Source organism: Zootoca vivipara, chromosome 9 (assembly GCF_963506605.1).
Source record: "Zootoca vivipara chromosome 9, rZooViv1.1, whole genome shotgun sequence".
NCBI lineage: Eukaryota > Metazoa > Chordata > Lepidosauria > Squamata > Lacertidae > Zootoca > Zootoca vivipara.
In genome coordinates, this window is record NC_083284.1 from 77,771,524 (window position 1) to 77,915,702 (window position 144,179).

At 47.5% G+C, this 144,179-nt stretch overlaps 1 protein-coding gene across 1 annotated transcript; it reads left to right on the plus strand.

Moving 5' to 3' along the window:
• The first annotated feature begins 11,549 nt into the window (after positions 1 to 11,549).
• On the plus strand, positions 11,550 to 86,726 carry LINGO1 (leucine rich repeat and Ig domain containing 1). Its single transcript, XM_035112587.2, has 2 exons — positions 11,550 to 11,961; positions 84,164 to 86,726. The coding sequence occupies exons 1-2, from the start codon at positions 11,956 to 11,958 to the stop codon at positions 86,018 to 86,020; spliced, it is 1,863 nt and encodes a 620-aa protein (XP_034968478.1). The 5' UTR covers positions 11,550 to 11,955; the 3' UTR covers positions 86,021 to 86,726.
• Positions 86,727 to 144,179: the final 57,453 nt, after the last annotated feature.

A 144,179-nucleotide genomic window follows, 5' to 3' on the forward strand; every position in this document is an offset into this window, starting at 1 on the left:
CCATGTCCCCCTCCCCATCTGCAACACTTCCCTGCCCACCTCATTTCCCTGGCCCCCTTCACGCAAGCCCCTTTTCTCCCTCCCACTCTCTCCAATATGTTTCCAAATGACAAATACACACAGATGCTTTGGCATCTTGCTGTCCTTTCCCCCCTCTCCCCCCCCCGCAAAACGCCCACTTCCCTTCATTATACTTACCGAGACACCGTCACCTCCCCCCCCCCCGCCTCCTCTGAAGTGTTGCTGTTACTATTAATGATTTTAAAGTGCCAAGGATATGTCTGGAGAAACAGCGAGAGAACATGGATGGTGGCCTGGCCCACTGAGGAGCTGAGGACACCAGAGGCCCAGGAAGCAGAGCTTCCTGCTTCCGGTAAGTGAGCTGCTGAGCCGAGCTCCATTGCATTTCATGGGCAGAAGCAAGCAATGACTTGAGGGTTTTTAAAAAGCAACAACCAAAAATGGTATAAATACCCCACAAGCAAATAATTGCTGTTCTCAGGTTGCCTAAGGTCATAGAGCGGGTTACGACATTAAAATACAACATTAAAACACAATATCAAAAACAGTTGAAAACAACTTTCAGTTACGGAAGTAAGGTGCATCTTAAAAATACACATTTCAAGTGTCAAATGGGTTTATTTATTAAAATATTGAGATGCTGCCTGTTCTGTAAGCATCTCAAAACAATGCACTTTAAATATCAGGCCCTAAAGCACTCCTGCATGGGCAAAGGGTGCATTTGCATGCATGGGGGGGTTTCTCCCCCCAACAACACCCCAAACAGGAGAGGAGTGGGGGGAGGGCAAGCCCACTAAGCTCTTATTGCTTTGCTTTTCCTATCTGCAAAAGGCGCCCTGGAGCGGCTGGAGGATCAGACTAGGGCTTGTGAGATCTGGGTTCTAATCCCTCCTCAGCTATAAAGCCTCTTAGGAACCAGAGCCCTATTGGGGTTTCACCGTCATGAATGGTAAATGCGAGTCCAAAGGGGGTGCAGAGAAGGAGCAGCTGGGGCAGAAGACAGCGAGGGAGGGCCACCCATCTCATTCTCACCTCCTCTTCCTTCCTGCTGAATTGTACAACGTTGGTTTTAATGAATGTATGAGGCAGTCTTGGTGGTTCCCCCACCACCACCACATTTTTTTTTGTAAAGTCTCTTTGAGTTCCCTGCAGCAAAATAGTGTCTAATAAATTTAACAAATAATAATGGTAGAATTGTACAGTTGGAAGGGAACCCAAGGGTCATTTGGTCCAACCCCTTGCAATGCACAAATTTCAGCTAGATTCATGATACGCGGCAATCAAACCTCTGCTTAAAAATCTCCAGTGAATGAGAAAATGCCATCTTCCAAGGGAGTCCATTGTACTGTCAAACAGCTCTTTCCATCAGAAAGTTATTCCTGATGTTGAGTCGGAATCTCCTTTCTTGTAACTTGAAGCCATGGGTTCGAGTCCTGCCCTCCAGTGTAGGAGAAAACAAGCTTGTTCCCTCTACCATGTGACATCCCTTGAGATATTTGAAGATGGCTCTCATATCTCCTCCCAGTCTTCTGTTACAGGCTAGACATACCCATCTTCTTCAACCGTTCCTCACAAGACTCAGTTTCCTTGGTCACCTTCCTCTGCATGCCTTCCAACTTGTCCATATCCTTCTTAAACTGTGGTGCCTATATAAATAAAATATTGGGGGAGGGCCCAGGTAAGTCCTGCCCTGCATAATAGATCACATGATATGGCATGTACACCATTTGAATGGCAATGTCCATCAACTTGGGGGGGGTCCAGCCCCCTCAAATATTTTATTGGTAGGGTCGAAGGGACTTCAGCCCCTAGGAGTTGGCTCCTGTGTCCCTAACCATTGGTCATCCTGGGTGGGCCTGATGGTAGTTAAGAGTCCAGGAGGAGGAGGAGGAAGACGACAGACCCTGCCCCCGACTGCCCTGTAAGCTGCCAAACACGTATTTGGAATCATGAAGGTTAGATACTTGATCTTTGAGAGATCAATAAATAAATGGAAAACCACTTCATAGATTGCATTGCGAAAAGCAAGACAAAAGACTGGGAGTGCATGAGCGCCGGCTGTGTGTTCGTAAACAGGGTTCACAGAGAGACTAGCAGGGAAATCAGTGAGTCTGCAGCTCTCAAGGTAGGTGCCACTGGCTCAGCTATGGAAATGGGGATGTGTCCCCTCCCAATTTAAGGAGTCCCATGGAGATGTTGTTTAGAGGAGGTAGTCCAATGGGAGGAGAAAGGGGAGCTGGGTGGGTGACCTCTTTGTAACTGCAGTGCTACATTGGGACACTGAAGCAATTTCATTAGTAAGGCTTTTGAAACTTCAGAGTCCGAGAAGGAGTGCTAGGGCACCCACTGAGATTAAGGCAAACTGCAGAGGAGTTAGAAAAGAAGGCAAACTGGTTAGGAGAATGGATCTGTGCAAAGTTATTATTAATGATACAGCTATATGGAACCTCCAGATTTAGAGGCAGTCTGCTTCTGAACTAAAATAAAAAAAATTCCTTCAGTAGCACCTTAAAGACCAACTAAGTTTTTATTTTGGTATAAGCTTATTTTGGTATAAGCTTATTTTGGTATAAGTGTGCAGGCACACGAAAGCTTATACCAAAATAAAAACTTAGTTGGTCTTTAAGGTGCTACTGAAGGAATTTTTTTATTTTACTTCGACCCAGACCAACACGGCTACCTACCTGTAACCTGCTTCTGAACTGTAGCTGCTGGGAGCCAACAAGAGGGGGGGCTGGTGCAATCATGTCCTGGTTGTGGTCTTCCTGGAAGTGTCCAGTTGGCCACTGTGAGGAACAGGACAGACTCTTGGCGGGATCCAGCAGCATGCTTCTTATGTGCTGGGCCTGATATGAGAGATGGATCTCCAAAATCTGGTTCGTGTTTATGTGTGTGATTTTACTGCTGTACCAAAAATGCCCAGAAGGCTCTACACACAGGACAAGAAAAAGGTGAGGCGGAGACTTTGCCATGGGCACCCATTTCAATCTCTCCTGTCCATTGAGCAACAGCCACGCGCCCCTTGCCTTCCACTTTTCTCAGGCACATCTACCCAACATAGCTGTTTCTGCAAGGTGCTGCCAATGCTCTTCTCCTCCAACCTGTCCTCAGGACGGGACAGGTGGGCATGCAGCTCCAAGGTGAAACAATGCTATTGGGAGTCTTCAAGGAAGGCCCATTCCTGCTTTCTCATCCCTGGATGATTCTCCTGTGATGTCAGCCCAGACATCAAGGGCTCTGATGCATGGGAAGCTGGAAGCCGGATGTCAACCATGTGCATGGAGAAGGAGGAGCTGAAATTCCCTGCTTCCCCTTCACAACATGCCCGCGCGCACACGGATAAATTCGTGCCTAAATGAAGTGCCTGGAAGGCACTTCAGCATTCTGGTTCCCCGCCCCCAAGGCCCTGGGATAGTTTTCCCTTGTCTCTCCATCGGGTACGCAGGCTGAGAACCTACCTGTCTACAGACTGTCTCACCAGAGTGGTATATGCTCTGGTTATCTCCCGCTTGGACTACTGCCATGCGTTCTACGTAGGGCTACCTTTGAAGGTGACATGGAAACTACAACTAATTCAGAATGCAGCAACTAGACTGGTGGCTGGGTGTCAGGAATGTGGCCCCCCAGGGAGCAGCAAAAGGGTCAGCCTCGGACATTGAGCAAGGAGCTGACTCTTCAGCTAAGAGCTGTCTGTCTGAGTTTAGACAGCTGTCTGTCCCTCCTTCCCAAGCAAGACACTGTTAGCTTTCAGGGAGAAGGAGAGTTGGAAGGCAGCCACAGTGAAGCCGGCCTGCCAGCAGATAAGCGAGAGACAGGGACAGTGTCCACTGAGAGGGGGAAGGCCCGCTTTTCAGTCCCCGTACCAGGAGATTGGAGAGGCTCAGAGAATTGCAGAAGGGGAGGAGGAGAAAGGCACAGTTCTGGTGTCCTTCCTGTTGGGGGAGGGATTCTGAGTCAGACTGAGCAACTCCTTTGCCAAGAGAGGGTGGGAAGTTTTGCTGTGGATGTTTCTTTGTTAATAAACATACGTGAAGCTGACGGAGACTCATTACTGCTTATCGGACTGGAAACCCAGCTAGATGGGCAGGGTAAAAAGGTAAAGGACCCCTGACCGTTAGGTCCAGTCGTGACCGACTCTGAGGTTGTGGCGCTCATCTCGCATTATTGGCTGAGGGAGCTGGCGTACAGCTTCTGGGTCATGTGGCCAGCATGACAAAGCTGCTTCTGGCGAACCAGAGCAGCGCACAGAAACGCTGTTTACCTTCCCACCGGAGCAGTACCTATTTATCTACTTGCACTTTAAAATAAAAAAATTCCTTCAGTAGCACCTTAAAGACCAACTAAGTTTTTATTTTGGTATGAGCTTTCGTGTCCATGCACACTTCTTCAGATACAGTGAAGTTGGTCTTTAAGGTGCTACTGAAGGAATTTTTTTATTTTACTTCGATCCAGACCAACACGGCTACCTACCTGTAACCAGTACTTGCACTTTGACGTGCTTTCAAACTGCTAGGTTGGCAGGAGAGATGGGCAGGGTATAAATAAAATTGTTATTGTTATTGTTATTGTTATTATAACACGGGTCACTACAATTTATGTTTATAAGTCACTTTTGTGAGTAAAGCAACAGAATTGATGGTGATGATGCTAAATAAGCCTGGTGCTGTCCAGATGAAGTAGGTCTCCCCCAGCCAGCAGGGGCAGCAGTCAGGGATGATGCAGGTTGTGACCCTACATCACCTGAAGGTGCCATGCTGACTTTCCTCCCACTATGGGATCCAGGAACAAGAACTAGAAAGAAGACTCTCTGAACTCGGCTTTTGAGCCTATTTCAGTGTATCTGACGAAGTGTGCATGCACACGAAAGCTCATACCAAAATAAAAACTTAGTTGGTCTTTAAGGTGCTACTGAAGGAATTTTTTCATTTTACTTCGGCTTTTGAGCAGGGATGGAAGCTTTGTTCCATTTACTCAGACCATGGGTCAGGTAAAGGAGGGCAGGGGGATTTGTGATCCTCCAGATCTGTCATCCTCCTGCTGGCTGGAATGGAGTGGCACTGGTGTCTAAGAACACCTGGAGGACCACAATTTCCTCACCCCTGAACTAAAACTTCAGGTTGTAGAGGAGGATTTGTAGAGGTATTGTAGTATATTAAGATTCAGATATATGGGTAAAATAAGAATTGAATGTTGTTATAAAATTAAATAAAATAAGAATTGAATGTTGTTATAGGGACCCAGGTGGCGCTGTGGTTAAACCACTGAGCCTAGGGCTTGCTGATCAGAAGGTCGGCGGTTCGAATCCCTGTGACGGGGTGAGCTCCTGTTGCTCGGTCCCAGCTCCTGCCAACCTAGCAGTTCGAAAGCATGTCAAAATGCAAGTAGATAAATAGGAACCGCTATAGCGGGAAGGTAAACGGCGTTTCCGTGTGCTGCTCTGGTTTGCCAGAAGCGGCTTAGTCATGCTGGCCCCATGACCCGGAAGCTATACGCTGGCTCCCTCGGCCAATAATGCGAGATGAGCGCGCAACCCCAGAGTCGGTCACGACTGGACCTAATGGTCAGGGGTCCCCTTTACCCTTTACCTTTTTATAGAATTAATATGAGGTGAATTTTTGTTAGGGTAAAAACAAGATGATTGAAATATGATATAGGAATTGTTTAGTTAAGGTAATAATAAGATGATTGAAGTATGATATAGAAATTACTAAGGATGATTTACAATTAAAAGCAGAAAGGAGGGACTCGAGGAAGTCAACAATGTTAGGATACATGAGTGATAAATATGGTAAAACACATAAATACAAAATACAAAAAGAAATAATAACAATTATTTCTTTTTGTATTTTGTATTTATGTGGTTTATGTGGTTTTTCTTGTATTTTTGTATTTCTGTGTTTTCTATGTTTTTTCTCAGTTTTATGAAATCAATAAATATATTTGGGGGGGAAATAAAAATAAATAAAACTTCAAGGGCCAGTCCTAATCAAGGAGAGCAAAAATGAAGTAATAGGACAGCAATTTGAGGACCTGTCTATCCTCAAAATCATTTTGGTTTCAGTACTTTAATATCAGTGGAACCACCTCCTCCATCGGGGCCCAGCAGAGGCCACGTGATATCCTGCAATCTGTTACCTCCGAGGATGGGGACAGGCTGCTTGGACGAGTGAAACCAACCACCTGTCTCCTTGATCCTTGCCCATCCTGGCTCATAAAAGCTAGCCAGGAAGGGCTGGGCGATGGGCTCTGCGGGGTGGTAAATGCTTCTCTCTGTGAGGGAGCCTTCCCACACCAGCTGAAAGAGGAGGTTATTAAACCGCTTCTTTAAAAAACCATCTTTAGATGCGGCCAATATGGCAAACAATCGCCCAGTCTCAAATCTTCCATTCTTGGGCAACATGATTGAGCGAGTGGTTGCTGAACAACTCCAAGTACGCCTGGAAGAAGCGGAACATTTGGATCCCTTCCAGTTGGGATTCAGGCCTCATCGTGGGACTGAAACTGCCTTGGTCACACTGGTCAATGATCTTCGGTGGGCTAGGGACAAGGGTGAGAGCTGTTTCCTAGTTCTGCTGGATCTCTCAGCAGCTTTTGACACCATCGACCATAACATCCTTCTGGACTGTCTAGAGGGGTTGGGAGCTGGGGGCACTGTTATACAGTGGTTCCACTCCTTCCTCTTGGGTCATGTTCAGAAAGTGGTGGGGGAGATGAGTGCTCAGACCCCTGGGCTCTCACTTGTGGGGTGCCTCGGGGTTCTGTCATGTCCCCCATGCTTCTTAACATCTATATGCAGCCGCTGGGAGAGATCATCAGGGGTTTGGGCCGGGTGTTCATCAGTATGCGGATGATACCCAGCTCTACCTCTCTTTCAAATCAGAACCAGTGAAAGCGGTGAAGGTCCTGTGTGAGTGCCTGGAGGCGGTTGGAGGTTGGATGGCGGCTAACAGATTGAGGTTGAATCCTGACAAGACAGAAGTACTGTTCTTGGGGGACAGGAGGCGGGCAGGTGTGTGGGACTCCCTGGTCCTGAATGGGGTAACTGTGCCCCTGAAGGACCAGGTGTGCAGCCTGGGAGTCATTTTGGACTCACAACTGTCCATGGAGGCGCAGGTCAATTCTGTATCCAGGGCAGCTGTCTTATCAGCTCCATCTGGTACGCAGGCTGAGACCCTACCTGCCTGCGGACTGTCACGCCAGAGTGGTGCATGCTCTGGTTATCTCCCGCTTGGATTACTGCAATGCGCTCTATGTGGGCTACCTTTGAAGGTGACCCGGAAACTACAACTAATCCAGAATGCGGCAGCTAGAGTGGTGACTGGGAGCGGACACCGAGACCATACAACACCAGTCTTGAAAGACCTATATTGGCTCCCAGTACATTTCCGAGCACAATTCAAAGTGTTGGTGCTGACCTTTAAAGCTCTAAACAGCCTCAGTCCAGTATACCTGAAGGAGCATCTCCACACCCATCGTTCTGCCCGGACACTGAGGTCCAGTGCCGAGGGTCTTCTGGCAGTTCCCTCATTGCGAGAAGCCAAGTTACAGGGAACCAGACAGAGGGCCTTCTCGGTAGTGGCATCCGCCCGTCAGATGTCAAAGAGAAAAACAACTCCCAGACTTTTAGAGGACATCTGAAGGCAGCCCTGTTTAGGGAAGCTTTTAATGTTTAATAGGTTATTGGATTTTAATATTCTGTTGGAAGCCGCCCAGGGTGGCTGGGGAAACCCAGCCAGATGGGCGGGGTATAAATATTATTATTATTATTATTATTATTATTATTATTATTATTATTATTATCATCATCATCATTATCATCATCATCACAGAATGAAAAGAAAGCACATTCCTTCTGAACAATTAGTCCATGTTCTTTCTTGAACTGTTAGAGAGCTTTCATTTGGCAAATCACTTCTGTTGAATGAAATAATCAGTTAAGATAAAGTAGGGACAACTAAGGGAGAGTTTCATTAGTCAACAGCCTTCTTTTTCAGTTGGGCCGCCTTCAGAGAGGAAAAGACCCAGCACTGCATGCAACAAAGAGAGAGGTCAACGCATTTGCTCTACCTCTGAGTTCTGTGGCACATCCCAATGGCAGGGACCATGTTTTGTCTACAGAGAGCCCCGAGTTCAATATGTTCCCAAACAGCAGGTCTAATGGAGGTCCTGGGGAGCTGCTGCCAGTCAAGCCAGGCACATGGGGTCTGACTCTGGGCAAAATGAGGCAGAATATTTTTTGCATCATTATCCCTTGCAGAATGAGACCCTAAGCAGAGTTCTGATGGATGGGGAACACCCAGCACTATGACTCCAGCATCCTGTTCTCATAGTGCTGGGTGTTCTCATAGTGGCCAACCTGTAGGAAGCCTGAGAGCAAGACCTGAGCAATATATACAGTGGAACCTCGGTTTACGAACACCTCGGTTTACAAATTTTCGGTTTACGAATGCCGCGGACCCATCTGGAATGGATTAATTCACTTTCCATTACTTTCAATGGGAAAGTTCGCTTCAGTTTATGAACAGACTTCCAGAACCAATTGTGTTCATAAACCGAGGTACCACTGTATTTCCAATAGCAGGCCCTGGGGGATGTCTGAGCCAAATTGGGACTGCAGGAGGGGCAAATGGTTGCAGAGGATTCATAAGAAAAGTCTGCTGGATCAGCAGTGGTCCACCCCATTCAGCATCCTGTTCTCCCACTGGCCAACCATTTGCCAATGGGAAACCCTCAAGCACAAGAGCCCCCTCCCCTCCTGTGGTTTTCCAGCAGCTGGTCTTCAGAAGCATCGCTGCCTCTGACCAAGGAGGCAGAGCAGAGCAGAGCCATCCCAGCTCGTGGCCAGAGATTCCAGTCTTGACTGAGTCTATCCCCATCTAGCCAACCCACATCCCAAGCTTGCTATTGATTTAAACACACACACACACACACACACACACACATCAACATCAACATCAACATCAACATCAACATCAACATCCCTCCACCAGTTTGGTCCTCGGGGTAAGGCAGCTTCATCTCTTAAGATGAACCCCACACCGGCTGCAGATCCAGACTGCATGGAGAGAGCTTCATTTGTCTAGAGCCACCTGCTCTGCAGACAACCGGGGGGGGCGGGGGGGGTTGTTGGCTGTGGCAGAGTGAAATGCATGGCAAGCAGACAAGGAGCCCACAGCCCTGCCTTGTATTCTAAGCATTCAGCACATGGCCATAAAATGGTGCAGAAAATGTCATGTTCCTTTTTTCAATGAATGCAGAGTAAAACGCTTCTTGTCCCCTCGTCCCAACCATACGGGATTAACATGAGAGAGAGAAAGAGGGGGTGGTGGGGAGACACTTTGCAGAACACCCCAGGGGTAACCCTTGGCATTTCCAGTTAAACTGGTCAGGCGATGGGAAGGACTTGCCTGTCAGAGACTGAAGAGCTGCTGCCAGTCAGAGCAGATGATCCTGGGCTGGGTGAACAGGCAGCTTAAAGGAAGGGCCATAGCTGAGTGGTAGTGCAGCTGCTTGGCATGCAGAAGGTCCCAGGTTCAATCCCTGCCATTTCTATTTAGGCTTAGGTAGACAGGGGTCAGCAAATGTTTTCAGCAGGGGGACGGTCCACTGTCCCTCAGACCTTGTGGGGGGCCGGGCTATTTTTTGGGGGGGGGGGGAAATATGAATGAATTCCTATGCCCCACAAATAACCCAGAGATGCATTTTAAATAAAAGCATACATTCTACTCATGTAAAAACATGCTGATTCCCAGACCATCTGTGGGCCGGATTTAGAAGGTGATTGGGCCGCATCCGGCCCCTGGGCCTTAGTTTGGGGACCCTGAAGTAGCAGGTGATGAAAAATGCATTCTCTGCAGGAGACCCCAGAGAAAGTAGTCAAAGTCGACATCTCTAGGTGGACAAATAGCTTAAGGTGATTGTAGGCAGCTCCCTATGTTCCTATTTTTTGCTTCCACCTGCATGACAGCCTTCCCCAACCTGGTGCCCTCCAGCTGTTTTTGGACTACAATTCCTTTCAACCCCAGGCAGCACATTTACACAACATGGAGCGTGATGGGAGTTGTAGTCAAAAGCATCTGGAGAGTTCCAGATTGGGATGGCTGTTGTCAAAATTAGGCATTTCCCATGTCTCTGCTGATAATAGCTCATCCAGGCACTTCCATTGGACCAGGGGATCAGCTGCAGTTCTCGTAACAAACGTTGAACTCCATGTGCCCCTTCCAAGAATTTCACCTTATCCCATTTACAAAGCAAATATTTAGTTTGGATTTCTTATTAGGTGGATGGAAAACACTGGCCATGTAGTTAGAACTTGATTCCCGCCCCCATTTCCCAATTATCCCAATTGCTGTTTCTCATAACTGAGCAATTGCACCCAAATCACCTTTGATCATTAAGCACCACTTTGCAGGAGACACCGAGGCCCCTTCAATCCCAGTAGAATCTCCAACATTTGTCTAGCTGATTTCAGTTCCCCACTGCCCAGTCAGGGCTGTGTTCTTAATGCCCTGCAAACTGTGTTGTTTTGTGCGTGCACACGCATGTAACTTTGTAACTTGGGGAGTTGCAAAGAGCTGCTGCAGGGGAAGATCTAGAATTTCAGGGGTATCAAAACTCTGAATAAGGTTGCGCACACCTTTTTGTGGGAGACAACCCAACATGAGGGTCTTGGACCCCTCCAACATCGCTGAAGAACATGGGTGTGCAGCCAGACTGGGTGCTTCTGTGACTCTCCCTCCTTCTCACAACAGAGAAGACCTGATGACTGTTTAGAGAATTAACACAGCACACGGTTAAACTATGGAGGCAGTGATGGCCACCAACCTGGATGGCTTTCACAGAGGACTGGACTAATTCATGGAGAAGAAGGATTTCCGTGGCTACCAACCACAATGGCTCTGCTCTGCCTCCCTGGTCAGAGAAAGCAACGCTTCTGAGGGCCAGTTGCTGGAAACTTCAGGAGGGGAGAGGGCGCTTGTGCTCAGGTCCTGCTTGTGGGTTTCCACGGGGGCATCTGATTGGCTACTGTGAGAGCAGGATGCTGGCCTGATCCAGCAGGCTCGTCTTCGCTCCCATCTCTCTTCACCGTTTCCTTAGGCAGATCTCTGCCAAGAAGACCTCCCTCTCTTTCTAAGATCCCCACACCCAGAATCAACCTGCCCCTCCCGCCGCTCTCTTGGCTTTCTTCCTTCCGCCTCGCTTGCTCCGGGCTTAGTAGAGGGCAGGGAGGGCGGCGGAAAAAGAGGGCGAGCGAGCGAGCGGAGAATGGATCCCGCGCTTGGCTCCCTCCTGCCTTGCCTTTGAGGTCCCCCCTCCATCGCATCCAGGGACCCCCCTCCCCTTCCGCGCGCACCTGGATTGTTCCGGCGGCGATTAGCAGAACTCGCCCCCTCCCTGCAGCCAGGAAGGAGGCGGCCCCATTGATCGGTGGCTCCCCTCCCTCCCTCCCCTCCCCGCGCGTCCCTCCCTCCCGTTTCCAAGCGGCGACGGTCCCAGCGCAGCGCGCCGCCCGCCCGCTTGCGCGTCGACGGGGCGACGCGCGCCGCTTCCCGTCGGCTGCCTGCTGCTCGGCGCCCGCGCCCCGTGTACAGCCGCTCTTGCCGGGCCGCGCGCCGTCGCACCTGCCCTTCGCCAGGCGCCCTCAGGAGCCGCCGTTGCTGTTGCAGTGCCGCCGCCGCCGCCCAGGCAGGAGCGCCGCGCGCGCCCGGGAATTGCCAGTAGCGCCTCCAGACCGACGAGAGACGAGCGAGCCCCGCCGCTGGCCTGCGGGAGGGGCCGGGCGGTGGCCCCGTCGTGCCGGAAAGAGGGCGAGGCGCCGCGGAGTCCCGAGTGGAGCCGGGCGCGGAGGAGCTAGGACGGCCGGGGAGCCAGCGCTGCTGGGCGAAGCGGGCGGTGCCATTTCTGGGCGAGGGAGACGGGCGGCCAGCATGAAAGATGCAGGTGAGGGGCGACCGGGGGGGGGTGAAACGGGAGGTGGGGTCCGGGCGGGGTTGGGGCGAAGGTGAGGGATGAGTTGGTCCGGATTTTGATCCTGGGGGGGGGGGTGTCAAGGCATAATTCGCGGCTCGGGGGATTGTGCTGCTCCGCTGTAATAGGTGGTGGGGCGGGCGGGGGTCGCCTGGTTTGGTGCCGGAGATACCCGAGCCAGGCTTAATAGGAGGGAGGGGTTTGGGGTGGGGTGGGGGTTCAGTTTGCTGCCTTTTTCCACAGTGCTCCAGATTCGATGCTGTGGCGATGGAGAGCTTGCTAGAGGTGCGGGGGTGGGGGGCGGAGAGCTCCTCCTTTCCCGCTCGAGATGTGTGTGTATTTATCCTTTTCAGAATTAGGGCGGGGGGCTGTGGAGGTTTCGGGTTCCTGGCTCTTTTGAGATGCTCGGGGTAATGGTTGCCTGCCTTTCCCGTGATTTAGGGTTTTGTTTTGTCCCCCCCCCCAGATTGATTGAACCGGATGGGCTGCTCCTGCCTCGATTGGGAAGGGGGTGCACCGGATTGTGAGGGGTTTGGGGTTCGGCTGTGAGCTGGAGGGGGTCTGCTCTGGGAGCTGGTGTTGGAGGGCCAGTCTGCACCAGCCCGTCCACAGCCTGCCTTCTAGCATGCAGTCTCGGTACTCCTAGCTGTTAAAAAGGCAGTAATAGCCTACTATCACCCCCCCTTTCCCTGAGTCTTCGGGGTTTACCCTATGGAGCCTGCTGGCTTTGGGTGAATTTGCTCTGAGGTTAGTAAGCATTGGCTGATTTTATATATGCACCAGGAGAATAGTTGGGTTTTTTTGGGGGGGGGTACATACGGGATAAGCTGCGTTCTTTGGGAGTGACATCTGGGTGTGTTTATTGTCTAGCGATGCCTTTCCCCCCCTTTACCTTTGCCAGGTGTGTGTTCGTGTTAACAGATGTGGGGCTGTGTATGTGTTGCTTGAATTGATGTTTGGGTGTACAATGGTCCTATGTGGCATTATTTTTGGACTAAGGAAGGAGGAGGGTTTTAAATGGTAAAAAATGAGAGATCTCTCTGGGTGGATCCTGCAATGGACGGGGTGGGGGTCGAGGTGTTGCCTTTCCCTTCTGCATCATCTCTGGGTCTTTTGTCCCAGGTGAGCGTTTCTGGGTCGCCTTTTCTCATGCAATGCATGTCCCTTTCTCTTTTGTCCCGATCTTCTATGGTTGTGCGTGTGACTGCCTTGTAGAAAGGGATAGGGACTGGGTGCTTCGGGGCAGATCTGTTAGCAGAGGAGACCTGTCCGTTCTCTTTCTGTCTTTCTAGATGTGTTTGCGCACCAGGCAGGGGGTCTAGAAGAAAAGGGTGTCGTTGGGGGTCAGTCCTTTTCGAGTGCAGGAATGTGTTGCGTTGGATGAGTCGAGAAAGCCTCCCCACCCCCCAGCAGCCAAGGCACAATGTTTTCTTGAATGATGATGCCTCAGAGCTGGAGGCTTTTGGGTGTGTGGTTTTTTTTAACAATGTCTCCCTCCCTCCCTTCCTTCTGTTCTTTCTCTCCACCCCTCCACAAAATCACCCACTGGCTTTCCCTGTGGCCCAGGCTTAGGTCTCCGTGTGAGGAGAGCTGCATCTCTTGCACAGCCATTGGCCCCACATCTTTAGCCATAACCCCCTGAACCCCCTTATCGCCTTTGGGAGGAAGTGTGTGAAGCAGGGGGAGGGGGAGGTACTTAGATGGGGTTGAGAAACAGGCTGCACAGGGTCCCCCTGGCATCAGGGTGAATGGCTGGGCCTCTTCAGGTTTGCCCTGATGGGCCCCTTGGCCCCCTGGGCTGAGAGCTGGGAACTGAACATTGGTCACCTTCTGCTGGATGTAACTGGGAGGGTCGGCGGAAGCAAAGTTCCCCTGGGTGTCCAGGCCAGCACCCAGCTGGGTTTAAGGTTATTGTTTACCTGGGTGTCTTAAGCTATAAGGAGGCAGTTAAAGGCCATGTTGCTATCAAAGCAGGTCCCTAGTCCCCCCTCCCCTTTCCTTCTTATTGATTTAGTTAAGTACAAATATAACAAACATGGTAGAAACCAAAGAATAAAAATGTAAACCATAACAGTTGCAGCCTGGGAGAGCAAGAGCACAGTGCAGTGCAGAGATTTTAAGCTGCATTGGAATCACATTTAGGAAGCTGCCATATGGCAGATTAGACTGTTCACCCACCTAGCCCAGTGCTATGGGCTCTGATTGGCTGGGGTCTCCAGAATCTCAGACTTAAGAAATCTTTCATCACTTGGTCCCCTGGACTATAGATGTTGAGGGATCGAACCTGGGACCTTCTAGGAGCAGAGAAGGTGTTGTGCCCCTTGGCTATCTGACCCCAACACTCTGTTGTCTGTGGGCTGGTTGCAGGGGTTTGGGACTTTGCACATGCCCAGTGGCACTACCTTGATTGTATTTCTGGCATTCCAGGCCATGTCCTGGTACTAAGAATGGGGCACCTAGAAACAGAAGATGCCCACCAGGACATGAGCCTTAAAAGCTGACGAGTTCGCTCATGGTACATCATTGTGCATTGTTGGCTGTTTGGACTGGCAGTGGCTTCTGGAGGCTTCAACCGAGGCCCTTCTCAGCCTGGGGACCTGAGATCCTTTTCTGAATCTGGGACTTTTTCTGCTTGCAAAGTTTGTGCTCTGCCTCTGAGCTTCCAAGTAATAATTTTAATCATAATTTTGTTATTTATATGGCGCCCATCTGACTGGGTTGCTACAGCCACTCTGGATCTACATACATCAGAAATTTAAAGCAGGCAATGGTTTGTATATAGAGCCCCCTTCCAGAGAAGAAGGGCTCTGTGTGTTTTGAAAGCTTGCCAACTCCCCATCACCAGAGTATTCATCTGTTTGAGATTGCTTGTCCTCTGGACAAAGAAACTGACAGACAAATGAAAATGTAGCACATTGACACACAAGGTGTGTGTGTGTGTGTGTGTGTGTGTGTGTGTGTGTGTATACATCAGCAACTGGTGCACATCTGTGCAAAAGACTCAGGCAAGTCCTCATATGAGTGGGCCAGTTTGGCACGTTGGCCTGAGGATAAGAGGTTTCTCTGGGAGTGAAAAAGCTCAAACTTTTTTTAAGAGGTCAACCTCACCCAGTTGGGGAAGACTGGATTAGGACATGCAGGAGAGTAACCCGGAGACTCCAGGACATGAAGAAGTGGTGAAAACAGCTGGAAATGCACAGAAATTGCTATTGCTATGATGCCTACACCAACCTAGGATCATAGCTGCCAAGTTATCCCTTTTTTAAAGGGATTTTCCCTTATGCTGAATAGGCTTCCTCGCGAGAAAAGGGAAAACTTGGCAGCTATGCCTAGGATGCAATCCAGCAACTACCAAATGGTGAATTAAATGGGCGAGAGAGCATGTATTTAAATTGAAATAAATAACATTTAAAAGTGCTTAACCGTTGTTAGCTCAGTGCCCATGTTTATTATATATTACTTTTTAGTGTCCAGAGCACTTCACCTACAACAGTTGTATAAGGCAGGAGGTATTATTGTTCCCATACTGCAGATGGGGCGACTGAGGCAAAGAGAAAGTGGATTGCCTAGGGCCACCTACTGAGTATTTTGAGCTTATGAAAGAGGCAGAATATGAACCAAGGACCTCTTGGTAGAGCAAAAATGAATACCCACCTTTCCCCCCAGAACTCACCAGGCTCCTTTTGAAAGAAAAATGCTGAAGGCGCCCTTGAATTTGCGCTTTGAATGTGAAACCTTGAAACTTGGGGCACTATTTAGACTTTTGATTTTGGCAGGCTTCAAATATGACAACTCATAAGCAGTTGCCTGTCAAAAATACTAGCTGTTATTGCAGGTTATGCTGTATTCTGAATGGCATTGCATTATGTGGCCACAATATAACACTGCATTTCAGCAATTTAAATTCTACTACATGGCATACCAGGGCTTTTCAGACTGCCTTTGGGATAGCCTCCCACAACTTGGTGCTTTCCAGATTTTTTTTTGCCTACAGCTTCCACCATCCCTAACCAGGGGTGACAACTTGAATAAAATATGGGGGGGGGGAGCTCTGCCCCACGTAATCGATCCCATGATGCAGTGCATGCACACCATTTGAATGGCAATGTCCATCAACTTTTGGGGGGGCGTCAAATATTTTGAGGTGAAGACCCCCTCGGCTCCTAGCAGTTTCCTCTTATGTCCCTATTGGCCATGCGAGCCAGAGCTGATAGGGGTTATAGTGCACAGCATCTGGAGGGCACCAGGTTGGGGAAAGGCTGCTCTGGGGAATCCTGCAGTGATGTTTGGATGCTTAGCAAGGGTTGCTCAATTAGAAGGATGAGAGACAGACACAATGCCTGCTATTGCTGATCTTGGGCTGAAGGAAGAGCAAGATCTACTGGCAGATTCTTGGATAATTTGCAAATAGTTGGTGAGGACTTCTGACTCCCAACAGCAGAACCAGAGTAACCATGAAAAGTGAAGCTTGGAGTAGTAGACATACACAGCTAGCGTTAGGAATGATATTTCATACTTAGGTTGCACTTCTGTGCCTGCTTTATGAGCCTCAATGTTTCCCATCTGAAAAATGGGACTTTAGGCTTCATTGTGCTGCTGCCAATTACTGTTCCATAAGAATACAGTAAATCAGGGGTCAGCAAACTTTTTTTAGCAGGGGGCCGGTCCACTGTCCCTCAGACCTTGTGGGGGGCTGGACTATATTTTGGAAAGAAAAAATAATGAACAAAATCCTATGCCCCACAAATAACCCAGAGATGCATTTTAAATAAAAGGACACATTTTACTCAAGTAAAAACATGCTGATTCCCAGACCATCCGCGGGCCGGATTTAGAAGGCAATTGGGCCGCATCCGGTCCCCGGGCCTTAGTTTGGGGATCCCTGCAGTAAATGATTCTAATAGTTCTCAGCCGTGGTTGGCCTAAAGCTAATTGATTCAGCATCAACAGATGTATTACTTGGCTTTCTTTGGCTTGGTACAGTTCAGCAGTTATTGCTGGCTGTGATGGCTGCATGCTACCCCCATGAACTGAATAGCAGTTGCTGGAGAGCACAGGGTGGAAGAGGGCTATTGCACTCCTGCGCTACCTGTGGACTTCCCATAGGTGCATATCTGGTGGGCCATTGTAGGAACAGAATGCTGGGCATGCGAGGCTGTCAGGGTGCCTGGAGAAGGCTACTTCAGAGTAACGACTCTACACAGCTCTGCATTTTATGGTTTTATTGGTGCTGAGTATTTACAGTGCTAATGGCAGTGCTATTTACAAAGACCCATCTGTTTAGCTTGAATCAGAACCTCCCAGTGGCTTTTGGCGCGTTTTGCGCCAGCATAATAACCTGGGGAGACCCATCCTCTTCCCCCGACGCCTTTTGCGAAGTTCCGGAGTTGGGGGGACTGGCCTGCCCCCCTTCCTTCCCCCTTCCTGTCCCACCTGGGACGATGGCTCTCTTTCCCTGCCAGAGCCTTGGATCCCACTTCCTGTTTCCCCGCTTGAGCTGGAGCTTTCCCTCTTTTCAGCCTCGCTCGGGGCTGGGCTGGAACTCAGGAGGGGAGGGGCTTCGCGATCTCCCTTGCCCCTCACAGAGGCCTTTGGTCTGATCCAGCCAGGCTCTTCTTAGGTTTTCCTGCATCTGGTTGACCAGATGCAGAATGGCAGAGCCAGCTGCCTCTTGCAGCCCACAAGGCAGGCACTGGAACAATCTGCATATGTAAGTCAGGGCTGGCTCTGCTCTGAGGCAGGGTGAGATCAGCATCCCAGGCATCACGTTCTGAAGAAAGTGAAGGCAGCCCCCTGGCTGTGCCTCCTAAGCCCTCTGGCTCCATCCTTCTCCCTAGAGGACCAAGCAGGGAGATTCATGTCCTGTCTCTCGATCCAATAGCTGCCCACAGGAGCGATGGAGGTCTTTGAAGGTTTCAGTCCCGTTACCAATATTAAAATGAGATTCACTTGCCAGTCAGTCAGTTTCTAGATGTGGGAAGGTCATGGTGCCACCTTGCACTTCTTCTCAGGCAGCAAAACATCTTGGGCAGCCCTAACCCAAGCAAAAATCTGCTTTTGAGTTTCTCTCAGAGCTCCAGGGCTGCTTCTCAGTCAGTTCAGGTTGTATGTGGCAGGAATTTGCTGTGTGCCATGTTTTTAGGGAAGTGCCCAGTGCTGATCAGGCATCCCACCTGCTATCCAAATCTTGCTGAAATCTACCCAATCTACCCAATTAAAGAAAACATGGGGGGGGCATTTTGATGCAAATGTTTTTCCATGGAGCAAAACTCCATCTATATATATATATTTATAAATGTAAAAGGTCCCCATTCGTACACATCCAGCTCCCTCTGAAACTGCTTGACCGATTGCGTTGAAATTTTCACACAATGTTCCACTCCACTACGTAGATGTTTGTATAAACTTAGATTGGACAGATGTCATACCTGTGAGAAGTTAGAACTTGTTTTCTAGAAAACCATGTCAAAGCAGCACAACTGAGGATGTCACTACCTGTGACACCACAGTAGCATGGCATTGCCCAGCATAGCACAGCCAGGGGAGCAGGCCAGGCCTAAGATGCACATGGGGTGTGCGGGTGGAAGAGAGAGAGGGGTCGGGTTGACGGGTGCCATCACACGGGTGGAAGATGACCAGAGATGAGCAGAGAGAGCTGGAGGGAAGATGACCAGAGACGTCCAAAGAGATGGGAGGGATCACAGAGAAAGAGGTGTCATGACATCTGGGTTGTGGTACAGGGCTGGGGTGAGGAACAGGGGTGCTGAGTGGAGTTGGGCCATGCCTTTGGGGAGGAGGAATGTGGCAGGGTGCCCTCACATGGAAGGAAGATGACATCATGCGGCTGGAGGACCAGAGACAGGGGTGTGCGGCTGGGGTGGGGAACGGGGATGCTGAGTGGAGGAGGCCCATGCCTTACGGGAGGATAAATGGGTGGGGACGGGGTGGGGGGATTTGCCAGAGAGAGCGCTCGGGGTGCCGTCTGCTGTCACACAGGAGGAAGATGATGTTACACGGCGGGGGGACCAGAGACAGGGATGTCTCGACATCATGTGGCTAGGGTGGGGACGCTGAGTGGAGGGGGCCCATGACTGAGCCACAGCAATGTGTGGCCAGGTACAGCTAGTAATCAATAAATGTAGATCCTACCACTTTCCTGATCAGAAGGTCGATGGTTTGAATCCCTGCGACAGGGTGAGCTCCCGTTGGTCGGTCCCAGCTCCTGCCAACCTAGCAGTTCAAAAGCACCTCAAAGTGCAAGTAGATAGATAGGAACCGCTACAGCGGGAAGGTAAACGGTGTTTCCGTATGCTGCTCTGGTTCACCAGAAGCGGCTTTGTCATGCTGGCCACATGACCTGGAAGCTGTATGCTGGCTCCCTCGGCCAATAACGCAAGATGAGCAGGCAACCCCAGAGTCGGTCACGACTGAACCTAATAGTCAGGGGTCCCTTTACCTTTACCACTTTCCCTACACACAGTCCATCACTTGGATGCTTTTAGCACAGCCAGGGAGAACCTCCTGTCTGAAGGCCCTTCCCAGCTCAGCCTGCCAAAAGTGTGCCATCAAACTGTGGTCCTTCCTCTTCCTTCCCTAGATGGAGGGTGGAAAACGAATATACAATCCATTAGATTACTGTATAGAGCATCACACACACACACTCACTCACACCCACACCCACACCCATGCAAGCTAATACAGCTGCTTCCGAGACCTCTCCTGTGATGCCTTTTTGGAAGTAGTCTTGAAGTGGTTTGGAAGTGGTAGCCCTGATCCCAGATAACAACCCGCTCTTCTTTCTCTAAGCAGTTGTGGGTTTTATTACCAGAAGGAGCAATTCTGCCTCTAGCCCTGGGCTTTAAAATAGCAAACAGAAGGAGGAGGAGGAGGAGGAGGAGGAGGAGGAGGAGGAGGAGGAGGAGGAGGAGGAGGAGGAGCCAGAGCAGATGTTTCCATTCTCTTTTCGTCTTCTGTTGCTCTGGGCTTTGCGTGCAGAAGGATCCAAGTTCAGTCTTGGGCATTTTCAGTTACTAGGCTTTCAGCTAGCCTGGAGAGTCGTGATTTTGGGGCTTTGGTGGACTGCTCTTGGCCTACTCTGGTGTCAAAGTAGTTCAAGAATGGTGGGGGGACCTTTTCAGGCTAAAGGCTCCCAATCCTTGTGGGGAACTTTCCAGGGGCTGCATGCCAGCAGTGGGTGGGGCCAAGGTAAAAGGGGGAGGAGCAACACATGTAAAAATTGCCTCCACATGAGTTCCTACACATTGTCTCACACCCTCTCTTTCCTCTGTCTGGGTGAGCCAAAAGAATTCCCAGAGCTGAAATACATATTCCAGCCAGCAAAACGGAGGTGGCCATTGGCATGGCCAGGGCAAGAGTCCCCAAAGCAAGATGGAGAGGATTTCATAGAATCATTGGATGTTGGAGTTGGAAGGGACCAGGAGGGCCACCTAGTCCTGCTTCCTGCAATGCTGGAATCTTTTGTCCAATGTGGGAATCGAACCCACGCCCCCAAGATTGAGTCTGCCGTCTGAGCGCTCTATTGAGTGGGGGCTGCATTGGGCGGATGGGCCTGAGGTCCCCCCCCAAAGCATATAGTCCTGTATCCTTCTTCAGTCCAGTGCCCTCAAGGTGTCTTGGGCTATATCACCCATGCCCCTGGGCTGCACTTACTGGAGCTGATGGGAAATTGTGCTCCAAAACATTTTGAGGGCATTTTAGGGAAACATGCAGAGCTGTGTAGGATCCTGGTGTTAAACAGATTTAGGCCACATTCCCTTCAGTGAAGGCGCAGTCTTGCTTTCCTTCAGATCACGCCCCGGGGGCAAAATGGTGAGGGTCAAAAGCCTCTTCTCAATCCAATTTGTCACCTCCAACCCACATTTATAAAACCTTTGAGAAGGAGTAAGAATTTTATGAACACACGCTTTGGGAAGATAGGAATTTTGTCGTGAATGTCATGTAGGAAGAAGGAGTTTTGGCTCATGACAGCTTTTGCCACCCCAGCACTGTGGGGGGGATGAGATATCCCAGCCAAAATTCTCCCTCCTGCACAACTGTTCTAGGCTCAGGAACCCTGTGTGCCTTTTCACTCTGAACCACTCTGGTGTCACTGAAATGCCTTGTAGTAATAATAAAAGATCATCTAATTGACTGTATAATCCCAAAACACAGCATACAGAATGCATCAATTACAAATCCTTTTCCCAAGTTGGGAGAGGGGCAAAAAATGGAGCAGACAAGGTTTGCAGCTTCAGGACAATCCTGGGTTTAGATCAGTGGTTCCTACAGGCTGTGTAATTACTTAGGGCTAAGAGGCAAGGGGGCAGCAGGGGGGGCACTGGCAGTGTAAATGGCTATCTGACTTTGAAAAGCTGGTATCCCTGGATCAAGCTCATCAGTTTAGTTTAACAAATTAAACTAGTTTCAGCTAGATAAATGTGCAATTAATTGTTTGTGTTTTGAATTTCACTGTGCTGTTTTCTTCCTTTGTAGATTGTGCAAACTTCTATTCTCAATAGTGCTTTTTGTAGAGTAGGGCAGGGGGCTCTGGGGATGAGTTTATGGAACCAAGGGATGGTGGCCCCAAATGATTTGGGACCATTGTCTCAGATAGTAACGATGGTGGTAGGAAGCATTTCTTTTTCTCCCAGAAATCTTGGGGTGTATATCCTGCCCCCCCCACTCTCCACCTCCACTTCTTCTGTACAGCCAAACATCTCCACATGCCAATTTCCAGTTGGGAGTATGGCCATCAGCTCCACAGAAACAGCCTATAAATGGGGAAATAACTCAGGAATAGTTTGCAGAGAGAGAACGAGAGATGAGACCTCTCATCGCTACAGAGTGGGGCTAGGATAGCTTAGGCCCTCCTGTTTTGCAACTTCCAAAGAAATAATTTTTTATTTTATTCTTTAGCTTCCCTTTCCTTCTTCTCCAGAATGTTCAGGGACCCACATGTGAAATCCCAGAGACTCGAGGATCGGCAGAACATCACCCAAGCCACTGGGTAATGCAGCTGCCTTGGAGGTGGCCCTGCCCTAATAGTCAGGGTCACGATGGACTGGATCTACTATTCTGACCCTATGAAAAAGAGTGTGGCTTGTATGTGAAGGGCTGGCTATTTCCTGGCTAAGGTTGCCAACTATTTTCCTGGCCCTTGCTCCCATGCCTTTAACAGCATTTGATCATCAGTTGTTCTTTTATCCAGTCTTTTGCCCTTTCCAGGGTTCAGCCCTCTTTACATACAGCAGATCTCACATCAGAAATGTCCAAGGCTTCTTGTAATGTTGGAATAGAAGTATGCCAGCTTTGGAATCATACATAAAATTCCATCAGGAAAAAAGAGTATTGAGCAGCTCAAAATAGCCCACATATTCTGCAGTATATATATTTTTTTAAAAAAAAAAACTGGCTAGAGAAGAGGGTGTCTTGCTTTCGAAATCGCTCTTTATCTTGGTGGGAAGTGCCAAAGCAGTTAGCTCCAGAGAAAGGCTTACAGATCTGATGGTCCACAAGTCACCCCTTTTTGGCCTTTGTGCACAAGCCCACACCCTGGACTGCCTCCTTTCCGGAATAAGTGATGCCAGCAGATTCACTCCATCTTTATGTAACAGTGAGGAATGAATCTGACTTGGACGTCTTTCTGCTTCATCCTTCCCTGACCTGTCTTTGCAGAGGATGCAAAGCACAGCCACCTGCTAGTCTCTTCTCCCTTGGGCATCACTAGGTATGGCACAGATTTGCATGCTATTTGCATATGCTAATCAATACTGATTGCTGTAGGGCTGTAGCTCAGAGGTAGAGCACCTGCGTAGCATCCAGAATAGTTCCAGGTTCCCTTCCCAGGGGCATCTCCAGGTAGGGCTAGGGAAGAACCTTGCCTCGAACCCTGGAGGGCGACTTTCAGGCTGTGCAGGCAATATGGAGTTAGATGCACCAAAGGCCTGACTCGGTATAAGACAGCCAGGGCTGGCTCTAGGTAGACTCCCAGGGGTGCGGTGCGCCAAGGCGCCGAGCCGGTAGGCAGGACGCTGCGCAGCAAAGCCGCACGGAAACCATGCTGCGCCCTGTGAGGGCGGGGGCGCTGGAGCGATTTCCGCCCCTCAGCACCAGGGCACCCGACCTGCTTGAGACTGCCCTGAAGACAGCTTCCCAGGTTCCTATAGCCTCACTTTGGGGGGGGCAGAAACATTTGTGGGGAGGGGGCTTACTCTGAGTTTCTGGGAAGAGTATAGCACACTATGTCAGGGCTGGTGAGCCTGATGCCTGAGGATCAAATGTGACACACACACCCCAATCTTTCTATTTGGCCTTTGAAACTCCTCCTAGGCCACATCCGCCCCCCTCCCCATCCCAGCCAAGCACCTCACCAGCACACACCTTTACCTGGCATTTTTTATTAGTCAAGACATCCAAACCAGACCAGGGTGTAAAAAAAAAGTGTTTGTGTCATAAGGACGTTCTTTCTTACTTCATCCCTCCCCCCATTTCTATCCTGCTTTATCTCCGAGGAGCTCAAACCTTTCCCTGTTTGATGCTCTCAACAACCCTGTGAGGTAGGTCAGGCTGAGCGGCTGTCATTGGCCCATGTTCACCCCAGGGAGCTTCATGGCCAAGTAGGGATTTGAACCCAGGTCTCCCAGGTCGTAGTCCAACACTCTAACCACTACGCCACACTGGTTTTCACCCACCCGGATGCCCATGGGAAGCCCCACAGTGGTGCTCTCCCCACTTATTGAGTCCCAGCACCTGGTCTTCAGGGGCCTGAATGCCTGACAGTGAAGGGGGAGCAGAGCCAGCCTGGCTGGGAGCCATTGAGTGTCCTAATTCAGTTTGTATCCCTTTCTTCCCTGCAAGAGAATTTGCACCCAAGGCAGCTTCAGAATAGTACAGTAACTAGGTAATAAGCAGTAACACATAGCAAAAGAAATATCACTGGCATATCAAACAACCCATTTCAATAACTCTTTCAAGAATATTCCATTCAGTAACAGGTTAAACATGAAACAATAAACTAAACACTGTAAAGATCCGCAGAAAAAGTGCAGAGGTTTAACAAAGTAAATTAAAATCATACGAGCCTCTAAAAAATGGCAGCAGTGATGTCAAATCTGCAGCTATGACAATGCTGGTATGCATAAATACAACTCCATTAACCTCAAGCAACAAGAAAGCCGTATAAGTTGTCCTCACATCTTCTCAGATGTCCTGGCCATTGATGAGAACATCTGTATCTATAATGTAATTTATTTGGTGGCACTTCCAGTTACTACTGCATGACATGATCTGCAAGGTCAATGGTATACACACTTCAGTTTTGACCATGTTAGTTCATGGCTTTGGGAAGTTTTATCCGCTATCCCCTGCATATTAACCTCAGAGCCGCACCTCTTTGCTTGTCGCCCTCATTCGACAACATGGAAATTGGTGTATCATTACGCTTTCATTTCATGTACTCCCACCTGACAGGGATTTGCTGCTGCTACTGCCAGGAGTCTGGAGAGCCAGCAAAGAGCGAGGTGGCACCTTAAAGATTTAGAAAACTATGTCAGCTTCATAAAACCGTAAGAGCCCAGGTGACTCGGGTCAAAGGCCCCTCTCTAGTCCTGCATCCTGATTTCAGAGTGGCCAGTCAGATGCCCATGATGGGAAGCCCACAGCCAGGTCCATGAGGCAATAATAATAATAATAATAATAATAATAATAATAATAATAATAATAATAATAAAAAATTTATTTTTATACCCTGCCGATCTGGCTGGGTTTCCCCAGCCACTCTGGGCGGCTTCAAACAGAATATTAAAATCCAATAACCTATTAAACATTAAAAGCTTCCCTAAACAGGGCTGCCTTCAGATGTCCTCTAAAAGTCTGGGAGTTGTTTTTCTCTTTGACATCTGGTGGGAGGGCGTTCCACAGGGCGGGTGCCACTACCGAGAAGGCCCTCTGCCTGGTTCCCTGTAACTTGGCTTCTCGCAACAAGGGAACCGCCAGAAGGCCCTCGGTGCTGGACCTCAGTGTCTGGGCAGAACGATGGAGGTGGAGATGCTCCTTTAGGTATACTGGACTGAGGCCGTTTAGGGCTTTAAAGGTCAGCACCAACACTTTGAATTGTGCTCGGAAACGTACTGGGAGCCAATGTAGGTTTTTCAAGACCAGTGTTGTGTGGTCTCGGCGGATGCTCCCAGTCACCACTCTAGCTGCCGCATTCTGGATTAGTTGTAGTTTCCGGGTCACCTTCAAAGGTAGCCCCACATAGAGCGCATTGCAGTAGTCCAAGCGAGAATTAACTAGAGCATGCACCACTCTGGCGTGACAGTCCGCGGGCAGGTAGGGTCTCAGCCTGCATACCAGATGGAGCTGATAAGACAGCTGTCCTGGATACAGAATTGACCTGCGCCTCCATGGACAGCTGAGTCAAAAATGACTCCCAGGCTGCGCACCTGGTCCTTCAGGGGCACAGTTACCCCATTCAGGACCAGTGAGTCCTCCACACCAGCCCGCCCCCTGTCCCCCAAGAACAGTAGTTCTGTCTTGTCAGGATTCAACCTCAATCTGTTAGTCGCTATCCATCCTCCAACCGCCTCCAGGCACTCACACAGGACCTTCACCACCTTCACTGGTTCTGATTTGAAAGAGAGGTAGAGCTGAGTATCATCCGCATACTGATGAACACCCAGCCCAAACCCCCTGATGATCTCTCCCAGCGGCTGCATGTAGATGTTAAAAAGCAAGGGGGCAGAGGACAGAACCCTGAGGCACCCCACAAGTGAGAGCCCAGGGGTCTGAACACTCATCCCCCACCACCACTTTCTGAACACGGCCCAGGAGGAAGGAGCGGAACCACTGTATGACAGTGCCCCCAGCTCCCAACCCCTCTAGACAGTCCAGAAGGATGTTATGGTCGATGGTGTCAAAAGCTGCTGAGAGATCCAGCAGAACTAGGAAACAGCTCTCACCCTTGTCCCTAGCCCACCGAAGATCATTGACCAGTGTGACCAAGGCAGTTTCAGTCCCACGATGAGGCCTGAATCCCGACTGGAAGGGATCCAAATGTTCTGCTTCTTCCAGGCGTACTTGGAGTTGTTCAGCAACCACTCGATCAATCATGTTGCCCAAGAATGGAAGATTTGAGACTGGGCAATAGTTGGCTATATTGGCCGCATCTAAAGATGGTTTTTTAAAGAAGCGGTTTAATAACCTTCTCTTTCAGCGGGTCTGGGAAGGCTCGCTCACAGAGAGAAGCATTCACCAACCTGTGAAACCCATTGCCCAGCCCTTCCCGGCTAGCTTTTTATAAGCCAGGATGGGCAAGGATCAAGGAGGCAGCTGCCTCTAGGGGTGCCCGGGGTGGATCTGGGTCAGCAGCAGCAATGGCAGCAAGACCTCCTCCTCCATGGGGCACTTTCTTCATTCTCACATCCCTTCATCCAGGCAAGCACTCCTCTCACACACCCCACCGACTGACCTCTCTCTCGCCTTTGCTCCATGGCTTACTGGCAAGGGACTGAAGCCGCTGTCCTGCCCAGCGGGGAGGGAGGGAGCCTGCCTGTCCGGAGGTGCCTGCACTTGCCGCCTGGCTCTTGCGTGGGGTGCCGTGGGTTAGTGATTTGATAGAGGAAGGGAAAGGAAGACACCGTGAAATGGAGATGAGAAATGTTGCGCTGAAGAAATGGAGAAAGAAAAGGGAGAGGGAAGGAGAGGGAAAGCGGAATGGAAAGAGGAGGCCTAAAATTGCAATGTGTAGGGGGGGGGGAATAGAAATAATGCAGGCATATGAACAAAAGCTAAATACCTTGGAGAAAGGGTCAGAGCAAGCCAGTGTGGATATCTGAATTGGTGCACCAGAGGTGGGTGGACCAATGACTGTGGAATACAAGAAGTGCGGTCTACTCTAGGATGTTGAAATGCCAAAATGAAGAGAGCTACAGTTGCTGCATCTTAAAATGTTAGGTCAGGGGTGCACTATCTCATTCATTGCCCACGCAGGTGCCTTTGCATACTGTCAAGCAGGGGTGGGGGAAATGTGCAGCCTGAGGGCCACACTCCCTTCTGGATAGGCTTCCAAGGACAACACGCCAGTGGTAGTGGAGGTAAAAGCAGGTGCCACAACAAATGTTAATTTATCATTGTAGACAAAAATACTTGGGGTGTGAAGCAAGACCAGCGAAGAATGTGACCTAGGGGGAGAGGATGTGTAGCCTGGGAAGAACCCTGAGGGTTAGAGAAGGGGGCCTGGAGGGCTGCCTTGGGCCCTGGGCCTGAGTTTCCTCACCACCAATGGTGCAGGATCCTGTGGCCACCAGTGCCAAGCCCGGGAGCAAGAGACCAAGAGCAAAGGGGCCCCATCCTATTTTGGCACACCCTGCAAAGGATGTCAATGCACCCCCTTGTCTTATGTTCCACTGCTTCAGCTGAAGACAAATGATCTTAAGTAAGACTGGAGGTCCTAGATGAAGCTCTCGGTGGTCTGGTAAAAAGTGATAGGATTTTAGAAGCTTTGTGCCACATTTGCAAGAAACATAGATTGTGGAAATCCATGTGGCATTGGAGATACAGCAACATGACATGATTCCACACACAAACCTCCTCCCCGCGCCTCGGATAGGAGATGCATTAGTATCTTTCCACAATAAGTCTGTGGTCTGTGACATCCCAAGGTCATGATTCCTTCCTGTCTGAAAGTCTGGATTGGCTTATAAGAACCAGGATGTTGTTCTTTTTCTTTTCTTTTCTTCATTGCTAAGTGTCACTTGGCTTTGCTGGAAGGCAGACCCAGAGAGAACTCTTCCTTTCCACCCGCTGCCTGGGAGATGCCTTTGGGAACAGATTGGCAAGTGCCGCTTAGGAGACGGCTCTGTGTGGGCAAGTGGTCTGGTTCCATGATAGCTAAGTGTTGACTCAGCCCATACCCTCCAAATGCCCCAATTTTCAAGAGACAGTCCCAAAATCACAAAAGCCACCCAGGCTTCCGATTTGATCCTGAAATGTCCCTCTTTCTGCCACCAGTGTCACTGCCAAACGTAGGGAGGAGGAAGAGCTGCCGCTTGTCCCAAATGGTGGTAGTAGCAGCAGCTGTGAGGGAGCTCCCCTTGCCTCTCCATGGCCACTGCTGCTTCCGCTGGCCTCCTCCCTTGGGCAGCTGCTGGGGAGCAGGCAAGGAAGCCGTAGCCCAGCCCCACACGACACGCTAGCTCTGATGGGCAGGCAGAGGGCAGGGGTGCATGGGTGGGTGGGAAGGAAGGAAGGAAGGGGAAGGGGAGCGGAGCACAAGGAGTTTCCATTTAAAAAAAATGCTTTGTGTGTTCTCGTCTAATCTCGCCCCTTTCTAGAATTAATTTATTGGTGTGTGTTTTTCTTTCCATAAATCTACCCAAGCCAGGGTTAAGGGGTTTTCTCAGGATGCTGGAGGACGTGTGTCCCTTTGGTGAAGTGGTTCTTGCCCTTTGTTTGATAAGAAATGCTCCGTGGAGGGAGGGGGAGACACACAAGTATGGTCAGTTGTGGGGGAGTGAGATATGTTCCTATTTTCATTTAGGGACATTGGAGGGTACATGAGAGTGCAACCCAAATTTCCCCCTTCCTGCAGCTCATGGTGGAAGGTGGGGAGGGGTGTTGGGGGGGGCAGGCCCAAATGGTTGGTGACCTTGTCTGTAACAATTACCTTTCAGAGACCCCAGAGATCCTGGAGAAGGGCAATGCTAAATGACTCATGCTGACCACTTTTTAAGACTGCGTCTCCTCAAAAGGCTTTTTTAAAAAGGGGGCGGGGCACAACTGTGAGTCAATGATTGCTCGGACAGGACAGGACAGGACTAGGATGCTTTTAAAAGGGCCTGTTGGAGCCTACCTTCCAATTCTCCTCCAGTCATGGGATGCTGCCTCTTGGGTGATTTCCCTGGTTGGATACCCATGAACAGCCACACTGTCTGGACAAGTATGCGGAGAGCTATCGGAAAGCAGATCTTGTGTATTGCATGGTCATGCCTTGTTAGTTATGGGTACAGCCAAGCACAGGGAAATGATCACATCTTCCCCTGGATTATAGATAGGGGGGGCAGGGGGGACTAGGACAAAGAAACACCTGAAAGTGGAGGGCAAAAAAAAGCGCCATCAACCATGAGAATGGAAGATAAACTATATGGAGAGTGGGGAGCTTTTTCTATTTGATAAGTGGGATTTGTGGAAGGCCAGGAGCATCTGTCCACTGGGTCATGGAGGCAGAAAATCACTTGTCAGGGAATCTGCCAGGATCATGGAATGTCCTGTGACTAAGAAAGAGTGGTGATCTGAAAGAAGGTACATTGTCCCAAGCATGGTCTCGATCAGCACAATACGCAGCAGCAAAGTACAAGAAGCAGTGATGGCCACCAACTCAGATGGCTTTAAAAGTGGAATGTCAGAAGAACCTGCAGGATCAGGCCAATGGCCCACCTAGTTCAGCATCCTGATCGCGCCATGGCCAATCCGATGCCACAACACAGAGATGACACGAGCACTAGAGCTCGCCAGAGGCATGACTGTCTCCATCGGTAGAGGCAGAGGAAAGCCTTCCTGCCTAACAGCCTTTTCAGGCAACCAAAATGGTCAAAGGCCTGGAAACGATGCCTTATGAGGAACAATTTAGGGAGCTGGGTATGTTTAGCCTGGAGAAGAGAAGGTTAAGGGGGGATATGATAGCCATGTTCAAATATATAAAAGGATGTCATATAGATGAGGGAGAAGGGTTGTTTTCTGCTGCTCCAGAGAAGTGGACACAGAGCAATGGATTCAAGCTACAAGCAAGAAGATTCCACCTAAACATTAGGAAGAGCTTCCTGACAGTAAGAGCTGTTCGGCAGTGGAATTTGCTGCCAAGGAGTGTGGTGGAGTCTCCTTCTTTGGAGGTCTTTAAGCAGAGGCTTTGATGGTGTTTCCTGCTTGGCAGGGGGTTGGACTGGATGGCCCTCGTGGTCTCTTCCAACTCTATGATTCTATGATGGCCCTCTGCTCACTACAAGTAATTTTACCATAGGATGACATACCTGATTTTTCTTATCTCTACAGTTTAAAAAGAACCTTTAAAAAAATATAACACAGGGTTACTTCTTTTCATAGGCTCAGAAGAAGACGCTGTTTCTTGATCAACCGCTTCACACACAATTGCATAAGAAAATGAAAGTAGCCACAAGAGCAGGCTAAAGTCTTAAGTTCAGCCCATAATAACCAGGCCCAGTACAATCTAGCAATGCAATCTTACTGGGTGACCATGGACCAGTCGCTCCTTCCTAGCTTAGCCTACTTTGCAGGCCTGTTGTGAGGATAAAGGGGCCTGGACCATCCTTTCTCCTTGGAGGGAGGGCAGGATAAACTCCTTATGGATTGGTTTTGATGTGCAGCCTGCTCTTTTCCAGCAACTCAGAGTGGCCAATAGCAGCAGGTGTTGTTGTTTTAATGTGAGTAGTTCTGTCTGTAAGGGGCTCTCCAGGGATTTGGGCAGGGGGACATTCCCAGCCCTCCCCAGAGATAGCAGGGACTAACTCTGGACCCTTCTGCATGCTAAGCAGACACTCTGTTGCTGACCTATGGGCTTCCCAAAGTACTGGCAAAGTGGAGGATGGCCTTGCGTTCAGTTTCCAGCTGTTGGGAAGTCCATGGACAAAAAATGCTCTCAACTCTGAATGCAAATGCCACAAGAAAGCAGAGCTAGGAGGTTGCAGCCAAAGAGCTGATAGCTTAGCTTGGATCCATATGTCCATTACAGCCATGGTCACTTCCTGGCTCTCACCATGTCCATGGGGCGGCCAGCTTGCAACGGCTGCAAGAGCAGCAGAAGCCACAGCCAAGGGCTGATCCACCCAGACCCCTTGTGCTCCTCCCTGTGCTCTGCAGACTGTAATTGCTGCTGGCTGCCTCTTGATCCACAGGCTACTACGTACGCTTTCTTCAGCTCCCCTTTCTGCAAATCCACATCTCCTTCTGTCTTCTGCTCCCTGCTTCAAAGGACACTGCCAGCTTTATTTATATATTTTTATAAAGGCATTTACAAGCAAGTTAATAGTAAAAAATAAAATAAAATCTCTTAAGCAGTGTACAGTCTGAAAAACACGGCAGCGCAGTATATCATTGGAGCAAAAATGCAACGTAAAAACCAATAAAACAGCAATATGAAAACATGTAAAAGCAGAAAAGCAACCAAAACAGAAAATTTCCTAATGCCTATACGTACTTGCTTTGAAGGGGGAATTTTCCTCAGGACCCAAGCAGAGTAGTAAAGAGTTAAATGTTCCTTCCACACCTGCTAAGATCCTGATAATTATCAGTCCCCTTCCTCTCTAGCTGATGCAACTTGCATTCTGAAAAACCTGTTTGTTGAATGCAAAAATGCCTTTAACAATGAAGTCCTGTTTGGCCCACAGTCCATTTCCCTTTTTTCAGCCTTTAACAGCTGCCAGAGCCACCTCCAAAGCCTTACTATCCCCTTTCTTAATCCAAAGAGTCAATCATCCAAAGATATAATTATTCCATAGCTGACCAGGGATCCTGAATGAGTGGAAGCCAACACATGTCAGATGGTTTGTTTGTTTGTTTTTCTACTGCAAAACCTCACTTCATCCTACTGAATCAAAGGTGGTACACAAACAAAACACAATCCACGATAGCATAACAATGAGAAACAGGAACAATTATTGTAATACTGTTTTTAAAAGGAAACTAAGCAGAGTGATTTGCTGAGTTGTCAAACAACTATACACTTAAGGGCAGGTCCATATGATACATTTAAAGCACCTCCAATTCACGTTTAGAAGATGTGAGTTCCTTTAAAGAATCATGGGAACTGTAGTTTTCCAGCACAGAGCTACAATTCCCAGCATCCTTAACCAACTACAGTTCCCAGGATTCTTTGAGCAAAATTGTGTGCTTTAAATGTTTGGCTCCTTTCCAAACACACCCCTCTCTCTTCTCCTCTGTTCAGACAAGCAGGAGTCATTGTCAGAGTTCAAGAACGCATTCCAGCCAGGCAGAAACACTCAAGGGGGGTGCAACCGAGGAGGGATTGTGGCCTGAGAAGAGTCCTGAGGGCCGGTTAAATATATCTGGAGGGCCAGATGATGCTATTGGGGTTTCCCATCCTTGATGGTGACAATCCTGGCCACGATGGACCAAGGATGTCTTTCTTTTTTCTCTTCTACATCCTCAAGTGGCTCTTATTCTTCCACCATTTTTGTCCTGTCTCCATCAACCCATCCTTCATTTCCTCTTTCCATTTCTTTTTTGACAGCTGCAATTATTGCCTGCCCCTCTGCCTTCTGTCCCTAAAGTGCTGGTTTTGACCTATAAAGCCTTAAACAGCTCAGGACCACAAGACCTCAAGGACTGCATCTTTCCATATGAACCTACACAAACACTGAGATCATCTTCTTCGTGTGCCGCCTCCTCGAGAGACAGGGAACAGGGCCTTCTCTGCAGTGGCTCCCCATCTGTGGAATGCTCTCCCCAGGGAAGTTTGCCTGGTTCCATCATTATACACTTTTAGGTGCCAGGCAAAAACATTCCTTTTTAACCAGGTCTTTGGTTGATCTGATTTACATCCTATGCCCTTTGGGGAGAGTGGGGGCTATTGGGTTGTTTTTGTTTTTATTATGTTTTTGTGGTTTTATATTTTGATTTTATTCTATGAATTGCCCTGAGATCCTTGGATATAGGGCGGTATATTAATGATGATGATGATGTCCCTCCCCCATCCCACCCCTTTATCTTGACTGAGTCAATGGGCTCATTTTGCATTCTACTCCATCTCGGGTCTTGGGGTGAAAAAGAGCAGTTAAATTGGTCTGTGTCCTTTCAAGGGCTCACATTAAAAATAGATCCCATAAATTGGCCCAGGAGGAAAGGGAGAGACAAATAGAGGGGAGGAGGAATTAAATCCTGAATTCAACACCAAAAGCATCCCACACACAGGGAATGAATTGCCCATCTCAGTATGGCTTCATCCCCAACCTTCCAGTATTAAGTAGGAAGGTCTAAACTGGGAGGTTCTCAATGTATATATTCTGCTGAATGTGCAGGAATCCCAATTTCGCAAGTGTTCCCAATCATGGCAGGGAGACAAAGTGAATTCAGCTGAGTTGCCTTTCAGTCCTTCCCATGAAGGATCCAGATATGGCCTTGGGGGGCAGGGCTGGTGTTCGTGGCCCTGCTCCCTCTCTCTGCAAGTTGAATTTCAGAACACCAGAAGAGGGCTTGCAACCAAGCATGAGACCCCCAGGGAGGACTGCCTGTACCTGAACAACAGGTGTGTGTAGAGAATTCTGAGAATTCAGATGGGCACATGAGCAGAAATTGCACATTCGTGCCATGCCTTAGATGGAAATCAATCCAGGGAATAGAGGATTATGCCACTTCTTTATCCCCATTTCTTACATTTTATTGGGCTTTCATTGGTTCCCTTTCTGCTCTGCTGTTCTGCTTTCATCCATCCATCCATTCCCAGGCCCGGCCCTATCCTTTGTCAGAGTGAGGCAGCATTCTCCTTCCATCCCCCTAAGCACCCTCTGCTCAGCAGAGAATATCATCTCTCATGGGCGTTGATGTGGGATTCCTCTCCCAATTGTATGGGATTCTCAGGGACTGCCAACTTTTGCAGACAGCTCCATGGGCACATCTGCAAATCAGAGAAACTAAACAAGCCTCAGCCAAACACACACCGCAGTCTGTTCCATGGGCTGTGGCAAACACACTTGGCTCAAGTCTAGTTTCAGCTGGGGGAGGGAAGCATGTGGAGGCCAGAGAAGGGGGCTGCTAGGCATGCCTGATGCCAGGGAGGAGGGGCACCACCTTGTCCTTCACCTAAAGCAGCAAAATACCTTGGGCTCCCGCTCTGTCTTGTATTTTCAATTGATGGGTTGTTGTTTGTTCCAGTTTAAAGCTAAAGAAGGGGCTTTCCCTGGAAAGGAGCGAAGCAAGGGGGAAACAGGTCAAACCTAGAAAGTGCTGACCAACCGGAAAGCTGCTTGGACCCCCCCCCCCCATGCTTCCTAGTGGAAGTGTAAATGAGCCTTAAAGCTGCTAACCTAACCAACATCTACGCACTCAGAAGTAAACTGCATGGAATTTAATGGGACTTATTCCAAGTTTAAAGTAGGTTAGGACTGCAGTCTTAGTAGGTAAGGATATAGGAAGCTGCCTTATATTGAATCAGACCATTGTGTCCATCTAGCTCCATACTGTCCACACTGACTGGCAGCAGCTCTGCATGGTTTCAGGCAGGGAGTCTCTCCCAGTCATACCCGGAGATGCTGGGGATTGAACCTGGGACCTTCTGCACCCAAAGCAGGTGTTCTGCCACCCCATACTCCGTGACCCACAATGTAAGCACAACCAAGTTAAGACAGGGCTCCTATTTTTTTCATACCCACATTCCTCTGCATTTTATTCCGTGTAAAAACTAGCGGGTTCCATAGTGCCAAGCTTAAAGGCTGAAAAGTACACATCTAGCTTTCTTTTGCTTTTGTAAATTATAATCCCTCTAAAGAGGCCTTGTAATATCTGCTCGCAACGGCTCAGGATGATCTGGTTAGCAGCTTGCGTTTGGCACAATTGGTAAACCCTCTACTTTGAAAGAGCAGAGCTATTCTATTAAATGTTATATTTACAAGAGAGAGTTGGAGTAGCAGAGGGCGTGGGTGTAGCCAAGAGGGAGCCAGAGGGCAGCTGCCCCCCCCCAAAAAACAGGAAAATAAATAAAAATGTTTAACCAGCTGACCAATTGTGTTGCAGGTAGCTCAGTTCTGCCCACCCCCTCAATCCTGGCTATGCCCATGGCAGAGTGGCTAAGAGACTGAACTCCAAAGCAAAAAGGATCTCGTTCAAACTTCACCTCTGCCATAAACTCACCCAGTCAGCAGACTTTGGAGGCCTGTGGTCTCATTTGCCATGTGGATAGAGTGTGATGGTTGTTCGTCTCCCCCAGGGTCACTCCTCACCCCACTCCTGGACAGATAGAAAGTATATGCGGGCACACACACACACGCACACACACACACTTTTCTTTTCCCTGCACTTTGCGTGAAAGGACAGCTGCAGTAGAATTAAAGCAGATCCTCTTGACTTGTAATTCAGAGCCAAACTGTTTCTCTCCGTGGAAGAGGTGCAATGCAGCTGGTGTGGGACAGCACCAATATCACAAAAAAACCAAGAGAGAAACCACAAGGAATGGAGGAGGCTCCCTGGGCAGGAAAGGTTGCAGCGTCTGGGGCTTTTATGTGTGGTGAAAGTGTGCAGAGAAGAGCCCCCCCCCCAACAACAACATGGGGACACCCAATGAAGGTGACTGCTGGAAGGGTTTTCAAACAGAGCATAGTTAGTCTATGGAACTCACTGCCACAAGAGGCAGTGATGGCCACCAATGTAGATGGCTTTAAAAGAGGATTAGACCAATTCACAAGGGAGGAGGAGAGGGCTATCGATGGGTAGGAGCCAGGATGGCTCTGCTCTTCCTTCACAGTTGGAGGAAGCAAAGCTTCTGGATAGCAGTTTCAGGAAACCACAGGAGGAGGTGAAGAGCACTTGCTGGTCTCCCACAAGCATCTGGTCAGCCACTGTGAGAACAGGATGGCCTGATCCAGCAGGCTCTTCTGATGTTCCTTAACCACATGGCCTCCTCCCCAGGCTGGCTTGCACCTGCTGGCATGAGCCAGACCAGGCGCCTCTTCTGCAGCCTGAGCTGGCAACACAGAAGGACAAGGACACTGGTCTCCAGTTTCAGCCTGAACTGAAGGAGGCGGGCGGAGGGATGGCCAATGTGTACTTTCCTGCATGTTTGAAGGGATCCAAATCTGTCGATTCAGCAGCTTCCATCATTTATCTGATGAGCCCAGGGATGCAACAGGGACCAAGCAAGAGATATTTGTTTTGCAGCACAGCCAATGCCAGAGAGAGAAAGAGAATGCTATTGCTGGTGGAAAATTGCCAGGAAAGCCAACTGGGACTTGAAAGGAATTGTGAGGAGGGAGGGGGACAGATGGGGGGGGTTAGGTGGGGTTAGGTGTTTAACCCACCCAGTGAGAGGGAGGGGGAAGAGATAGATAGATAGATGATAGATAGATAGATAGATAGATAGATAGATAGATAGATAGATAGATAGATAGATATAGATGTGACAAAAGGCTGTGACCTCAATTTTATTTTGTGCTGATTTTTCTCCCTCCGTTCTGAAGGGAAGGAGGGAGGGAGGGGGATTGGAGCAGGGAAGGAGAGCGATCTCTCCACTGCAGGGAAAGGAGAGCGATCTCTCCACTGCAGCCTGCTCCTTTTGCTCGCAGAGAACCCATGGCCAGCAAGAGCTCGTGCATGCAAGCATGTGGCCATCAGAATGAACAACCTCCCAAGCAAGTTTCTGATTTGCACTTTTGTCATTTCCCTTCTTCCCTCTTGGCTTTCTCCCCCGCCCCCCCTTAAAAATAAATCCTTTCTCCCATAGGAATGCAGGAAGGAAGCTGCCTTAGACTGAGCCAAGCTGGTGGTGCACCTAGGCCTGGCGACCTCCGTGGAGATGCTGGGGGGTTGGACCCTGGACCTCCTGCATTCACCCCACAAGGCTGTGTTTCTTCCATGGGTGATTCATCCCACTTTGAAAGCTTTCCTCATGGATTTGTACTTACTCTGGTCAGTTTGGCCTTCTTATGCATGTGAATCCTGCTTGGGGATTCCCCTGGAGGCATCTGGGTGGCTACAGGGGGAAAAGAGTGCTGGTCTAGCTTGGCCATTGGCCTGATCCAGCAGGCTCTTTTCACATTCTTTGCTTGCTGGGGTCCTGCTTGGGGGCTTCTCTTGAGGTGTGTGTGGGGGGCACTGCAAGAAGAGGCTTCTGGAGTCCCTGTGTGCCTGGATAAGCCTGAGCGTTGGCCTCTGCTGGCCAGCTCTCTAAAGATGGATGGCAGAGCAGTGGACATGTCCGAGGCAGGTGAGCATTAATTGTCTTCTTGACCCGGGGAATTGAATAAATGCTAATAAAGGCCACAAAGGCCGCCATCCTCTCTTTAGCACTAGCAGGAAGTCTGGCGTGCCATCCCTCACTGACAGGGCGGGGGGGGGCATAAATTGTATCTTTCGCCAACTGGCTGACACAGGAAGGATGGGGAGAAAACAAGAGCACAACGTTCACTTCTTTTGCCCAGGCAACAAATTAATTCTCCTTGGGTGCACTCAGGGGCAGCCCTCTGGGAAGGGGCTCTTTGCATCCTCTGCTCAGCTGACACTTCAAGAAGCTTCTCTTCCTCCCTCCAGCATCCCAGGCAGCGGGCCTCTCCATGCAAGTTGCGCATTTGGGACATCACAATAGGCATCTTCTGGGTGCTTTTCCATTAACATGGGCAATGGTGAGAACCGGGTGCTGGGCTAGATGGGCCTTTGGGCTGATCCTGCAGCCAGGCTCTGCTTTTGTTCTTTCCCATCTGCACCCTGAACCTCATGGAGGCAGCTCTTCAAAGGCGCCCAGTCTGTTCACTTACATTTTGTTCATTTCACTTTAAATACTAAAAAAATTTATTCAGTAGCACCTTAAAGACCAACTAAGTTTTTATTTTGGTATGAGCTTTCGTGTGCATGCACACTTCGTCAGATACACTGAAATAGAATCCACCAAACCCTTATGTATATTCAGAGGGTGGGGGTGGGTGGGAATGGGTGATGGGCTGATGGGAGTGGTAAACCTGTAGATGGCTGTTAACGAGTGCTGATGACTACAATTGGTCCTGGGGGGGGGGGAAGCAAGGGCTGAGGCGCTAAAGAAAGCTTGATCATGCATAATGAGATAAGAATCCAATGTTTTTATTCATCCCAGGTGTCTCCATGGTTTTAAGCTTGGTAATGAGTTCCAATTCAGCAACTTCTCTTTCCAGTCTGTTCCTGAAATTTCTCTGTAATAAAACAGCTGCTTTGAGATCTTGTATAGAATGTCCTGGGAGATTGAAGTGTTCTCCTACTGGTTTTTCAGTCTTATGGTTCCTGATGTCAGATTTATGTCCATTTATCCTTTGGCGTAGGGTTTGGCCTGTTTGTCCAATATAGAGATTTGAAGGGCACCGTTGGCATTTGATGGCATACACAATGTTAGAAGATGAGCAATGAAATAGTCCTGAGATGGTATGTTGGATGTTGTTGGGGCCAGTAATGATGTTGTCCAGGTGTATGTGGCAGCAAAGTTGGCATCTGGGTTTATTGCAGGCTCTGGTACCAGTGGTACCAGACCTATGAAAGGCACCACATTGAGCCGCATGAAATGGAAGTCCATCAGCTACCTACCTGTAACTTTAAATACTGTTTTTATAGCCTGCTTCCTTAAAACTAAATAAATAAACCAAGCACAACCATTGAAGCAATGTCTGGTGAAAATAGTGGCAAAAATAAAAGCAACAAATGGGTAGCTGCAAATGAGCAGTTAAAATGACAATATTAATACATTAACTATGTAACAGTATTAATGAGCAGCAGTTCAAAATGAAAAAGAAAACCACAGCAAAAGTATTGTAAGTTTAAAACTGCAGATCATATTTCAAAACTGACAGGATAGATTTCTATAATCTATATCAGGGGTGGCCAACTCCCAAGAAACTGCGATCTACTCACAGAGTTAAAGACTGGCAGTGATCTACCCCCTTTTTGGGTGTTCAGGTCAAAATCGTTGAGCTTTTTTTATTAGGAAGGAAAGCCCTGTTATGTGGGGTTCAGGTCAAACTTGTTGTGCTTCTTTTAGGGAAGAGGGAAGGCCCATGGGGGGGGGGTGAAGGGTCAAAATGTTGAGTTTTTTTAGGGGAGCCCAAGTTGTTCAGCTTCTTTGGGGGGAGCCACTGATCTACCAGTGATCTACCACAGACGTCCAGTGATCAACCAGTAGATCGTGATGTTGGACGTGCCTGATATATATTAATTGGCTGATCTGGAAGAGAATGCTACATCCTTTGAACCCATCGCCTTTAGGATCAAACCAGCTCTTCTGCCAGACAGTTGTCTATTGACTCTTTCCTGGCTTCTTCCCCCGTGTTTTCTGCCTCTTTCCCTCTTGTCCTGATGGTGCTGGTTTTCTCTGAGAATGCCTCTTCTCCCTCTCATCTCTCAATCACAGTAATGTCTGGGTCAGGTTCCTTCCCACCCTTTAGAAACAGGCAAATTTCTGCTCTCATGCTGAGGCCACCCAGCTCAAGTTTTCCCAGTAACAAAACACAGCAGTGCCATCTAATGCATGACTACTCAAAAGTAAGCTGCATTGAGCTTAATAGGACTTCTTCCCTGGCAAGTGAGTATAGAAGATCAGCCTGAATGGTTAAGATCCCCCTGCTGCAATAACCCAGGGCTATGTGGAAGTATCTGGCCAGAAGTTATAAATATTCCTTTGCACTCCTGGGCATTGTAAATTTGCGTTTTCAAGACATGTGGCCACATTTGCAAGAGAGATTTCCAAAAGGTCTCTCTTTTCTTTCCTCCCTGATCCTCTCTGTATTTTTCACTACCAATCACCCTGCCTAATTTTCCTCCTCAGTTTCCCTGGTTGCTTCAGATAAAAGGCCAGATCTAGGATTGTGTATGGCAGAATCCTCGGGCAAGAGAGAGGACAGGACTACTTCAGACAGCAAGTGATGGGCCACATAAAAAATAAAAATCATACAATCATCAGCTGGTAAATTATTCTTATTATTACTATTATTAAATTTTGTATAGGGCAGTTCACAGCATAAAACTACAATATAAAAACACAAAATACATAATAAAAATGTATTTAAGATAAAAACAAGAACAAAAAAACCAATAATGGGGAAAAAGAAAGCCCAGTACAGTCCTTATCCTGCTGTGCTACTTTTCTGCTTGTGGGGCTCTTTTTCATTCAGAAGAAAGGTTAGGTGGCCATCTGTCAGGGATTCTTTAGCTGTGATTCCTGTATTGCAGGGGTTGGACTAGATGACCCTTGAGTTCCAACCCTACAATTCTATTAATATAGATATAAGCTTCCTAGGTCCATTCTCCAGCTGAAGAGCATGGATGGCAGATGGGCTGCCATATCTTGAAGAGGACAGTCCGAGTCACTGCCAGCCCAAGAGGTGCATGGGGGTGGGGGAGCTGAGCTGCCTGAGCCCAAGACCCCCCCCCCCCAAATCCGGACATTACCTTTAAAATGTAAAAATCTGCCCAAATGGGCATGTTGGCCCTGCAAAAGATCCCATGTCTGGGTTTTCCTAGCAACCCTAACAGATGGGAAACCTGTGGACCCCTAGCATGAATGGTGCCCCCCCCCTGATCTGTTCACTGTCTTACATTGTTTGTTTTTCAATTTCTATCTCACCTTTTGTCCAAGGAGCCCAAGGTGGTGCCCTTGGCTCTCCCCCTCCCCATTTTATTCTTGCAGCAGCCCTGTGAGGTAGGCTGGGCTCTGATTGTCTCAAGGTCACTCAGGGAGTTTTATTGGCTCCAGCCCTGTAACCCTTGCACCACACTGTCAGGGCTCCTCATCATTCCGGATCAGCTGGAGCTGATGAGAGCTGCAGCAGAAAGCATTTGGGAGGCACCAGGTTGAAGAACATTGAATTATAAGGTGGCACCTTCCCATTTTAGCAATTTGTTTGTTTAGTCGTTTAGTCGTGTCCGACTCTTTGTGACCCCATGGACCAGAGTACGCCAGGCACTCCTGTCTTCCATTGCCTCCTGCAGTTTGGTCAAACTCAAGTTCGTAGCCTCGAGACACTGTCCAACCATCTTGTCCTCTGTCGTCCCCTTCTCCTTGTGCCTTCAATTTTCCCAACATCAGGGTCTTTTCCAGGGATTCTTCTCTTCTCATGAGGTGGCCAAAGTATTGGAGCCTCAGCTTCACGATCTGTCCTTCCAGGGAGCACTCGGGGCAGATTTAGCAAAGGCAGTATTAATTGCTTGATTTTGACCATTTACACTATACAGTACAGTGGAACCTTGGGTTACGTACCATCCTCCTTACGAATGCTTCAGGTAACGAGCTCTGCTAACCCGGAAGTAGATGTTCCTGGTAGCGAACTTTGCCTCAGGATGCGAGCCGAAGTCGTGTGCCAGCGGCAGCGGGAGGCCCCATTAAGGAAAGTGCACCTCAAGTTAAGAACGGTTTCCGGTTATGAATGGACCTCCGGAACAAATTAAGTTTGTAACCGGAGGTACCACTGTACATTTCAAACAGATATGGTTCCTCACCCTAAACCCCCTGGGGGCTGAGAGTCCTTAGGAGCCCCCTGTTGCCTCCACAGAGCATCAGTTCCCAGAGTTCCCTGGTTATTAACCCCCTCTGAGCACTGCAGCCCAGCAGAAATCTACGGGGTGTGTGTGTGAAGTAGTGTCATCTTTAGTGCAGGTGAGGCTTTTGCTTGTGTGTGGCTTGAATTTCAAGGGAAAGACGGTCATTGAGAAGGTCCTGTGTTTAATCTTCCATGGAAGGATGTTGATCTCTAACTGAGACTGGACTAAACCAGACCCTCCAGGTGTCCCTATTTCCCAGGGACAGCCCCAGATTTACAGAACCTGTCCTGGTTTCTTATTTGATCCTGGAATGTCCTGCTTTTCCTTAGGATGTCCCTATTTTCATCACAGAAATCTTGGAGGGTATGGAGATATCTGACCCCAGAGCCATCTGAAAGCAGCCCTGTAGAGGGAAGGGTGTGGTTTTTTGTTTTTGTTTTAGAATGTTCAGTCTTTTATTATGTTTTTAAATATATGTTAGGGCAACACAGTCAGATGAGCGGGGTATAAATAGTAAAATGATGATGATGGAATAGGATGTCCCTATTTTTCTTGGAGAAATGTTGGAGGGTATGCTAAACTGAAAATGAGAACAGAGCATTGAAAAGTGCCAACCTTTGCCCTCAGCTCAAGGCACCATGAACATGCCAGGGATTAAACCTGTTGCATGGCCACAGAAGAAACAAAAGGATCTGTTTCGATTGTGGATAAGAAATGAGAGGACAACCAACAGGCTTCACAAAACACATGGCATTTAGTGGGGGGGAGAGCGGTGGGCCTGGCATCATGAGCTTGTGGGACGCTCCCCCCAGGGAAGCTCACCTGGTGCCTTGGTTACATATCTTTAGGCTCTAGGAAGAAATCTTCCTCTTCTCCCTTTGGCTAATTAAATAATCCGTGGCCTTTTAAACTGGGGGTGGGGTCAAAATGCAAGTACTGTAGATAAATAGGAACCGCTACAGCGGGAAGGTAAATGGCATTTCCGTGTGCTGCTCTGGTTCGCCAGAAGCGGCTTTGTCATGCTGGCCACATGACCTGGAAGCTATACGCCGGCTCCCTCGGCCAATAATGCGAGATGAGCACGCAACCCCAGAGTCGGTCACGACTGGACCTAATGGTCAGGGGTCCCTTTACCTTTACCTAGCTGTACTCGGCCACGTGTGGCTGTGGCTCTGTCAGGGAACCCCGTTTCCCAGGACAGACATATGTTGTAACAACACCCCTCCCTCTGTTGCTCCCGGCGCGTGACATCATATTCTCCCCGCGTGACGTCACCCTCCATCCCGTGTGTTTCGTTTGTACATAAGACATATATAGGAGGGTTGTGGTGAAAGTAGAGAAGGCCCCCCTGGCCCCCGTTTCACAGTCCCCCCAGGGCGTTCTTGTTAATCCCCCCACCCCATCCCGACCCATTGAGGGTCCCCGAAAGCCATGGGTCTCCTGTACTCTCCGTCGGCATTCCCTCCCCCTCCTTCACATACCTCAAACTCCCGGTGGGGCAAGCAGGCGAAGGGGCAGGATCCAGGCATCAGCCTCAAAACAGGATTCCTCCACTATCCACCGGCATTCCCCCCCTTGTATAGCTCATGTTCCCAGCGTGCCCAGAAGTCGAAGGGGTAGGATCTGGGCGTCAGCCTTGGAGCAGGAGCCACCCACTCTCCGTCGGTGGTCCCTCTCCCCCCCCCTCGCATACCTTATGGTCCCAGTGGGACCCAGCCATCGCCCTTGGAGCAGGAGTCGCCATGGTGGCAGTCACAGCATGCTATGTTCGCTGACATCAGGATCCGTTTGCTGACATCAGGATCCGACATCTGAAGGCAGCCCTGTTTAGGGAAGCTTTTTAATGTTTAATAGATTATTGCATTTTAATGTTTTGTTCTGTTGGAAGCCGCCCAGAGTGGCTGGGGAAACTCAGCCAGGTGGGCGGGGTATAAATATTATTATTATTATTATTATTATTATTATTATTATTATTATTATTATTATTCCCCACCCTCGGAGAAGGCGCTGCCGAGTAGTTGCTCCCAGCAGCCTCTGCTGTCTGATACATGTAGTATAGCATCTATTACATCAACGCCCAATAGATGGCACTGTGTTGAGTTGTGTTTCCAAAAAACAGAGTTTTACCTGCCACAGGTGTGACATCTGTCTACGCAAAGTATATGCAAACACTCTCGTATTCGCGTGTGAGGTTTTGTCCAAATTTCAATGCACTCGGTCAAGCAGTTTCGGAGAAAAGTGGAGACACACAAACATGGAGACACACAAACATATATATATTACGGTATGTCTTTTTGTGGTTTTATATTACAAACCTCCCTGTGATCTTGGGATGGACAGTATAAAGGTAAATGTACCCCTGACCGTTTGGCCCAGTTGCGGACGACTCTGGGGTTGTGTGGGGTTGTGCACACATCTCGCTCAATTATAATAATAATAATTTATTTATACCCCGCCCATCTGGCCGGATCCCCCAAGCCACTCTGGCCGGCTTCCAACAAAACATTAAAATACAGAAATCCATCAAACATTAAAAGCTTCCCTAAACAGGGCTGCCTTGAGATGCCTTCTAAAGGTCTGGTAATTGTTGTTCTCTTTGACCTCTGATGGGAGGGCATTCCACAGGGTGGGTGCCACTACCAAGAAGGCCCTCTGCCTGGTTCCCTGTAACTTGGCTTCTTGTAGTGAGGGAACCGCCAGAAGGCCCTCGCCGCTGGACCTCAGTGTCCGGGCAGAATGATGGGGGTGGAGACGCTCCTTCAGGTATACTGGACTATAGGCCAAGGGAACTGGTGTTTGTCCGCAGACAGCTTCCAGGTCACATGGCCAGCATGACTAAGCCACTTATGGCGAACCAGAGCAGCGCACAGAAATGCCTTTTACCTTCCCGCTGGAGCGGTACCTATTTATCTACTTGCACTTTGACGTGCTTTTGAACTGGGACCAAACAATGGGAGCTCACCCCATCGCGGGGATTCGAACCACCGACCTTCTGATTGGAGAGCCCTAGGCTTTGTGGTTTAGACCACAGTGCCACCTGCATCCCGAAGGACAGTATAGAAATGTAATAAATAAAATAAACAATACAAATAAATCATCTCTGCTAACCTTTGCCCTTCTAGAGAATGCTGAATTGCCACCCTCCCTGGCCATGTTGGCTTGGACTAGTGGGAGTCTGGCAACTTCCAGGGGGCCCTCAGTTCCAGCCCCCACCTCCGGAGCTGAAGTTACTGGCTCTGCTCTAGAGCAATGGCCTTTCTCCGTTGGAAGGCTGCTGGATGTGTCCTTTGCTAAGTGGCATGTGAGCTGCAGTAGTAACAGCTCCCCTGGGGAGATGCTTCAAAAACAGAACACCTGCAGCTCAATTCCCTTCTCTGCCAATGGCAGGAGGAAGCGAACGCTGGGCAGCCCAGGCGGGCTCTTGAGGCCGGCATCTGCCTCCTCCCATCTCTCGGTTCCCGGGCTGCCTGCTGTCACTTGGGAGACGTAAGTCATGGCATCCTCCAGGGAAGCAGTCAGGTTTAGCTGCCGTGACTTGCTCCGGTTTAAATTAAATGTCGGCACTTTCTCTGTGATTACTTTTTATTGTCATGCAGCCCAATGTGAATTCTGCCTTCATCATTATCATTGTTGACATTATATTTTTTTTTATTTATTTCTGTTGTCATCCCACAGAGACTAGTTCTTCAGGAAAAGCAACCGAAACAGAGCAGAGCTTGTGGGATTTAGCCAAGTAGCGTGTCCACTGATGCTTTGACGGAAAAGAGGGCAGAGGAGGATGCTGTTTTGCATACAATTTGCATGTGCTAATGTTTATGTCTGGATGCAAATTTAGAAATTATCACTGTGATTTAAGCAAGGAAAACTGTGACCCGTGTGTCAGTTGAGTCTGTTGCAGGGGCTCACTCTTGATGGCCCCCTGGCTCCCCCTTCTTTATCTTTAAACCATAGGTCTATCTTTAACTGGATTTGGACCCAGCTGCCCTTCAAGTAGAGAATGGACTCCCCCCACTCATTGGCCCCATTTAAATACAGTGGACCCATCCTATTAAACAAATTTCTACCATTTACCACAGGCTACCTTGTAGGGGTCTTGTGCAAGGGAAACTTTGATTCAGGGAGTCTTAGGCAAGAGTAGACCAGACGTGTCATTCTTCTCCAGAGCACTGGCAGCAATGCACCCAGCTGCACATTGGAAATCTTTGGTGTCTAACTAGCTCATGGAGTATGCAGGCACTGGATTCAGTAATGAGCAATCACTACAATTTTCCACACCACACTTAAAAAAAGAAAGACAGCAAAGATCTGGAAGAAGGGTGACCCAAATTCTGAATGAAGAGCAAAAGGGTTGTACATTCAGTGCAAACCAAGCACTCTTTGCTCACATACAGCAATTCACTACTACCGGTATGTAGAAATTATTCTAGGAGTGTTTCCTCCCCATTCACTACAGTGTGGAAGCGAAAAATGGCTATAACTTCCTCCTTCCTTTTAACATAACCGGATGAAACCTGCTGGCATATCAGACCCTTCCAAGTGGATTCCCTGAAAATGTCTGTTGGCCCAGGGAATGCTGCTCCGACCGATACTGGTTTGCAGGCCCAGGCAGAACTTGTCAGAGACCTGGGGCAGGAGTCTTGTTGGAATAAAGTTATAAACTCAAGCAAAACAGCAGCTGGTCCCTGGCAGGGGGCCCATACCAATTTAGCCCTCTGAGGCCTGGGGCAAGTGGACCCACCTGCCCTCCCCCCTGCACAGGCCTGCTGGCTTCACATTGGTGGTGGAGAACCTATGGGCCAGAAAATGGCTCCATTTGTAGCCCAGCTGAGCATAATGAGCTGAGCAAATTCCTGTACAAACCAGGTCATCATGAATTTTGAATACTTGAGCCCCTAACATTCCACTGAGAGGGAGATATGGGTGTGACCAGATCTATATTCCTGTCTTTTGCTTCCATCCAGATGCTTCCCCAGCAGCTATTTTTCTATAATGAGACCGGCTTCTCACTAGAAAGGTGAGAGGAGAAGGAACCAGGCTGGAGAAGAATGGTCTGAAGGGGAGAAAATGACTGGTTCCTTTGGGTTAGCAAAGGCAGCACATGCACCCCCAAAACAGCACCTTCAAGACCCAGACTAGAGTGTGAGGTAGCCCATGTTGTGATGTTCAGATATTGTTGGACTACAATGCCCATCATCCCTGACCGTTGCCCTTGCTGGCTGGGAAGGAAGGAAGCTGTAGTTCAACAGCAACTGGGCGGCCCCATGCGGGAGCCCACAGGACCACCTCTTGGCTGAAGCTGATCATGTCTGAGTTGGGACACTGCCTGGATGGGAGACCTCCAGGGAACTGCAAGCCAGACACCTTGGCTTCTGTGCTGGGGGGAAGTTGTCTCTCTCTGTGTGTGAAGGCTCACAGCTCGATTCCCTCTCTCCCTCTTTATTCATTTTGTCTTGGGCATTCTATATGCCACCCAATTAGCCATGTCCTCTGGGTGGTTCACTGCTGTGAAAACAATGGGATGCTGCTCCTCTCCAAATCGAGGCAACGTCAGCGTCACAACACAGTGCTTAGGACAAACAAAGGCAGAGAACAGTTGGCATTTTTATCTAATCCATTTTATTGTTGAATGAAACAATAATGGCAAATATGGACAAAGCCATAAATAATGTAAACTTAAACAAGCAAGAGACACAGGAGAAGAGGAGAAAATATTTGTATGGAAGCAAAACCAGCCTGGAGGCAGGGAGGCTGCAAGAATGATCATAGCCAGAGCTTCTCTCTCCCCTCCCCACCCCCAAATCTCTCTCTCTCTCTCTCTCCCTTCCACCCTCCCTCTCATTTCATCCTTTCTCTCTGCATTTCCCTGGGGCCATACTTTTTTTGTTATTAGGTGCATCTTGACAATAACCCAGGGAGTGACAGGAATCTGGTTTTTCAGGGAGAAATCTCTGCAAGAAGAGACAGGTGGGGAAAAGAAGAGTCTGCTGCTCCTTTCTGTATTGTCAGCTGCAGCAGTTTCACCTTCAGAAGCCGGGTTCCATATCACAGCCTTTCCCCCACTGCCCCAAAGCAAAGTGATGGTGCAGCCAGTTGGGGCCTTGAATGGCTGCAGAGGGAGGGTGTGAGCATGCTCTAGCAACCAACCAGGTCTCCTTTGGCTCCAACGAAAGAAAATGCAGGTATTGCAGAGCAGAAAGACACCCGGCTGCTGTTATTGGCAGAATGGCACACTGTCGCCATGCTCCAGCTGTTCTGGTTTTATCTGTTTTCCAATGCCTGTCCCTGGTGAGTAGCAATCCCTCATTTTTGGCAGCAGAATGAGTAGGCAAGGATATAAGAAAGGCTTTGTTCGATTGATCCAAAGGTCCATCTTGTTCCCCCTATGGACGATCACGTGCTGAAATGGGCATAACTGCAGTAGCCCTCACATGTCCATGGTCCTCAGAAACTGGTATTCAGAGACATACTGCACCAGATACTGGAGAAAATGCCTAGCCAATATGACTAGTAGTAATTGATAACTTATCCTCAATGAGCTGGCCTGAAGGTTCTGATGAGGGAGAAGGACTGGTTTCCAAAACTTCACACTCCTACAGTAGCTCAGATGAAGAGACAGGGTTGGAAGATGCCAAGGAGAGGCCAGGCTGCCAACAGATAAGAGAGAGATGTCTATCCACTGCGAGTGGAGAAGAGCCAGTTCAGACTCTCAGTCCTCAGACTCAGCTTGGGAACGCCTTAAAGAGGAGCGAAAGGGGAGGATCAGACATATGAGGTTCTGGCATAGATCCTGTGGAAACGGAACTCAGAATCAGATTAGAGCATCTATTGTTGCTGAGAGGAGTGTGAAGCCCCGCTCAGGATGTTGGTTTCTGTAATAAAAACTCTCTTGAACTGACAGGAGTCTGCTTACTGCCAGGAGGCTGGCTAGTTACCAGGGATTGTTACAGTATAGAATCATAGAGTTGGAAGAGACCACAAGGGCCATCCAGTCCAACCCCCTGCCATAGTCCAACTCACTATCACACAGATAGACAAGCCAGATGAACTGCCTTGAGCTGAGCACAAAACACACCTTTGCATAGGCAAGAGTTCAGGAAAGGAAGCCTCACCTTGAACCTTATTCCTAGGTCTGTACTCAATTCAAAATGGGGCCCATTATTGGAGCAAGGGGAATCTCAAAGCAGTTTGCAACAAATCCAGAATAAAACATTACTGAAGGAAGTAAAATACAAAATATATCTTCAAAACAACCTAATGAACAGAAAGCAGAAAGTCAAATACTTTATATTTAAAACAGCACAATTAACAAGGGACCATAGAACCAATCTGCTGCTATTGCTTCCAATTGCAGTTCATGGCAGGAGACGGCTGTGGAAGCTCAGTGACCTGGGTCTGCACTAAGAGGCAGCCAATATGGCCTCTGGCGTCTTCAGAAGCCTCTGCTTGCAACCCAGTAATACTTTTGACCCATAATCTGTGGTTTGGTGGTAGGCCAGGCCTTTGATAGAGTGCAGCTTGTCTCACTCTATGTGCATCTGCTAGGCATTGCTGGGATATCCACATGGATGGAACAGGGATTGTTTTGATTGAGCATCACCCGTCTGAAATGTTCACCTCATTCATGTGACACATAGAGCATTCTGAATGAAGAACTGACAGGTTATCTCTGTATTGCTAAACTGTGCCCATACCTTAGCATCCAACTACCCTTAGCTTGGAAGTAAAGACACTTGCGTACATCTGCAACTTCCCTGTTGTCACACAAAGATCATGACCTGCATGTGTTTGCGTGAGTGCACACACACATTGTTGAGCAGAGGAAGTTACAGAAAAACTAGTTTGAAGTAGCGAAGACCAATACTCCTGCATCGAGCAGGGAGTTGGAACCGATAGCATAGAAATTTGAATCTATGATTCTGACTGTTAAGGATGCAATCTGTATCAGACTTTAATAAGCTGTCAATCAGGGATGGAGGAGAAAACCGGTTGGTTCATTTTTTGCAGCAGACCAATCTCATTCACTAGTCTTGAACTTGCAGATGGATCAGAAGACATTATCAATCCAAAATAAAAAATTCCTTCCAGTAGCACCTTAGAGACCAACCAAGTTTGTCATTGGTATGAGCTTTCCTGTGCATGCAGATACAGTTAGAGTTACAGATTAGAATACAGTTACTAATCTGATCAATGACCTATTGAAACTCTTTTGGTATGCAGAGTGAGCAGCTTTTCAGCTAGCAGAGTTGACTTGTTGGAAGCTCACACAAAGAGATGCTTGTAGGTAAGAAATGCATAAGGTGGTTTCTTGCAGGAGATGCATAGCTTGGGCAGAATCAAGAGCCACAGAATTGTAGAGTTGGGAGGGACCCCAAAGGTCAGAGAAGAAGACGGCAGCCATGCTTGCAGCTTTATTCTCTCTGAGGATAGTTAAATATGACTTGCCACCTTGAGGCTTGAAAAGGAAGTGGGAGGAGGAGCAAAAACACGATGCAACCTGAGAGTATCAGTCTAAACAATGTGGAGATAAAGAGGTCAGCTTGAGAGGTTAAAGATACAGGGATAGTATGGGAATCTGGAGGTGCCGAATCTTTGGGTTAACCCCATGCAAACCCCTCTTCTTCAAACGGAGTTGCACCCACACATGCAACAGTTACATACTTCTCCTGGTTTTGTGATGCAGTGTTGGCCCTCTGAAAGTGTGCACAAAATATGTATTTTATATAAAGGAAATGGAGTTATAAAGATGTACAAACTGCATACATTAGGGTGAAATGCATTGAAAAGCATACCCCCACAGATGCATGTTTTAGGTTATGTTTGCATATAAAATATATACAACTTTTTAAAAAAATCTTTTTATTCTTGAAAAACAGAATAAAGTGGACATAGCATTCAGCAAAAAAGGGGGGGAAGGGTGGAAATGAGCAACACGCTCCCTCTGTAACTGCAAATTGGAAAGTTGGGCAGTTAAAGGGGGAAACAGATATTTTGGGCTATCCCCTTTGGGACCTATCACTGTTGCTGAAGGTTCTTCTCTGTTGGCCTTGATCAGTGGACATTCATTTGCCAATAGCCTCTCCTGAAGCAGCTTTGTGAAGGGCAGAAGTGGCTGGTGTCCATGGGGTGGGAGGGGGGAAAGTAGGGAGAGCAGCAGGAGGTGGGAGGGGCTGACTCTGTCCAGACTGAGGTGGGGGGCTGCTGCCCCATTTGCCACAATGGACCAGCACCATTGGGTAGGGTAACCTTCACTGTTTCCTCTTTAAGGAACACAGGGTGTTTCTTGCATGGTTTAATCTCACAGTGGGCCTTTCTCTGCTTCTTCTGGAATGGCTGCAATGTATGGGGCAGGAACCCTTACCTGGAGAGGTAGGTGGGGGTTGATGGTGGCAATACTGAGCTGTGGGCAGCAGGAGCCTGGGGGCTGCAGCTGCGGGACCCTTCTGGGAGTCGATATCAAACTACTTAGATACACCAGTGATTTTTCAGTTCTGCTTCTACAAAGAGAGGTGGGCAGAAAAGGCTCAATGGAGCCTCTCAGTGGCAGGAAATGTATGACTATGGCTCTGGGGCACCCAAGACTGCTGGGTTATAGCTTTGGATCTGGCTCTGCCCAACCCTGCCCTAGTGACCAACCTCCCCTGGATGGTTGTAAATAGGGGCCTGTCACGGTCTCCTTTGTCACCACTATGCAGTGGCAATGATTTCCCTGGTTCCAAATTGCTGCCTAACCATCTTCGTTTCTATGTATTGTGTTGTGTTTAAGTCCCCCAGAACCCTGGATTTGGACTAGGAATGCAACCTAACAGGCTCAGAATCAAAGAGACTATTCTTAAGGAGCTTACAGTCTTAGGTTTATTGGAAACAGGTGGCTAGTTATGTCCAGATTGTTGTGAGTATGTTGGAGGGGGGCAAGAAGAGAAAATTGCACTGTGTAATGTGACGATCAGGAGGGCTGGCACAAACCACAAAGCAGAATTATAGAGTTGGAAAGGACCTCAAAGGTCTCCTAGTCCAACCCCCTTACTTAGTGCAGGATCTGCAAGGCAGGATGTTCCTGCAGCATTCCTAAGGGATGGCGAACCAGTGAAGGAAAGCCAGCCACCTCCCAAGGCAGCCTGGCTCACTGCCAAACAGATTTGTCTCTCCATGCAGTGCTGCATTTTAAGAAGGACACGGAAAGCCAGAGGGTAGGGGACTCAGGAGAAGGGGACAACAGAGGATGAGATGGCTGGACAGTGTTATAGAAGTGACCAACATGAGTTTGACCAAACTGCGGAAGGCAGTGGAAGACAGGAGTCCCTGGCGTGCTCTGGTCCATGGAGTCATGAAGAGTCGGACACGAATAAACAACAACAACAGGATTGCAAGATGCCTGAAAACTAAGTCCAACAATGTATTTTAATGTGTGTTGGAAGCCGCCCAAAGTGGCGGGGGGGGGGACCCGGCCAGATGGACAGGGTATAAATATATTATTATTATTATTATTATTATTATTATTATTATTATTATTATTACTACTACTACTACTACTACAACTACTACTACAAGGGAGAATTGAAAGCACTGGGGATATTTGGCCTGGAGAAGAGAAGATGAAAGGGAGTCATGGTTAGGGCTGGGGGAGAAATTTGATCCAGTTTACATTTAAAGCTGAACTAAATTATTTATTTATTGCATTTATACCGTATCCCACCATTTTTTCTCTAAGGAGCTCAAAGTGACATGCATGGCTTTCCCCCTCCATATTTTATTTCCCACAACAACTGGCCCTCCTTCATGGCCAAGTAAGGATTGGAACCTTAGTCTCTTCCTGGTCCTAGCAAACCAAAGCACAACTGTGCTTCAAAATTCGCACTACTCTGAATTTTGCAATGCAGTTCTGCAGTCAAGTAATGTGTACAGAACTGCATATACTCTGAGGATTTGTGCCAATAAATGTATAAATTACTGAAAATAACATGCAAACATGCATTCTGTTATGGGAAATTACTTTGCCCCCAAAAAGTCATATTGAGCGAAATTGCATACAAAAATTTGTATTGGGAGAAATTCACACTAAAATGCTGATGAATTTTCCATGAGGAGTTCTTTTAAAAAAGGAAAAGGCACAAACTGGCATGGAAATGTGGAGAATCAAACCTAGGATTGAGAAAAATGAAAAACCAGGAGAAAGCAAAATTGACAGGTCCTCCCATCCCAAATCGGGCAGGACAGCAGTCTCTCCACATTAGAAGGGCTTCTCACACAGAAGGTGAAGCAATACACTCTCGTGCTCAGCATGACTGGGGTGACATGTCCCAGCCCCAAGTTAGGAAGTGATCCTTGGAATTTGGGTAGTCCTTGCCCAGAAAACAGTCTGGAAAAGTTTGGGAAGTTTCTAGCTCAGGGAAACAGAAGAAGGAATCTCCAAGGTATCATGTGGAACCTTGGAAAAGGTTAGAAAAACAGCAAGTTTCCAAAGCCAGTGCAAGATCTGTGGGATACCTTCCCTTTTCCTGGACCAAATGTTGGCCTGGACCAAAGGACCAGTTAGGTTAGTGCATTTTGTAATTTTATAAGCTATGTGACCTTGCTGCTCAGCTGAACCCTTGTAAATGGCCTATTGGGACTTTGCTGCTATTTTTTTTATTCTAGTCTAGTACAGGTAGTGACCATTTTACATGTCTCTGATTGATGAGCACACACTTGTCACTGCTGACCTGGAAGTGGCCAGGAAATGGGGAGGGCTTATGCACACTTTTACATTTCACATAATTTTTTAGTTTGCCATGCTAAAAACACACCTACTCTGGTCAAATGCCAAAGGCTATCTGGTGGGAGGCGCTGGCGCAACTGTTTTACTCACACATTTATAGACACATTTTAGTGATGTCGCAACACGAATAACATTTCTTGATATTGAAATATTGTACGTGTATCAATGTGCCCCGTGCATCAATAGGTCCCACTTCCCCCTATTGAATACTACTTTACTTGATATAAGTTGCTTATTTTAAAGTCATATTTTTTATTATGACTTACCGTATTTGCATTGGATCAGATTTTTATAGAGCAGGGGTCCCCAAACTTACCTCGCCGAGGGCCGGTGCCGCCAGTGCCAATTGTGCTGCAGGCTGGAGCGTGTGGGAGCGCGCGCCCATACACGTGCGCACATGCTATTTCCGGCACACTTCTGGGTTGCCAGAACACTGGAAATAGCTTGTGCGCATGCACATGGGCCTCCTCCGGCCTGGAAGCGCGCCAGAAATGACGCATGCACATGCGCACAAGCTATTTCGAACGCTCCGGGGACCCAGAAGTGGGGAGCCGTGCCGTTAAGAGCGGGCGGTGGCAGCAGACAGCGTGGGTCGCTGGGGGCCGCATAAAAGAGCCTTGCGAGCCGCATACGGACCCCGGGCCTTAGTTTGGGGAAGCCTGTTATAGGGCATGTGACCTTTGTTGTATATGTTGTTGCTTCTACAGCTTGTAAATGGCCTTGTGTATAGCAAAATAAAAAGGCAATGTACAAATTAAAGGCAAAAATGAAATATGGTCAGGGATGGAAAATGCACTTGTTTGTGTTGAGTGGACGACTGCTTTCCTGGGCCTCTCTTTTAATGTCAACTTGGCTGTTTCTCGGTCCCATCCGCTCCTCCCTGTGGCTCATTCCTGGCACTCCCAAGAGCCTCTCTCGCCTTGGTATCTCAGCACCAGGGCTCTGTAGCTCTCCACCAGGTGACAGATGCAACGGTGTTATCAAGATGACTTTAAGACTTCTTCACACTGCCGGTAATCTGGCTGTGCTTACAATGTCAAGTTAATCAAGCTGTATCAGTGCTCACCTGTCATTGGAAGTGTTGCCGTGTTGGCCAAGAACACCTTTTCGTGCCCGTGAGTTATTGGAAGTTATCGGAACATCAGTTCTGCGATGTTCTGAGTGCCTGAAGTGTGCTAGGGTGTGCTGGGGGATAACTGTGGCTTAGCAATGCTGTCCGCAGATAAACCGATAGGAGGTAGTGATTTGTGCCCGTATTATGGCTCATGTGATCCCACTCCAGAGCTGCAGCGCAGCTGATATGACACCAGCCCTTTGCATAATTAAACAGCATCACATTAATTGGGAGGTTATTTTAGGGGATGTGCCATGAGAATGCAAATCTTTCTAGCAGAATCATCCCCTCTCTAAATTAATCATAACTAGCGTAAAGCTGTTCTCAACAAAAGAAACAGCTTTTTCCTTGTGCTTCTGGTGGCCTTGCCTCTCTGTCTTGTCTTGTTGCTGGGTAGATACAATGTTGGTGGCAGGGCTTCTTTTCTGCATGCCTTAGACGAGGGAGAGCTGGCATGGTGCCCTCCAGCTGTGTTGGACTACACCTCTCATCCTCCCTCACTGCTGGCCTTCTTGCATGCGGATGGTCGGAGCTATAGATCAAAACATCTGGAGCATGAAGGCTATCCCTGCCTTGCCCTCCAGATGTTTTGATCTACAGCTCCGACCAGCTTCCTTCTGGCTGCAAATGATGGTTTGGGTTGCGTTACTTTCCTGAGTGTAGCATTTATGCAACCTGCTCTATATTCCAAAACTTGTCTCACATCACTGTTCCACTTCAAGGTTTCTTCACAGGCAGGGGAGGATTTGATCAGAGGGACTGTTTCATTTAACCGGGTCTTCTCACCCTTGTTCCTGGGCCATCACTCAGTTCATTGGGGTTGGAGATAGATAGATAGATAGATAGATAGATAGATAGATAGATAGATAGATAGATAGATAGATAGATAGATAGATGATAGATAGATAGATATGATATAAGCTCAGATTTCATCTTGCATATTATTTCCTTCACAAAAGTTATACCCAAATGTTCAATTCAAATACCATTTTTAAATGAAGCAAAAATAAAAAAATCAAGGAAGCAAACATTTTAAAAGGAAGGAAGGAGCTTGCAGCAGTTGTACTAAATGAGGAAGAGCATACTTTGCATAATGCCCCGAGATCTCCGGATGAAGGGTGGTATACAAATGTTACCACTCAATAAATAAAATAATTTGTAACCAACCAAATGTCTTGCAAATGGAATAGTTAGATGTCAGCAAATGCTCATAGTGAACATCCCTGGGGAACACATTCCATAAAATAGGACCTATGACCAAAAAAAAAAAGCCCTGTTCTTGGTAGAAGCCGACCTTCTCTTCCAAAGCAGGGGCTTCCCTATAAGATGGAAATCGGCAGGTTCAAGTGGGAGAAAGGGCTCCAAGTGCTCTCCATCTCCAAGTGCATAGGCAACACTCTGGTGGTCTGCCAGGCTAGTTGAAAGCACCCAGTTGGCTGTTGCCTAAAAGTCACCACAAGTACTCTCTGGAACTCACCTGGCACCAGCTTGGCATCTTCTCATCAGTCATGTCTTCTAGGGTCAACAGGCGTTATGGGGTACGCAGGAACTCTGTGAAATGTCTGTGAGTACAGCTTGTGTCTGCTCCACTTCCTTCAGTCTCTCTCAAAGCCATTGGCGTACACATTCTTCCAATTCCCACTCTTCCAAATAATTATGGAGGCGTGAGAACACTTGCCAACAAATCCACTCTCTTCTGAGGCTGCAAAATGCATTTAATGCCCGTACATTGCCATTAATACTCTCAAATGCTGCCTGTTGGAGGCGAGGCCTAATGAACTTTTAATGCCTTGGGATTATTTGCCACCTTGTTGCCTTGGAATGATGATCATGAGCATGAGCATGAGCATGTGCACAGTACTTTGGAGTGCTCTCCATGTATCCATCATATCAACAGCTACTAGCTCAGGTTCTGCCAGTGGGCTTCCTGCAGGCACCTGGCTGCCACTGTGAGGATGCTGAACTCGGGGGTCTTCCCCCTGATGATCCAGCAGGGAACTTCTTATGTTCTTTGCTTTGGAAAAACAAAACAAAACTGCAAAAGGAAGGAAATTAATCGACTATAGGCATTTTTGTGTTTGGCAGGGAACTGCTTTACGAAATTAGGAGATGTAGGGATTTCAAAGGATAGCTGTGTTCATGTATTGTTTCTGAAAGTATGGATTTTGTAGCTTTGCATTTAAACCTAAATTGCCCCTGGCACTTCCCAATGGTACCAACACTGAAGTGCCAACTTCAGGAAGGCATAGGTGGAGGTAGACCTTGGGGTCTCAAATTACAGCAGTGTCCTGGGTAACGTCAAAATTTGCCCCCTTCCTCTTGCCTTCTCTTCTGCATCCTAGTTGTGGCGCTCCCCCGAGGCTCCATGCTCAGTGCGACTGAATGGATTGCGCTCCTCTCAATCCACCTCTGGAATGGGCCATGGAGGTCTTAGAGGTTTTCCCCTCCTGCTTTGAGGAGATCTAGATCAGCCTCCAGCGCAGTGGGGTGGGCACATTTTCAGCCCAAGGCTTTCTTTGGGGCAACCCCCTAAAGAGTTACATGCCCATGTTGGGTGGCCCAGAGGCAAAAGTGGCCCAGGCCAAGGAATGTAAAAAAAAAAAACCTTTGCATACAACATTTGGCTAGTTTCTAAGTGTGCTCCCTCCAAGAAAGCAAAGGTCCTTATTGGAGTTTGAGGGCACATGCCAGCCAGGCAAAAGAGAAGCACACAGAGAGAATGTAGAGCAAGGCAGGTGAGCAGCATGGCCTGCAGACCTTCCAACATTACTCTGATGGAAATCGGGACATGTGTCTTTTCGTGTGGTGCTTCTGCCTGAGTTAGGTGGCTCACATGGGAGCCAGCTGATTCGCGCAAGAGCACAGCACCACTGCAAGCGCTGGCTGCAAGGAGTGGCTCACCAGCCTCCCCAATGGAATTCCAGGATGCCCCAGGGAAATCGGGACACTTGAAGGGTATGGGCCTGAGGAGAGAGAGTGAGGTGACTGGGAAGGGGGGTGTCCTGGAGAGAGTCCCAAGGGGGGGCAGATAGACAAGACTAGAGGGCCATATTGCCCCCCTGGATCTGTGGTTCCCCCACTCTGTCCCTGCCTCTGAGATGCCTTCCCAGGGGACACTAGAATGTCAGCCCAAGTAACATTAGAATGGCAGCATGTGTTATTCTGCCAGTTTTCTGTGCTCGGGGAAGTGGCTGTGTTTAGCTTATTTATTTATTTTTAAATGCTGGTGTGCCCCTCGCTCTGCAGCCCCCTGCCTGCAGGATGGAAATGGCATGGTGCCAGACACCCCTTGCTGCTTGAGTCTGCCAAAGCTACACATTAGAAGAGGGGATTTTATCCACCAAGCACCAGCAGCTTAGGAACCTCATCCTTGCTTCAGGGCCTGGTGGATGTTGCAGTGTAAGAACTAGAGAGAGAGCGTTTTATTCTTTGGCTGCCTCTATGCTAGATGGTTGTCCAGCTTTTCTTGGCAACTAGCGGAAAAGGGACACTGGACTGAACTCTTCCACCATTTTGGTTGTGTGATCAGAGAAAGGCTGTAGCCACGGGCTACTGCAGGGGATGGGTTCCCACAACCCCAGGGGCCAAATGCAGCCCCCCGAACTGGCCCTTGGGTCTCTCCTCAGGCTACACCTTTCACCAGCTTTGCTTGCACTTTCCTTGAGAATATGTCCTTGAGATCTGATCATGAATTTGGCTTGCCTGGAGAGAGGATAGAGAGGTGTGAGTATGTTCCCCGCAAGTGTCCCCGGGGGAAAATGGGGCATCCCATTTTCTCACATGAGAGCACAGACTATAAATACATATAATTTAAAAAAATCTCATTCTTCAGATCACTTGCTTGAGATACGAAATGGAAATCTTGGGTCTTATATGGACAAGAAAGATGTTAGAGCCTGAGAGACGACAGCTAAAGCCCCCCTCCTTTCCCTGTTGTAAGATTAATCCCCCCCCCATTCCACACTGCAGCCTGTTCTCTTGGGCTTTGCTCCTCAGCTCTGCTCAGCCGCCTTCGCAATTACTTATTGATCATTTCGCAGAATGTATTCTTTGTTGGTGGGTCACTGAGGCATGTGCAAGATGAGCGTGAGAAAATCTTATTTGAGATGGAAGGGCAATGGTCATCTGAGATATGAAGGGGGAGTGGGGAGACATTTGCATGGAGGTGATAATTTGCAGTCCAGCTGAATCCAATGCGGAGCTTCTTCTTCTTTTAAGCACTCTTAAGAGAAGCATTTCCATTGTGCTGCATTGCAAAAACTGGGTTGCCATTTGGGGGGCAAAACGAGATGAATTGTGGAATGCCTGTGTGCATTTCTCATATGTGTTTAAAAATAAGAACTAAATAGCAACCATGGTGATTAGAATTGTGCTGCTTGGAGAGAGGTGTTTATTAATTTTTTCAACAGCAACAAAATGGGGAGAAAGACAATGGCATACTACTGAATGACATATGAAGTTTGCTATACATTGAAAAGCCCAAACTATATCAGTATATTTTCAGATAACTGTCGCAGGTTGAACAGCATCAGGGAGATGAGGCTCCCTCCTCCTTCACCCTTCATTAGTGTGCCATAGAACCAATCCTGACTCTCCATATCCACCCACCCATATGTACTGTATGTAAATAAAACCTGTTTCTGAGACATATTCCTGCATTTCACATATTCTCTTATTGGGCCTTGAAATAGCAGCTTTGCAGAGCCAGTCCTGCCATTGGGCAGAAGGAGGCAGCTGCCTCAGGTGCCAGAGGCTTGAAGGGGATGGAGCTGCATGTGCCCTGCACCGCGGAAGCTGGCCTCCAGCAACCAGGTCTTATGGGGAATGCTGCCCCATCACTAGCTTTGCAAATCCAGTTGGCTTCTATATGTGGAATTCGAGCGGAGGGGGGGGAGTCACTCCGTCTTGTCCTTGGCTTCAGACAGAAACATGTCTTTGGCCAGTCCTGCAATCCTGTTTAGTTTAGCCTTTGGAATTTTTTCCCAAAGCAAATTATCTGTCTTGAGGTTTTCAGCAGAAAGAGAATGTTAACAAACAGGAACAACAAGATGCACACACAAATTGGAAACTGGAACCCAGTAGCTTAGTAGACAGGCTGCATTGTTGGGTGGAATTGATTCATGCAAGATTCAGCTCAGTAGAGATTACATTTGACAGGTGCACAGAGCGAGGAAAGAAGAAATATTACGTGAATTTCCAGTCAAAGGGCCTAATGAGGATGGCTGCTCTCATCTTCCCCATACCTATGTACAAGGAAATATATGGGTGTTCCTGGAGAACCTCTGCTTTCCCAGATACAAGCACTGGTACATGCAAAAGATGAGAACCACATTTCTGGGAAAGAAATGATTCCCCCAAAGCCTGGCAAGTCAGCTCATTTGTGGTGATAACATCCCACACTTTCAAATAGAAAGTGGGGGGGGGGGTTAATGAAATTTAAGGCATTTCTTCTTTTTGTATACAGTATATATCTCAAAATATCTATAGCAGAGGCAGGAAACCTATGGCCCCAACTGCCCTCATCCTCGGCCTCTCTTGGTCTAGAGCTGGTGGCAGGCAGAATCCAACAACATCGGGGTGGGGGGCAAAGAGTCCCCCAACCTGGAGCTGCAAGAATGTCCTCAACACAAATGAAACAGTCATTCTTCAGGCAAAGAGAGAGAGCCATGGATATTAATACTTGGGACCATATCCTATGTTCTGTGTGTTTATGGGTGGCAGAGCTCAAAGGTCCTTCAACAATGGGATTTTGGTGATAGCTGGTTGCACAACACAAATCACCTTTTGCACAACAAGTTTGGCAAAGTACTTGTGTTTTCCATTGCACAACAACATTCCACTAACACAATCCGTATACCCCTAAGTGACTAAGAATTGATTATGATAGTCATTTAGTGCCAAAATACATGTGTCTTCCACGTAGGTGCCATGTATTCCTTCTAAGATAGCCAAAATATGGGCTGCTAGCTGGATCAGGTCGCTGCTGTTCTTCAGATCCAAAATGCCCCCCCTCATGCCTGCGCAGGGGAGAGCACCCATTCACTCCACCCATGGCTCTAAAGGTGACAGAGAATTAAAAGTGGGCATAGCAGCAGTTGGGGATCTCCATATGTAGGCAGCCATTTCCCAGTGAAGTGAAGGGTTATTGGGTTCCTAACTGACCCCTGATGGATCCAAATCAAGACCTTTATAGTCCAGCATCCTCTTTCCCACAGTTTCCAGCCTGGTCCCTCTGGAAGCCTCCAGGCAGGTAATGGTCCTCTCCCCAAGGAAGTACTATTCAGAGGAATGCTTCCTCTCACCCTGAAGGCATATAGCAAGGGGCCCCCAAGGGGATGCCCTCCAGGTGTTCTTGTGCTGCAACTCCCAGGAGCTCTGGCCAGCATGGTCAATAGTCAGGGGGAAAGGGTGTCATTCTCCAACAACATCAGTGGAGCATCCTCTTGGCTACCTCTGGCATATAGCCACCACAGCCCATAACTTTCTCCTCCATGAACTGGTCTCATCCTCTCTTAAAGCCATCATGAATTGCTATCCAACGTCAGATCTTGTGCCAATGAAGTTCAAAGAAAGGAGGTGATTTGAGGGTTTGTGCCACTGCAGTTTTGTGTGTTTGTGTGTAAGCGAGAGAGAAATGTGAGGCAGGAAAGGGAGTTGTTCAGCGGTTGTCAATGTTGTGAGGAATAGAAATTGTGTGTTATGAAACCGATACTGTTTGAGTATGCCATCATGGCAATGCTGACGAAAGGAGGCTGGCCAAAGAGTCATGCATTTATGCAGAACTGGGAAGCCATGATTAATGTTAAGGAAACCAAATCAATTTTTAAAATTAATAATACTAAAAAGGGACTTGGTCACATTGAATCCCCTACCACAGTCAAAAGTGCTTGCTCTTAATGTCAAATGGGTTTGCTGAGTGTAACCAAGTTGGCCTCTGCAACAGGAAATGAAAGTCAGAGCTGGAAGTTGGGAAGAGAAACCGGTGTATAGAGATTTGGGGGAAATGCTGGAAGGAATAGCTTTGCAATTATTGTGAGACTTAATTCAAAAGCAGATACATTAGAACTCGAGGTATGACTACTGTACTGTCATCCTTCAGAGGGGACCTGAATGTCCCATTTGCTCACATTCTCTTTGACCTGTCTCCATACCAAGCTATCCAGCCTTTTCACTTTCTCTACCTAAGCACTCCTTTCCCCTTGAATATTTCTGCTGCCCTCTTCCATTCCCCCACCCAACAGGCCCTTTTATAGAGATGTAACATGAGTTTAGTGCAGTTATTCGAGTAAAGGTCAGAGCATCAATACTTAAGAGGTGTTTTGAGTGTCGTTTTCTATTTCCCTCCTGAGGTGCTCCATCATCCAAGAAGGGGCTTGTCACTAGTCGTGGGCAAGCACCCTCTGGCCCTCTCCAGAATTGGCCCACGTTTCCCAGAGAAAGCAGATAGGAAGCCACCTAGTGCTGAGTCAGACCATTGGTCCATTCAGCTCCTTATTCTTTCATCTCAGGGGCAGCAGCTCTCCAGAATATCAGGCAAGGAATCTCTCCCAGCCCTACCTGAACATGCCATTGCAGATTGAACCTGGGAATTTCTGCATGCAAAGCTGATGGTCTGTCACTGAGCTACTGTAAGACTCTAGTTACAGGTAGGTAGCCGTGTTGGTCTGACGTAGTCGAAACAAAATAAAAAAATTCCTTCCAGCAGCACCGTAGAGACCAACTAAGTTTTTATTTTGGTATGAACTTTCGTGTGCATGCATTCTGAAGAAGTGTGCATGCACACGAAAGCTCATACCAAATTAAAAACCTAGTTGGTCTTTAAGGTGCTGCTGGAAGGAATTTTTTTATTTTGTAAGACTCTAGTCCTCATGTCTTTGGATAAAGGGTTGAATTAAATAGGTCCTAAATTCAATCGCTGGCATCTCCAGGTAGGGTTAGGAGAGACTCCAGACTCCCTGCCCCTATAAAGCTGGGTGACTGTTAAGAAGGAGGAAGGGGGAGAAGAAGAGGGGCAAAGGATGTTGGGAGTAGAAGGAGACAGTAACACAGAGAACATTCTCCACTTGAGCCAGTGTGGTGTAGTGGTTAAGAGCGGTAGGCTCATAATCTGGGGAACCGGGTTTGCGTCTCTACTCCTCCACATGCAGCTGCTGGGTGACCTTGGGCTGGTCAAACTTCTTTGAAGTCTCTCAGCCCCACTCACCTCACAGGGTGTTTGTTGTGGGGGAAGAAGGGAAAGGAGATTGTTAGCCGCTTTGAGACTCCTTCGGGTAGTGATAAAGCAGGATATCAAATCCAAACTCCTCTTCTTCTTCTTGTAGGGTTATTTTTACATCTCTCCTTATGGGACACACAAACATCCAGGCAGACACACCATCCAGCTGCTTTGCAATTTTCTTGCATTTCTCAAGCCCTCTGTGTAGAAACTATGGAACTGTTAGTAACTGAAGCTGGGGAAGATTTTTGTTTGGGGGATTTTAAGAAGATAAACAGTCATGCAAAAGTGTTTCCCATTTTTTTTGCTGCTGTTTTTATTTCAGGTGTCTTTTGTGACCTTTTGAAAAATGGAAGCAATTAACCATTCAAAAAAAGAAAGCATCAAAAATAAAATGAGCACCCCAAAGCATACCTTTGTATTTTGGGCAAATTAATCTGGAGTAACTACCATTTCCTGGTTCTGTACCAAACAACAACAATTAACACATATAACAGGCCTACGCAACTGAAGTCCAATGCATTTATTTATTTCAGGCATTTTTGTTGTTTAGTCATTTAGTCATGTCTGACTCTTCGTAACCCCATGGAACAGAGCACACCAGGCACTCCCGTCTTCCACTGCCTCCCACAGTTTGGTCAGACTCATGTTGGTGGCTTCGAGAACACTGTCCAACCATCTCGTCCTCTGTCGTCCCTTTCTCCTTATGCCCTCAGTCTTTCCCAGCATCAGGGTCTTCTCATGAGGTGGCCAGTGTGGTGTAGTGGTTAAGAGCGGTAGACTTGTAATCTGGGGAACCGGGTTCGCGTCTCCGTTCCTCCACATGCAGCTGCTGGGTGACCTTGGGCTGGTCACACTTCTCTGAAGTCTCTCAGCCCCACTCACCTCACAGGGTGTTTGTTGTGGGTGAGGAAGGGAAAGGAGAATGTTGGCCGCTTTGAGACTCCTTCGGGTAGTGATAAAGCGGGATATCAAATCCAAACTCTTCTTCTTCCTCCTCCTCCTTCCAGTGAGCACTCAGGGCTGATTTCCTTAAGAATGGGTAGATTTGATCTTCTTGCAGTCCATGGGAGTCTCAAGAGTCTCCTCCAGCACCATAATTCAAAAACATCAATTCTTCAGCAATCAGCCTTTATATTTATATTTAGCCTTTTAATCCAATGGATTTTAGTTTACAATTGAGATGGATCAATCAGAAGTGAACGGAAACATCAGCAAAATTACTAAATAAACCAATTATCAACAAGCTCAATATGGAAGCAGGTTCTTCTGCAGAATGTTAGATGGAAATGGCAAGGAAGTCAGGATGCGTCCCATGACTTCCTCCACTAAAGAAAGGCTGTGCAGATTTTCACCCACAAAGCTGGCCAGGTTTAGGGTGCAGAAAATGAAAGGATGGTGCCTGGGTCTCCCTTATGGGTAAAACTAGATGAAATTGAGTTCCACAACTGGCTTTCAATTTTGTTTTTAAGTTAGAATAGGTTTGGGGATTTGGGGTTTAAAAAAGGAAAAAACAAAATGAAGCTCGTGAAGCTCCTGTCAGAAGTCCCTACCGGCATTAATAAGCGACTCTCAACCCTTCGAATAAAGCTCTCCAAAAACCAACAGGCTACTATTATAAGTGCTTGTGCACCAACACTGGATGCCGATGAAGACATTAGAGAAAAATATTACTCTCAGCTGGATACCGTCCTATCAGAGACACCTAAGGAAGATAAAATTATCCTCCTGGGTGACTTTAATGCAAGAGTTGGGCGAGATTTCGATCTGTGGCCTTGGACTATTGGGTAAGAAGGAGTTGGCAACAGCAACCAGAACGGAATCTTACTTTTGACAATATGTGCAGCACACAACCTTGTTATTACTAACACACTCTTTCGACAGAAAAATAAATTTAAAACTTCATAGAGGCATCCTCGGTGAAACCACTGGCACCTCTTAGACTATGTTATTGTCCGTGCTAAAGATCGCTGTGATGTGCTCCTTACCAGAGCTATGACAAGCGCTGACGACTGCTGGACAGATCACCGACTAATAAGCTCCACGATGGCTATCAAGATTATACCTCAATGCAGGCTTCAAGGAAGGAAACCAAGGCGCAAAATGAACACTCAAGCCCTTCAAGACTCCATTAAGTGGGATTGCTTCCAAACGACTCTTAAGGACCATCTGCTTTCAGAATTCCCTGATAACATCGAGGAACACTGGACCAAGCTAAAAACATCCATTATTGCAGCCTGTGAACAAACTATTGGATACCAAACCAAGAAACACCAGGACTGGTTTGATGAAAATGACAGTGAGATTGAACACATGATTGACAAGAAAAGGAAGACCTTTCAGATCTGGCAAAGAGATAGAATCATAGAGTTGGAAGAGACCACAAGGGCCACTAAGAAAAAAAAAACTATGCCAACGCTAAGGCTGAGGTTCAAAGAAGAACCAGAGAGGGCTTGAGAAATGCAAGAAAATTGCAAAGCAGCTGGACACTGTGGTTTTTCTCAATAAAATGGGAAGTTAGTGGCGCCTCCATAATCTTGTTTAGAATTCGATTTTTATGCTCTAAAATTATTGCCTTTACCGTTCTAGTACCGTGTTTCTCATATTATAAGACATGTCTTATATTTATTTTTTCCTCAAAAAAATCCACTATGACTTATTTTCAAGGGATGTCTTATTTTTTTCCTCCTCCTCCTGCCGCGGCCGGCATTGCTGCTGCGCCTATCACTATGTCTTATTTTCGGGGTATGGCTTATATTCCTTGAATGCTTAAAATCTTGCTATGGCTTATTTTATGGGTATGTCTTAAAATATGAGAAACAGGGTAGTACCCCATATGTACCATAAATTACAACTACATTGTATGGCATAAATGACTCCCCGAGAGTTGCAATTAGTAAAGGATTCCAATCGGATAGGTTTGCAAGATCCCGGTGTTGTAAATTCCTTGATTTCTTTAGTTAACTCACAGGCGGCACATTTTCCACATTTAAGGTGACCACGTATATTGCTCTGAGTATGACACACCTCCGAAATGGTCGTATGTACAGTGGTACCTCGGTTTATGAACACAATTGGTTCTGGAAGTCTGTTCATAAACTGAAGCGTTCATAAACTGAAGCGAACTTTCCCATTGAAAGTAATGGAAAGTGAATTAATCTGTTCCAGATGGGTCCGCGGCGTTCGTAAACCGAAAATTCATAAACCAAGGTGTTCATAAACCGAGGTTCCACTGTAATAACATATCTTTAAGATTCCTTGTCCTACGATATCCTATTTGTGGAATCCTGGAACAACCCGGTAGATCTTTTATCAGATGCCAATGTTTTTTTAATGATTCTACTGAATAAGCAAGTGGAGTAAAAACTCCCCACTGGAGTAAAAATCAAATATCGAACAGATGGAAAGCTCTTCAATCTGAGCAGGCTGAAAGCAAAAAGTAAGGTTACTGTAACTGCCATCATAGAGCTTCAGTATGCTGATGACAATGTAGTGTGTGCACGCTCAGAGGATGACCTCCAAACCATCCTAAATATATTTGCAGAAGCTTAGAAAAAGCTTGGCCTATCACTCAACATCCAAAAAACCAAAGTGCTGCACCAACAAGTACAACATAACCCCTCTGCAGCACCACAAATACAACTTGGTGGTGTAACGTTGGAAAATGTTGATCACTTCTACCTAGGCAATTACCTTTCCACAAGGGCCAACATTGATGCCGAAATCCAGCAACGCCTGAGCTCTGCGAGTGCAGCTTTCTCCCGATTGAAGTGCAGAGTGTTTGGAGACCGGGATATTTGCAGGGAAACCAAAGTGCTTGTTTACAAAGCTATTGTACTACCAACCTTACTATATGCTTGTGAAACATGGACCACTTATAAACGCAATATCCAACTCCTCAAAAGATTCCATCAATGGTGTCTCCGAAAAAAAATTCACATCACTTGGGAAGACAGGCAAACTAATATCAGTGTACTGGAAGAAGCAAAGATCACCAGTGTTGAAGCAATGATTCTTCAACATCAACTTCGTAGGACTGGTCATGTGCGGATGCCTGATGATCGTCTTCCAAAACAACTACTCTATTCCAAACTTAAAAATGGAAAGCTTAATGCTGGTGGTCAACAAAAGAGGTTTAAAGACTGTCTCAAGGCAAATCTTTAAAAATGTAGTCTAAACACTGACAACAGGGAAACACTGGCCTGCAAGTGCTCCAGTTGGAGAACAGCCTTTACCAAAGGTGTCATGGGCTTTGAAGAACCTTGATCTCAGGACACAAGGGAGAAACGTGCTAAGAGGAAGGCACACTTGGCAAATCCACACTATGATCAACTCCCACCTGGAAACCAATGTCCCCACTGTGGAAGGATGTGTGGATCCAGAATTGGCCTCCACAATCACTTACGGACCCATTGTTAAAATCGTGTTTATGGAAGACAATCTTACTCGGATACGAGTGATCGCCAAAGAAGAAGAAGAAGACTCTTTGGGTGGTTTCCTCAAATCTTGGGTTTGAGGGAAACTAATATGAGGCAAAGACTGCAATTCACTCAGACAGTAGCAGTCATAGCCCCTGCCTTTCCATTTAACCCAGAACCAGCTGCAGTGGGGATTCTGTTGCGGGGCTGCTTTGAGTGACCTTCCTCTCTCTGTCACTCATGCTGTGTGAGTAGGGGTCTCATTTTCCTGACCTCATCCAGTTGCCAGTCAACTCCTTCATTAAAAATGGAGGTGGAGGATGGGGGATCAAAATGAGTGAATAGCAACGAGAAGATAAAGGCATAAACGTGTCTGGAAATTAAAGCATTCCCGCTGCCCTTTCATTTCACTGCTTTGCAGATAGCTGCAGGAATACTTAGCACAGAGCCTGAGGTCTGCAGAAGCCAGTCTCTTAGCAGCAGGGGAAAAAGTTGCTACATATTTATTTGTAAACCCAGAGTCTTTATCTCTAAACCTGTGTTGAGTTCAATAAAATTTGATTTAGCAGTTTACAGTGGGAGGACTGTACTAGAAAGCCCTGACTCGGGGGGGGGGGCTTTTAAAAAGAAATCCAAAATGGAAATGCAAGGATTAGTTCTAGGCTACTTTTGTGACATCCCTGGGAGTCAAGATCCACTCTCCTCGTACCTGCATTGAGCTTTGTCCATTCATGCTAAAATCCATTGAGATCTATCCAAATGTACCAGAGGAATAAATATTCCTAGTACAGAGCAGCCTTACCTGGCCTGTGGTCCTCTAGATGTTCTTGAACTCCAGCTCCCATCATCCCTGACCATTGCCAGGCTGGTGGGGGCTTGTGGGAATGGAAGTCCACCTACATCCAGCAGGACCAGGCGGAGGAAGGCAGGTAGAGTCCCTCCAAGGCTCACCTGCTAGACTCTGGAGTGCAATGACACCCCCTGACTAGTCTTAGCCTTCATAGTTCTGCTCTCTGGGAATGTCAGGATCTGCTGAAATACAGTAACTGCTCTCCAAAACAAGCATTAGTGTTTTTAGAGGGGGAAATGTGCTTCATCATAATTTTTGAACAATCATCCACACATTCCAAAAACCCTGTGCCTTTGCCAGGTATGCCTCCTCCCTAGGCTCACTTTCTACTTTATCACAAAAAGTCACTCAGGATGCAGAATGAGCAAATGTTTTGCAAAGAACTCATCTCATCTGTCCCTAAATCTGTCCCTAAACCTCCCCTTTTGGAGGCCTCTGAATAGTAAAAAAAGATAAAGACCCCTATCCAGTCAAAGGTGACTATGGGGTGCGGCACTCATCTTGCTTCAGGCTGAAGGAGCCAGCATTTGTCCACAGACAACTTTCCAGGTCATGTGGCAGCAGGACAAAACCGCTTCTGGCACAACAGGACACCGTGACGGAAGCCAGGGTGCATGGAAACGCCATTTACCTTCCTGCCGCAAGGGTACCTATTTATGTCCTTGCACTGGCATGCTTTCAAACTGCTAGCTTGGCAGGAGCTGGGACAAAGTAATGGGAGCTCACCCCGTCATGGGGATTTGAACTGCCAACCTTCCAATCAGCAAGCCCAAGCAGCTCAGTGCTTTAGACCACAGCGCCACCCACATCCAGTTGCTGGGGATCACAAGTGGTGAGAATACTGTTTTGCCAGGTCCCTACAGCATCTGCTTCCCCACTGCGAGGTCAGAGGGGTGGACTAGAAGAGCCTCTTGCAAACATAGCTGTCAAGTTCTCCCTTTTTTAAAGGGAAATTCCCTTATGCTGAATAGCCTTCCTCGCGAGAAAAGGGAAAACTTGACAGCTATGCTTGCAGAGTCAGAGAATGGGAGAGTTGGGGGGGTGCACAGGGTCATCCAGGAACCAGGCATATTCAACCATTTCAGACCTAGGACCCACTTTTAACTCAAACATGAATTTGGGGACCCATTTCTTTACCCTTTGCCATCTATTTGCATGGAGATAGTGCTCCTGTGACCCACTTGGTGCAAGCCATGGCCCACTTGTGGGTCCCAGCCCACCAGTGGAAGATCAGTGATCTAGCTCAACCCGCTGCAATGCAGGAATTCACAAAATTACTTTTGTTTAAATTGATTTTCATAGAAATTTGCTCAGACAAATGAGAAAGACATAATAACAAACACAACATACATGACAAATACTGACTTTGAGCTTAGGATTCCTCCACACTTCCTTTTGCCCCCTGCCTAGAGAGCACAGCTCTGCGAGATTTCCTGCTTGCCCCACACTTCCTGGGCATGTGGCTGAGCAGTTTCTCATTTGTCCCGCTGCTTCTCCCAGGAAAACCTGCTGTTCACTGCTGAATCAGAACAAACGTCAATCCACAGAAAAACTTATTGCCATTTGTTCTGATTCAGCAGTGAACAGTGGGCTTGCATGGGGGAAAGTGGAGCAAGCAGACATAAAAGAGGTAAGATGTAGAACCAGATGTCTAGAAGAGCAAAGGACGTCATTCATGAATGTGTAAGCTAAAGGCCAAAAGTGTTCAGGTATAATACTCGTCCGTAATGGATGGTGGAGATCTTGGGGGAAGAACTGCTTTCTTTTGTTGCAAAACAAATCCAACAAGTGGAAATCAAGAACCTGTGATGGATGTTTTGGATTTGACCCCTCCAAGTTGTCTGTTACATTCTTCTGCTACCAACTGCCACTCCTTATTCCAGCACCCCTTCTGATCGGCAAGCCCTAGGCTCTGTGGTTTAACCCACAGTGCCACCCACATCCCTGTAGAAGAGAAGATATTACTTCTTATTTTTTAAAAATAATTTTACACACACACACACACACACACACACACACACACACACACACTGCAAAGGAAAGAGGCCCTTCCTTTATGCCGTTTCTCTCTTTTCCTCTGTCCCTGCTCACAAGGGGTACCTGGCCTTTCAAAGGTTGCCCATGAGAGAATGTGGCCCTTCCTTTATGCCGTTTTAATGTACCCTGCTTTGCATTGCATCTTAACTTGCTGTTTGCTGCTTTAGAAGCTTTTTCATTTAAAAGTGATATCATAATTATTGACAGGTCATTTGACCATTGTGCCAACGAAGTTCAGGGAGAAGAATTTGAACCTAGCTTTGTTTCTGACCTGCTAGCTTTCTGTGGGCGGGGCCTTTTCCTGTTTTGGTCTCGTAGCCTGCTTGGGACAGCCCAGATGTCATCCTTGACTGTCAGTTGAATGATATGATATGATGATATTTATTATTACGGCCATTGGCCCATCACATAAAACACATTTCCCAGAACTACATACAAATAATTGTGACTTCCGTCAGGGGTTTACACAAAAATTAAGATAAAAAGTAAAATAACATACAGTAAAATTTTACAACATAAAACGTCACCCTCTGTTCGTTTGCTGGGTAGGTTGATCAGAATGTCATTAATTCTAGTATCATATTGTGATTCATGGTTTAAAAGGGTTGTCCGAACCATACAGAAGTCCGTTTTTCTTCTTTAGAGAAAGGACGCTAATCAGATATCTAGCAACAGTGAGTGATCTAGGAGGGTCTTCATCGTTCAATAGGTGTCTCAGTTTGGCTTCGTTAGAATCATCAGCAATTCCCATAAGATATGGGGCAAGATCCTAGCTCCTAGATCCTATGCTTGGTCCTAGCTCCTGCCAACCTTGCAGTTCGAAAGCACGTCAAAATGCAAGTAGATAAATAGGTGCCACTCCAGCGGGAAGGTAAACGGCGTTTCCGTGTGCTGCTCTCATTCGCCAGAAGCAGCTTTGTCATGCTGGCCACATGACCTGGAAGCTGTACGCCGGCTCCCTCGGCCAATAATGCGAGATGAACGTGCAACCCCAGAGTCGGTCACGACTGGACGTAATGGTCAGGGGTCCCTTTACCTTTTATGGAGCAAGAAACTTACTCTTGGATGATGAGTGAAGGGCGCAACTAAAAAATATGTGGTGCAACAATTCAGGTGATCCGCAGTTACAGTCACATAAGAGTGATATCTGTCCGTTAGAAAGTCTATTTCCCAACACATTGGATGGGAAGGTGTTGAATCTTGCCTTTATCAAGGCATATCTATGTGCTGAAGTAGTTAAAGAATTCAAGTAATGAGGGAGTTTTACAGGGGGTAATAGACCAAGATTTAGAGGTGAACAAATACCATTAGCCAGTACCATTTTCTGCTGCAAGTCCATCTCCTCTAGTTTATGGGTTACTGTTCTTTTGGCTGAAACTATATCCTGCTCCAATAATTTAGATGGGGAGATTCCCATAGCCATAATTTTCAGTTGTAGTGTTTTTGCCCATGGGCTATGAAAATCGTCCCTCCACATACACTCAGGGCTGGTGCTAGGGCTTTTTGCGCCCTAGGCAAAATCACCTCCTGGTGCCCCTGTGTCCCCTCCATAGGCTGGAGGAGCGCAAGCCAAAAGGAGAGCTCAGCGCCCTCCCGACTATGGAGGGCATGCTGTGAGCTCTTCAGCGACGGCGGTGGCAGCAGCGCCCATAGCTGAAGGTTTCAGTTACAGGCGCTGCCGCCCCCACCGCCACCGCTCGCTCGCTCGTTGCAGCCGCTGAGGAGCTCACAGTGTCCCCTCCATAGGCGGGAGGGCGCTGAGCTCTCCTTTTGGCTTGTGCTCCTCCCGCCTATGGAGGGCATGCTGTGAGCTCCTCAGTGGCGGCTGCCACGAGCGAGCAGCGGCGGCAACAACAGCGCCCATAGCTGAAGGCTTCAGCTATGGGCGGCGGCGCCGCTCACTCGTTGCAGCCACTGAGGAGGTCACATAGCGTCCCCTCCATAGGCGGGAGAGCGCTGAGCTCTCCTTTTGGCTCGCGCTCCATAAAACCTCCATAGGCGGGAGGAGCGCAAGCACACGCCGTGAGAGGGCGGCGGTGGCGCAGGGGTTTTGCGCCCCCTCCATTTACGCACTCTAGGCAACTGCCTAGTTCGCCTAAATGGACCCACCGGCCCTGCATACACTGTTTCAAATACAGGTTTGGGAGATTGTGCCAGAGTGATAACCAGGGGCAGAGTATGTGCTTCCAAAGGGCGTTTCTAGGGATACAGTGTTGAGTTCCATGTGTATTGCTGTATTACTTACACAGTTGGGTAATTTCAATAACCTTCTTAAAAATTGATTTTGAATAACCTCCAAATAAGATAAATTAACAAAAGTCCCCCAAATTGAGATAGCATAAGCAATTGTTGCAATCACCTTGGCCTTAAACACTTTCAACGCTGATGGAATGCGGAGGGCCCCATCAGAGAAAAAGAATCACAAAATCACAAATGAGATAGCTTTGGCTCTGTTTGTAACGTAAACTAAATGGGCCTTCCACCCAAGGTTGTATTGCAACAAAACTCCCAAGTATTGAAATCTGTAAACTTGTTCAATGGCCCTCCCATCAATTCTCCAGTTATAGGATTTCCGGCTCTTTGAAAAAAATTAGAATCTTAGATTTTGCATAATTAATTGTGAGAAGATTTGACTTGCACTATGAACCAAAAAAATTTAAAGCCCTCCTGAGACCTACTCTGGAAAAGGATAAGATCACAGCGTCATCTGCATATAATAATAGGGGGCAGCGGTATAGTGCCGGGTGGGGTGCGTGAATCCTTTCTTGAGCTTCTATTAAAGGTGTCCTCATATTGCATATAAACAAACAAATTAAACAGAGATGGAGCAAGTATGCATCCCTGACGGACTCCTCTACTAATGGGAATTGAGTTGGTAAGATCTCCCTCCGGGGTGATTCTCACCCTGGCCGCTGAGCCCTCATGTAGTTTGATTATTAACCACAGGAGCCTTCTATCGATGCCCCAAGGGCAAGTTTTCCCCAGAGGATTCTCCTGGGGGTGCTATCAAATGCCGCCTTTAGATCAATAAAAGCCACACAGAGTTGGCCACCTTTTGGGGTGGAGTATTTCCGGGCAAGATAATGTAAAATTAAAATATGGTTAGTTGCTGAGAGTTTTGGGCGGAATCCAGCTTGTTCGGGCCCAATCAGATTTTTCCCATCGGCCCATTGGGTGAGTTTATTTTACAGAAAGCGGGCATATAGTTTCCCAACTATTGAAAGCAGGCTGATGTTCCTGTAGTTCCCAGGGTCATCTGGTGTGCCCTTTTTATAGATTGGGATGATAATTGCGTCCTTCCATATTTTCGGGATCATCCCTGATTTATTGACGGCATCAAATATGGTCGCCAGAACTTTTGCCCACCCCACCAATCCGCATGATATTTTATAGCTTCTGCCGGAATCAGGTCGGGCCTGGGGGCTTTTCCCGTTTTAAGTTTGACAATCAGATCATAGTTGTCTTCTGGGTCAACTGCCAGTTGACAAGCATGCCAACCCAAATCAGAGAGAAGAGTTCTAGCCTAGGCTTCTTCCTGACCTGCTACCTTTTTAAGAGCAGGGTTGTTGTTGTTTGTGTGTGTGTGTGTGTGTGTGTGTGTGTGTGTGTGTTGGTCATGTGGGAACATTGAACACTGCCCACATTCAGTGCTCCTTATGAAATATCCACCACTATTAGTTTAGCTCTTGCAAACGCAGTCCTTTGTAAATAGTGCTCCTGTTTATCCAAACATCTCATTATCCAAATGGTGTTGAGTGTTGTTGTTGTTGTTTTTATATGTTGCTTCTGAGCATCTCCAGATAAATGAAGCATACTGTAATAAAAGAAAATGGGGATAATGGCACTTCCCTCCCTTCTGCATACTTTATGAGGATAAATATATTCAAATATATTAATGACACTGAACTTACCAGGGAAGAGCAACACAGACAATAAAGCATTTGGAAGGGATGGTGACAAGTCAGGAGAAGCAGGAAGAAATGTGTACCCTGTTTCTCATATTTTAAGACATACCCATAAAATAAGCCATAGCAGGGTTTTTAAGCATTCAAGGAATATAAGCCATACCCCGAAAATAAGACATAGTGATAGGCGCAGCAGCAATGCCGGCCGCGGCAGGAGGAGGAGGAAAAAAATAAGACATCCCTTGAAAATAAGCCATAGTGTGTTTTTTTGAGGAAAAAATAAATATAAGACATGTCTTATAATATGAGAAACACGGTATGTTGAGCTTTGGAAATGAAGATTAAGAAGGGAGAAGAGGAAGGTAATGGCTTTTGCACATCAAAGGGAAAGATGGAACAAAGATGGTTTGCTATTGTCAGGGGGAGGGAGAGACAAAAGTCATTCGATTTATAAAATCAGGGTCAGAAAGGATCAAAAGGCCACTTAATTTAATCCCCTGATGTGAGTCAGGATCATCTAACCACGCTGCACACAAACAGAGTAGCTGCAGAAATTTTGTCTAAAGAGAAACTCGGAGTAATTATTGGGAGTGTTTGTCCTTTGCACGCATAGGAAACAACTGGACATTGAGTAAGACCATTGTTCTGTCTAGCCCAAGGGAGGGGAAAATCGGTTCTGGCACCCAATCCCAATGGGCCATTTGGGCAATTGGGTGAGGTTGCCCACCTCTCAGTCACCTGACATCACAATGACATCAGGCGATATGTTTTTCTTTGCCCAGGCAGTTTTAAATCAAACCGTGTGGGCTAAGACACAGGGGATTCTTTACAACTAAGTTCTCCTCAAAGTTATTGCCGTCCATCTGTCTCGAGAGACAATGGAGTGAACCTCTGGGGATGAAGCCAAACCGTGACATTGGCAGCGCCAAAGGGACCTCCCGGGAGGGCAAGTGTGGGCAGGGTGGATTGCGATCCTGGGCTGCCCAGATGAAAAGAGACCATTCTCAGACTCACTGAGGGGGCCCAAAAGAGAGCAGATCAAGATGTTGAGCCTCAGCTTGGCTGCAGGTATTGCCAGAAGGAGGTGTAGAAGGTGCCATCCAACCACCTTAGGGACTCCAGTCTGGATTTGTGGAGGGTTTACTTCTTAGCCTTTTCTTTCCCCCAAGATGTCCTGCAAGGCAGTGGGGGGTTTAGGATCAGAGTTTACCTTCTCCCAGGTTGGCATTGCCACTTCTGCCCCACCCTAGAACATACAGAAACTGCCTTCTTGACTGTTGGATCCTCTCTTGGTCTTGTAGCTTGAAGCCATTGGTTCGAGTCCTTTACCCTCCAGAGCAGGAGAAAAAAGCTTCTTCCCTCTTCCATGTGACAGACTTTATATATTTGAAGGTGGCTATCATATCTTTTCCCAGCCGCCTCTTTTCCAGGCTAAACAGGCCCAGCTCCCTCAACCATTCCTCATAAGGCTGTGTGATTTTTGTGAGAATCTGGCATTCCTCAGATGAATCATCTGAAAGCACAAGCCTTGTAATATCAAGAGGCAGAGACTGGAGTCTAGTGGCTTCTCTGCTTCCTTTGTCTAATATCCATTTGATGCTCAGCTCTTTACCACAAGGATGTACATGGGATTGTCAGCTCCCAAACTCATCTAAATAAGGCAGGATGTTCATGGATATAATGAGGTGTAGCCTCTCCAGTCTCGGCCTAATTAGACCCCTTAGACTGTGCTTTCTTTTGCCAGAGATGCTTCCGCTCCTCTCTCCTCCTTTCTCAATGCTTTCTCAGCAAGATCACAAGTACAGTGAATGGGATGCCAAAGGAGAATAACAATGAAGACAGAGAGAACAATAGCAGAGGTTTTGCAAGTGTCCCAGTGCCGCTAAGCATGTCAACATTGTACATCTGCTGTGGCTAGGAAGGGGCAGATATGTCAAGGTCACCTTTTTCTTTTTACAGTTTTACGTTCAGGCCTCTCCATTTCAGCATCAGTTTGCCCATTTTTATTTTTATTTTTTTAGTCCTTATGGAAATCCTTCCTTTTATTGCGGATTTCTCCATATATATTTTTGCATGCAATTTCCCTTGACACACTTTGGAACTCCCTGCCTATTGACATCAGGCAGGCTCCTTTGCTATACTCTTTCTGAAGCCTGCTAAAAACATTTTTTCTTAGACAAGCCCACCCAGACATGTAGAATGTGTCAGTTTATTGCTGATTTTATTTAAATTTTTGAATGTTTAAAACAGTTGTTTTAAACAGTTCTTTTTATTGATAATTTTATTGTTTTATTCTTTGTGTAAACTACTTTGAGGGTGTAAAAAACTCAAGTGATGTATAAATTTTATGAAATAAATTTGCAAAACCATTTCCCCTGACGTAATGCATTTGTGCATGATACTTGCACTAATATATGCTTGTATAGGCACACTTCACCCTTGTAGACAAGCCATTTGGAACACACAACTTGGCTGGAAAACTGCAATGAAAATTTGGAGAAGTGCAAATTTTGAACAATTGCCAAGTTTCCGTTCTAAGATTGTTTCAGAAAGTGTGAATTAGGTAACTTTGCCTTTAAATGCAAACTGGATTGACTTTCTCCCCCCCCCCCTTCCCTAGCCATGGCAAAACAAGGCTTTAAAGATGCTAGAGGCCTACCTGCTGTAGAGATTGTAGTCACAATTACAGGCACATTTATTAATTGTCTGGGATGATCTTTTTCTTTGTCTTGGCTAATTCCAAGAAGGTGTCTGTTTGTTCTTTTCCCTTTTCGAAAGCAAAAGAAGTTTAATCAGGTTTGTGCAAAGCAACACCCACTTATCTGGAAAATAAATGTCCCCAGTGAATATCACAAGAACAGAAGGTGCTAAACTGAAACAGATATTCCTCTTGCTCCTTTGGGATGAGAAGTAGGTGAGAGGTTGCTGCTTGCTGCACCCCATCTGTTGCTCCAGAGGATTAAACCAAGTGAGATGTTGATTCAGCTGCTTGCAGAAAGCGGTGATGCCTTTGGAGGGTTTTCTGGCTCTCCCAGCTGCATCTCATGGGCGATCAGTTGGGTCCCCCCAACTCAGAAGCGTGTTGGCTTGGGAATGGCTCTTAAACGGAGATGCCTCCTTAGAAAGGCAGGAGACCTGTAGCATAGGAGGAAGAAGCTTCTCACAGATGGCTCCCAATTTAAACCTTGGTTGGAGTGGGAAATACAAGTGTCAGCCAACCAGTATATGAGTGAGTTATAATCCCAGTTTCTTCAGTATATAACTTTCATGCAGGGACCGAGAACCTGTGGCCTTCCAGGAATTGTGGGACTCCTTCAACTCCCCTCACCCCCAGTCAGCATCCCCAGTGACCAATCATCTTCCATCCGATGAAGGCTCATGCCAGGGGGCATTGGGGTCAGTCTGCTTCCAGGAGGTGCATTTCTTGTATTACCAAGTGGGGGGAAGGGGGTGAGATGTAAAAACGCCTGGGGCCCTGAGACCCTCAAAATAAAATCTGAGCAAAATTGGTGAAGCAACAAAAACAAAGTTTTATTGATTACATATATGTTTCTTGCAAGAATCGGGTGTCCCAAAAGCAGGAACACCCAATTTCAGAAAAACACAAGTTTATATCACCTTCCCCCGAGCAAAAAGGTCCCTCCCCTGTCCCCCATTGGCTGGGGGTGCACAAGGGTTACAGCCTATCACGACCGCCTAATTAAAAAATTAAACTCTCATCCCCTGTTGACATCTCCCATTCCTCTAAATCAGGGGTAGGCAACCTAAGGCCTGGGGGCCAGATGCGGCCCAATCACCTTCTCAATCCAGCCCACGGACGGTCCGGGAGTCAGCGTGTTTTTACATGAGTAGAATGTGTACTTTTATTTAAAATGCATCTCTGAGTTATTTGTGGGGCAAATAAGGTTTCAGGCAAGGAATTCTTCCAGCGCTGCCTGAAGATGCTGGGGGTGGAACCTGGGACCTTTTGCACACAAAGCAGATGCCTTAACACTGAGCTATGACCCTTCTTGTTCTTTATTTCTTTTGCACCCAGCTTGGGTTGGGGAGATGCTGGCATTCTATTTTTAAAACCCCCCATCAAAGTCTGTCCCCACCCTGATCTCTAGAATGATCTAGAATCTAGATCTTTGACCACTAGATGTGCTGAGTGCTGAGTGCACATGCTCAGAATCTGGTGGAATATTCTGAGCCAGAGTCTTTCTGGGGAAATGGGGCTTGACTCTTAGCAGAGCCCAGCTTTTAAGCCTGGACAAATTAATATAGCAAGCCAGAGAGCTCTATGAATTGCAGCAACATCACTAACGCAAAGATATAATTCCCACACGCCTGCCACTGAACATAAGGAGAGCCCTGCTGGACCAGGCCAAAGGTGGTCCACCGAATCCAGCCCTCTGCACTCATAGGGATCCACCAGGCAGGTGTGGATGGGAAGCCCACAGGCAAAGCCCAAGACCAACAGAAACTCAGCCACTTGGGCATCCCACCAGCTGGTATTCAGAGGCATGCTGACTCTCACAGTGGAGGGAGGACATACCCACTGGGTTACTAGCCATGGTCACAGCCTTACCCTTATCTCTCATTTGAGAGAGGGTTTGGGTAACTTAGCCTTAACTGACCTTCTAGATGCTCCATGCAAAATTAGAACAATGGCTTTTTCTTAGCCCTGCTCAACCTCACCATCCTCTGATTCTGGTTTGGCATTTGGACATTTACGGAAAGCACCCAGCTGGCTCTCAAATTTACTCACCAGAATTTTCTGACATTCACCTCAGGATTTGTTAAAAGTTTAAGACAGTCCAGTAAATTGTCAGCATTGACCAAATTTCTTGCTGTAAGACTGGCATGCAACACAAACTGTGTGTGGTTTCTGCATGTCCCTTGGAAGAGCAACTTGACCACAAAGAGCACTGCCAAGGGAGTTATGGAGAAGCAAGATCCAGTTTGGGACTGACCCCGTGAGGAAGGAATTCCATAATTCCATAAAACCATAATTACCTCTTTAGTCTGCATTGGCCAGGACAGCCCTGGTTCACGAGACCTTGGGTTTGGCAGGGGGTTGGAAAACGGACAGATTTGTGGTTTACCCATCACTTCCCAACCTTGCAACTTACAAAAATGTTTGAATAATTTTCAAGGAAGGGAAGGGAAGTTAAGTGCAGGTCATACATTTCTGCAAAATGACACATATAAGCAGACGCTATGAAAGCAATGGTTAGGGTGTATCCAAGAGCCATAAATAGTACTGGGGGAGGGGAGGAGAGTAATGCACAGGAGTAATGCAAAGATGTATCTCCTTACCACTGAAAGTAATGGGTGGCATGCAGTGGTACCTCTGGTTAAGGACTTAATTCATTCCGAAGGTCCATTCTTAACCTGAAACTGTTCTTAAACTGAAGCACCACTTTAGCTAATGGGGCCTCCCGCTGCCGCCAATCTGCTGGCACGCAATTTCTGTTCTCATCCTGAAGCAAAGTTCTTAACCTGAGGTACTATTTCTGGGTTGACAGAGTTTGTAACCTGAAGCGTTTGTAACCTGAGGTACCACTGTATATTCAGAAGCAGCTGTAAATAGTATTAGCCAAAGCAAACACTGAGCACCTGAGTGGAAGTGTCATAGCGTGTGATATTAAGGGATGCAAACCTTTGTAACAGCTGGGGCAACATTTAAAAAAGAAAAGACAATGGAGGCAAGGGCGCTGCTAGCCGCTTTGGCACCCGGGGCGTCAAAGCGGAGGCACCGCTCCGCAGCGTCGTGACATCACGACGCACAGGCGTGACGCCCCTCGCTGGCACGCCCCTCGCCTCCATCCAGGGAGAGCTCGTGCTGCAGCAGGAAGGGAGAGCGCGCGTTGGCTGAGCAAGCCCTGCAGCGCCTAGCGAGGTTTTCGCCAGGCAGCTGCCGGGACCAGCTTGCTCCCTCTGCTGATGCGTGCTCTCCCTTCCTGCTGCCGCGCTCTCTCCCTGGGCCAGCGGGGCAACGCTTGTGACACCCCTTGCTGGCCCGCCCCTCGACTCCGTCCAGGGAGAGAGCACGGCAGCAGGAAGGGAGAGAGCACGGCAGCAGGGGGAGCAAGCCGGTCCCTGCAGCCGCCCGACGAAAACCTCGCTAGGTGCTGCAGGGGTTTGCTCAGCCAACACGAGCTCTCCCTGCTGTGATGCACACTCTCCCTGGACAGAGGCAGGCCAGCGAGGGGCGTCACCCCACCCACAAGCGTGATGCCACCTCGCATGCGTTTTGAGGTGGGGCGCGTGTTTTGGGGGTGGGCAGCCGTGATGGCGCCCCTGGGATCGCGCCACTCGGGGCGGCCCGCCCCCACCGCCCCTATCTTCCTATGCCCCTGGATGGAGGCACCAGAAGCAATGTGACAGGAGGTTTCAGCAACCCTCTAGCAAGGCGATGGGCTTGTTTATGGCAGGGAAGGAAAGGCTGCTTTGACAGAGCCATAACTTCTCCCAAATAACTTTATGTATCAGATGCAGTGCCTTCGCTTGGCCGGGATTCTTGGTGGCTCAGCTCTCTCCTTTCTCATTTGCCTTTCAAATGGACTTGCCTCTCTCTGGGAGCAGCGCATGAGTAGCATGTGAGAAATCAGTGACTCCGGGAAGCTGAGTTTAGCATGTGTTAAACTGCTTGGAGGAAAGGACTCTTGATGGCTAGTAGCCAGGGTGGCTCTGCTCTGAATGTACCACATGCTGGAAAGCACAGGAGAGGAGAGGAGAGGGCTCTTGTGCTCGAGTCCTGCTTGCAGGTTTCCCACAGAAATCTGTGAAAAGAGGATGCAGGACTAAATGTACCACTGCCCTGACCCAGCAGGTTATTCGTGTGTTTGTACTCTAGCCTAGTAACAGCAAAGAAGCCAGAAGAGCAATCCACAGTACAACAACATTTCATAATTTAAAATTAGGGTATCCTTGAACCTTAGCTTTGGAAACATAATGCAGAACACTTCTAGCAAAAATCCCTCAAGTCATTGCATTTGTCAAATTGCTTACTTCTTAGAATTGAGAATGTCTTCTCTCTCTTTCTCGGAAGGAAAAGATCTACATCCTATTTTAAGCTGATAAAGCTGCTCATTTCCCGTGAGATTGAGCTTGAATCTGTAAAATACCATTTGAATACAGAACTCCATTCAAACAGGAGCAGAATGAGAAAGCCCACGCAAGCCACCTTGGCTGCAAAGAAGTGGGCCCCATAAATGCAATAGCCACAGCCTTACTGACCTCAGGGGCCTGTCTCTTAATTTGCATTCCTGCTGCTTCACTTCTGCCAATAAATTCCTGGTGCAGCACACAATTCTAACTTGCTTCCTGCAGAGTTTATGAGCAGCATTCTGCGCCTCTGATAATTTCAGGGCTGTTAACAAATAAAAGGGATGTTTGGAAGAGCCCCACCAGCCATTCAGTCTGAAACTGCACAGTCCAGAATATGGGACAATTGATCAATATATTCCAAGATATAGGTGGAACTTGCTTTCTTTAGCCGATGCAGGAAACCACAGAACGGGTAAGAAACAGAGCTGATAGGATTTCCATGAGTGCAACACACACACACCCCATGACTGTGAGTGGGGAGAATGATTTCACCCAATATTCCCCTCCTCTGAAGGAGGAGCAAAGACCTGTGCGATGTGTCCCCGAGTACAGGACATGCTCTGTGCATCCATGGAGGGGAAGGGCGGAATGCCCCTCCTAGACCTCTCTAGCTCCAACACTGCCACCCTCCCACCTTACTTTGCAGTATGGAGGGCATGAGGATGCCAAGGCCTCCAGGGGTAGCTGGACTCGAACTACCACCATCCCTGGCTAATGCCTGGGGCAAATGATCCCCGTGTGCTTCTGGACAGGCACTTAATTTGCCAATGGATTGTTGCTAACACAAACGGATCATTGGGCATAGTTTTTTTGTTTTGTTTTGTTTTGTAACTTACTGGATTTTCCTCCAAAAGGGCAAATCCAGATTGAATTGGGGGGGGGGGAGAGAGAGAGACAACACAGGGTTGGCATTTTGATGTTAATAACATTGTGGAGCATTCAGAGCAATGCCCACAGCTCATGGAGTACAGCATGGCACCATCTGGAAAACTTAGCACAGGCTTCCTCAACCTCGACCCTCCAGATGTTTTTGGCCTACAACTCCCATGATCCATAGCTAGCAGGACCAGTGGTCAGGGATGATGGGAATTGTAGTCTCAAAACATCTGGAGGACCAAGGTTGATGAAGCCTGTCTTAGCAGATCAGATTGTTATTATTAATGTTTGATGTTTCATTATGTTTTCATATGTGTTGGAAGCCGCCCAGGGTGGCTGGAGCTGGAGTCCAGATGCTGTTTGGTCACCAACTCCCAACAACCCAAACCAGCATGGCCAGTGGTCATGGAGGAGGGGAGGAACATCTGGTGGATGCTTGGTCTACCACCTTGTTCGCTTAAAGGGGTCCATTGGCTCTTAACTTCTCCAAGGCAGTTGAAGATGGCTTCCGGGGGGGGGGGGGGAGAGAAGGTTGTGTGTGTCATCCATTTGCCTGCTAAGCTAGGAGCTGTCATCATTCATATGCATCTCAGCTCTGTAGTGGGGATTTCATTAGTGGAGCCTGTTATCCTAATATATGAGTAGGCTGCAAAGCAATCCCTCAGCACTTGCTGGCAGGGCTGGGCAATAACTGGTTTTCAACATTGCGATAAGGAAGGAATTACCAGTATGCAGAGGCAAACAGGACAATGTTGTGGCAACTGCTACAGAAGCCTGTGGTGACTCGCGGCAGTGACAAGAGGTGATGGCAGTAGCGGCATCCTGAGAGGCCTTCCGGTGGCGACAGCAGATGGTGGGAATAGTAGTGGAAGCCTGCAAGGCCTCGTGGTGATACAAGCAGTGGGGCTTGTGAGGCCTCGCTGTGGTGGCAAAATGTGGCAGTGGCCTGCAAGTCCTCCTGGTGGTAGTGGGAGGCAGTGGCAGAAGCTGTGGCAGCCTGCCTCACCGAGGCCTTGCAGCCCGCCTCTGCTTCTGCCAGCATGTCCTGCTGCCACTGCAAGGCCTCGCAGGCTGCTACAATTGTCACCGCTATGAAAAGATCTTTCAGCTGTCATTGCCTTTGCCACCATACCTGCCAAGTCTCCCGCTGAAAAATGCGGGAGCAGCAGCGGCACAGCTCCGGAAGTTGCGTAGAAGCAACTTCTGGGGCCGCTCTTCCCATGTGTGGGCACTGGCCGCCGGGCATGCGTAGAAGCGACTTCCGGTGGCACTCTGCCTGATTTTCGGTGCCCACACATGGGAAGAGCGGCACCCAAAATGGAGGCTCCCTGGCAGGTAGGAAATCCAGGGGATTTCTGGGATTTTTCTTCATTTGGAAGAACAGCGGGAAACAGATTAAAATCTGGGGGTTTCCCGCAAAAAACAGGATACTTGGCAGCTAAGCATTGCCAGTGCCACAAGGCCTTGCAAGCCGCCACTACTGCTGCCACCACAACAAGGCCTCGCAAGCTGCTGCTGCTTCTCCCCCCCCCCCAGTTTGTTGATTCTGCCACCACCAGGCTTCTACTGCTTCTGCCTCCTAACAGGCCTGCTGGCAGCCTGGCAGTCCCAGATTATTTGTATTCTCTATGACTCCTGACCGATTGTCCTGAATACCACCATTGGTAGCCAAGCCCTGAACCGAAAGTCTCATTTGGGTGCATTTTGGCTTCCCTGCTGATGAAACTGAGTGTGTGATGATTGATAATATTGTCATTTATCCGTTTTAGACCCCCTAAGTAGTAACCGTTGCCTGGACATCATCCTGTTTGCCTCTGTATAGTCCCATCATTATTGTGGTAGATTGCAATGTTTAGTAGGTGATATTGTGATGTTTAGCTGGTGATAGCATTGAAGTGTTTAGGTTATATTATGAAACAATTATCACAATGTGAACTTCAAACCGGTTTTGGAGGATATATCCATATATTACCCAGTCCTACTTGCCAGGTTTGTAGGCTGCAGCTTTGGGGGAGTTTTGGAAAGGAGAGAGCGAACGACCTCCTTGTTGCCATTGGGTTTGCGTTCCAATGAGTTTCACAGGATCCCCTTGATCTGGCAAAGGATATTAACAGCCGCTTTCCCCTCATGGCCATGCAGCTAAACCTGAACTGCCCTGGCAGAGTCCCTGCCTCCCTCCTAGTTCCACAGCCTAAAAGATGCTGGTGCTTCACAAATAAGGTTTGGGATTGGGTGGTTTGATCCTTGCCAGTGAACCTCAGGAGGACATTGGTCAAGTCTCCCCCTGCTTCTGGTGTAGTTTGGAGTAGGGGGAAGTCAAGCCCACCTAAGGCTTACTGATCTCAGGCCCCAAACCCCACTTCCCCCAAAATGTGCTAAGATCTTTTTCCACACCACAAATGGCCTATTGCCCCCAAATAATTCCAAGAGCATGCCTAAGAATCAATTGCAGGGGGCAAGCACTACAGCATGCAGAGGTGTTTTTGTGTAGCCTGTTTGAATGTGCCATCAAGTTCAGTGGGTAGCTAGCTCCTCTGCTAGCAGTCTGCAAGGAGTTGTGGGTTTTAAAAACATTGCCTCCCCATCAACTCTCTCAGGTTTTTTTGTGGATATCAACAGGATCATGTCTTCTTCACGTCCATTCTGTTTCTAACACCTCCTCTTGTTTCTCTTGCCTGCAGGTGAAAGATAGGATGGTGGTGGGCAAGGTGAGCATGTATAGCCCAATCCTGGCCTGCTGGCAGCCCATTCTCATCTTGATGTTGGGATCCATCCTCTCAGGCTCTGCCACTGGTTGCCCACCCCGCTGTGACTGTTCTGCCCAGGAGCGCTCGGTGCTGTGCCACCGGAAGCGGTTCCTGGCTGTCCCTGAGGGCATCCCCACAGAGACAAAGCTCTTGGACCTGGGGAAAAACCGCATCAAGACTCTCAACCAGGATGAATTTGCCAATTTTCCTCACTTGGAGGAGCTGGAGTTAAACGAGAACATTATCAGTGCCATTGAGCCGGGGGCTTTCAATAACCTTTTCAACCTCAGGACTCTGGGTCTCAGGAGCAACAGGCTCAAACTCATCCCACTCGGGGTGTTCACTGGACTCAGCAATCTCACCAAGTTGGACATTAGCGAGAACAAAATTGTGATCCTCCTGGATTATATGTTCCAGGACTTGTACAATCTGAAGTCTTTGGAGGTTGGGGACAATGACCTGGTCTACATCTCCCACCGGGCCTTCAGCGGCCTCAACAGCTTAGAGCAGCTGACTTTGGAAAAATGCAACCTGACGTCCATCCCCACAGAAGCTCTCTCTCACTTACACGGTTTGATTGTGCTGCAGTTGCGCCACCTGAACATCAACGCCATCAGGGATTACTCGTTTAAGAGGCTCTACAGACTCAAGGTCCTGGAGATTTCACACTGGCCCTACTTAGATACCATGACCTCCAACTGCCTCTACGGGCTGAACTTGACATCCTTGTCCATCACCCACTGCAACCTGACTTCCATCCCTTACGTCTCCTTGAGGCACTTGGTTTATCTCAGGTTCCTGAACCTGTCCTACAACCCCATCACCACTATCGAAGGCTCCATGCTTCACGATCTACTCAGGCTTCAGGAGATACAGCTGGTTGGTGGCCAGCTCACCATGGTGGAACCGTACGCTTTCCGGGGCCTGAACTACTTGCGCATTTTGAACGTTTCAGGGAACCTCCTGAGCACCTTGGAAGAGTCAGCCTTCCACTCCGTGGGGAACCTGGAGACTCTCATCATAGACAACAACCCTCTGGCCTGCGACTGCCGGCTTCTCTGGATTTTCCGCCGCCGCTGGAGGCTCAATTTCAACAAGCGCCAGCCCACCTGTGCAACCCCTGAATTTGTCCAAGGCAAAGAGTTCAAGGATTTCTCTGAGGCACTCCTGCCCAACTACTTCATCTGCCGCCGGTCCCGGATAAGGGACCGCAAGCCCCAGCAGATCTTTGTGGACGAGGGCCACACGGTCCAGTTCATCTGCCGGGCGGATGGAGACCCACCTCCGACCATCATGTGGCTCTCGCCGAGGAAGCACCTCATCTCTACCAAAACCAATGGGCGGCTCACTGTCTTCCCTGATGGCACTCTTGAGGTGCGCTATGCCCAGATCCAAGACAACGGCACCTACCTATGCATCGCCAGCAATGCAGGCGGCAATGACACCATGCTGGCCCACCTGCACGTCCGCAGCTACTCCCCCGACTGGCCCCACCAGCCCAACAAGACCTTCGCTTTCATCTCCAACCAGCCCAACGAGAGTGATGCCAACAGCACGCGACCCACGGTGCCTTTCCCCTTTGACATCAAGACCCTCATCATTGCCACCACGATGGGCTTCATCTCCTTCCTGGGGGTCGTCCTCTTCTGCCTGGTGCTCCTCTTCCTTTGGAGCCGGGGCAAAGGCAATACCAAGCACAACATTGAAATTGAGTACGTCCCGCGCAAATCCGATGCCGGCATCAGCTCTGCCCCGGATGCGCCACGCAAGTTCAACATGAAAATGATCTGAGGAAGGGAGAGGGAGAGGGAGCAATGGCTGGAACTCAGTAATGAGAGGCGTGTGTGTGTTTTTTAATAAAAAAGATTTAATAATAAAGAGATCCAGTTCAAGAAACATGCAAACCTCTCTTCTCTCCACCCAGCTGCCCACCCTCCTTCTGTGGCCCACAATCCTGAATCACTTCCCTCTTGACCTCTTTGGGGGGGTGGAGGTGTTCTGCCGACGTCTCCAGAACTTCCCATGTTTGTAGGACCTACTCTGACAGACTCCGGTGTCAATCCTAACAATGACAGGAAATGCAACAAGAATTCAAAACAACAATTGATTTAAAAAAGAAAGTTACGAACTTCCTCTGTAACTTTGATTTCAATAATTATGGATTTTTATGAAAACTTGAAATAATAATAAAAAACTATTTCCTATAGATAGTTGGAATGCAAAATCTTGACTTCTTGATCTGTCCACTTTCATTTCTGGCTTTTGCTTGCTTTACTGTTATTTTTAATGCTTCTCTAGGATTGGCTCTGATTGACCTGGGGTTGCAAGCAGATGCAAAAAGGAGGCCTTGCTCCTGCACCTTCAATAGCAAAGGGCATCGCTTCCAGTGCTGCTCTTATACCTTTCTGTCTATGCACTATGCAAGGTGAGGTGGTTAATCAAAGCGATAACATTTCAGGCCCTGCTACCTCTGACTGCAGATGGGGACATCCTGTTTTTAAATGCTCACCCAAGTTTGTTGGATTTTTTTAAAAAAATCCCTACTCAGGGTTTGAGAACCTGTAGCCCTCCAGCTATTCTTGGAGTCTAGCCAGCATGCCCAATGGTGAGGGATGATGGGAGACTGAGGGTCACAGATTACTCTCCCCATGCTGGATGGGCACACAAGGAAAAGAGACACATTGAGCGTTAGTCCCTGGTGTGCTTGTCTCTTGTATATAGAAAACTTTCTCTGAGGTGTCGAGAGCATTCAGGTCTATGGCACACCCCATTGGCAGCTGGCCTAGAGTGTACATTGCCATTCAAATGGTGTGTGTGTGCCACATCCTGTGATCAATTATGTGGGTGGGGCTTACCTGCCCCCCCCCCAATATTTTATTCAAGTTGGCACCCCTAGCATGCAGAAGTTCCCAGGTCCAGTCCTCCAGCATTTCTGGTTGTTGTTATTATTAGTTAACTAAATTTGCATACTGCCCTATACCCGCAGGTCTCAGGTAGGATCAGGTAGCAGTAAAAGGAGCAACTTCTCTCTTCCTGCCCCTAGGGAACTGCTGCCAGTCAGAGTAGACAGTCATGGCTAGAAGGAACCCCCAAGTTGACCTTGTATTAGGCCAGGCATAGGCAAACTCAGCCCTCCAGATGTTTTGGGACTACAACTCCCATCATCCCTAGCTAACAGGACCAGTGGTCAGGGATGATGGGAGTTGTAGTCTCAAAACATCTGGAGGGTTAAGTTTGCCTATGCCTGTATTAGGCAGCTTCTTAAGCTCCCTTCAGATAAGCATAGTAAGAGGCTTTATATCGCATTAGACCATCTAACCCAATAGTCTATACTGACTGGCAGTGACCCTCCAGGATTTCAGACAAGGGGCCTTCCTTTCTCTGCTGGAGACACTGGGGATTCAACCCAGGATCTTCTGCATGCAAAGCAGACGCTCAACCACTGAGCTAAGGTTCCCTTGCAATCCTCGGTATGCCTGTTCAGAAGTCAGCCTTACCAAGTTAAATGGACCTACAGTACAGCTAAGTGTGCTTAAGACTGCAGCTCTACAGATGAAGCCTTTTCAATATATGTGTTGATGTGGAGGAACAATTGTGTGGGTGAATATGAGCAGGGGCTACATGTGCATTGCTTCCCCCCCCCCCCCGCTTCCTCTGCTGGCATGTGACAGCCCCAAGCCCAAAGTTGGCCAAAAGGAATGTGGCCTTTGGGCAGAAAAAGTTTCCCTATCCCTGTTATATGTCTACTCAAATGCAAGCCAGTTTGGATTTCAGTGGACTTACTTCCAGGTAAGTGAGTATAGGATTACAGCATCATTACGTTGCATCTTGGATGCTCAAGAAAGTGAGCAATGCCACTCTGTTGCTGCTGCAGGGGCGGGTGCAAAAGTCTCTCTCTCACACAGGTCATCCTTAATGTTGAATCTGAAGCTGCTGCGCCTTGTGATAAATGGAACTCCTGCATTCTCAGCCGTACATCCAGCAGCCTCTCTTTATCAGCTCCGCTCTGTTTGTCAATGCCAGGTAGTCCTGCTCACTGAGTTAATTGAACCAGGTGCCCTTTTCCTATGGAGAGCAGAGTTCTTTTTCAAGAAAATGAAAACAACCAAGGGCCTTTCTGTCCATTCTTCTCCATTAGAGCATTGCCTGTTTGGCATCTATTTACATTTCAGACCTGCAGTATCTGGATGCCAGTGAGCACCCTGCTAGCTATGAATGACTAAGCTGGCTCCAAGAGGATGCTAAGGAAAACAAGGCTGTTACTCTTGCTCTGTCCCCATTGATAAACACAGCAGCAGAGATGGAAGTGAAACAGTAGCTCATGTTTTTTTAACGGGGGGGGGGAGAGAGAGAGCTAGATAATTCACAGAGACCACTGTCAAGGATGTCCTTGACATCAGGTGAAACAAATCTCATGGTTGAGATCTATCTTGTGTTTGCACTGGTGGCGAAGGCAAGATTCATATATTTTTGCAGGAAGCCCAGTGATGGCTTTATACTCCTATTCCCTGGGCTGTTAGTTAATATTAAAAAGCAGAAGCCGAAGATAGCTATACATCAGGAAGTGTGCTGAGGTACATGAAGTGAGTGTGGCCTTCCAGACTCTCCCCAGGCCACGCCCCTCCCTGCTCCTCAAGCTTCTTCCCTGGAGGGAATGTGTCCTTGAGCTGCGACAATGGCTCTCACCTGTCAGGTGTAGAAACCGCAGCCTCAGATTATAGCCTGTACAAAGGTAAGTCACATCTTCCAGTGGCCCCTACACAATGGCTGCATGTGGACCCTGGAAAGTTGTCCATGAGCAAATGCCGACCTCAGGCTGAAACTAATAGTCCCCGCATGTGGCCTCAAACTTCCTACGCCAGTCCATCCTCCCGAGCACGTTCCCATCTTGCAACGGAAGTCGACATGGAGCTTTGCAGGTTCCAGATTCAGAGCCACCTCCAATGCCTGTCTGATGGGATAACTTTCTCTTTTGTTATTCATTGTTGGTTTATATGTTATAGAACACAAGGAAAAAAGACAATCCTTCAGGCAGTATGAAGTTAAATTTTGGCACTCTCTCCCACAGGAGGCAGGGATGGCCACCAACTTGGGTAGCTTCAAAAGAGGATTAGACAAATTCATGGAGAAGCAGAGGGCTAGGGGTGACTTCTAGTCATGGTGGCTCTGCTCTGCCTCCACAGTTGGAGGCAGCAATGCTTCTGAATCCCAGTTGCTGAAGACCACAGGAGGAGAGAGAGCTCTTGGGGTCAAATCCTGCTTGCTGATTTCATACAGGCATGTGTTTGGCCATGGTGAGAACAGGAGGCTGGACTAGATGGGCCCTTGACCTGATCCAGCAGGCTCTTACTACGATATAGTCCATGTATCTGGCTGCAACACAGGAGTAAATCAAATGGCAGGCGATCAAGTGATGGATGTGACTATCTAAGCCAGCCCTAGCATTCCAAATGATCAATTCCAACAGGTGCCACCTGCAAATCCAGCTCCATTTCTGGTTTTGGAGCTGGAAAAAGTCAGGGCCGTGTGGGGCGGAGTTATGCCTGTGTTGACCTTATAGAAACAACAGGTGTCCGGAGTGGCTGCAGTTCTTCAAGGGGGCAGCCGAGTGGCATCCGCTTGCTACTGTCTGCCCTCCGAGTCTGGTTGCTCCCAAAATAGACCTCTGCCTTTTTTGTGTCTTCATTTGCCATGGCCGTCCGCCTACACCTTCCACAGGGAGTTCCTTCCTGGCAAAACCTTCCTCTGGTTCCCCTTCAACTGTCTAATAATAACTCCCACCGGCTTGCTTCATCCTTGGCAGCTGAGAGCTAGACTCCGATAGCCCCCCTCAGGCCTTTCCTCGGGACTTCAGCTGTCAATGCTGTGGGAGTGCTGGGAATCTGGTGACAGCCGAGCAGGCTTGTAAGAAAAGAAAGAGGCTCACTTGGGTGCAGAAGGGACAAGGTGAGTCCCAAGGGCAGCAGGGCTCGAGACCAAGGGACATCTCACCTACATTAACAGGGTTGGGGCCACCATAGGTGGAAATGTTGCACAAATTCTATAATGGACCCACACCCTGTTGCCTCTTGGCCTCAGAGGGCAACCCCACCCACTTTGGGAACCACTGCTGTAGTACCGGTACTTGACAATTTAGAGCAGGGACTTGGAGCCCTCAGGTGTTGGAACGCAACATCCCTCAGCCCTCAAATGATATATACATATAAAAGGGCATTTGATGTTCTTGACTCCCAGCTGTGCAGCGCCTCCTTTTTCTACTGTTTAGTTTCCTGCATTTGCTTAAAATCAGGAGTTGAGAACCTGTGGCCCTTGAGATGTTGTCGGACTCCAACTCCCATCAGCCAGCAGGGCCAAAGGAGGGAGCAACCTCCAGAGAGCCACAGGTTCATCACTCACTCCAGCTCTAAGTTTGTATAGTCTGCCCACCCTCTCACCTTAAAATAAAACCTCAAAGTTGAGGTTTTGGTGCTAAGTAGATTTTTTTATGCACATCTGTACACATGTCATCCCATTGGTGTGACTTGCACATTGTATCCTACTCTGACTGCCAGAGGCTCTCCAAGGACTCAGAGAGGAATCTGATTCCCTTTGCCTGCAAAGCAGGTGCTCTACTACCCTTTTGATCACGTGAGCACAATTGTTTTCTAGAAGAATTTACTAGGAAAGCTCTACCCCACTCAGCGTACACAGTTCCTAAGTGAGTGTATCCTTTGTCTGAAATGCAGGCCCATAGGTGCTCAACCCGACCATCAGGTTCCATATTGCAGGTTGTGACTGTAATCCCTCCAAATGTTGTCAATCAAGCGACACCTGGTGGGCCAAAGTTTCCTCATCCCTGATCTACATAGAGATCAATAGTGACTAGAGCAGGCATCCCCAAACTGTGGCCCTCCAGATGTTTTGGCCTACAACTCCCATGATCCCTAGCTAACAGGACCAATGGTTGGGGGAGATGGGAATTGTAGTCCAAAACATCTGGAGGGCTGAAGTTTGGGGATGCCTGAGCTAGAGGGTCTGGTGGTCTGACAGCTTAACCCAGGGGTCCCCAAACTAAGGCCCGGGGGCCGGATGCGGCCCAATCGCCTTCTAAATCCAGCCCACTTACGGTCCAGGAATCAGCATGTTTTTACATGAGTAGAATGTGTCCTTTTATTTAAAATGGATCTCTGGGCTATTTATGGGGCCCGCCTGGTGTTTTTACATGAGTAGAATGTGTCCTTTTATTTAAAATGCATCTCTGGGTTATTTGTGGGGCATAGAAATTCATTCATATTTTTTTCAAAATACAGTCCGGCCCCCCCACAAGGTCTGAGGGACAGTGGACTGGCCCCCTGCTGAAAAAGTTTGCTGACCACTGGCTTAACCCCACCCCCACCCCGAGGAAAGAGATTTGGGGGCACAATCCAACTTCTGCTTAGTCAGAGCCATGACACAAGTGCCTTTCCACCAATGTAAAATTATCACCCAGAGAAGTTAGAGGAAGTGGCACTGAAGCAATCAGAAAGTGCTAGGTGCCCCAAATAACCAGCTAGCCATGCATATCAGCCCACAAGGGATTTTGCCAAGTGCAAAAATGGTGGTGGGTTTTGCGGGGGCCGGAGGGCAGTCAAGCATAGGAGCTTGGCTAGGATGCAGCCTTTACGCAGCACAGGTGTAAATGCCTTCAAGAGCTACTTCCTCTTCCCCCAGGGGACTCTGGGAAGTTTAGTTATGTGTGGAGGAGACAGGAGTCTCTCTCACAGAAAGCCAAGCACCCTCAAACTACTTCTACTCAGAAATCTTTGGGGAAATGTGCAAGCACTAAGGGCCTGTACACACGTCCATTTGTCCAAAGCTATTTTAGAATTTGCATTGGATCAATAGCAACAGTCCAAAAGCTTATCAGGTATATCACGACTCAGAAATGCGAAGCAACACTTTTTTTTAATTAATATTTTATTAATTTTCCAACAAATGATTAACAAAATTTTGAGACAATAAGAAAAAAGACAAATACAAAAATAGAAAATAGAAAAATACAAAAAGGAAACAAAGAACAAAAACATATAAAACAGTACATCTTATCTTCATCACAGTGTAAATTAGGACCTCCTCGGGTTCCCGTCTCATCCCTGTGGTTCTTATACACATTTCTAAATAGCAAATTCTACCTTCAAATAATCACCTTTTATAATACATCTCTTATTTTCCTGTTCTAAATAACCTCTTCAACTATTCCACAGTTTTATTTACCACTTAATTTCTAATCTAAAATATTACTTTAGCATACTTTTAAAAATACAATTTAAAATCTTTCCACTCCTCTTCAATCGCTTGTTCTCCCTGGTTGCGGATTCGTCCGGTCATCTCAGCCAGTTCCATAAATTCCATCATCTTCATCTGCCATTCGTCAATCGTTGGTAATGTTTGCTGCTTCCAATATTTAGCAATCAAAAGTCTTGCTGCTGTAGTGGCATACATAAAAAAAGATACCTTCTTCTTAGGGATCTCCTTTCCTACAATGCCCACTAGGAATGCCTCTGGTTTCTTAACAAATGTGCTTTTTTCAGCACTTTCTTAAGTTCATTATAAATCTTATTCCAGAAGTCATTCACTTGTGGACATGTCCACCACATGTGGTAAAATGAACCTATTTCTTTCTTACATTTCCAACATTTGTTATCATGGTTGTGGTATATCTTTGCTAACTTTACTGGTGTAAGATACCATCTATACATCATCTTCATTATATTCTCCTTTAATAAACTACACGCCGTAAACTTAATATTCTCCTTCCACAACTTTTCCCAATCCTCCATCATAATGTTATGTCCCACATCCTTTGCCCACAAAATCATAGCATTTTTAGTTTGTTCATCTTTTGTATGCCATTCTAGCAACAATTTGTACATTCTAGAAAGTATTTTCGTCTTAGGTTCTAATACCCTGTTTCTCATATTTTAAGACATACCCATAAAATAAGCCATAGCAGGATTTTTAAGCATTCAAGGAATATAAGCCATACCCCGAAAATAAGACATAGTGATAGGCGCAGCAGGAATGCCGGCCACGGCAGGAGGAGGAGGAAAAAAATAAGACATCCCTTGAAAATAAGCCATAGTGTGTTTTTTAGAGGAAAAAATAAATATAAGACATGTCTTATAATATGAGAAACACGGTAATTCTGTTTCCACCTTTGACTTCTCTGTTTGAAAACCAATTACTCTATCCATTTTATACACTTCATTTATCTGATGATATTGGAGCCAATCGTCTAGTTTACCTTTCAACTCCACATATTTTAAATTGGTCTCCATCTTCAATCAATAAATCTCTATATTTCGGCCAACCGGTCTCCGTGTTTAACCTTTTGCGAGCCTTGGCCTCCAAAGGTGAAATCCATTTAGGTGTTTTCCTTTCTAATAAATCTTTATATCTGAACCAAACCTTATACAATGAATTTCTAATTATATGCCTTTTAAAGCCTCCGTGGGCTTTTACCTTGTCATACCACACATATGCATGCCAACCGTAAACATTATCATAACCTTCTAAATCCAGAATATCTGCGTTTTCCAATGTAAACCACTCTTTCAACCAGCAAAAGGCAGCTGCTTCATAGTAAATTTTAAAATCAGGCAGGGAGAAGCCTCCTCTTTGCTTATCATCTGTCAATATCTTATTGACATGGGGTTGGCGACATGGGGTTGGGGGGCCAACTCCCATCTTTTGCAGGGGCTCAATTGGTACCAGCGCCTTCTGTCAAGAGTTTGGGTGTAACCTTTGACGCCTCCCTTTCCATGGAGGCGCAGGTTGCATCCACAGCAAAGGTGGCATTTTTCCATCTCCGCCGCATCAAGCAGTTGGTCCCTTACCTCTCTCGCCCCGATCTGGCCACAGTGATCCATGCAACGATCACCTCCAGGCTTGACTATTGTAACTCGCTCTACGCAGGGTTGCCCTTAAAGCTGACCCAGAAACTCCAGCGGGTGCAGAATGCCGCGGCGAGGCTCCTTACAGGGTCCCGGCCGCAGGATCACATTCATCCAGTGCTTTACCAGCTGCACTGGCTCCCGGTGCAGTACAGGATCAGGTTTAAGGTGCTGGTTTTGACCTTTAAAGCCCTATGCGACTTGGGACCCTCGTCCTACGGGACCGCCTCTCCTGGTATGCCCCGCGGAGGACCTTAAGGTCCACAAATAATAATATTCTGGAGATCCCGAGTCATAAGATGGCTAGATTGGCCTCTACTAGAGCCAGGGCCTTTTCAGTACTGGCCCCAACCTGGTGGAACGCTCTTTCCCAGGAGACCAGGGCCCTGCGGGATTTGTCATCTTTCCGCAGGGCCTGCAAGACAGAGCTGTTCCGCCTGGCCTTTGGGTTAGACTCAGCCTGACCCCTGTGTTTTTCTCCCTCATGGCTTGGATTTATGGCCTACTTGAAATGAGGCTGCACTTTAAATTTTAATACTGTATTTTAATCTGTATTTTAATTAATTGTATTTATGATTTATTGTGGTTCTGTTGGTGTCAGCCACTTATGGCCTACTTGAAACGGGGCTGCACTTTAAATTTTGATACTGTGTTTTAATCTGTATTTTAATTAATTGTTTTTATGTTTTATTGTGGTTCTGTTGGTGTCAGCCGCCCTGAGCCCGGTTTTTGACTGGGGAGGGCGGGGTATAAATAAAAATTTATTATTATTATTATTATTATTATTATTATTATTATTATTATTATTTGATTCTTGGCTTCTTCCCTTGCCATATGAATTTTGATAGCACCTTTTGCCATTCCTTAAAACAATTCAACTTTTCAATTATTGGCAATGATTGAAACATAAACAGCATTTTTGGCAATACATTCATCTTAACCGTTGCTATACGGCCCAACAGAGACAATTTCAATTTGGTCCACATTTCTAAATCTTTCTTAACTTCATGCCATAATTTCACATAATTATCTTTAAACAGATTTAAATTTTTAGAAGTCATATTAACACCAAGGTATTTCACTTTCTTGACAAAAGATAGACCAGTTGCTTCTTGCAATTTTTCTCTCTCCTCCTTACTCAAATTTTTATCTAATACTTTAGTTTTTGATTTGTTCAATTTAAAACCTGCTATCCTTCCAAACTCTTGAATTACTTCCAGTGCCCTCTGTGCACTGGACTCTGGGTCCTGTAAAGTTAATACCAAATCATCAGCAAAGGCTTTAAGTTTATATTGTTTCTTCCCTACAGTCAAACCTCTTATTTCATCGTCTTTTCTAATCCTATCGAGCAAGACTTCCAGGACCGATATAAAAAGTAAAGAGGACACCCCTGTCTTGTACCTTTCTCAATTCTGATTTCTTCTGACACCATATTATTCACAATTATCTTAGCTTTTTGCTCTGAATACATTGCTTTTACTCCATTCAAAAAATTATTGCCCATCCCCATTTTTTCTAAATTCCTTTTTAAAAACTGCCAAGAAATATTGTCAAAAGCCTTCTCTGCATCTATAAACATCAAAATGGCATTTTTGTTTATTTTCTGCTCCAGCATTTCCAAGATGTCCACTACATTCCTAATGTTATCCTTCATATGCCTCCCCGGAAGGAAGCCAGCTTGATCTTGATGAATAAAGTCTTTCAAAACCCTTTTCAATCTGGAGGCTAAAATGTTAGCAAATATTTTATAATCCACATTAAGTAAGGAGATTGGGCGATAATTCTTAACTTGCGTTCTATCCGTGTCCGGTTTCGGTATCAGGGTGATGTAGGCCTCTTTCCAAGATTCAGGGGCCTCTCCTCCGTTCAAAATTTCATTACACAGATCTTTCAAAGGTTGGACTAACCAGTCCTTCATTGTCTTATAATAAGCAGCTGTTAAACCATCCGGTCCTGGGGTCTTGCCCGACTGCATTTGTTGTATCGCATTTTCCACTTCTTGCGTTGATATCTGTTGGGAAAGTAGGGATTTCTTTTCCTCTGGGATTTTATGCAATCCGAATTTATCCAGGAACTGCTCCACCTCCTCCTTATTTTGATTTTCTTGCTTGTACAATTGTTTAAAAAACTTTTGAAAACATTTTTGTATCTCTGTCGGGTGCTCCAGATGTTTTCCGTCTTGGACAAGATTTGTAATAGTATTCAATTTCTGCCTCTTTTTCAATTGCCATGCCAGTAATTTTCCACATTTATTTGCTGAATCAAACGATTTCTGCTTCATCCATTTAATTTTTGATTCAATTTCTTGATTCATCAATTGAGAAAATTGAATTTGCAATGCCTTAATTTCTTTTTGAACCTGTTGATTCTTAGGATTTCCTCTCAATTTCCTTTCTTTTTCTTTCATCTGGTTTAAAAATTTTTCTTTATTCGCATTACTTTCTTTCTTCTTTATTGCATTCTGTTGAATTAGAAATCCTCTCATCACTGCTTTACTGGCGTCCCAGACAATTTTTTTCTCAGTTATGGTCCTCAGGTTTATGTCAAAATAGTCTTTCAATGTCTTTTGAGCTTTCTCCACTATTTTCTCGTTTCTTACTAAAGCATCATTCATTCTCCATCTGAAAGTTCCCTGAAGAGATATCTTTAAGTCCAATAGTACTGCGTTGTGGTCGGAGCAAGTTCTTGGACAAATTTCAACGTCATTTATTCTTGGTCCTAACTCGCTTGTAATCCATATATAATCGAGACGACTCCACTATTGTTGAGAATTTGAGAAAAAAGTTTGGTCTTTTTCCAATGGGTTTTTCAATCTCCAAGTGTCAATCAGATCAAAGTTTTCAATCAATTCGAAGAAAGACTTCGGTAGTCATTAGTACAGTCATTAGTACAAGTCTGTCTTTGTGATCTGTCCATTAATGTAGAGACCACTCCATTCAAGTCTCCCATCAAGCATAATTTATAATCCAAATAGTCCAAGAGTTTATCATGTAGCTTCTTAAAAAACTCCGATTTTCCTTTGTTTGGTGCATAAATTCCCAGAATTAAGATTTTTTCACCTTGTGATGATATTTCCACTGCAACATATCTTCCTTCTTCATCTTTGAATATTAATTTTGGCTTTAATTTCTCTTTCACATAAAGCACCACACCCCGCTTCTTAATATCATCTGAAGAGATGAATTCTTCACCCAACTTCTTGTTTTGCAAAAGTCTTTGATGAGCTCTTGTGATATGTGTTTCCTGAAGGCATATTATATCTAGTCTTTGTTTTGCTAGGATGTGATATACCTGATTCCTTTTCCGTTTCGAGTTCAATCCATTCGAATTCCATGACAAAATCCTCAATGACATCTTTAAATTGCTGCTGCAGCTCCTGCTCCCAAGAAGGAATCTGAGTCTAACTCAATCGTTTGTCCTGGTTGGCCTGGAGTGGAGGTTGACAAGCCAGGTCTTTAAAACTCTCTCTCGTGGTTCTGGAGAAACTCCTTCTTCTGTTGTACTGACTTGATCTTAATCTTCTTCTGTTGAAATTGGAAATTTAAGCCCTCCGGTAATTCCCACTTATAATTGATTCTGTGTCTCTTCAGGATGGCTACCAAATCAGAATATTGGGATCTCAGGTCCAAAAAGAATTTTGGTAGATCTTTGAAAATTATAATCTGCGTTCCTTGAACCTTTAAGGTCTTCTCGTAGTGTAGGCCCAGGATTCTATCTCTTTGTTCTTTTGTATGAAATGATACCAAGCAATCACTAACAAAACTCTTATCTCCCTTTGGTTTTGCTCCAAATCTGAATGCTTTTATCATCTGTCCTTCCAGTTCTTCCTTCGATAGATTCCAGGCCTTCACAAATTCTCCAATTATCGCCTCTTTCAAATCGCCCTTCTCAATATTTGGGAATGCTCTAATCCTGAGATTTCCTTCTCTTTGCCGTAATTGTACAAAAGCTAGAGCCACCTGCGTCTGGTAGGCTTGCTTCTCCAAGTCTGGTACATTTTCCTCCTCGAGATGATCCAGTCTCTTCTCCACGCCAGTCACCTGAGCTTTAACCTGCGCGATATCCTTAGATATAGCTCCTACTTCCTCTCTGTGTTGCCTCAGTTCCTGCGTGGTCCGTTGTTGTTCCCTCGTATTGCGGTCCAAAGCACTTAGAATTTGTTCCTCCAAAGTAGCGGAAATTGATGCTTTTTTCTTTCCTTTGCCAGTCTCTTTGCCAGTCTCTGTTCCTGCCATAATTCAACTCAGTCTAAAGGCAGAACAAGCAGTTCAGTGGGAAATTCCACTCAGTAATAGACTCAGTTCAATCAGTAAATTCTCTGTCTCAGCCAGTAGCCCAGATGTCTTTTTATCAGAGAAAAAGTATAAACAAGCAGCCTTTCTATTGTTGAGTCAATGCTTCAAGGTCAGAGCTTACTTGGAATTTTCCAGACAGCCAGCTTGAAACACAGTCACAATGTGCTTGCCTGGATATTGAAACTGAAACAGTTTAAACATCTTAAAGCAAGGGAACAATGTTGCATAAAATCACTTTGTAATTTAAAGGTCGAAAAGTTGCAGATTCTACTGAAAAAAGGTCCTTAAATCCTCAAAGGAAGGTTGCAGGCAGATCAAAGCCTGTCAAGGGGTAAACAGAAGTTCATATGGAAATTTCCTCTGTGACATCACAATGGAGATCGGCTAGAGTGAACGGAGCGAAGTCCCGCTTCCAGTTTAAACAAGCAGTTTCCCACTTAGAAATTACTGTCCACTTGCAGGGTTATTTCAGAGCCCTGCTCTCTTTTAGATATTGCAAAGTCCAAGAAATAAAGATACAAAGCTTCTATATTTAAAACACTGCAGAGACTGTCTTTGCTTTCGGTCTTCCGCAGGGGGGGGGGAGCCCAACCTCCGTGTTTACAGGCTCCCCTTTGGCCAATTCAGTCCAAATTGTAGATTTTATAGGCTTTTTTTTAAAATAAATTTTATTCCATTTTCCAATTTATCAAATTAAAATATAAAAACAATCTTTTATACAAAACATCTAAAATTTTCATCTTACATCTGCTCTGCCGAGCTGTGACTTCCCCCCCTCCCTTCATGCGGGTTTCTTGTTGACTCCATTTTTGCAGTTCCTTTTTGACTTTTTTTGTCAATTCGAAGGATTTATTTCAATCCTGCAAGTGTTTTTAAAGATCTACAGTTTTTCTCCATATAGCCCACATATTTACTCCAGTCTTTTTGAAACCTCGTCTCGCCTTGGTCGCGGATCTTGCAAGTCAACCTAGCAAGTTCAGCATTGTCACAGTGGCCGGAGTGGGCTACTTCAGAGTAACGACGCTACGCAGCTCTGCATTTTATTCTTTTATTGGTGCTGCGTATTTACAGTGCTGAAGTCATTGCTATTTACACGGAGTGATGTGGTCAGTCGGTTCCAGAACCTCCGAATGGCTTTTGGCGCGTCTTTCTCCAACACAAAAGCTTTGGCAGACCCATCCTCTTTCCCCTCCTCTTTCTGCGTAATTCCGGAGTTGGGGGGATGGGTCTCCCCCCCTTATTCGCCCCTTCCTGTCCCACCTGGGACCCTGGCTCCTCTACCTTGCCTGAGCCTCGGACACGACTTCCTGCTTCCCCATTGGAGTCGGAACTCTCTCTGCTTTCCCCTGTGCTCGGGGATGGGCTTGAACTCAGGAGGGGAGGGACTTCGCGATATCCCCTGTCCCTCACATCCACCCCCCTCCCAAGCTCTCCTTCACCCCTCCCCAGGTCCCCCCCAGGTGTCGGTGACGACTGGAAGCCTAAGAACTCAGTGCTTTCCGAGCCCGTTGGTGTGAACACCTCCCCCCAGTCCTGCGAGCCCCCCCTTCCGCCTGGGAGGACGGGAATCCCAAAAAGTCCGTGGCGTCAGAGCTGGTAGGGGTAAAAATGTTCTGCCAATCTGCTCCTTCCTCTGACTGGGTGGATCTCGGTGACACCCATACCTCATCCTCTGGTTCCTCAAACTCCGCTTCCCAGCGCCATGGTGAACTGCTCTCCCGTGCTTCCTCCCCCTCCCCCTCCCTTTCCATGTGCCAGGGCTTGGGTCTATGGGGAAAGAGGGCATGAAATTCTTCTACCAGGAATTCCTCCTGTATCTGAGTGGCTGGGACCCATTCATTCTGGGACGGTGGAGCATCCTCCCATGCCATGAGGTACTCCAGGCCCCCCACCCCCCTCCTTGAGTCCAGGATGGCCGTGGCCTCATTGAGTTGCTCCCTGCCTTCTCTCTCCCCCCCTCCCTCAGGGGTTTGTTCGCTGCCTCGGAGCCTGCTGCTTTCCCTGTACGGCGACAGCAGCGATCTATGAAACACTGGGTGCACCCTCATGTCCTCTGGCAGTGCCAGCCTGTATGCCACCGGGTTGACCTGTTGCGTGACCGTGAAGGGGCCCAACCTTCTGGGCGCCAGCTTTTTGCACCTCCCTCTGATGGGAAGGCCCTCCGAGGACAACCAAACTTTGTCCCCCACCCTAATGACCTCCCCCGGTCGCCTGTGGCGATCTGCCCCCTTCTTGTACGCTTCCTTGGCTCTCTCCAAGTGTTCTCTGAGCTGCTGGTGCACCGTCTCCAGTTCCTCTGCCCAATCCTCAGCCTGTGGGCCCTCCTCCTCCTCCTCCCCCTCCCTCTCTGGGAAAGATCTGAGGTCGCGCCCGTAATTGGCCTTAAAGGGCGACACCCCTGTGGAGACGTGCACCGCATTGTTGTAGGCAAATTCTGCCAGTGGCAGGCGATCCACCCAGTCCGTTTGCCGCTGGCTGACGTAGCATCTCAGGTACTGCTGCAGAATGGCGTTGACCCTCTCCGCCTGTCCATTGGTCTGCGGGTGTCTAGCCGTCGACAAGCTGACCTCCACCTGCAGGAGGTTCATGAGCCGCCGCCAGAACCTGGAAACAAATTGGCGGCCACGATCCGAAATAACCCTTAAAGGTAATCCATGCAGTCTGAATACGTGATCCACAAACAGTTTGGCTGTCTCTTCTGCAGAGACCGCCCTGGCACACGGTATAAAGTGGCACATTTTGGACATGAGGTCCACCACCACCAACACTGCGGTCTTGCCCCTGGAAGAAGGCAGATCTGTGATGAAGTCCATGGACACCACTTCCCACGGCCTGTGTGGCGTGGCTAAGGGCTCCAGCAATCCCGGTGGCGCTGCTCTGACCACCTTTGCCCGCTGGCAGGTGTCACAGCCCTGTACATAGTCTCGAACATCTTCCCGCACCCCTGGCCACCAGAAGTGTCTCATGACTAGGTGAGCGGTTTTGTCCCTCCCAAAATGACCCGCCGTTGGGTTGTCGTGCATCTGCTTGAGGACCGTACGTCTAAGCTGGGTGGTGGGCAGGTACAGTGCCCCCTTGTAGAAAAGCAGCCCCCTGCGTTCTACAAAGTCTTTTGCCTGCTCCCCCCCTCTCAGTTCTCTGAAGATGCGGTTGGCAAATTCATCCGCTGCCGTCAGTGCTGTGAGTTCTGCCTCGCTCACCACTGCTGCTCCACAGGACCATGCTGACGGGGGGAAATGTGCCTGGGTGCCGGTGGCGCCTCCTCCTCCATGTACTCTGGCTTGCGGGAGAGGGCATCCGCCCTGACATTCTGCTCTCCCGGGATGTAGTGTATGGAGAAGTTGAAGTTCGAGAAGAACTCTGCCCACCGTATCTGCCGCTGGTTGAGCACCCTGGCAGTTCTCCAGAACTCCAGGTTCTTGTGGTCTGTGCACACCTGGATGGGGTGCTTGGCGCCCACCAGGAAGTGTCTCCAGTGCTGGAACGCAGCGTGGATCGCAAGAAGTTCCCGATCAAACACCGTGTAGTTTCGCTCTGGCTGGGTCAACTTCCTGGAGAAGAAGGCACAGGGTCTCCACTCTCTGTTGGCGTCCAGTTGCAACAAAATGGCGCCCACAGCTTTATCAGAAGCATCTGTCTCCACGCGTAGGGGCGCGTCCTGAACCACGTGGAACAGGTTCTGGTCTGAGGCGAACACCCTCTTGAGGCTTTCGAACGCTGCTTGCGCCTCTGGTGTCCACCTGAACTTCTGCTTGCCTCTCAGGCAGTCAGTGATGGGAGCCGTAACGCGAGAGAAGTTCTTGATGAACTTCCTGTAGAAGTTGGCGAAGCCTAGTAGGCGTTGGGCATCTTTGCGCGTCCTGGGGCTGTGCCAGTCCAGGATGGCCTGCACCTTGTCCTTGTCCATCGCCAGCCCCTTGTCTGACAGCTTGTAGCCCAGGAAGTCCACCTCCTTGGTGTGAAACTTGCACTTCTCCAGCTTCACATACAGGTGGTTCTCCTTCAGGCGCTGCAACACCTCCCTGACATCTTTCACATGCTGCACTGGGTCATCGGAATAGATAAGGATGTCATCCAGGAAGACCAAGCATTTCCTGAAGAGGAGGGACCCCAGGACGTGGTGCATGAAGGCCTGGAAGCATGCTGAGCCCCCTTGCAACCCGAAGGGCATCACCAGATATTCAAAAGAGCCCAGAGGCGTGAACATCGTGGTTTTCCATTCATCGCCTTCCCGGATCCTGATCAAGTTGTACGCCCCCCTCAGGTCTAGCTTGGTGAAAATCTTGCCCCTGCGTGCCGCTGTCAGGAGATCATCCACTCTGGGCATGGGGAAAGCCACTGGCTCTGTCACTGAATTCAGCCGTCTAAAATCCACCACAAGACGGCGCTGTTGCGTGTCTTTCTTGTCCACCCAGAAGACCGGGCTGCCCCCTGCTGCCTTGCTTTCTCTGATGAACCCCCGCTTGAGGTTCTTGTCGATGAAAGCGCGCAGATCCTCCAGTTCCTGGTCTGACATGGCGTACAGCTTGGCTGGGGGTATAGTTGCCCCTGGCACCAGGTTGATCTGGCAGTCAAAAGGCCTGTGTGGGGGTAGGTGGTCGGACTCCGCTTCGCTGAAGACCTCCTGCAGGTCCCAGTACGGCTTGGGTATCGCCTCACCCCCTTTGACGTGCATGGTGGCCACCGTGGCTATCGGAGGCCCCTCCCCTGGTTGGTGCTGCATGCAATGTTCCAGGCAAAAGTCCGATCCAAAAGTGATGCATCTCTGGTGCCAACTGATGGAGGGGTCGTGGCGCGCCAGCCAACTCATGCCCAAGACGATGGGGGGGTCTGAGATGGTGGTGACGTTGAATGCCAGTGTCTCTGAGTGCCTTCCCACCGTCATTTTCATGGGGGGGGGTTGATGAGTGATGGCCCCTCCCAGCAGCTCTCTGCCGTCAATGGTCGCCACGTGCAGAGGAAAATCCAGCTGCAGAAGATGGATCTGGTGCTCTTCTGCAAAGTTTCTCGAGAAGAAGTTCGCTGACGCCCCACTGTCAATTAGGGCGAGGACCGTCAGGGGATAGCCATTTGGGAGCGTGAGCGTCACTTCTAGAACCACTCCTGCTCTGGGAGGGGTGGGCTGGCTCTGCTCCTCTCTGTGCGGGTGGGTGGGCTGGGGCTGTTGTCTGCTGACTGTGCCTGGCTGCTGCCCCTTGTCTCCTGCAGCCAGGCTTTCCCGTTTCCCTGCTGTGGTGCTGCGTCAGTGGGGGAGGGCACAACCGTTCCCGCCTTTCCTTGCCACTCCCTGCGATGTGGGCAGTCTCTGACGAGATGCTGGGGGGAGTTGCAGAGAAAGCAATTCCCACCCCTTCCCTCCTTGCGTCTTGGCGCCGCTGGGGTTTGAAAAGCCCCCCCCGCGCGCGCTATCAATCTGCATGGGTTCCTGGTCCTGGCTGGCCCCAGGCGTGGCTTGAAAGGGTTGCTGGGGGAGTGGCTTCTCCTGCGACCGTGGGAACCAAGCCCGCTTTGCGCGCGTTGCTTGCTTGTCGCTCCACCGGGATTCCTGTCTCACCCCCACCGCCAGAGCCGCTTTGCTCAGCTGATCCATATTACTGGGCTTTGGACCTCTCGAGAGCTCATCCTTCACCTCCTCATGCAACCCCAAGTAGAACGCCGCTTGCATTGGGGGTGACTCTAGTTCCCACCCCAATCTGTGCACCAGCATGGTGAATTTCGCCCAATACGCGCAAACTGTCATATTTCCTTGGCGTAAATTATGAAGTTCCTCCTTCGTCTGGTCCATATGACTATCGGACGAATACATCGTTTTCAAACCTTCTAGAAATAGTTTGACATTCTTCATGCAAGGATTCTTTGTTGCGATTAACGGTCTTAGCCACTCCCTGGCTGCCCCGGTAAGGTGCTCCACAATAAACGCTACCCTGTGCTCATCATCAGGGAACTCATCGTGGTGCAGCTCAAGAGCATACACAATCTCAGTCTCAAAGCCCTGATATTCCCTCGGGTCTCCATTGAACTTGCTTACTAGGGTCCCGGCTCTCCTTCCTGGCAGCACTTGGACTTGGGGTGCCCCTCCCGCCTTGTTTTTCTCTGCATCCAGCTTGTTTTGGAGGTCTACCGCCACCGCCCTTAATTCCTGCTCTCTTTCCTGTAGCGCTCTCACCTGTTCCGCAAGTTGTAGCCGGTCGTCCTGGACCTTCTTAGTCTCTTCTTTAGCTGCCTTCAATTCCCCCTGCGCCTGCAGCGACAGCTGCTGCAGTTCTTGCTGGGCTTTCTCCGCGATCTGCCGCCATCTCTCCGCCTCTGACACGCTCATCCCGGCAACTCCAAAGTAGCCCAAAAAAGGATTCGGAGGTTGCTGTCACAGTGGCCGGAGTGGGCTACTTCAGAGTAACGACGCTACACAGCTCTGCATTTTATTCTTTTATTGGTGCTGCGTATTTACAGTGCTGAAGTCATTGCTATTTACACGGAGTGATGTGGTCAGTCGGTTCCAGAACCTCCGAATGGCTTTTGGCGCGTCTTTCTCCAACACAAAAGCTTTGGCAGACCCATCCTCTTTCCCCTCCTCTTTCTGCGTAATTCTGGAGTTGGGGGGATGGGTCTCCCCCCCTTATTCACCCCTTCCTGTCCCACCTGGGACCCTGGCTCCTCTACCTTGCCTGAGCCTCGGACACGACTTCCTGCTTCCCCATTGGAGTCGGAACTCTCTCTGCTTTCCCCTGTGCTCGGGGATGGGCTTGAACTCAGGAGGGGAGGGACTTCGCGATATCCCCTGTCCCTCACAAGCATAATCCATCATTTTTGTCTGCCACTCCTCAATTGTTGGTAATTCCTGTAATTTCCATTTTTGGGCTAACAATGTCCTGGCCGCGGTTGTCGCGTACATAAACAATACTTGATCTTCTTTTCTAATCTCTCCTCCTATTATTCCTAACAAAAATGCTTCCGTTTTTTTTGGAAAAGTATATCTAAACATCTTTTTCAATTCATTATAAAGCATCTCCCAAAATCTTTTTACCTTATCGCATGTCCACCACATATGATAAAATTCACCATCTCTCTCTTTACATTTCCAGCAAGTTTTGTCACTCATTCTATACATTTTAGCTAATTTAACTGGTGTTAAATACCATCTATACATCATCTTATATACATTTTCTTTCAAAGCAGTACATGCTGTAAATCTTAAAGTTTGATTCCATAATTTCAACCACGCATCATATTCAATATTATGCCCAAAATCCTTTGCCCATTTAATCATCACTTCTTTTGTCAACTCATCTTTTGTGTACCACTCTAACAACAAATCATACATTTTTGACAGAAGCTTTGTTTTGCCTGATTTTATAGGCTTTTTTAAGGCTGTTACTCACTGTGGCCAGATGGTTCCAAATTTAAGTTGTTTTTTCGAAGGAAGCTGGTTGCTGTTCTGCCGCCAGAAAACGGAGCTTCTCCTTTGAGGGAAAGCGCTGTACCCGCCGTGTCGTGCCTTCCACCTTCCCCGCTCTCGCGCTCTTATTAGAGCTCTTCGGGGGGGGAAGGAGGCAAAAAAAGACAGCTGCCGGGTTCCCCAAGCCTTCGGGACTCTCTACCCAAAGTTTTGGGGGGCTGCGAGCTCTGCAAGCCCCCCAGAACCCCTCAAAGGACCAGGAGAAGTCACTCCCACTGCCGCCGGCACTCGCAACCAACCCGGAAGTCGCGAAGCAACACATTTTACCGCTGTATCAGAACAAATGAAAAACCCTTAAAACCCCAATAGAAATTTGTTCCCTTCCAACCCAGTCCTTTTGCTCCTTTTCCAACCCAGTCCCTTTCCCTTGTGGCACATTGTGTGGGTGACCCCGGCCCCTTGTGTCTCCACACATTGTCCCCAGAGCCTGTTGCTGTGCCCTTTTGATTCCCTGCCCCAAATGTGTCTCCCTTTTGCAATCCTACAGGCAGTGCTTTTTTCTTGGGGGACACAGGGGGACACATACCCCTAAACATATTGTGAATCTAAGTTTGGCTTCATTTCAATATGAGTAGGAAAATGAGAGTATCCCTAAACATTTTTTTTTATAGAAAAAAGCACTGCCTACAGGCATTGTGATCAACTACACACCGTATATGTTTATTTTCAACTTGTGCTTGTTGGACACCTCCTTGGGTGTTCTAGAGCAGTGTTTCCCAACCAGTGTGCCTCCAGATGTTTTGGGACTACAACTCCCATCATCCCTAGCTAGCAAGACCAGTGGTCAGGAATGATGGGAGTTGTAGTCCCAAAACATCTGGAGGCACACTGGTTGGGAAACACTGTTCTAGAGAAGCACCAATGTGATCTTGTGTGTTTGTGCACAGGAACACAATGGACCACAAGAACTCCCAAATAAGAGCAACTGAAGAGAAGGGCATGTGCAGCTACACTGTGGTGCCAGGAGCAGAGAATGGGGTGGGTAAGAAGGAACAAAAATGAAACAGCGGTGGATGTTTTCAGGGCTGCCTTCTTGAAGTAGTGCAGAACAGGTTTGGCATGAGGACCCAGAATCCTGGACAAAACTTGTGTTGGTATTAATCTGCAAGCACAACAGATGGAAGAAAACACAGGGCAAACAAAGTGTAGATAGGCCCTAACTGGTATAAAACCACATAAGTTTGTAGTGCTGGTACATATATGTTACTTTCAAAATAAAAAATTGCCCAACCTTTTGCTTCAAATAAAGAATGTGACAATAATATTCCTCTAATGTAGTGGGGCCTGGTGTGTTCTGCCTCCACTGCTGGATGCCTCTGTAATTACCGGATTCTGGGAACTGACAGCCTTCCCTACGCGAAATTTGTCTCATCCTCTTTTAAAACCGTCCAAGCTGGTGGCCACCACTGCCTCTTTAGGAATGGACTCCAGTTTAACTCTGAGCTGTGTGAAGAAGGACTTTCTCTGTGCTGAATCTTCCAGAATTCAGCTTCAACGGATGTGACTGAACCCTAGGATGAAGCAAATCTGGTTTCCATTCCGTTTCTTTCTATTTCAAGCATCCCATTTCATTTCAAAGCCCAGGGAGTTCTGAGCAGCCCTATTGCGGATTTCCCCTTCCTTCCTGGCAATTAAAGAATCAAACTCAGAGAGTCTTGGAAACAGCCACTGACTGGTGGGCAGGTGCTAAAAGATCCATGTTTTTCCTGGATGCCTATTAACACTGGCAATTTGCAAGGGCTCTCATAATTGACTTCCAGTTATCCTTTTTTAATACTGCAATTAAAGAGCCTAATTCAGTTGTGCATGGAATAGGGAAAAAATAAAGCCCCAAGAGGCATCTGCCACATGCCAGAGTGTCCCGGCTATCAAAGGATAGGATCAGGAAACATTTGCTGCTCTTACAAAGGAAATTAAATGCATTTGAATCAAAATATGGTTTGGGAGTGCAACAAGGGATGGCTGTTGCTCCAAGAATACCCTCCAGTTGTATTTAATTAAATAATAATTATTGTATTACTATTATTATTACCAGTATTATTGTTACTTGTTAGTCAACTGTTACTGCCAAAAGGTCTTCAGGTGACTAAGGCAGATGGGATGAATATGAGGTAGTAGAGGAATGCGGATTGTACCACATGAGTACTCAGGGGAGGGGGCAGCACCCCCAGGCAGGGGGCTTCCAGGTGCAAAAGAGCCCTTGAACAGATCCAAACCTCTTCTCTCAGAGATGGAAGAGCACAGCACAAGCTGCCTTGGGGTGCCAGGAAGCAGCAGGTTGAGATGACTCAGACCACAATATACAGAGGAAGCATTACCATAGATGCTGGTTTTCAGTGCTTTTTTCCTGTCGATATACAGTAGTACATGGTACCAGCACCTTTTTCTTTTCAGTGACCTGCTCTGAAGGGTGACTGTGAAGGGGACGAAGAGCCAGTAGGGTCGGTGTGTGAATTAAAAAGAGAGCAAGAGGCGCAGAGGGACCAAGCCATACGGGGTGGTGAGGGGGCAGCGTTTAGGAACACTTGGGGAGAGAAAGGGCTGGAGGGAATGGAGAAAGGAAGTGTTGGGGCTAGGGAACCAGAAGGAGGGTAAGAACTGGGAGGGAGAAAGAAAGAAAGAAAGAAAGAGGGTGTTTGCTTTTTAAGCCAACAGAGGGAAAGGGTAGGCAAGGCAGAGGAAGCGGCGGAAGAAATATTGGCATTTAAATTAGTGCTGAGAAAAGCAAGAGGAATACAATGGTTAGTACCGGCACTTTTTATATATATATAGAAAAAAAAGCACTGCTGGTTTTCAGTGATGAACGGTGCCGCTTGGCTGCCTGGGGCGGCACCCCCTGGGGTCAGGGCATCGCTCCGCAGCACGCATGAGTCCTGACGCATGTGTCGTGATGACATGGCACACGCTCCAGGGCATGTCCCCACATGTGCAGTCTGTCCGGGTTGGCGCTGCTGCTCTGCTCGGCTGGCGTGCTCTGAAACAGAAAGCGCTACGGAGCGGGTTGCGGGTGGCGGCGGTGGCGGCAAAGTGCAAGCAAGCCGCAGAGAGGCTTGTTAGCGGTTTGCCACCGCCGCCGGCACCTGGCAACCCGCTCCATAGCACGCTCTGCTTCTTCCTGCTCGGGTGGAGGAGACGAGGGGCAGGCCAGGGGCCAGGGGTGCTGCCCCCGTGCACTGCCCCTGCTGCCCCCACCAGAGTGGAGCTAGGCGTGGCCCGCCCCCTCCGCCCCTCCCTTGCTACGCTCCTGCTGGTTTTCATAAGAGGTTCACTGTGATCCAGGGAATATCTGAAGCCTTTGGGGGAAGGGCCCTAGTTCTGTGGCAGAGCATTTGCTTTGCATGTAGAAGGCTCAACCCCCAGCATCTCCTGGCAGGGCTGGGGAAAAGTGTAGCCTGAAATCCTAGAGAGCTGCTGAAAGATAGGGCAGACCAATGCTGAGCTGGGAGGACACAATGGTCTGAAGCTGGACTCTTCCCCCCCCCCCCCAGGACTTTTACCCATGGTTTCTAGTTGTAGGTCCAAGAGGTTGCTTCTTTTTTGTACTACCCCTTTACCCAGAAACCCCCGCTGTTTTCTGCAGAAAAGCTTCAAAGTCTTCATTAAACGACTTGGAAGAAGGAACTGAGGGGGTGCTCATCTAATTTGCAGATGACACCAAGCTGGGAGGGGTAGATAATGCCACAGAAGGCAGAATCCGGATTCAAAATGACCTTAACAGATTGGCAAACTGGGCACAAACCAACAAAATGAATTTCAATAGGGACAAATGTCAGGTTCTGCACTTAGGCAGGAAGAACCGGATGCACAAATATAGGATGGGCGACACTTGGCTTGCTAGCAGTAGATGTGGAAAAGATCTTGGGGTCCTGGTGGACCACAAGCTGAACATGAGTCAACAGTGTGATGCAGCGGCCAACCTCTTGCTATTCTAGGCTGCATCCACAGAGGTCTAGTGCCCAGATTAAGGTAACTAATAGTCCCACTCTCTTCTGCCTTGGTCAGAACATGCCTGGAATTCTGTGTCCAATTCTGGTAACCACAATTTAAGAAGGGTGTGAGAAGCTGGAAAGTGTGCAAAGGAGGGCAACCAAGATGATCAAGGGCAGGCATCCCCAAACTTCGGCCCTCCAGATGTTTTGAACTACAATTCCCATCATCCCTGACCACTGGTTCTGTTAGCTAGGGATCATGGGAGTTGTAGGCCAAAACATCTGGAGGGCCACAGTTTGGGGATGCCTGATCAAGGGTCTGGAAAACAAGCCTTGTTATGAACGCTTGAGGGAGCTGGGTATGCTTAGCCTGGAAAATAGGAGACTGGGCTAACATGGCCACCTTCAAATACCTGAAGGGTTGTCACATGGAAGATGGAGCAAGCTTGTTTTTTCCTGCTTTGGAGGGCAGGACCTGCACCAATGTCTTCAAGTTACAAGAAAGGAGATTCCAACAATACATCAGGAAGACCTTTCTGACAGCAAGAGCTGTTTGACAGTGGAACAGATTCCTTTGGGAAATGGTGAACTCTCCTTCCTTGGAGGTTTTTAAGCAGAGGTAGGATGGCCATCAGTCATGGATGCTTTAGCTGAGATTCCTGCATTGGAAGGGGTTGGACTAGATGACCCCTGGAGTCCTTTCCAACTCTGCAATTCTAGGATTCTGAGATTCATGACTAGACACCATGGGACAAACAGGGAAGTGTGGCAGCCTTCCATGTTCCTCTCGGTTGTTTAGTTCCAGTACTTCATCCCTATAGAACAGCAGGGCTCAGTGCTGACTGTAAGCCTGCTAGACTGGGCTTTGGGCTGCTGCAATACAGCTCAGGTACCCACCCCTGCCCTCCCCTCCCCTCCACAAGGACCAATCCCAGTGAAACAGGCCCTATAGCACTCCGACATCAGAGCTAGCTCCTCCATCCATGCATGGTCCATGTACTCTGAAGAGTCTGCCCTGATCACTTGCTGGGTCACTGTTCACAGCTGGTTCTTTTCTGACTTCCCCCTCTTTCTCCTCCTCCTCCTCCTCCCTCCCCTCCCCTGGTAAAACAAAAGAGTGTTCCTATGCTAATTCCCAAGCCGGAATAAAGATTGCCGGAAGAAATATCAACAACCTCAGATATGCAGATGACACAACCTTGATGGCAGAAAGTGAGGAGGAATTAAAGAACCTTTTAATGAGGGTGAAAGAGGAGAGAGCAAAATATGGTCTGAAGCTCAACATAAAAAAAAACCAAGATCATGGCCACTGGTCCCATCACCTCCTGGCAAATAGAAGGGGAAGAAATGGAGGCAGTGAGAGATTTTACTTTCTTGGGCTCCTTGATCACTGCAGATGGTGACAGCAGTCACGAAATTAAAAGACGCCTGCTTCTTGGAGAAAAGCAACGACAAACCTAGGCAGCATCTTAAAAAGCAGAGACATCACCTTGCCTACAACGGTCCGTATAGTTAAAGCTATGGTTTTCCCAGTAGTGATGTATGGAAGTGAGAGCTGGACCATAAAGAAGGCTGATCGCCGAAGAATTGATGCTTTTGAATTATGGTGCTGGAGGAGACTCTTGAGAGTCCCATGGACTGCTAGAAGATCAAACCTATCCATTCTTAAGGAAATCAGCCCTGAGTGCTCCCTGGAAGGACAGATCGTGGAGCTGAGGCTCCAATACTTTGGCCACCTCATGAGAAGAGAAGAATCCTTGGAAAAGACCTTGATGTTGGGAAAGATGGAGGGCACTAGGAGAAGGGGACGACAGAGGACGAGATGGTTGGACAGTGTTCTCGAAGCTACGAACATGAGTTTGACCAAACTGCGGGAGGCAGTGGAAGACAGGAGTGCCTGGCGTGCTATGGTCCATGGGGTCACGAAGAGTCGGACACAACTAAACGACTAAACAACAACAATGCTAACTCTATCCACTGGCACCTTCACTCTTGAGACTTGGGAGGCAAAGGGGGGGGGGCATCAAGGCAAAATCCAGGATGCAATCAGAGGGGCTTGTCAGGCTCGCAGGTAATGTGTTCATAAGGTGTTCAGCATGTGCTTCACTCTGCCTTTCCTGGTTCTGCCTGGGGCCCAGTTATGAAAGATATCCTGTGGGACTCCAAGCCTCTTCCTTCAAGAATGTCTCTCTGGGGTCCTGGCTGAACCTAATAGAGCCATGCCTGGCTTGAAAATCCCACCTCCTTGGAAACCAGGCCGTATGAGGAACAGTTGAGGAGGTTGGGTCTGTTTAGCCTGTGGGAGAGGAGATTGAGAGAAGATATGATAGCCATCTTCAGATATTTGGAGGGCTTGGAAGATGGAGCAAGCTGGTTTTCTGCTGCTTCAGAGGGCAGAACACAAACCAACAGATTCAAATGACAAGAAATGAGATTCTAACTATTAGGAAGAACTTTCTGAGGGCAAGACCAATTGACTGTGGAATTGGCTATCTTGGAAGGTGGTGGACTCTCCTTCCTCGGAGGTTTTTTAACAGAGACTGGGGGCCAGCTGTCAGGAATTCTTTAGTCATGATTCCTGCATTGCAGGGGGTTGGATTGCATGACCCTTGGGTTTCCCTTCCAACTTCTATTATACCTTCTGAGTCCTAGACCCTCTTTTCCAGGACTTGCCCCTCAACATGGATCACCTGCATGTTTCCCTTGGCTGTTTTGACTGGCAGAGACCAAGATTCTTTTAAAGTCTCTCCTCCTTTGCAAAGCAGGAAGAAAATTATCTTCCCCGGCTTCCAAACTGCACTTCCTTATCTCCCATCGGGCCTATAAATCAGAGCCTGATGAAACATACCATAGATTTTATTAAGATCTTGTAAACAAATTATTGGCTGCCAGAAGAGCTTCCTGCTGTTTTGTAAAGGGGGAGAAAGGGTCAAGATGCAGTTCTGTCATTCAGCCCCTGGAGAACAGGAGTCCTGGCTCCCAGGAAGAAGCTGGCTCCCTTCCTCAGATCAGCAAAGGCTCTCAGAAATATTTTAATCACGACCATCTAGCAGCCATCACTGGCTGCTTGCACAGGCAGGAGCCCTTCCCAACCAACTGGGCTAAGGGTGGCTGATGCTCAGTGGGACTGGCAGGGAGGCTGATGGGGGGGGGAGCAAAGCCAATGGCAGGCAGAGTTTGGGGCCCTTCTTCCTCCACCCTGCAGAGTCTTACCAGGGGACTCAGGGAGCTGCCTTATCCTGAGTCAGACCACGGCCCCATTTCACTCTGTGCTGTCTACAATGGCCAGAAGCAGCTCTCCAGGGTTTCGGACATGGGATCATGCCAGGTCCAAGATTCTTCCATTAATTGCAGGTACCTCAGGGATCAGCTGAACCTTCGTACCTCACCTCGATCATGGAGATCATTTTCGGGAGCATCGCTAGTCATTCCCCAAGCTGGTGAGGATCATCTTCTGACAAGCATCATCAAACCAGTCCTGTGGAACACCACCCACCACCCACCCCTACCCCACCCCAGGAGAGATTCCGTGGGCATCTTCCAGGCCAACTATCAAATGCCTGCTGAAATAGTTTCTATCCCACAAGGTCTACGCAGGAAATTAACAATACATCCTTCCACAATGGTTGATTGATGTCTGTTGTAAACTGATTTGCTGTTTTATAGTATGGCTTTCTATTTTATTTTGTTTTATTTTTATTTGTATACCACTCTATACCTAAAGATCTCAGGGTGGTTCACAAAATAAAATCACAATATAAAATCACAAAGTACATAATCAAAACAAAAACAACCCAATTGTGTTTTTATTGCTGCAAATCATTGCAATATTCTTTATGATAAAGTGGCATACATATATATATATGTAGGCATTGCACGCGCGGAGGTCACAGCCTTTCTCCGTAACTGCTGAACCGTAATGTAACAAATTTGGCCACAATGTTCCATGCCCATCAGGGAGGGATCTGGCATTAAAAAATTTCCAAAAAAACACACCTTTCACACCTAAAATAATGATTAAACACAAAAAAGTGGCACCCAAATTAGACGACACCACCAGAAGCTCTGAAGACTCCAGCAGCATCCAATAGAAAGGCAGATTGCACACTGCTGCCTCCAAAGCTGCGCCGCCAGATGACATCACAAAATTCCACAGCAACCAACTGAAAACTCCTTTTGCAGCAATATGGCCCAGCTTTTTCAATAGGCTGCAGCATTGCCAAGCAGGGAAAACTGAGTAGGCCACACCATTCAGTAGGCCACAGGCAAAACCAAACAGAATAGGGCCTTTCACAACAGGGGGCACAGGGATGAGGCACAACAAAGGGAGGGGGGAAACACATAGTCATGGGGGGAGGTAGGACCCTGAGTCAGCCAAAGCAGTGGGGGGTGGGGACATTTTCAGGAACACGCGTTGGGGGGGTGTCTTATTTTTGAAACTTACAGTAGGGGAGTCAGGGCTGAGACAGGGCAGGTGAGGGGACTCTAAAGGGAGACTCTGAAGGTCCATTTAACATAAAAAGGTCCATTTAACACGAAAACCCACAGCAATGCGTGGCTGGGCCAGTTAGTATTTTAATAAATAAATAAACCCTACCTGGAGGTTCTGGGGACTGATCCTGGGACCTTCTGCATACAAAGCAGATGCTCTCAGTGAGCTACAGTCCCTGCAGGTAGCAGTGAGACTAAAGAGCAGCTGTAAGCAAGAAGGCTGAGGACCGCCTGGTGCTTCTGGTTCCGTGCCCGATTTGCCCCAATGAACCAGCCTCCAACATGGCAATTGCCCCCTATTGAAGCAAGAGCATCACCCCCACCCCCGCTTACATTTTACTGATGTTGTTGATTTATTTATATCCCATTGTTTCATGGAACTGCCCCAGGAATCTATCATCTCTCCCTCCCTCCCTCCCTCCCTCCCTCCCTTAAAAGTACTGCAAATTCACAAATTGCAAAATTACAATGAAAAACTGCCTCCACCCAAAAGTGCTCAGTGCTCAGTCTTTTTAGGAGGGGGTGGTATTCCACAGTGTGGACTCTGTGGAGAGTCTAACCTTTAGAACTCTTCATCTATTCTCAGGTGGGGATGCACACACATGCGCCCCCCTTTATTTACAATGGGTTTGCATTTTCCACCTCTTTTGTTCTAAAAATGCCTCTTTTTGACTTTAAGGCTGTGAAACAGGCAGTCATAAAACAGGTGCAGCTTCCCCTTCACAATGTGTCTCATGTGGAGAAACTTTCTTCCATGGAGTTTCTGGCTGCCAAGTAATTGGTGAAGGCAGAGGCAGAGCCTGGGCTATATCTCTCTATCAGAAAAAGCCCTGGTGGTATTTTATCTGTAATGCTTTCCCATTCCCATTCCCATTCCACCTTCCTTCAGCCATGGCATGATTAAAGCAGATGGACAGAACAGAAGAAAGAGTCGCTAGAACTTGCAGAGAGCAATTTCTGCTCCACAAAGAGAAGCGAGTCTCCCATTCTGATTAAATCTGCAATTTATTTTTATTGCTGTCTAATAGAGGCACCAACCTAGCATTTCGAAAGCACGTCAAAGTGCCAGTAGTTAAATAGGTACTGCTACAGCAGGAAGGTAAACAGCGTTTCCGTGTGCTGGTCTGGTTTGCCAAAAGCGGCTTTGTCATGCTGGCCACATGACCTGTACGCCGGCTACCTCGGCCAATAATGCGAGATGAGCGCTGCAACCCCAGAGACTGTCACGACTGGACTTAATGGTCAGGGGTCCCTTTACCTTTAAGTCATCTATACATTCTGCTACAATACAAGTGTATTTAAAATACTGCTAATGTTTTGACCTGTTTTCAATGATTTTGTATATACATTATAAACATTTCTCATTCTTTTTTAAATTTCTTGTCTTCTTGATTCCTGAGCGCCCCAGTTAATTTTGCTATTTCGGCATGGTCCATCAACTTGATTTGCCATTCTTCTCTGGTTGGGGCTGTCTCTTCCTTCCATCTTGGTCAAGATGCTCTCAATGAGCCCTTCTTTCTCTAGCAGAGCCATTTCCTCTATGCCACTGCAGATTTGTTTGCCTCCTTCTTCTGGGCACAGAATTCCATTGAGCTCCTCCCAGGAGGAGAGTGCCGGTTTCCAGAGACCAGTGCCAGTTTGGAAAGTGAGAGGTGAACAGGAACCATCCGAGAGAGGAAGGGGCCTAGAGGTTTGGGGGCTCAGCAGTGGGGGCTCTGCAGGGTTGTGGACCAGTCCTCCTCCCCCAGCAAGGGAAATGGGGTTGGGGCACTGAGCGGAGTATTAATGGAGAGCAACAGAGACAATATTTGATATTTTGAGAAGAGGGATACGCATACAAATAGGCAAATGTGTGCAAGAAGGATGAGTCAGAAAGGGTATAATCCACACAGAGAGAGAGCATTTGGAGCTTCTGAAAGAGAAACAGAATTGTCAGAGGCAATATCAGGAAACAGGTTTTATGTATGTGTTAAGGGGAATGTAATTTGAGCAGTCAATGTGCAAAACAACTGGCTGTTCTGCACATTCTCCAGGACTCAAGGAGAATCACGGTATTTTTAAAATAAAGTAAATAAATAATGATGGGAAGATAAAGTAATTTCTCTGATGTAATTTCTCAGACTATCCATGTGGCCAGTGCCATTTCTTGACACTGCAATCAAAATTCTAAGAAATGAAAAAATCAGCATAGTTTTCAAATCAGTGGTTAAAATCAGTGCAGTTTTGAATGGTTCAATCTGCCATCTTGAGTCAAAATGGTGTCCAATCATAGAGGAAAACCTGCTCCTTGATCTCAGGAGCCATCAAGGAGCGTTTGGAGAAGTGTCCAAATGTACCACAAACACTCTCCCTGTGTGGTGTGTGTGTCTCCCTCCCTCCCTCCCTCCCCTCCTATTAGACTTGCGTCCCTCAAAGCCTTAATCTGGGCCTAATCCTATCCCTCCACCAGGCCAAGAAATTCAAGTGAGGCGCCTGGCAGCTGCCAGGAGTTCTTGAAAGGGAGCTGAATGAACTAAACAAGCCGTGAAGAGCAAGCACAGATATCAAGGGGAGAGCTGGTGTTGTGGCTTCATCATGGCCGAGGCTGCTGTGCGTGTGTGCATTAAAAAAACCCTCCCCATAAGGATGAAAGGGGAATAGAACTCACCCTGGATAGAAACATTGTCTCAAGCATCTAATTATTCCCCTGGATTTGAAGACATTTATGTGCCTCATAAAAAAAGCAGGGGGGGGGGCAGGAATAATAAATCTTAGGCCGTTAAAAGCAGCTTCCTGCTCCAGCTGCAATTTCATCCCTCTCAAGAAAAGCTGGCAGCCATTTTCGTGCAAGGTCAGGGAGGCCTCTGGCGCAAGACCAGAAACACGAGTGGACAGGCCTTCCCTGTGTTGTACGGTAGCCATGGGGAACCGTTGGCCCTGCCAATTGCGGTTGAACTCCAACTCCCATCAGCCCCAGCCAGAACCTTCAGGGGTCAGAGATGATGGGAGCTGGAGTCCAGTAGCACCTGGAGGGCCACAGGTCACCTGCCCACCCCACCCTGCTGTATTGCTTTGCCTCCCCAAACCCAACAGGGGCAGTCATTCCTTGCCATTGCCTCTCCAAGCCTCTATCCTGTATCTTTCCTTCTGAGCATGGGAAGCGGGAAAGGAACAGGTCCTGGTTACCTGCTAACTCAAATTATTTGTATATCTATTATAGCAGGAGGCTACCAGGGTGTCAGGGAACATGCTAGAAATTTTGAGAAAGTGCCACGGGCACCAAAGGGATGCCAGGGCAACTGCGGCATAACACAAAATGGCTGCCCCATCTAAAAGAAGAGGAAAAGAGGCAGGTCCACAGCAGAGGTGGCCTACCCCATTTCGGGGCTTGATGTGGGCAGGAAGTGCCACCCTGCCATGCTCTGCCACCTCCACCACCGGCTCCACGTGATCTTGTGAGATTTTGACAGAAATCTGCGGCAATGCCAGCAGCCGGCAGGCAGAGCAATCTCAGAGGCTCCGCTGGAGGGTCTTCTTCCACAGCTTCCCCCTGCCTCATGGTGGGCCAGGCTTGGTCCACAATACTGTGCAGGCCTGACCTCCGCCAACCTCCCTCTAAATGGCTGGGAAGGCTCCTGCATCCTTTCCTGCTCCACTCGCTCACTTTGTGCCGATCATCTGTTCAGAACAGATGGGAAGGTTGGCGTTCAGTCCTAGCATCCAATTAGATGTGGGCCTGTTTAAGAGGGTGCAGGAACTGAGGAATTGAGCGGGAACATCAAGCCGCTTCTTACATGTTGTGAATTTTAAAAACGATATTTAATGAGACCTTTTGTGGGTGCCCCGGGAGATGCCAATAGGTGTACAGGTGCCTGTGGGTGCTGCCTTAGCAAACCCTGCTTAGATGATATAGGAATTGTGAAAAAATAGAGCTAGTGTGGTATAACAACTGAGCTGTGGACTACAAGGTCCCTAGTTACCTTTGACATTACAGTAATTCACTAAGTCCGGTGATGGGGGAACTGCAGTTGTTCACCAGACTCAGGAAGCACATTGGATGTTTAGGGATGATGGATGTTGAAGTCTAACATACGGAAAGGCAAAGGTTCCCCATCACTGATACGCTAGTACCTAATGGTAGCACCAGCCTGACTATGCCCTGAAAGGTGGGTTGGACGTATCTATTGAAGAGGCTTATTTCAAAGAGGCTCTGCCCTGAGACCGACCCTAAGCTGCTGGGACCTACTCTGAGCTCCATGCCTGGGCCTTCTCTGGATTGCACCTCTGGTTGCTTTTCTTTTTTAAGGATTTCAAGAGGTTCTGCAGACCTTGAAGGAAATGTCTGCCCAGCAGACCACAATATCCAGTAATTTGGGGGTTGCCAACATGGCGCCTGCAGATGTCAATGTGCCCACCAGGTTGCCCAGAGGGGACTACAGTTTCAAAAAGGTTCCCCACTGAGCTGATAGATGGAGCCAGGATGGAGCCCAATGTCTTAGGGGGACAGCCTAGCCTGATGTGTGATGGGCAAAGCTTAGTCTGGCAGTTTTTTTGTTGACTGGCTATTCAAAACACAATCTTTCTAGCTCCACCTCTCTGAATTTTGCAATACAGTTCTCCACCCAAGTAATGTGCATCAAACACATATACTGTAAGGTAAAAAGTGTGCATTAAAATGCAGATATTAATGAAAATATGCAAAAAAATGTTAAGGAAAAACTGTTGTGCAAAAATGTGTGCTTTAGGCAAAACTGCATACAAAAACGTGCATATTTAAATAAATTTCCACAAAATGTCGATGAATTCTCAGGAGGGCAACTAATGATAATACTTGCAAACTGACCTGGAAATGTGGAGAGCTGAACTTAAGACTAGGTCAACAAGAAACCCAGAGAAACTGAAAGGGGCAGGTTCACCCAACCTCCAAGTCCTGGGGCTGAATGTGGTGCTTGGTCTCATTTCAAAAGCCCTCTGTGGATCTCAGGGGCCTTCTGCTCTTCTCCCCACAACCTGCTGCACAGCGAAGAAGAGGGAGGGGAACAAAGGGGGCTCCAGGGGGAGAGAGTGTGTATCTCCATGTTACGGAGCAGGAGGAAACGAGAATGAAAGGAGTGGCAGAAAGAGAGAGAAATTTGTCAAAAAGACAGATTGAAAAGTAAGGGAGGGTGAATGAGTGAGTGAGGGGAAGGCATGGGCTCCTGGCCCCACCCACCACTGGCTCTAGCCCCACCCACAGATTAACCCCTTCCCCACCCCAGAATGCAACTCTTCACAGAAAAACAGTTGTTCATCCCTGAGCTATTTTATTGGCATTCCACCCCCTGGTGTCTTTAGCTCCCCCCCCCAGATGCTCACCATTTTCAGCTTTCCTCTTTTTTAGGAGGAAAGACAGAGAATCAGAGGCCTCCTCCTTCTGCTGACATGAGAGGGGGACCAAGAATTACGAGCACCGAGCGGGAGCGATGTTTATGATGGAGGGCTCCTTGACTTGCCTGTAAATCTGGCCGGCTAATGCAGTATCTTTTATTATGGCCACACATACAACCCCAGAGGACGGACCTTTTGCAGCCAATCAGCTCTGAGTACTCAGTGCCTCCTGCTAACCTCCAGCTGAACTCTGCTGGCTTCCAAGCAGGACCGCTAAGATGGTGATGGTTTCAGAAGAAGGAGGCCAGTTTCAAAGTTGACCAGCAGCCATGTCTCTCCAAAGGGAGGGAGCTGTTTCCCTTCCGTAGTATTATGCTTCCATCCCTCTCCATGCAGGAATTAAGTCCATGGCAGGAACAGCAGGAAATGCTCCCTCAGCAATATTTCTACAGGGCACGCCCCATTCACCTAATATTGGTCACAACCCAAATAGTCACATTCAACCTGAAAGAGGAGGGTGAAACTTTTGTGCATGTGAGTGTTTTATTCTAACTGGTCATTCAGGGCTTGTTTGTCCTCTTCCCTCCCCAAACCTTTTCCCTTTTGTGCTGTGCCTTTCAGATTGTAAGCCAAACTGCGGGAGGCAGTGGAAGACAGGAGTGCCTGGCGTGCTATGGTCCATGGGGTCATGAAGAGTCGGGCACGACTAAACGACTAAACAACAACAATACACACATACAATAAACAATAGCCATTCCTTCCCTGCCCCGCCCCCCGCCCCAAATCAATAGATGTTCCACACCCTTCTCCATTCTGGTTGGTGATATAATGGGCAAGGGAATAGTCCAGCTGCCCAGAGCAGGCTTAGAGCGGGTGTTTTTACCTGCTAGCTGGCAGGCCTGCCTACCTCTACTGAGGTAGCTTCCCAGCTGCACACACAAACACATTTTCTCCTCTAGTATAAATGGATCAGAGGAGTGCCCATGGGCAAAGTCATCCTCAGCCCTTTCTGTGCCAGGTGTGGGTCAGCTTCAAAATTTGGGGGAAAGAGGTTCCCCGTGGCCCATAAATCCCTTTGGCAGCCTTGACAATAAAATCTCTGCTTTAGTCTTTCCCATTCTCTGAACACTTCTGTATTTATGGCTAACACAGCTTTTAAAAGCCAACCCTTTCATTTTATGTTCATATTCCTGTGGTTGTGATAGATTTGCTATAATCCTACAGTTACATGATTAAAGCCCATAAATGTTACTAGGCACATCTCTCTCTCTCTCTCTCTCTCTCTCTCTCTCTCTCTCTCTCTCTCTCTCTCTCTCTCTCTCTCTCTCTCTCTCTCCATGATCCTGGAAATCTGAAGCAATCAAAATTTAACTGGGAAGTCTTGGGACGTGTAGCAAGATCTTCTTTCCCCCAATCTCATCATCATTACGTGGGACACTAAAAGAAATATTAGCCCAGGAAAGACAATATTCTAAATTCCCCTTTTAAAATATGCTATGATTTCATCCCCACTGAGGAGGTATTAACACAATATACACAGCTGGTTGCCATAAAACGGAGAGTCATTTAAAATGTTCCAAGGAGATAAAACAGGTCCGGTCAGCTTCAGGGCTGCTAGGGCCGTGATTCCTGGTGGATGTCCTGGCTCCAGCCTTCAGAGATGGAACTCAGACACTCAGCTAGAAGAAACCCGAAAGCTTTGTTCAAGAAATCAGAATGTTTGTTCATGAATCTATAAGCAGAGTTCTAGGATTCATGGCTAGACAGCAGCTAAGAAACTGGCCATATTCATATCACATTTGAAACACTATGGTGCCATATTCAAGTCATAATGGCTTGAAAGAATTCTGGGAGCTGTAGTTTGCTGAGGGCGCTGAGAGTTGTTAAGAAGACTCCTGTTCCCCCTCCCAGAAGTACAATTTTCACAGTTGTTTGCCCAGAGCAAGTCTTGAATGACTCCTGCATTGCAGATCCTTCCCCCCCTTTTTATAATAACTTTATTAGTTTTATATAAACAAAACAAAACATAAAAAACATATCCATCCACCTTCCCTCCCTCCCCCCACAAGTTCACTTCTGCCACCAGTAGATCCTGCGGGTGTTGAGACTGAAGGTAGTCCATTTTAAGGCTGAGTTTGTCCTCCCCCCCCCTCCATCCCCCGGCCCCCCCTGCCACCAAGAGGCCCGGAGATAGAAGGAGCATTGAGGTTTGGGTTCCCCCCAGCTGTTCCTCCAGCGTAAACAAACAGACAGACAAACAGTAAAAAAAATATCCATTTCTAACTTGCTTAACATTGTGATTGTGACTTCCTCAGATGATCTCTTCCTGGTTTCCATGGGTTTCTTAATATGTTTATAGCGGGTTTCTTATTCTTAGATCCAAATCTTTTCATTAAATATCAACATTGTCTCCCTCCTTCTTCGTGACGCCACCCCACAGGCCCCCTCCTGCCACAAAGGGAGCCCATGGGGTGCGACCTTCTAAAGAAGATCCATTTTTATGATTGGGTTTCCTTCCACCCCTTCCTCCCCCCCCAGAGCCCCCCCTGCCACCAGGGGCTTCAGGGCAATAGGGAGGAAGATAGGCAGCTATCTGCCCAACCACATCCCTAAACATAACAATACTAATGTACAAATCTACAATTTCCCCCCCAGCCATTCCTCCCCCTCCCTCAAGAAAAATCAATTATTTACATACAATCATTTATTTAACCAGACTCTTAACATTGTTCTTTTAAACACACCCTCCCCAGAGTCTTTCTCCTAATTAGTCCAGCATCTCCTTTAACCAGCCAAGATTTCAAAAACCGTTTTCCGACCAGCCTAAATATCATTTTACTAATTTTCTCATCCCACGCCAAATCTACCCCATTTCAAAATCCAAGCCTCTGCCCTCCCCTCCTTCTGCATTTCCCGCCCCTCCATCTGACTTCTCCCAACTATATTTTCTCCAGCCTCCACCTTTTCTTCAATGTTCATTTCCCATTGTTGGTAATATTTCTCCACAGCAATTGCTTCCTCAATTGAACTAGAACTCTTCTCTTCATAGTTGACTTCATCTTCTTCCTTTTCAACTTTCTGTTGTGCATCATCCAGTACATATTTTTCAAGGTCCCTTTCACATTCAAAGGTGTCCTCTGAATCTTGATCCTGAGCCACAATATCAGTGCATGGCGAACTGGATTGTTGCAGTGCCTTGTAGAGATCTATCAGTATTTGCAAAGAGTTCAACACAGCTTTCTGGAAGGCTGGTGAATAGGGTGTTGACATTTTTCTCTTAACCACAAGCAGACAGGAGATTAGAAGACAAAGAGCACTGGAAATTTCCTTCCTTCGAAATGGTAGCATCCATCTTGGCTAACCATTTTCATTATTATTAACTTCTTCATAAAGCAAATTACACCATTCGCCATTTTTTTAAAAAATTCCTTTTTGACAGCTGTCACAGCACTTTCCCCCTTAGTAATCTTGCTGGGCTTCGTAGGGTGCCGGCTCCAGGGGTTGAGAAGGGTAAAAAGAAAGTCTTTCTTTCTTTCGGGTTACAAAAGCAATTAATTTCCCTTTCGGCTTTGGGATATTTAATGCGCCTCTTGATTTGCCATTAGGAAGAGATCAACTTCCATTTTTTAGAATCTCTTCCTATTTTCCAATTGTTCTTTCAAAGTTCCAAATAGAGATTTCACTTACTTTGTAGAAATCTTTGTTTTTCTTGGGAAGAATCCGCCACTTGCAGGCTGAAGACTCGGAGCTTTGCTTCAAGGAGGTGACGATGGTTCCCAAGATGGCTCCCGTGACTCCACTCCGCTGGTTCTCGGTCGCTCTACTGAGCTCCCGGGCAGCGGAGGAATCGCGTCCGGAGCTTCTGCTGGGCTACTAAGCCACCGGGACGCTCTTCCCGGTGTTTTTGTGGGGAGTCCGCGCGCCCTGCGGACTTCCCCCACCCCCTTCGCGATGCCAGAGACCTCGGAGCTCAAGGTCTCTGCGTCTTTCCACCAGCGCGACGGACCGGAAGTCTGTGACCTGCATTGCAGATCCAGGCGACCCTTGGCCTCCCTTCCAGCTCTGGTGTGCTGCAGTCCCCTCTTCTGTACAACAGGATTCCTGCTCTCTTTTTTGGATCCAGCCATTGTAGCTCCAGGTATCAAATGTTTGGGGGAAACTGGGCCAGAGTTTTGAAGTTCCTGTACCTCCTGAATTAAATCTGGTGGTTCTGTGTGTCTCAGCGGCACAGTGTTCCTGTGGTTATGGATCCCCGTCAGTGAGAATGTCTGGAGACTGAAGACAGGCACCACCAGAAGCCTCTGAGCCCTGCAAATGTCATCTTCTGCCAGATACAAAGTGGGCAATAAGACACTTTTGCTATCAAATTGCCAACATTTATTTCGGCGGATCTTCAAACAGTGACACACATAAAACTATAATTCTTGGCAGTGTTTTTATTACAGTATATGCTAAAACTATGGCATCCTTCACCTTTGTACAAGTGCTAAAACAGCTCCTTGAGATAAAGTGCAAAGTTTAGAAGACGGATAGCTCCTTTTACAGGGCTGCTGAGATCAGTTACCTCAGAGCATCAGGCGACTGCCTCCCATTGGCTCTTGGAAAGTTCCACGCCTGGTTTGGGATGGGCTTGCATGCTTCATGCTGCAGGTGGGGGCTTGCATAACTAACTAACTAAATAATAGCAATAATGGTGTTAAATGCTCAGCTGGGAAGGAGACAGAGTCAGCCGGGTTCCAAAAAACCCCTTTTATTTAGTTACATAAGAGTTAAAACAGCAACACAACAAGAACCCATACTGAATGTCTCTCTGTTGAAGCAAAAACACCCAAAACTGTCCTCATAAGCAACTGCCCATTAGTTACACTGCTTCTGATTGGATTGTTTGCCTCCCTAGCTCTTCTGTCATTGGTTGGGTCGCACCAGGAGGCGGACCTTGCTAGGTGGCTGAACAGCCCCTATTGGTCTCCATACAGAACAGCTCAGACCCCTGGGTTCTCACTTGTGGGGTGCCTCAGGGTTCTGTCCTCTCCCCCATGCTTTTTAACATCTATATGCAGCCGCTGGGAGAGATCATCAGGGGTTTGGGCCGGGTGTTCATCAGTATGCGGATGATACCCAGCTCTACCTCTCTTTCAAATCAGAACCAGTGAAGGCGGTGAAGGTCCTGTGTGAGTGTCTGGAGGTGGTTGGAGGATGGATGGTGGCTAACAGATTGAGGTTGAATCCTGACAAGACAGAAGTACTGTTTGTGGGGGACAGGAGGCGGGCAGGTGTGGGGGACTCCCTGGTCCTGAATGGGGTAACTGTGCCCCTGAAGGACCAAGTGCGCAGCCTGGGAGTCATTTTGGACTCACAGCTGTCCATAGAGGCACAGGTCAATTCTGTATCCAGGGCAGCTGTCTATCAGCTCCATCTGGTACGCAGGCTGAGACCCTACCTGCCCGCAGACTGTCTCGCCAGAGTGGTGCATGCTCTAGTTATCTCTTGCTTGGACTACTGCAATGCGCTCTACGTGGGGCTACCTTTGAAGGTGACCTGGAAACTACAATTAATCCAGAATGCGGCAGCTAGACTGGTGACTGGGAGCAGCTGCCGAGACTACATAACACCGGTCTTGAAAGACCTGCATTGGCTCCCAGTACGTTTCCGAGCACAATTCAAAGTGTTGGTGCTGACCTTTAAAGCCCTAAATGGCCTTGGTCCAGTATACCTGAAGGAGCGTCTCTACCCGCATCATTCAACCCGGACACTGAGGTCCAGCGCCAAGGGCCTTCTGTCGGTTCCCTCGCTGCGAGAAGCCAAGTTACAGGGAACCAGGCAGAGGGCCTTCTCGGTAGTGGCACCCGCCCTGTGGAACGCCCTCCCATCAGATGTCAAAAAGAAAAATAACTTACAGACTTTTAGAGGACATCTGAAGGCAGCCCTGTTTAGGGAAGCTTTTAATCTTTAAGAAATTAGTGTTGGAAGCCGCCCAGAGTGGCTGGGGAAGCCCCGCCAGATGGGTGGGGTATAAATAAATTATTATTATTATTATTATTATTATTATTATTATTATTATTATTATGCTCATATGTTCTACCTCAGGGGTGGGGAACCTTTATTCAGCCTGTGGGACATTTTCCCTTCTGGGGAGAGTTTGAGGGCGGAAAGGGTGGAGCAATGGGTGCCAATTTCACATTGGCAGAGTAGACTGACTGTGATGCCAAACCTTTTCTATCACCCATCCTGGCAAGCAAGTCACTATCAGAATTCAAAGAAACCTTCCAGTCAGACAAACACATTCCAAGAGGATGTAAAGTGAGGCCAGTGATGGAGGGGTGACCTGGGAAGAGTCCCAAAATCCAGCTAGGGGTACCTGTGGAAAAACCCCAAGCGGGACCTGAGCACGAGAGACCTTTTCCCTCCTTTGCTTGTTCTGAATCTCCCAACATTCAACTTCATTGGATGCCAGAGAGAGAGAGAGAGAGAGAGAGAGAGAGAGAGAGAGAGAGAGAGAGAGAGAGAGACCTCTCTCTCTCCTTTCTCCATGCCATGCATAATAAAGCATGCTCTTCTTATGATCTTAAGCTCTTTCCTTGTTTATATCTTAGTTCCCCCCACATATCATACATCCAATCTCTGGCAGAACACCACCTTCCCCCACTTTCTCTCCATTCATGAGGCCATACCCAGAGCACACTCCAACACCACCGACTGCTTCATCTCCATTTCCCATGCTGTTGTACGTTCAGCCAGAACATCGCCCTGTATTGTGTAGCCTTGCCTTCTCCTGCTCCATCACAATCTCCCAGCACTGCGTCCATCAGCTTTGGGATGCTGAACCAATGGATGCAAGTTACTGGAAAGGTGATTATGGCTAAGCATTGGGAAGAACTTCAGTCCAATTTATGATGAAAGAAATTCCATGTTTGCAAATATTTCATGGATGAGGTTCCCCAGCCCTAATATAAAACCGTGAGGTCTCTAATCACAAAAAACCTGAGGATCAAAATTGGAGGGAGGAGAGTTCTCCTGCACGCTCTTAACAGCAACCCAGCTGCCAATGGTTATGAGAAAGAAATGAGATTCTGACTAAACACCAGGAGGAACTTTCTGGTGGTGAGAGCTGTGTGACAGTGGAATGGACTTCCTCAGAAGGTAATGGATTCTCCTTCGTTGGAGGTTTTTAAGCAGAGGTCAGGTGCCCATCGGTCAGTCATTCTTTAGCTGTCTGGGGGGGGGGTTGGACTAAATTACTCTTGGGGTCCCTTCAAACTCTACAATTCTATGATTCTATCAATCATCACTAATCCTTATTCTTCTCTGGTACATCACCTCCAAGGCCTATTGCATTTGTGATGCTCTACAAAGGCTTGAATGCCGCTAAACTAATTAGCACCGTGCAAAAATGAGAAAGAAATCCTGTAGAATAATTAGGGAGACCATTGAAAGCAGGAAACTAGGGCATCTTGCCTTAGATTAAGGCAAGGCAGAATCTTTGCACACAGCTGGTGACTCGGCTCTCAGCCCCGGCAAATAATTACAGCACTCTGATGCCTTCCAGGCTGGCTGCTTCTGAGTGTTTAAACAAAAAGGAAAAACAGGTGATGGAAGGAAGGGAGTCTTGTACCTGCAGCAGTTCCTAAGGCCCCAGAAGCCAATCAGGCAATAGACGGAGGTGCTTGTGTTGTGACCCCCAAGGCCAGATGGATGAAGCCCTTTGACACAGAACAGAAGGATGACTTTCAATATTGTTGGAGGAAAAATCAGCACCTGGTTGGTTGAGAAAGAAAAATAAGTAAATAGAAAGAGAATTCCCCGGATGCTAAGATCTAGGTTTGAGCCAAGTACTCTTTGGTGAGAGAACCCCAGCAGAGATTTAAAACCCCAAAATATGTAGCAAAGTAAAGTACGGGAATATTGGCAGTTATATCTTTAAAATGTGCCCTTCTAAGTTCCTCCCAAAGGTTTCCACTTTCTCTAACATAGAAAAAGACCACATGTTTGCTAAGTTAAGCATTGGTTTACTTACAAATTCTACAAAGGTCAGATTCATGTGCTTTGCCATATAGCAGGCACGTCCAACAGGTAGATTGTGATCTACCAGTAGATCACTGGATGTCTGTGGTAGACCACTGCTAGATCACTGGCACCCCTAAAAAAAGCTCACCCAAAATTTTCCTCCTCCCTAAGGGGAGTAGATCACTCCCAGTTTTTAACTCTGTGAGTAAATCAGAGTCTCTTGGGAGGTGGCCACCCCTGCCATATAGCATTCAGAAAACACAGGCATTAAAACTCTTGTTAGTTCCAAAGTGCTGAAAGTTCCTAAATTATTTGTAGAGGAATGCAAGGATGGCTTTGTAAAATAATATAAGCTCAGACCACATGACTTATATATATATATAAGCCATGTGGTCTGAGCTTGGAGCAACCTGAGTGTTGGTGTTCACATGATAGACTAAGGGAACAATAGGCCTGACTTCCTTCCTCCCAAGGTGAGAGGGAGTGACCTAGCTAAGCCTGGCAGGACAGCTCACTCTATGGCATCCACCTCTTCATGCCTTAATTAGATTTAAAGAGTTTTGGCTGTTTGAGGTTTATGGGGATGGGGGGGGCTTCTTCTTCTTCTTTTTAGAAAAGAACAGTGTGCTCTAAAATCACCTGCATTTTTCATTTCTGACTAGTGCTGTTACATAGCATCATAAAACTGTAGAGTTTGAACAGACCCAAAGCTCATCTAGTCCAACCCCCCACAAAGCAGGAATTACATGGCTGCTTCCGACTGTGGAGGCAGAGAGTGGCCCTTGTGGCTAGTGGCCACTGAAGCCTTGCCTTTCATGGATTTGTCTGATCCTCCTCTAAAGTCATCCAAGTCGATGGCTATTACTCCTTCTTGTGGGAGCAAATTGAATGTTTTAACTATGCACTACGTGAAGAAGTTGAATCCTAGAATTGAAGAGTTGGTGGGGACCCTGAGGGTCATCTCAACTAAGGCATCCAAGACAGATGGCCATCCAACCTCTGCTTTAAAGCCTGCAAATAGGGAGAGTCCATTCCATGCTCCATTGCACAGTCCATTGCACAGTCAAACAGTTCTTACTGTCAGAAGGTTCTTCCTGATGTTTATTTGGGATTTCTTTCTTGTCCTATCCTCTGGAGCAGCCTTGCTCCATCTTCCATGTACAGTAATAGCTCTTAAGATATTGGAAGATGGTGCTATCTCCTCCCAGTCTTGTTTTCCCAGCTAAACATACCCAGCTCTGTTAACTGTTCCTCATAAGGCTTGGTTTCCAGCCCTCCTCTGCACACATTCTTTTGCATTTTCCTTTCATCTGTCCTGAAACTTGTGTTGGGGGAGGGGAGATTTGTGTGTTATAATTATGATTTTATTTCCTTTATATTGACATTGTCTCTCCTTATATAATAACTTTAAAAAAACAACAACAACCCAGCTGTCTGTGACTCTCTTTCCTTACCATGCACGGCTAAAGGCCTTAGCTCACCAGAATCACTGTTGAAATCAGTATAATTAATCAATTATTTTTACGGTAATAATAACAATCTGACACTTTGCCTCTGAGGTTCATTCAAAACCTTGTAAATGAGCACTGGCTTGGAACTCCATAGAATGCAAGCTCTTATTAGACTTTCGACAAAATCTCTGTGGAACTTGATGGTTTAAATATCTTGTGTTTTTAATCTCTTTTTAAGCCTCTGTTTTTAAAGTCTGTGTTTTAATATGTACACACAGCCAGAGGCCAATGAAGATTAAATGTCCTTAATAATAGCTATTATTTTTAACACTATTACTACCATCTCTCTTTGTTTGGGTGGGTGGGAACCAGGGGAATATTTAACACATTCGTTTCTGTAGACGTGAGATGGTGTGCCTCAAACTAGTTCTGATGTCTTTGCCATTGTTGTTGTTTTGCACGCACACACAAAATGGGTGTTGCACATCACCAGAGTGATTTAGCAATCAATCCCTCTTCTCAGGGAACTTGGAGAATTGTAGCTCTGAGAGGGGAAAGGGTTTGGGCGTATGTTCTTCTAACAACTCTCAGCACCCTTAACAAAATACATTTCCCATGATTCACTGGGGTCAGGTTGCCATATTTCAAGAGTAAAATTTTGTTCAGTAAAATTGTTCAGTAAAATTGAAGTAAAATTTAAGCTGGTTCCTATGAACCCAGAGAAATGGATCCTGACCCAGGGAGAGCCCAAGGATCCAGGCAAGCAGACGAATTTAAGCGTCTCCTGCCCACCAAATAACAGAGACCAAACCAGGACGTACGAAGCAAGGCACTTTTATTTTCGCTGTTGCAACAGGGTCCTTCCTCTCACGCAGGAGAACAAGGAAGGGCTTTTGGGGGGGGGGCAGAATTACCCAAAAAGTTGTTTAGCTTTTTTTCCAGAAATATGAACCTACAATGAGCTTTTTTTGTGAATTCACCAAAGGGGGGGGGAGTAATACTCTAACACACACTTCCTTGGTCTGTTGGCAAAAACCCAGACATTTTGCAGTTTCCAACCCCCACCCCCCATGCACATTTTGCCACTGAAATCCCAGACCTTTAAATTTATTTTATTTTATTATTAGATTTATCTACCACCCTTCACCACAAGATCTCAGTGCAGTTCACGTGATAAAAATAAAAGGGAAAAAATAGTTAAAAGTAGTTAAAACGAAAACAACAAAACAATAATGCCCCCTTCCTGGCAAACACATTTAAAAGGCTGTAGAATATTAATCAGGAGGAGGAATGTTTTAGCCTGGCGGCTAAAGAAGGCACCAGGCAAGCCTCCCTGGCGAGAGCATTCCACAGATGGGGAGCCACTGCGGAAAAGGCCCCGTTCTCATGTTGCCACCCTCCAGACCTCTCATGGAGGAGGCACACAAAGAAGGGCCTTAGAAGATGAACGCAGAGTCATATGGGGAGAGGCAGTCCTTGAGGTACTGTGGTCCTGAGCCATTTAAGGCTTTGTAGGTCAAAGCCAGCACTTTCCATTGGGCCCAGAAGCTAATTGGCAGTCAGGGCAGGATCGGTGCAATATGCTTGCTCAAACTGTCTTGCTCCAGTGAGCAACCTGGCCCCTGAATTCTGCACCAGCTGAAGTTTCCGAACCTTCTTCAGAGGCAACCCTATGTATAACGCATTGCAGTAATCTAAGCTTGAGGTTACCAGAGCATAGACAGCAGCTGGGCTGATGGAAGGCACTCTGGGCCACTGAGGCCACCTGAGCTTTGAGCAACAGCAGAGGAACCAGGAGGACCCCAGGCTATAAACCTGCTCTTTCAGAGGAAGCGTAACTCCATCAAGAGCAGGCAGCCTCCCACTGTCCAACAGCTCTGACTGTCAGGAAGATATTTCTGAAGTTGAGTCAGAGCCTCCTTTTTGGTAACTTGAAGCCATTGGTTTGAGTCTTACTTTCCAGAGCAGAAGAAAACAAGCTTGCTCCATCTGAGGGGAACATTGAGCACAGGAATTTGCCTTCTACTGAGTCAGAACTTTGGGTTCATCTAGTTCAGTATTCTCTGCTCAGGCTGGCAGCAGCTCTCCCAGAGTTCAGGCAGGGAGCTTGGAAATGCTGGGGGCTGAGCCAGGGACCTTCTGCATGCACAGCAGGTGCTCAGCCACCGAGCTACAGCTGGTGTAAGTTGCCTTGCAGACCTGTGCATGCCTGCTCAGAACCAAGCCTTACCAAGTTAAGTTTGCTTAAGACTGCAGCTCTACAGACTGAACCTCTATCATGTATGTTGTGTGTTGATGTGCAGGAACAACTATGGGGTGTGCAAGTGTGTGCAGAGGTGCATGGATGGTCCTGACCACATTTTGCATGTCTACTCAAATGTAAGTGTCTTCAGAGGCCGGGGATTTATCCTGGGACGTTCTGCATGCAAACTGGATTCCTAGAGACTTTTGGCTGGACCAGGCAGGTCGTTGGTCTGGTCCCGTCATTTATTCTCGTATGTTCGCACGGGTGTTGTTGGCCAACAAGGAGTCCCAGCAGCGTTGTGCTGGAGTGGGAGCATCCTTTTTCATCATTGTCTTTCGTTCTTCACCTTGAATGGCTGCTGTGACCCGATTCTAAGGACAAGAAGACTCCCCAAAGTAAGCTAGTATCCCCTGCTGTGTTGTCACTGAAGTGAATGCAGTGCCGGCAAGAGGTGCCCCTCAAAGCCCAGAATGTGAAGGAAACCAGGTCTATTGATACCAAGTCCAGGAGCAGCATGAGCCAGGGTGGAGCTTAGATGTAGGGTTGTTTGTTTGTTGGCAAAGCAAAATCAAATGTTAAAGGAAGAGGAGGAAGAAGAAGAATTATTGGAATGAATTTGCCAGTTCACCATGCACCAAATTGGTCTGGGAGATGTCCTTCCGGCATCATTACAGCCTAACTCCGCCAAAAGGTTTGCAGAAGTAATAGATTTCATCGCCCTCTGCTCTTGCCATGCGTGCTCGGTTATTAATTCATAATCTGCTATTTGTAATTCATGATTTGAATAATTAAGCAACTTGGGTTTCCTAAGAAATAAAAACATGTTACTGCTCTGTGACTGTTTGCTTAAATATTAAAATTGGGGCCTGTGAAGCCACAAATCACATATTGTTAAGTCATTAACAAGCTGCAAATCAAAAGAATTATGCAGAATCAATTCAACTCAAGCAATGTTCTCAAAGGGCAATGATGCAAATACATAGATTTGTCACACAAAGAAAATTCTTGGCCTGGATTTGCTATATTATAAAATTCCAGATCTGCTTAAACATAGCAGCCATCCCATTCCTAACCATTACTGAGAAATAAGTCCCAGTTGATTTGGATCAGTGTGGTGTAGTGGTTAAGAGCATTCTCCTCGCAGAGTAGAATCAGCATTTTGATCAGCTTCAAAGGAATGTGAATCTCCCATCCCAGCCACAGTCTCAAGCCCCCCATTAACAGTTTGTCCAGCAGAGGAGACAAATCCCCTCCCTCCTCTTGACTCGAAGCCTCAAGTCCTTCTGCAGCGGCTTGAGTGGGCAAAACCAGCCCCCCCCTCCTCCCAGCTCTCAGCTAGCTGACAGGTTGAAATTAACCCTTCTTCTGTCAAAGCATTAACAGCCAATTTTTTACCAACTGAGGAATCCACTGCACTTTGCTGTAATTGTACTTGATTTTCCAGGTCATTTCCAACCAGAACTTTGCAAACTTGGGGGTCACACACAATGACAGAATGATCCCCAGTATAGTCCTTGTAGCCCACCGGCACAATAGTTGTAGCTTCTGCCTCATAAGGATTACTTTTTAGAAAGGTAGGCGAAATCTGCTCAGCCCAATTCAAATTCTTGGATACGCTGGTTATATTCAATGTATCATGAAATGAATCAACTACTATAGGATTGATTCTGACAGGTGCTGTAAAGTCCATTTTTGCCCAATTCACTTGGGGGGTCGATGCCATGGTCGTCGGAGCCAAGGCTGGCCTCACATCAGGACTAGCTGTCACCGCTGGCGGTTGCAAATTAATGCCTCAAAAGTTGCAAATTAATGCCTCATTATGAGCCACAAAGTCCTGAATTAACTAATTGAATTTGTGAATTTGTGAATTATTAATCAAGCCGGCAACTTGAAGATGCGGACGGGTAAATCTGAAAGAATGCCCAGGACTGGTTTACGGAAGTTAAAATGTCTTGCTGCATGCAGCAATGAGTCCGGGACACAGTTGGGCAAGAGATGAAAAATGGAGGGGAAGGAAAATAGAACCCCATAGGTTCATAAGAAGAGCCTGGCTGCTGGATGAGGCCAAAGGCCCACCTAGTCTTGTTCTCACACTGGCCAAGCAGATGCATCCATGGGAAGCCTGTGAGGAACAGAGTGAAGCCACACTCTCCCTAAATCGTGATTCACAACAGAGGCGCTGAAATGAACAGAATGAACAAGAGCCATGAGAAGGTATATAAACAGGCCAGAATCAAATCAGAATGAATGTGTGGTTGTCAAACCAACTTGCAGACAAACTGGAATGAATGCTCAATAAAGATCAGGCATTCAGTTTGGGGGCATAATGCATTCATTTCCTTGATTATAATGCTAGCGTTTCTGTCATGCTAAATTTCACCCCCTCCCCCCATGGGCACTGTGGTGTCACACCACAATGGATGTCCTTGGGCAATCTCAGTGCTCCTCCCTTTCCATGCATGTGTGCTTCTGTTGCCCCATGAAAACCACAGGAAAGAACGATATGCCAATGGAGAACACCAAATTTTGTCACACACACACCAAATTTTCCAGGTTAAGGGAGCTGCAAGCAGTTTTGTTTTTGAATCAAATATAATAGAAATGACCACCAAGCATGTGCTGTATTTCGTCAGTTCTCCAGAAGTGGCTTTTGTGCCATATGAAAGGTCAGATATAACAGGGAAACATCAGGGAAATAACTGTGGTGTGAGTTGGTCCTGGTCTAAGCTTATTCCAAGCTTTGTGCAAGCAAGTCAGGATAAACGCTCAGTGAACAGGTCAGCTGGAGGAGCCCATAAAGCAGTGGTGGCAAACCTACCGTATGGCACACTTACTGAGTGAGGGGGCACTCAGAGCCATTCCTGTGGGCACATGCACCGCCACCCCAGCACAGAGCCGGCAGAAGGCAAGGGCAGCACATCAAGTTCGGATGGGGCGCTGGGGTGTGTGTGTTCAAAACGGAGCCACAACCTCCAGGGTGCGTGTTTTTCCTTCCCTCCACTGTGGGTGGGGAGGGTGCAGCGCTATGGGCACTCAGAAGTGCGCTGCCACATTGGTGGGCCGCCGAGAGTTCCGAGCAGCCGCCTTCCTCCTCCTGCAGCTGCGAGGTTGAGGCCAGGGCCGGTGCGTCCATTTAGGCGAACTAGGCAGCTGCCTAGGGCGCCAAAATGGAGGGGGCGCTGGCCAGCCTGCCCACTGCCTGCTGCCCCCCCCCCCGGTGCTGCCTGGGGCTGCTTCCACTGCACCTGTCACCTGTTGAGCGGCTTCAGGCCGCTATCCTGAGGCGTGCAACAGCTGACAGACGCAGGGGAGGCGGCGCTGGGAGCGTGAGCCTGGGGCCACCTCGCCGCGCCTCTCAGCTGTTTTTTAAATTTTATTTTATTTTTATTTTTTCTACTTTTCTATTTTTTCTACTTTTCTATTTTTTCTACTTTTCTATTTTTTCTATTTTTTCTATTTTCTATTTTTAATTATTTGTAATTTTATTTTTTATTTTTTATTAATGGGGGGGGGGGCGCCAGAAGGTGATCTCGCCTAGGGCGCAAAAAACCCTAGCACCGGCCCTGGTTGAGGCTTTACCCACCCTCCGGCCAGGGCCAATGGGATTGGAGTCAGAAGTGGAGTGGAGGCTTCACGTGCCCCAGCTGAGCTGCCTGATCCCACTCCTACTTGCGTGCAAGCAGGAGCAGGGCGGGGATCTCTCAGCTGGGAAGCACGAAGCCACCACTTCTGAGAGACCCCCACCCTGCTCCTGCTTGCTCGCAAGCAGGAGCTGGAGCGGGCAGCTCAGCTGGGGAGCGCGAAGCCTCCACTCCACTTCTGAGAGATCCCGGCCTCCACTCCTGCCTGCACGCAAGTAGGAGTGGGATCAGACAGCTCAGCTGAGGAGTGCCTGGCTGCCTTCAGGTGTTGCAGGGGCTCTCAGATGCAGCTTCCGGGCTGCCTCCCCCTTCCCCAACCTCAGCAACTATTCAGCCTGGCTGCCTTCATGGGGTTGCAGGGGATCTGATGTGCAGGTGGGGGCTCCTTTAAACTTCTCCGTTGATTGAGTGCAGCCGCGGACCCTGCAGCAGCCCTGATCCAGCTCCTGTTCCCTTCCAACGCTGCCTAGCAGAGCAGCCCAATCCTACACCTACTTGCCTGCAAGAAGGCGTAGGTGGGGGGTGGAGGCAACATCCCTTGCCTTGCCTGCTTGCTTTGCTGCCCCAGCCCAGCCTTCCCTCACGCAGTGCCTCCAGAGGTGGAGGAGGGGGTGGCTGCTGTTGTGGCTGCAGCGGCAGAGGGACCTAGCACTGGAGGGCGGCAGGTGCCTGCTCCTTTGCCGCCCAGTCCGCCTTCCCTCACTCTGAAAACAGAAGTGTGGCAATCAAAATGGAAGTTATACTCAGAACAGAACACATTCCCCTTCCGAAAAAAAGTTCAAAAACCAGAACACTCATTTCTGGGTTTGAAGTGATTGGGTTCCAAGTAGTTCGAGAACTAAGCTGTTTGAAAACCGAGGTCCTACTGTATTTGCTCCACACTCTCTCCACATGGATGCGCCAACCTCCCCTTCTAAACTAAAACCTCAGTATTCAGGTTAAACTGCTGTGTTGCCACTTTGTGGTAAATCAGTGGGTCTTGGGTTGCAGTTTGGGCACTCGGTCTCTAAAAGGTTCGCCATCACTGCCATGAAGGAAGGAAAGTAGGAGAGGAGCAGGGGGACAACCAAGGTGTGCTGTGTTTTGCAGATCCTGAGGACACTGGCGTAGCAAGGGGGTGCATTGGGGGAAGTGCGCCCCGGGTGCCACCCTGGAGGGAGGTGACACTCAGCAGTGCCCCCCCCATGACTCCCAAGCCAAGCTCTGCTGCTGCCCGGTAAAAAGCCTTGCTTGGTGCGGCGGCAACTGGCCTGCTCACTCATGGTACTGGGATCCTCTGCTCACGGCTGCAGCCACAAACAGGATCCTCTAAAAAAATGTTTTTATTCATTTTATAACATCACATAATAAACACAATACACAAATAAACACAACACAATACAATACACAACATTACGAACATACAAAACAAAAAATAGAAACAAAAATTTCTTTAGAATTTCTTATTATCTTCTTAACCATTTTAAGGTGACTTCCTCAAATCCCTCCCATCTGTGCTTCAAATTAATTCAATCTTTAGCAACTTCTATGTTAAAACTCTATACTATATTATATTCTTACTTTCCATCATTTCTATATTTTCTCTCTTAAAATCATCAAACCATATTGTCTTTCCCTTATATCATAATTTCTAAAACTACAACTTATAGAGGATCCTCTACATGCGGCTGCAGCTGTGAGCAGAATATCCCGGCACCATCCTTATGGCGCTGGAGCGCCGCCACAGGCAAACCGCTTCATAGCGCGCATGTGCAGCAGCGGCGTACATAGCAATGCTGCACATGCGTGCTACGAAGTGACGCCCTGCCCGCGGGTGCCCATCATGTTGGCCGCTCTGGGTGCCCAAGTGGCTTCCTCTGCCACTGCCTGAGGGTTCTCCCCGCAAGGTCTTAGCCAGCCTTTCCTCTCATTGCTTCCGTGATTCTCGCCCCTCACCCGCCACAGGGACCTCCTCCTGGCACTGCTTTCCACTGCTCTTGCATTTCATCCAGATATTTCCAGTAAATAAACATTGACGCTTTCGATATCATGTTAATTTCACAGGCTGCTGCTCCGCTGACAGTTTTCACACTCCGCCGCCGTGTCTTGTCAGTTTTATGCTCTCAGGCCAACGCCAGCTCACCAACTACGATGTATAGACATAAAAATAAATGACTCAGAAACCCCCGCATAAAGTGACAGATAACATAATGGAACCTGGCTGCTGGAAATAAGCGTGTTTATGGAGATTTGGGGCTCCAGAAAGATGAGTGATGTAGAATAGGACGTTGTTTTGATGGGGGGGGGGGTGCCTGCTTTGTAGGGAAGTTTGGTGGACTGCGAGAAAAAAATGGATTCAATAATTAAATACTGGAGTGAGCTCTTCATCTCAGAGGAGGAGACTGTGGGTTCTATTGGGCATATCAAGGATGGGGAAAGGTTTTCAGTTTGAGGGCTGTATTCCCATTTGCACAAGCATTTGGGGGCCACATTCCAGTGGCGAGGTGGGGGTGGAGGACAGAGGCAAAAGTGGATGGAGCAATGCATGAAAATTTAGACTTTGTACAGTCACCTAGTGTCCACACACACCACACACATACACACAAACACCTCTCTCCTGCAGCCATGTAAGCAAGAGGCTTACAAAGGAGGGCTCTGACAATTTCATCTTAACCTGATGAATTATTACAATTTGTGATCATTAATTTCCTTTCCTTTCCTTTCCTCTTTCCATGCCTTCCCCACCTCCATAACCTGCTCCAAAGTTGCTTCTAGAGCCCCAGTCTTTGTTTATGAATTTATGCCCTGGCTTCTTCTTTTTTCTTGTTTCAAGCCAGCTAGTGGTCAGATTACAAAAACTCAATAACATCATTTGAGAGCAACATAATATGCCCAGATCAGGAATGTCCTGTATTTGTCTCAAGCAGCACTGTTTCTTTTCCTCCAGAGATCCACCCCACAAATTTGATCCAGGGGGCATTAGGCTGACCCTTCCTGAGTTGACCTGAGGACCCCCCTCCCCCCAGATCTGTTCCCAAAAATTTTGAGGGGTGAGGCTAATGTTTAGTGGACCATCCTAGTGTTTGGAGGCATCCAACAGGCTACCTCTCCTTCCTGTTGAATGCCTCCCCACCCCTGGTAGCGATCCATGGCCATCTGAGCTGGACTCATCTGGTACCTGAGCCCTCCAAATAGGCCCAATTTGGCCACACCTAGTGTGCAGCCATATTTCAAGGTCACCTTCCTATCAGAAAGCAGCACCCAAGGAGAGTGCCCAGCAGGGACAGCCAGGGGATGATGTTAGTGATGGTGTTTAACTGATTATGTATACCCCAGGCATCTGGCCAGGACTCCCCAGACACTCTGGGCATCTTCAAACAGGATATTAAGAATGCAATAAGACATCAAACATTAAAAGCTTCCCTAAACAGGGCTGCCTTCAGATGTCTTCTGAAAATCTGGTAGCTGTTTTTCTCTTTGACATCTGGTGGAGGGCGTTCCACAGGGCGGGTGCCACTACCGAGAGGCCCTCTGCCTGGTTCCCGATAACCTCACTTCTTGCAGTGAGGGAACCGCCAGAAGGCCCTCAGAGCTGGACCTCAGTGTTCAGACTGAACAATGGGGTAGAGATGCTCATTCAGGTATACTGGGCCGAGGCCGTTTAGGTCTTTAAAGGTCAGCACCAACACTTTGAATTGTGCTCAGATTCGTACTGGGAGCCAATGAAGGTCTTTCAGGACCGGTGTTATGTGGTCTCGGCAGCCACTCCCAGGCACCAGTCTAGCTGCCACATTCTGGATTAGTTGTAGTTTCCGGGTCACCTTCAAAGGTAGCCCCACGTAGAGCGCATTGCAGTAGTTCAAGCCGGAGATAACTAGAGCATGCACCACTCTGGAGAGACAATCTGTGGGCAGGTAGGAGCTGCGTACCAGATAGAGCTGGTGGACAGCTGCCCTGGACACAGAATTGACCTGCACCTCCATGGACAGCTGTGTCCCCCCCCCCAACAGTCTTCTTCTTCTTTGGCGATCACTCATACACGGGGGAGTCTACCTCTTTCCGAATCTGAGTGACTTTATCTGCAAAAAACTTTGTGAAATCATTGCAGGAGATCTTGCGATCCTTACCAGGACTCAATGGCAAAGGTGGTTCTGTTAGATTGCAAACCACCTGAAAGAGTCTCCTGCTGCTGTTTTCTACAGATGCAATAGAGGCAACAAAGAAGGTCCTCTTCACTGTCGCTATTGCCACTTGGTAGGCTCGACGTTTAGCTCTAACCAGTGCATAGCTGTCAACCCTCCCTTTTCTTGCAGGAAACTCCCTTATTCCAAGCCACAGCTGTCAGCCTTCCCTTTTTTTGCTGGAAATTCCCTTATTCCAGCACTGTTTCCCGTTGCTGTCCTGGATTGTTAGATATACCGTAGACTGTACCCGGGACAGGTGAGGTGGCTGATCCCTTATTTTTAAATCCGAAAGTTGACAGCTATGAACCAGTGTCTGGTCCAATTCAGAATGAGTTTTACGCCACTCGTGGCAGGAGGGGGGCTGTGGAGGGGGGGTTGGAAGAGGGTGGAAATATGTTATGTATGTTTTGTTTTTTAATGTGAAAAAATTAATTAAAATATTTTTAAAAAAAACAGAATGAGTTTTCCGCCACTGGCGCTCTAGCCGTCTCAAAGATTGTTTCATTGCCCTCAGCTCTAGGGAAAACCATGGGGCTGTCTGGGCTCCATGCAATTGGAGAGGGCGATTTGGAGCCAGACAGTCGATAGCCCTGGTTAACTCCACATTCCAGCGGGCCACCAGGGAATCAGCTGAAAGGCCATCGACATGGGATAAAACATCCCTACCACTCTCTGGAAACCATTTGGATCCATTAAGTGGCAGGGGCAGACCATCCAAATCAGTCCCACCTCCCTGCAGACGGGAAGGGTCGCGGAGAAGTCCAGTTGTACCAGGAAGTGATCTAACCATGGCACTTCTTTAGTTTCGCTTTTACTTAGTGTCAGATCACCAACATCCATAGAGTTGAATACCAGGTCTAAGACATGTTGAGCCAAACTTATTCAAGGCCATGCTTTCCACGAAGTCCCAAGCGGCCCCTTGTAAGGTTGTGTCAGCAAGGTTGTTAAAATCCCCTAGGTGTGGCTTTGGGAGAGGGTGTGTGTCTGGAAGAGGCCTGAGGCAAGTCCCTGGAGGTTCCTCATCTCTGCGGTGCTTGTCCTGATTGGGTCAAAATTCAACAGAATCAAATTGTTGGATGGATTTTAGCTCTGAAGCTTTTCTCTCCTGGGGGCTGGGGCCTCCCAGGCTGGCTTTCTGCTGCAAGTACAGTGATCTTGCGGTGACAAACTTTCCAACATTTGCTAGAAAATGCAAATGTAATGTCTTCTTCGTATGGATTTCTGTTCTACGATGTTTCTGCCTTGATCATGCACAAAAGAAAAGGCAACACTTCTCAGCTTCTGGAAATAGGGAGCATTCAGAGGATATTAAAAGAGTAACCATATTTCCCAAAGTCTATTTGAATCTGTATTTATATTTCAGTGTGTTTAACTTTCCTCTGCCTTGAACAAAGACCATGTAGTTGAAACAAGGGAGGAAGAAAGTCAATCTCTCAAGTGATGCTTTCTTGCCCAAACTCTTAGTCTTTGTTACACCAACTTATAAACTCACCCTCAAACAAACATCCTTTTGTAAGTCTAAGGCTTTGAAATGGAAATGTACTCATTATTGAGTACAATCCAGCTTTCCACTCATCTATACACCTCCCTTCTGCTTTTGAGTGTCGAAATTTGTTGGCGTGTACAAAAAAGAGAAGGCTTTGTGTTTTAAAATTATTTAAGTACTGCTTGTATATTTGTAGTATTGGTTTTCTTCATCAATGTTTTGAATCTTGGTAGGGAAGCGACACAGAAATAAATGGAACAATCAAACTTGCTCTGACAATTCCATCTTAACCTGATGAATTACTACAATTTGTGATCGTTAATTTCAATCAATCAAAATTTTATTGCATTAGCCGGTTGGCCTTAGCACATAACATATAAAACATTTTTTTTAAAAAAAATCCTAGCGATGACCTACCGCTATTATACAGAGCATGTATCGAAAGCACTTACAAAACATCAGATATAAAAACATGTGATATAAAACAGAATTTGGTAAAAACTAGAATGCATCATGTGTGTTTTGTCCACTGGAGAATGTTTAGTGCGTCTAGAGAGAATTAGCCAGTCAAAAGAGCTCTGAGTTTCAGGGCCTGCAAGATATAAATGGCCACTCCGCGGGTAACCCTGGGGTTAGCGTCCACCAATAGAAATTTCATGCGGTCATCTTCCAAGGCGATAAGCGAAGGAATTAGTATGAGGAGCCTTGGTCTTATTGCGTCGTATAGGGGGCAGTGAATGAAAAAATGGATAAAATCCTCTATCTTTCCCATGTTGCACGGGCAGAGTCGGAGATCGGGGGGAGTGTTGGAAAATATACCCTGTAAAAATGCTGTGGGAATGGAATGGAAGCAGGCAAGTGTGAAAGCCCTTCTTTGTGAAGGGTTCGTCAGGTCGCTCAAATAGTGAGCCATAGTTCTTACTGCCTTCACACGAGGATACCACGTGGATAGGTTGGCCGCATTAGATAGGGCCAGGTCCAGCGCTTCGTCCCTATCTAGAATCCATTTACGGATTTTATCATTGTCCCAAGCAATCAGAGCAGAGAAAGCTGGGAGGGAATAGCGTTCACAGATGGCCTCCATGCCTTTTGACCAAATGCGGCTGCCAGTAAAGGCTAGAAAGGCTTGTTTGGCAAGAAGCGAGTTGGGGGACTTCTGCAAGAGATTTATAATAAGTGATTATCCTCATGTGAACTCTTGCCACGATAGATGGCAGACCCAATTCCATTCTTAATTGGGTGGGGGTGGTCCTGTTGGGGAGACCCAAGATCTTTCTTACCAGGAGGTTTTGCAGGGTCTCCAGGCGTTGGAGTGCTTTCAAATTCCACCCCCATATTTCTACCCCGTATAGCAACATTGGAGGGATTTTGCTGATATAGGCCTTTCTTATTGGCGCCACCAGCTGGCCTCCTTTGGCATAGAAATTTTTTATCAGGGCCTCCATGGCTCGGCGGCTGGCCAAAATGATCGTGTTTAGGTGTGCTGACCACGATAGCCTATGATGGAAAGTAATGCCCAAGTATTTAAATATTGGGCATTGTTCTATGGTGTTGCCCTCGAGAGTCCACACAGGACTCGGTTTACGCGAGCCAAAGGGTATGATTTCGGTTTTGGAATAATTGATTTTCAAGGAGTTTTCCTCACAAAATTGCATAAGCCCTTTCAACATGTTGTTAGGTCCGACCTTTGTTAACGAGAGTACTGCCATATCGTCAGCATAGAGTAAAATGGGGACTTTAGCTTGATTCAAAGACAGGGCAGGTTGGTTAAGGGCTTTTATAACTGGTACAATATCTTCAGTAGCACCTTAAAGACCAACTAAGTTTTTATTTTGGTATGAGCTTTCGTGTGCATGCACACTTCATCAGATACACTGAAACAGAAGTAACCAGACCCTTATGTATATTCAGGGGGTGGGGGTGGGGTGATGGGAATGGGTGATGGGTATAAATAATTTATTATTATTAGTATTATTAGTATTATTATTATACTATTATAATACTATTATTAGTCTAATACTATACTAAAACAGCGTGTGGCGCTGTGGGTTAAACCACAGAGCCTAGGGCTTGTCTATCAGAAGGTCAGAAGTTCGAATCCCCGTGACGGGGTGAGCTCCCGTTGCTCGGTCCCAGCTCCTGCCAACCTAGCAGTTTGAAAGCACGTCAAAGTGCAAGTAGATAAATAGTCATGCTGGCCTACATGACCCGGAAGCTGTACGCCGGCTCCCTTGGCCAATAATGTGAGATGAGCGCCACAACCTCAGAGTCGTCTGTGACTGGAACTAATGGTCAGGGGTCCCTTTACCTTTACTATTATTATTAGGGAACTGTCAAAGCAAGGCAGAAAAGGAAGCAAGGGATGCAACGCAGAGCTAAGGAGGTCCTTCCATCCATGAAAGCTGATAAAGTGTCTGGAAGAAAAGTCTTATGAGAAACAATTGAAGATGTTTGGGTGCTTAGGTTGGAAGAGAGAAGACTGAGATGTGAAGGAGAAGACTCCTTCCTTGGAGGTTTTTAAGCAGAAGTTGGATGGCCATCTGTCATGGATGCTTTAGCTGAGATTCCTGCATTGCAGGGGATTGGACTAGATGACCCCTGGGGTCCCTTCCAATTCCACAGTTCTATTATTCTATGAGTCTAAGGCTGTCTTTCTCATCTACTATATCCAGGCTCCAGAACTTGCAGCTTATCCCTTGTTACAGGGGGCTCCTCCCCACTTTATGCCCACATTTATGCACTCCTCTGTGACATAGTCATCTTTATGACTGTAAATAACTCACACCATAAACATTGACCTATAAAAGTTGAGGTTACAGACATTATTTATGTGATGGAAAATTGATTTCACATCATTTGAATCTTCTTCAAATGTTACTGATTTCGAAGGGCAATCCTTGGCGAAAGGTTGCTGCTGGCTTGGCATTGTTGGGTTAGTGAAGTGGGCAGAGGGCTGGAGGACATCTGCTTTAACTTGAATTGCCATGGGATTTTTTATTTTATTTTTTACCAAAAATAAAATTCATGGTGAATTGAGAGAATCTTAGTTAAATCAGCAGTAGGCATTTCGAAGGCAGTAAAAGGAATTTTAACAAGCATGATGAGCATTTATAAAGAGGGTTTGAAAATGTGCTGTACACATAGACTCATAGAATCGTAGGGTTGGAGGGTATTCCCAATGGTCATCTATCCCAACCCCTTGAAATGCAGGAATCACAGCTGAAGCATCCCCGACAGATGGCCACCCAACCTTTGTTTAAAAGCCTTCAATGAAGGAGAGTCCACCACCTTCCGTGGTCATTCAAGATACTGTTTGAACAACTCTTCCTGTCAGAAAGTTGGCTTATTTCATTTATTTATTACGTTCCTACACCACACTTCATCTGAAGATCTCAGGGTGGTTCACAACATAAAAATACAAAACAAGAACACAAAATACGGCACATAATAAAAAGAAAAACGCTTGGTGTTTCATCAGCGGTCTGATAGCCACCTGTCCAGGATTCTTTAGCTGTGGTTCTTGCCTTGCCTA